General features: G+C 44.3%; 2 protein-coding genes across 4 annotated transcripts; one reads left to right on the plus strand and one right to left on the minus strand.

The window, feature by feature from the left end:
* Positions 1–5,341: 5,341 nt before the first annotated feature.
* On the plus strand, positions 5,342–12,731 carry sqlea (squalene epoxidase a). The gene is made up of 11 exons (XM_079165153.1): positions 5,342–5,749; positions 6,126–6,384; positions 7,614–7,791; positions 8,259–8,355; positions 8,493–8,606; positions 9,071–9,242; positions 9,726–9,821; positions 11,165–11,307; positions 11,554–11,650; positions 11,797–11,884; positions 12,513–12,731. The coding sequence occupies exons 1-11, from the start codon at positions 5,471–5,473 to the stop codon at positions 12,703–12,705; spliced, it is 1,716 nt and encodes a 571-aa protein (XP_079021279.1). The 5' UTR covers positions 5,342–5,470; the 3' UTR covers positions 12,706–12,731.
* A 2,748-nt stretch (positions 12,732–15,479) lies between these two features.
* oxr1a (oxidation resistance 1a) lies at positions 15,480–97,963 on the minus strand. 3 transcript variants are annotated; one of them, XM_079164852.1, is made up of 15 exons: positions 97,771–97,963; positions 60,712–60,794; positions 48,271–48,378; positions 46,223–46,336; positions 35,302–35,454; positions 33,775–33,959; positions 30,842–31,524; positions 28,291–28,456; positions 25,969–26,134; positions 22,881–22,961; positions 21,627–21,752; positions 18,751–18,903; positions 18,535–18,630; positions 17,137–17,210; positions 15,480–16,977 (listed from the first exon to the last, which is right to left on the minus strand). In XM_079164852.1, the coding sequence occupies exons 2-15, from the start codon at positions 60,748–60,750 to the stop codon at positions 16,842–16,844; spliced, it is 2,280 nt and encodes a 759-aa protein (XP_079020978.1). In that variant the 5' UTR covers positions 60,751–60,794; positions 97,771–97,963; the 3' UTR covers positions 15,480–16,841. The 3 variants fall into 3 exon arrangements, 2 of the variants coding, with proteins under 2 accessions (XP_079020978.1, XP_079020977.1); XM_079164851.1 differs by lacking the exon at positions 97,771–97,963 and adding an exon at positions 78,631–78,940; XR_013767186.1 differs by lacking the exons at positions 15,480–16,977; positions 17,137–17,210; positions 18,535–18,630; positions 97,771–97,963 and adding an exon at positions 78,631–78,940 and having other exon boundaries at positions 18,881–18,903; positions 21,627–22,961.
* Positions 97,964–144,179: the final 46,216 nt, after the last annotated feature.

Genomic DNA, 144,179 nt, shown 5'->3' on the forward strand with positions numbered 1-144,179 from the left:
AAAGGTGGTGAGCTCGTTATCACTCTTCCCAGCATGCTTTGCAGTTGAGGTAAAATCTTTGTCCACTGATCCAGATGTGGATGTGACTGTTAGCAGTACAGGAGAAGTCCAGTCTAGTGACTGTGTAGTGTGAAGTAATCCAACATTCAACCCTGAACATGCTTCACTAATGAAAACTGAACACAAGAGGAAAACGTGTCTCACATTTCTTGACACTAAAGCTGAACTTAACAGTTGGAGGTTTAACTTCATTTCACAAGTTTTTCTACATTAAACTTTCAATTCACTGTTGATATAAAGCTTTCGGAAATGAAGGAACACAAAGGACTATTTAGAAAAGGTTCAACTTTGTTTTATGTTAACAGAAAAATTGTTAGAATCTCATTTTGTAAAATAATGATAAAAAAAGGTTTGAATAGTTTTTAAATATCGTGTAAATATCAAATAATCTTTTATTTCAAGACAAAATTAAATATTACTAATTTGAACTGATCATTTGCCTGTTTGTGAGTGTTAATAAACAGTGTCGGGCATTTTGACACATAACATAACGGGTGTAATTCTTTCCACAATAATGAGTTAATAAATCATGAAGATGTGAATCTTTGAACCAGGAAAGGTGTCGGCATCCCAAGCAGAGAAGCATCTTGTGGCATTCAAGAAGGTTAGTATTTTTTTCTAATTTATGATAAGAGTTTTTAATTATAATCAGTGGTGCTTAAAATGTGAATATTTTCGGGTTTCTTTACTTCTCTCTGACAGTAAACTGAATATCTTTGGCTTGTGAGTAAAACTAAATATATGAGGACGTCATCACTGACACTGACATTTTGAAACAAACAACTATTATTGATTAATTGAAAAAATAATCGACTATGAAAATAATCATTAGTTGCAGCCCTTGTGGTAACTAGACATGTAAATAATGACTTAATCAAATTAACACAGAAATTTAAATGGGCCGATGTCACCCGACAATAGGATAGTGTAATATAAACTGTTAATCATATGATTATTAACTACTGTAGAAACGCTTGGTTAATGTAAATCCAACAACTTCTATCAAAATCCTACTGGGTAAACCACAGGCAATAAAAGTTTCTTCTTCTCCTTAGTAACTAATTACTTTTACATGCAGTGATTGGTAAAGTAATTTAATGACTTTTGAGATAAGTAACTAATTACTAAATTACAATAACTTGCCCAATATTGATAATATTACAACTATGTAATTCTAATGTCTCTCCATGTGTTTGTCTTCTCAGACTGGAACAAACATCCAAGAGCACCTTGATGCCATCACTACCAGCACTCAACCCTCCCTCTTGGCTGCTGGAGCTGGAGGAATGTGATCCACCAGTTCTTCATGTGATCCACCAGTTCTTCATGTGATCCACCAGTTCTTCATCATCCACCAGTTCTTCATGTGATCCACCAGTTCTTCATCATCCACCAGTTCTTCATGTGATCCACCAGTTCTTCATCATCCACCAGTTCTTCATGTGATCCACCAGTTCTTCATCATCCACCAGTTCTTCATGTGATCCACCAGTTCTTCATGTGATCCACCAGTTCTTCATCATCCACCAGTTCTTCATGTGATCCACCAGTTCTTCATCATCCACCAGTTCTTCATGTGATCCACCAGTTCTTCATCATCCACCAGTTCTTCATGTGATCCACCAGTTCTTCATCATGCCCGTTTGGCACATCATACAGCACCATGCTCCATAACATGTACACGTTCATCCAAACCACTGTGTACAACATTGATGTTGGCAAAGTCAAAGAGAGTCCTCGTGTTGCTGAAGTCAGGGCAAGGTTGTTTCATTAGTGCTTGAAGTTACTCCAACATCATGAAGTGTTTTGTCTGTCAGGCCGAGTTATCTAGTTCAAATACGCTTGTTAGACATTTACGATTGGTTCGTGGTTACTTGCCTGGAAAAAATCGTTGATGCTTTTTGGCTAATGTCAGTGTAATGTTTTTAAAGATTTTCAACTGATTCTTAAAGAATTTATGTTTGGCTTCATAACGCATGCACGTTACATTTTAAGTTGAGCTTTGTAGAAGCCTGCTAGATAAACGTCACAAGTTTGATTCAGTTAACTTTTGTACTACTTTTGTACATATCCAGCAGCTGTAGTGGGTTCTGTCTGTCATTACAGTAACACAGTGTTCATGTGTCCCTTGCATTTCTATAGGTGGGTTCAAATGGTTATTCAGAGGATAAAGTACATGTTTCTGTAGGTTTGTTTTAGTTATTGGCAGCTGCATACTGGACTGCACTGGTCGAAGCACATAGTGAATGACAGTGATTGTCAGTTTTACCTTAGTGGTGGATGATGGGAACCAGTGGCTGAGAGGTTAGAGAGGACAGGACATGGATGTGTATCAGATCAAGCTCCTCAAAGCCTTCATGATATCAGTTTTAATACGATGAACATCTCATTTATGACCATTGTTGACATCAGTTCCCAGAATACCACAGGGGAGTATGAGACAGCAGCTCCTCCTGTAGTTTTGGAGATAGAAAGAGGAGGTTACAAAAACCACACATTTCAGTTATATCTTTCCATTGAAAATGACGCACACATGTACCTGAATGACCACTCTGAGTACGTTCTACGTTCAAACAGTAGGAAAAGACGAGGATGAAGTTAGTGAAGAAACTCGCTCATCTTCAGTTTTGGTCCGGAAAACTCATCTAATATTATCTGAGGAGAAAAGAAGAGAAGGACGATATATTAATTGACTACAATCTCTACAAAAATAAATGTTCTACATACTTTATTATGACTTTTTAAAAACACCTTTTTGAGATAATGTACAATGAGTTTTGAGGCATACTATACTATAGCTTAGTTGTTGTTTTTTAATACATCTTTTTTTATCAAAAAGCAGATCAACATGTATTTGTATAGCACATTTTAACACACAACAAAGGTTGCCCAAAGTGCTTTATAACTTCTTTCAACATATGAAGACTTTTTTAAGACTTTGTTGAACATACTTTACTAGGACTTTTTTGGTACATTTTATGTCATATAATACAAGGACTTTTTGACATACTATGACTTTTTAAAGATTTCTTTTAACACTATACTATAAATTTCAACATACCCTACTATGACTTTTCTGAGACATTTAATGTCGCACTATAATAAGAATTTTTTCAACATACCATACTATGACTTTTTTGATATACTATTATGACTTTTTAGGACATATACTATGGCTTTTCTATGACTTAATGGCATATTATACTATTGCTTTTTTTATGCCCTTTTTATGACTTTATATGACAGACTAAGGGTTTTTCTCATTTTTTAGTATATTATATAATGGCTTTTCCATGACTTTATGGCACTCTTATATAAATAACAAAAAGGACTAGAAAGAACATTCCCACTCAAATGAAGTAAAGCTATCCTTTTCTACACGAAGGTATTTTATTCTCTGTAGAAGTTATTATAGGCTAAACTCTAACGACACTAAGGCTAATCTACCTTTAGTGTCGTTATTCCAGATGTGCCGCCAAGATGTCATTTTTCTGTGCTGTATCAGTGCTTTTGCTCCTGATCTCCCCCAAAAATCCTGAAATATCATCATTTTTGTTTAATAGACTTTTTGCTAGTTTATCCTCATTTCCTAATTTCGCTTTTATTACATTTTTTACAATGAGCCGGTATATCCAACAGACATGAGCATCTATAGTTGCTGTAAATTCAATGAGGGCAGTTTCTAGTCTACAGCTGTTTTCATCTGGATCAAACAGTCATGATGTGCAAATACACATAATACAATCTTTACTGGATGAAGATATGTCTTTGTGAAACTTTACTATTTCTTATAACCAAATAATCACAACAGTGGCCAAATAAGAGTCTGCACTTTAGTATCCGGGCAGGACATTTACATGATTGTTTCCAGTAACATGAGTTGGGTATGTCTTATATCTTTGGTTATATTTGGAAACTAGACTGTAATTATAATGATTTATGGATGTTAGAGAAATTATCTCATTTACATTATGACAATGCAATATTATACCTGCTATGTGCCCGATCAACTGTGTGTGTTTGTTTCTTATTTGATTAAAACTATATCTGCCCAATGCACCCCTCTATATATGAAGTCATTTTGAGCATCATAATCTATCATTCGATGGCCTTTTTATTGAGTATTTGAATACATGATTTCTAATTCTGTAAATGATTCTGTTTACTGTTAACTTATTATTGTTTTAAGGAGTTTATACCATAATTATATGTTTCATCGCTGCATTTCTGAGGATCCTGTATGTGTAATGGTCCCTTTTGATAGTTAGTTCAGGTGTTGTCATGCCAAAATAATGGATTTTGGTATAACTTCTTATTTAATTTGATTTATTTATTTTTAATTAGGTTAAACTGACTTCAACTAGGGTTTTAATTCTGGGCAGAAAAAGACTATTGCTGCATTGCTTTCACCACAGCTCCAACAGTTTATTGATATGCTACATCCAGTTGGTATTTATGGTATGGTAAATCATTTTGTGTGTACTTTCCACAACAACACGCTGCAGTATTTTGAGTGGTTAATATCCTTATAGGCTACATTTAGTCACAGCCTTTCCAAATAAAAGCTTTATTTACCAATAAGCAGATAAAAGAGCTCTCACTCTGCACCTTTTTCTAGATATCATTGACATCTCCAGGGACAGATGTACCAGCCAGAATTTACCCATGGACAGATGTGACAGATGTTACAAACACTGGATGTTTTGTACACTGCACACATGTAAGGATCCTAAAATGTAGATTTTTGTGAGATATCTATATATCTTGCGCCTTTTTGTCCCTCGCTACTCACAACTTTGGTTGCCACGGTGACTTCTTGCTATCTGTAGCTGAGCCCTGAAGCAGCTATTTAACAGACACACTCAACATGGCCCAGGTTTACAGCACAGAGTGGGTTCTCTTGTCAAACACAGACGATCTTTGCAGCAGGACCCCTCTCATTCAGTCTCTAGGTCTGTGAGATGAATGCAACGCGCACCTTTCCACTGACATCACATCATACTACCGTCCTGCCAGCAGACTGTCCAATCAGCGGCCGAGGGGCGGCCCGGGTCCGGCGCGGCTGTCCAATGGGCGGATAGCGTGAGCTCTGCTCACCGGCACGTCGCTTCTGATTGGAGGTTTGAGCTGTGAAGGAGGCGGGACGTCAACCCACCGAATCCGAAGTAGTGCGCGTTTCTCATTATCATAAAATATTCAGCAGCATCCCTCCGACCGTCTGGGAGCAACTTATCATGAGTTACAAGGGTAACCTTTTGTTTTGGGTAGGCTGACTCGTTTTTTTGGAGCACCAGAGAAACAATATGAGGAGTAATTATTAATTGCGTGGTAATTTTCTGTCAGCATAAAAAGAAAACCGGTTTCTCAGTACTTTCACCATCTAATTATTATTTTTTTTAAATCCAGAAAGATGTGGACCTTCCTGGGAATAGCCAGCTTCACATACCTTTACAAAAAATCCAACACAGTACTGAGTTACGCTCACAAAGAGCTTCTAATGGCCGCAGCCTTATTTCTGACAGTCGGCCTGCTGCTGTCGTATGTCAGGTACTTTCACATGCAGAAGCTCAGAGTCTCTCAGGTGTTACATTTGCCTCTGAGCCTCTTGTCCTTTTTACCTGTTATCAACAATTTAATCCCCCAAACTTCAACACAGAGGAGCGAGAAGGCGGAGAACAGCTGCACACAGGTAAGAAAACTCGTTCGGCTACATGTCATGTATGTATACTGTGAACAAAGGGAGACAAAGACTATACAAAAGCCTAAGGACTAAGGATCGGGTTTTTCTTCATTTAACTGAAGTCATTTATGTTAAATTTGTGATCTTAATCCCTGGAAAAAACACTCATGACTTCATTTTCTCAAATTGTATTCTAGCATTTCTGAAGTAAAGTGCTTTAATGTATTTATATTTGTATATATAAAGACCACAACTGAAATGAGAGAGACGTAGCAGGTTATTGGATGAAGTATAACAAATTTAAATTTTCCAATGTTTGCCTCTCAGTAGTTCAGTTTGGACTTTACCCTGGGTGTAACGAGACTCTCCACTCGGTTGTTTCCAGAGCCGGAGAACAAGGAAAAGAGTAGATGCAGATTCCTCCGCCTCACCGAGTGCCTCAGCCAGGGGCCCCTCAGTGGCTCCGGAGCCAGACGTGGTGATAGTTGGGGCAGGGGTCCTGGGCTCTGCCCTGGCGGCCGTCCTAGCCAAGGACGGGAGGAGGGTGACGGTGGTGGAGAGGGACCTGAAGGAGCCTGACAGGATAGTGGGGGAGCTGCTGCAGCCTGGAGGATTCAGGGCACTAAAAGAGCTGGGACTGGAAGGTCAGTCAGTGATGGGGGCTGCTTCATGTGTGTGTGTGTATATATATATTATATTACATGTATATATATATATATATGTATATGTGTATATATATTATATATATGGATATATATATAATATATGGATATATACTGTATATACATCAGGGAGTTCTGCCTCATAGTCAGCTCTTTTTTGCATAATAATGAAATTCTAGGTTAAAGAAAAAACATATTTTCCCAACCAGCTTCTTACTATGAGCGATGAACACACACACACTACATGAACACACTACCTTGAGTTTATTTTTGGTTTCTGTATTTTGGGCAGGGCTCAGTTTGAAAAGTTGATGTCACATATTTCCGTGCACCAATCACAGTTATTAATATTTGAATCTTGTTGTTTGGCTGCTTGCTTATGTTGGCAGCGCTCTCAATCAAACCTGACCTGCACAGATTTGATTGATGAAGCAGATCAGATTAGTGTTACACTCTAAAATGAAATAATGCCGAAAGAAGTTTATTTAATACTAAATAGGAAATATAGGATGAAATATGGTTTGAAGTTTTCAGTGGCTCTCTGGTTCAGTGGTTTCTATCCTAACTCTGCTTATATGAATCGTCCAGATAACAAATGAACCCATTTGGACTAAGTCACTGTAAATTGTATACATCTAAGTGGGGAGATGACGTGTGCCTACAACTATTTCTTCAGCATATTGATTTTGCCAATGAACGGCAGAATCTCAATGCAATTATGCTTCATGAGGAATTCCTTAGATTTGACCTAAATGCTCATAGGGACTACATCCTACATTATAATGACTTCCTTTAATACAACATTAATATTCCTGTTATAAAGTAAGTTATGTTCTGTAATATTTATGCAGTATCCCCGTTTCAAAATGTTCCATCTTGCAGGTAAAATGTTGAAAACAATATCAAATTATTCGAAGTCACGGTTTTCAATAAAGGTACCAAATATGTTGTGATGAATTTGTGAAAATGTGTATCAAATGACGTAAAATACATCTAGATTAATAGCGTTTGATGGAATGGTACAGCCCTGAACACTCTGGAGACACAGGTTTAAATCACTCAGTCAAGATATCAGATCCGGGTTCCATTTCATCTGCATGCGCTGATTCACACATGCCGAGTGTAAACAGTAGCAGAGTGAGTGAACAATGACTGCGCGTTGTGAAACTAACCTGTTGCTTGTGTGTGTGTGTGTGTGTGTTTGCCTTCAGGTTCAGTGGAGGGTCTGGATGCCCATCTGGTGAGCGGCTATGTGATCCACGACATGGAGAGCAGCACAGAGGTGGAGATCCCCTACCCGGAGGGGGAGGACAGAACCAAGTGTGGACGCGCTTTCCATCACGGTCGATTCATCATGGGCCTGAGGAGAACCGCCCTGGCCCAGCCAAAGTGAGTAGAGTCACCCCCACACACCCAAACAGAGTCCATATGCCGACTGACAGTTGGCTAATTGGATGGCATTGTTTTTGACAGCACTGAGGGTTGAAGGGAACAAGAGTATAATTAAAAATCTGTTGTTCACATGTTGCTCATTTATTCTGCCCTGTAAAGCCAAACTGCATCACTAGTTTGTTCAAAAAGAGCTCTCATGTTCTACATGACTAGTGAAATTACAAAGTTATAGGATGTATTTCAGAGGACTTTACACAAATATCAGTACTTGGTTAAATGTAATACTATGTTTTAAGAGAATGATGGTTTACTAAAACAGCCTGGACAGCTCTTGTTTGTCAATCAAAATCCTGCATCCTGACCATATTTGGAATAGGCATTAATCTTGCTCCAGTAGCTTTCTCCTGTCACGCTGCTCTGACATGTGGAGGCGATGTCTCTAACTACCTAATTGCGCCCCCCAGTGTCAGAATCGTAGAAGGCATCGTGACCAGTTTGCAGGAAGAGGACGGCTGTGTAACCGGAGTGCAGTACAAGGATAAAGAAACTGGAGACATCAAGGTGAGACGAGGAGGCTCTGCTGCACATGTAGAACCTTGTGTTCAACTTCCCCCCCCCCCCACCCCTCACCTAATGGAAAGAAACAGTCCGTTTAATGCAAAATGGTGTAGATGACTGTGTGAATCTGTGTCCTGTAGGAAATCCATGCTGCGCTGACTGTCGTGGCTGACGGCTGTTTCTCTAAATTCAGAAAGAGTCTGGTCTCTGGGAAAGCTCACACCTCCTCTCACTTTGTTGGATGCCTCATGAAGGTAAATAGCACACGGAGCCGATGCTATCGTCCCACTGCACTGTATGAATTGGAAAGCCTTTACATTGTTAAATACTGCCTGGTCCCAGCTTCTCAAATGTGAATAGTTCAATAGTTCCTTTATAATGAACATTTTCACCACATTTGATATTTGATATTCAAAATTAATTATCAATTCATTTAGAGAATAAAGAGCAGATAAATCAATAATGAAAATAATCATGAGTTGCAACCCTTACATGTTCAAATCTTTGATACTTTTGACAATAAATACTTACTACATGCCATTTAAAATGTAATATGTGATTGATTTGGGAAATCACTACTGTGTGTAAACCCAACAAATGAACCTTCAGTCATTTGAAACGCTGCCTCGAGAGAAATAAAAAGTCTCCCAAGTATTGATTGAAACAAGAGGTTTTTAAATCCAGTCGATCACAGCGGCTCACTGCACTTCTCCCGCAGGACTGTCCCCAGTTTAAAGCCAACCATGCTGAGCTGGTGCTGGCCAACCCGAGCCCGGTGCTCATCTACCAGATCTCCTCCTCAGACACCAGAGTGCTTGTGGACATCAGAGGGGAGATGCCTCGCAACCTCTCAGAGTACATGGCCGAGAAGATATACCCTCAGCTGCCAGGTAAAAGACACATGAGATACATTTTGAAAATGTCCCTGAGGTTTTATTCTTATGTTATTATTTCGAAGGAAAAATGACCTTTGGCCTGTGCGTGATGAATGATAAAAGCTTGCAATAATGGCAGTGATGCCAGACGTCCTGGTAGGTAGGAACATATCCAGACTGCTGCCTGGGCTGGTGTGTGTGTGTGCGCATGTGTGGCCAGGAGAGCTACTGCTGAAGGATTTGACATTCACGCTGTGCTCTGCTATTCAGCTGAAATATCAAAGCCTCTATATCAAAGCATCAGCTCTGGTAACCTTGACAGAGGTCCAGCGGAAATGGCAGAGTCAGACACACTGATGCATTAATAAACGTACATTCAGACACCAAAAGAAAAGGCTTTTTCTTGTGCATGTGCCCAGCGTGCACCTTTGGGTTTTCATCCGCAGAGCCTTCTGAGTGATCGGCAGCATGCACTCTCTCTTCCTCTCTCTCCCTCAGAGCATTTAAAGGAGCCTTTCATGGGGGCACTACAGAACGATCGACTCAGGTCCATGCCTGCCAGCTTCCTCCCTCCCTCCCCTGTCAACAAGCCAGGTACTGAAGTGTTGTTCGAGATGGCCGGGGGGGGATCGATTGAACTGATTTCAGCTTGTGAACAGTACGATGCATGTCTTGGAAAGTAGTGCACCACTTTGGTCATTACTGTATGATGAAACTAATTAAAGTGCGATTTTGTAATTAGTCTGCGTTTTGAAAAATGCTGTAAATGCATGCTTTCCTTTTTATTGTAGTACTATGTTATATGGATACATTTAAAAATACATGTTTGTTTTTGTACCTGATAAAGCAATAGTTACATTTAACAGAATAGTCCTTACTAAATACGCTTATTAGCTTTCTTGCTGAGTCAGATGGGAAGATCAATACAATTGATGTGCTGTAAATATGAAGATATGGCTAGCAGCCGTTTAGCTTAGCTTAGCATAAAAAATGGAAACAGCTAACTTGGATCCGTCCAATGGTATTTTATTTGTTTAAACCCACAGTGTAAAAACAAGTTGTAGTTTTTATACTTTTTTCGTAGGATTAAACAGATTAAAAACCCTTGGACAGATACAGTTTAGCTGTTTCCATTTTTTATGCTAAGCTAATCTAAACGGCTGTTGGCTATAATTAAAGTAACTAACTAAAGTAGGCTACAATGTGTTAATTAGTGAGCTTTAGATGTACGAGTAGAGACAGGCTAGCTGTTTCCCCCTTGTTTCCAGTCTTTGTGCTATGCTAAGCTAAGCCATGCTATGAAGCAGCCAGTTAGCTTAGCATAGCACAAGGACTGGAAACAAGGGAGAAACAGCTAGCCTGTCTCTGTCCAAAGGCAACAAATGCAGCCTACCTGCACTTCTGAAGCTTGTCATCACTGGGAGGTTACCAGACAACCAGTGGCCAACCTAGAAATAGCCCAGCACACAACCCTCTGTTATACCGCCATAGAAGGTATAATGTGGTAATTATTATTTTGTTCCCCTCGACAGAGCCAGGCTAGCTGGTTCTCCTTGATTCTAATCCTCCTGCTAAGCTTACTAGCCGTTGACAGTAGCTTCACATGTATGAGAGTGGTATTGATCTCCTGATTTAACTCTCGACAAGAAAGTGAACTGCTCCTTTAAATTACACTGATTGTATGTGTGAATGGGGGTGTTGGATTGAAGTAGTAACACAAGTGAGCTCTGTGGGTGTAATGAGCAACGGCACTCTTAAACACACACAAATAAAAGCACAGAGAAACACTAGAAGTCATCCTCCAGACGCCATCTTGCTCACTGAGTTTGGCACTAATTGGAGGATTTTATTACTACAAGAGCTCCGGGGGGGGAAAAAGCTGACAACAACTGGTATACATTTTGTATGAGAGACAAACAGCAGTGTGTCGGTTGCAGGCGTGCTTCTCCTGGGTGATGCTTACAACATGAGGCACCCTCTGACGGGAGGAGGGATGAGTGTTGCTCTCAATGACGTGCGCATCTGGAGAAGTCTGCTCGAAAACATCCCGGATCTCTACGACGACGGGGCTATGCTGCAGGTGAACACAGTGACTAGACATCCTTTATGCTGACAACCCAATAACCGTAAAAGCATTCACATTAAAACTGTTATTAAAAACACTCTACTGTATGAAAACAATAAGGCCTGTGTAAGTGCATGACAGCAAGTAGAAGCTATATTTGGAGCCTCTTCTACATCCCATTTGCCTTGTCCTGTTATTCCCCCTGCTATGGGTGAGCGACTGCAATATTACACAGATTTGTTTTCTCCTTCTTCTCAATAGGCAAAGAAAAAATTCCACTGGGAACGCAAGTCATCACATTCTTTCGTGGTGAATGTGTTGGCCCAAGCCCTGTATGAGCTGTTTGCAGCCACAGACAGTGAGTCTCTGTGTCATTAAAAACAATGACAGTAGACTAGAAATGATTATTATTTTGCCATTACAAAAGTAAAGATCTACAATTATTTTAAACAGCACTTAATGTTAATTTTGATTCTCATCATGTGCCTGTTTTGTGTTAACCAGAATCTCTTCAAGAGCTGAGAAAAGCCTGCTTCCAGTACTTCAAGCTTGGTGGAGAGTGCATTGCTGGGCCTATTGGACTCCTCTCAGTGTAAGCAATACATAATGTCCTCCACAGTAAAAGGATAGACAGAATCTTTCAAACATGGCATCATGGAATGCAGTCTTGGGTTAAGGGAATAGTTTTCGATTTTGGGAAATAAGCTTTTTGCTTTGCTTACTTGCTGAGAGTTAGATGAGAAGATTGATACCACACTCGTATGTCTGCGTCCTTAATGTAAAACTAGAGACGGCTATCTTAGCCTAGCATTAATGTAAATGTGACTAGCTTGGCTATTTCCAAAATCCACCTACCAGCACCCCAGAAGCTCACACGTTATTTCTCTTCCATTTGCAACCTCCCATTGATGTCAAGACTCCAAGCATGCTATGCTAAAGCTAGCATGAAGATAAAGCTCCCTAATTGTGCTGTATCTCGTTTGTTAACTGTGTAAAAATGACACGTGTACTTTTACGGGGGAATATGTGCTGAACAATTTCTTAGCTAGGACCAGTGAGCTCGTATTGGTGCTAAGCTAAGCTAGTCGGTCGCTGGCTGGCTACATATTCATCATGCAGACATGAGTGGTGTCGATCTTGTATTTCCCAAAATGTCAAAACTATTCCTTTAAATACAAGATTAAATACAAAAGACCTAATGACATTGTGATCTTCACCAGGTTGACCCCCAAACCCATGACCCTTATTGGACACTTCTTTGCCGTGGCAATGTACGCGATCTACGTCAACTTCAAGTCAGAGTCTTGGTGCACCAAACCTCGAGCTTTATTCAAGAGTGGAGCCATCCTGTACCGAGCCTGCACGGTCATGTTTCCACTCATCTACTCTGAGCTCAAGTACCTGGTGTACTGAAGAGCTCTACACCTGGACACCTGTATTTTTCATGTTCCCTTCCTGCTGAAGAAAGCACCGTTGCCGTACTAAACCATTTGACTGTTTTCCACAGTGTGCCCTTGCCTTACTGAAGGTGGCATCGTCTTAATGTCCTACTTCAATTTGGACATATTATTGAACAATGCCTTGGTGTAGCCCCTTTGTTCCTGAACATTTAATACTGTGGAATTGCTCCTGCCCAACAGAACTGCTATGTGGAACATGGCACCTGATTTTTATAATAATGATTTAGCAATAGAGCCATTTTTCTGCTGAATATTGTCCTGATGAGCTAATTTTGGCTGTATTTAATACGGGAATCCGCATGTAATGATATATTGTATTACAAGAATGCATCATTTTTTAATTTAATGCACTGATGATGGGATGGTATAAAACAGAAAGCCATCTGAATTATTCTCTTATGTTATATTTCATACAGAAATTCAGTATATTTTCAGCCTGGTTTTGTTGAGGAAAATATCTGCTTCACTTTATCTGTTCAAACCACACACATTCTTACAGTAATGATCACTTCCTGCCTTCCCGATACCGTTGCTCCTTTCATGTATCATAAGGGACATGTCTTGGTTTCCATACTCAGTCTAAAACATGCTGACAGTGCAGCTGACAAAAAAAAGAAATCATCCCAGAACTCAGGAATGATCCCTGCACTATTGTAGTCCTGCTGGGTGTCATTAAAGGCCTGACGCAGCATGCCTGGGGGAAGTTTGGGTTTGACGGGGACCTGAGGCAGAAGGAGCTCACATCAGGACCAAGTCAGCGGATGAAGCTCAGGCGGCGTTTGTCCTGAGCTGACACAGATGAGGAAGTCCTCACATGTAATTCACCACTGTTGCGTTTACCTGCGTCTGCATTTGGCTTGATGGGTCATTAAATAAATCCTACATGACAGACAAGAATTATCTGTTTTTATTACAGCAGCTGTTATTGATAAAATATCTGACAATAGGCTATTATATACCAGTCATTAGTAACGTGAACTAAGTGTAACCCTGCAGGACAAACACTAACAAAAGCGACCGTTAGATGGCGCTCACTCACAGATGGAGGATGTGTGTTTGAATGGAGGCTCTGCTTTGGATTACGTTGCTCTGCTGTGCTTTAGCATTGAAATTCAGGAGAAACATACTGGAACATGAGGAACTGTTGAAATTGCAAGTTTTCAGAATTAGTTTGGTATTAGGCTTTTGCTGCAGCTTTTAATATCTGAATTGGTTTCAATTAAAGCACAGTTTTCACACATTTTCTACGCTGTAGCTTTACCAACATGTTGATCAACGAGTTCTCCATGAAGTGTGTATTCAAGCAAAGACCCACGTTGAGTGGCACCGTGTACTTTCATATGGAAAAAAGAAAATCAGGCTTCTTTCAAGGTCACTGAAGTAACATGTGATCTTCCTCAGATACAAACCTACAAGGACTTTCAATATATATCCTGGTTTTGACAGTTGGCATAAAGAGATTCAGAGGTTTCTCCGACTCTTGCGTCTAAACATCAAACAAAGCTCAGTTATAAAGTAGCTGAGCTTCATTCTAACACCCGAGACAAACCCCGTCCTAAACCCACCGTACTGCAGGACGTGCAGCATGAGTGGAACCTGCAGTTTGCCACTGGAATAAATAAAAAACGCTTCGGTGAGTGATTACAATCAATAAATAAACGGATCAATTTCAAAATGCTATTAAAAAATTAATGAAGTAAATTAGCTTTTAAATTGTGCAGTATAAAAGCTAAAAAAAAAAACAGCTGTAAAAGTGTGTGTGTGATGGAGCAAAGGTCCCTCGGCCAGACGTTGACGTGTTTTTATGGCATGTGCTGCAACCGCTCGGCTACATTTTAAAACGTGCTTTTTGCTTGAGCATTATCACATCAGTTTACAGTCGTGTGTGTCACATTGCTGCTTTAATTTGAAGAGAGCCGCCCAGTTAAATAATTCAAACATGTGTAAGCAGTGGATCACTTAAGAATGAAACTAAATCCAACCTACAGAGCAGCTAACAGCTTAATGACTCATTGGAAAATAAATGTATTGATCTTTTGCATTTGTATTACCGTTGACTTTTATTTTCATTTGGTTCAATTTAGCACTGCTAAATAGGTCAAAAATAAAAACTAAAACATCCCAGGTTACAACAATTAATTCAGCTTTATTGTTATTTATACATCACTGATACATTGTATTCTGGTGAAATAATTGGAAGAATTATCCATATTATTCTTTGTGACTCTCCACAAGGACACAAATACTGGTGTGGAAGACCAGAAAGGGGGGAGAAAGCTCCTTGTGGGGGTGGGGGGGGGGGAGTGAAGTACTGTACACGCGTCCCTTCAGCCATCGCCTGCCTGTCAGAGGTGGAATACCTACCTGTACCGGTGGAGGCTCACCTGACAGCCGCACGAGGAGACAAACGTGCCCCGCTGCCATGTTTCACCACCTTCAACCCCCCTTTATAGACACAGAGCGTTAGGGCTCACCCTTATTGATATTGGTAGCAGCAAGCTTTCTACTAACAGTTAACATCTTTAGGATCTAAACAAAAAAGTACTGTACAGCTACTGCTAAGAGAATATAATAACCTGGCCTTGACGCTTTCACACCAGATTAAAGTGCTAGAAGCAACCCACCAATCCACACTTTATTATATATATATATATATATATATATATATATATATATATATATATATATATATATATATATATATATATATATATATTTATATAGCATTGTGTATTTATATATATATATATATTGGAACAAATCTACTATTTGAACATTAATTTACAGGGTAATATACATTATATTGTAACAGCTGAAATATCAGCACAAATAGATCACTGTCACACTTAACAGCAAAATATATATGATTATATATATCCATAATATAATCATATATATCAATATATAATTGTCATATATGCATGTAAAACAGTTAACCACGTCTCGGGCTTTTCGACTGACACCCCAGAAAAGCGATCGTGTATCAAGACGTAAAAGCTTTACAAGTTTCTCTCTTGAAAGAGCGACAGGTGGCGGCAAAAGTGCCGCGGCCCGCGGGTAGTTGAGGTCACAGGACAGTTATTTGCATATTCCACAAATCTATTGCAACACGTTACTGTCTACAAACAGTACAGCCAGCGTCCTGCGAGAGGAGCCGGTGTTAGCTGGACTCACATGTACACCCACTGAACAGAACGTTACGACGATGGGTGATCTGATTATAGCTATGTGCTTTCAGATGGTGTGCTATGACGGTGAACGACAGGATGGACTACAATACACAATACTCTATAGTTGAGCCTCAGAAGACAACCCCCCCCCACTCTAAAAAGACTGACGTCCCCCCCCCCCCCTACCTGGCAAATCTCCTCTCTGAGTCTAGTGTCATCGTATCCTGCTGCTGATGGGATTCGTATATCGCTGTTTTACCTCAAATCACAACGTAAATGTGACACTTAGCCATCACCGTCAAGAGTAATGGAATGTGTTCAGCTTTTGTCTCGCTTCTTTCCCTCTAACTGGGTCTCTCCCCGCCGAGGCCGACGGCACCGTGAGTAACAACCTACTGAATGAACAAAGTTCTAGGGGGTCTGAGAGGGTGCTGGGGACTCCTTGAGGTTCTGTGAAGTTCAGATGCACTCTCCGGGCCAGTGGGGCGGTTTCTCCTTTCCTCGCAGCAGTCCCAAACTTCAGCCGCCATCATCTTCACCACCTCTCAGGTGAGAGGAATCCCTTCCTCGTCAAGGCCCGATGGCCCATTTTCATACCGATACAACCTCATCCCACAATCCCGCCACCATCCTCTCCACTGCTTCACACACACACACACTCCGCCTACTCTGCAAAGACGCTGCACAAGGCTGTAACAAGATACACACAAAGGTAATTTTTCACAAAGAAAAAAAGCTCCGTAATAACTGCAGTAGTAACGCACAACAAGCATCTGATAGCTGGCTTCCGGCCCGGGGCGCCCTGGTGATGTGCAGTTAGGTTTGGGGCGTTGCCATTGTTCTAAAGGAGGAGGACCCCTCGGTTTGCCCTTTGCAGGACTTGTTTTTTTTTTTTTTTTCCCTGTGGTGCACTGTCCTGTTATTCAAAAGCCCAGATCTCTATGTCCTGAACATAGAAATCCTCCTTTTTTGAGAGCATGGGGTTCCCAAATGTTTTACAGGAGTGACTCCTGCCGTGGTAGAGGTCTCCGTCCAGCCACAGGCCGAACTCACCGCTAGAGGAGAAGAGAACAAACTCAGCAAACGGCGGCTACGTTCTCTGATGCAGTTAACACAACTTATAGAAATATTTCATTTAGCTGCCCTAATTAACGATACTGTATCATTAGATTCAACTAAAACAAATGCTGCTAGAACTGGTTTCTTGGGCTCACCTTCCTCCACCAAACGCTAAGGAGTCCATGTCTCCCTTCATGAAGAACATGTTGTCCCCTGTCCATTTGTACACCTGTGGCAGACACAATAGAGCACAAGTTAGAAGATATTGGGTGACATGTTAAACGCTGACATTAAGTTTTCACTCCTGCACACCTACTGTGTGACTTTGGTGTTTTACAGGGTTAGTTCAGATTCATCAAAGTCACACAAAGAAACCGAGCGATTGACCAGGAACTCCAGTGAAAGTGTTGTTTTTATCAATGGAGTGTGGTGGCTTTGAAGACGGCAGAGAGGGCTTCAATGGCCCTTCAATGAAGACGTTCAAGCCATTATGTGTAGAATTGCTATGGGAGGGAGTTCATCATCTTTTCTAATTATTCTTGTGGAACAAGTTCTTGTTTGTAGAAAGAAAATGAGACAACCCTGGTGAAAAGTGGTGCAGTTCATGTGTTGCTTTCAGCCAATTCATCTCAGTAACCCCGGCTTGAATCCGTTACGTGTAAATGTGATTAACAAGAGAACATAATCAAGAATGCAAGTCACAGAACACTAAATGCCACCGAGTAGTGAGGCTTTAGAGCACTGCATCATGTACAAAGATGTGTCAACAGATATTAATCACAGCCGTTATGAGGACCAGAGCGAGTCTGTGTCACAGGCATCGACAACAGCATGTGACCGACGAGCACGTTCACAGAAAGCATGTTGTGTGATGCTTTGCACTGGACTTCAAGTGGCTATATAGACTGTATAGGTTACTGCATCACCGAGGTCAACTGTCTGTCACACATGATGAACGCATTTACACGCTTACACACACACACACACACACACACTCGGAGAGAGAGCATTAGTCGCCTCTCGACCGTCACTCCTCGGTCAGACAAATAGCTGCTAGAAGGTTCCTTCTCTGGTGGCAGGTTGTGTTGGAGTAGACGCCCGCTCAGCATGTGCATTAAAATGCACAAGCTGCTGAACTTTCCTCAAATCTGCCGTTATTATCTACTTACACTGTACTTTACTTTGCCATCTTTGTAGAATGAGAGATGACGAAAAAAATAAAAAATAAAAATCGGACTTTCCTTTTTATTGAAACTAAATTGGCAAAAGACAAAATGTGAAATATTCACATCAAATGATAAGTCTATAAACAAATGCATAAATAAATATACTGTAGCCTTTGCCAATATGAGAGGCCTAGCTTTGTTGACTGTCCATCAATCACCCGGTGCGTTTCAGCACCCGGGACAGCTCCACAATGACAGACACACACACACACACACACACACGACGCATTCCAATACTGATTCGGACGTCGATTACCATGTCAACGGTCAAAGCTTCGAAGCCATTTGGGTTCAAATAAAATACTTTTTGGAAAGTCAGTCGTGTACCTGGAACTCTGGATTGAAGGAGAAGAGGAAGGTCTCTCCTGTGCCATAGAAGCCGTCGCTGACTTTAAAGGGCTCAGACGCCAACGCACCAAACACCTGGAGAACGAAAAACAACTCCGACATCAATAGCAGAACTATTAGAAAGTGATGAACGCTTTACATCGCTTCCAATATACTACGGTGCACTACTTACATTCTGCTGAATTGGCAGCTTACCTGGCCGTCGCTGTCCTTAATAACCATGAGCACTGGGGTGTCCTGGCCCTGCATGGCTCTGTACAGACTCTTAATGCTCATGCCATGCTTTGATGTGCCAAAAGCCAGGGTCCATGGGTACCCAATGGTCCGAGGTGGGAGGTTCCTGGCAAGCTGTGGGGGGGGGGGGGGAGGAAGGATGAAAGACGCAGAGAAAGGAAATGAAACACATAAAGGCCACAGCCACCAAAACGCTCAATTACATCCGCGGTGAACTTTTAACACGGTCTGGTGTTTAAAGAAGAGTAACAGGGCTCCAAACACACAGCGCGGTCTCAGGAGGAAGAGAGGTCCGGCACTCCCTGAGAGGCTGCCCTGCTGACAGCCTGAAGGATTAACAGTGGCGGTGGTGCATGGGGAGATAAAGCCGACAAAAGGCGCCGGAGGAGCAGTGCAGTTTATGCTTCATGTTAACAGGCAGATAAAACAGACACGGACTAAAACATGGAATTAAAAGTGACAACTGTTTTTACAGTATGCTGCACCATTTCCTCTGTATGGAACAAGGGCCTTTAAACGTTCTGCTCACTCTCCAATAATTCACGGGTCCCTCTGCTCTTTTTTCTTTCTTTTTCTTGTTGGTTCAGCAGAAGCAGGCGCGTGATCAGCAGTTGGAAATGAAGCCACGAGGAGATGAGCCCCGACTCGGCTCACCTCTGCGAGCCGCCTTGAGCTCTGAGCTCCGCCCTCGGGGTGATTAGAGGAAGCTGCACATTGGCAACTTATCTGCCAACTGGGACTCATTTGGAGCTGTGTGGGCGCGTCTGAGCGTGTACTCACCCGCGATGCCTGCAGAGCGCACACCACACCTCAAACAACATAAGCGGTTTGTGACTCTCACAGGTGTGTCATCTTTACATAAGCCACTCAATATCCATTTTACATAATTCAATATAGAATCAAATCAAAGGTTCCTTCACATGTTCTCTGCTGTAATCCTAAATCACACAGAGCAAGTTGTCACCTGTAACTCCACAGAGCTTACGGTAGCCGGCCTATGCCGGCTCTTTGCCCTGATGTGAAGCGGTTCGGCAGATGGAAATCTCAACGGCTGAAAAAACCTGAAGGAATTATGTCTAATAAATAAATAGAAGTATTAATAACAAATCAAACAGCCTAATTGAATGCTCAGCGAGATGCAGTGCCGACAGCACGGTGTGGATACGGCAGGTCGGAATTCGACGCGGCCTCTGAAAAGGTATCGGGGCATTCAGGGGAAGTCTATCCCGACTGGGCAGAGCTGGGGAGGTCCACACATTTCCTGTGTCTGGTACTTGTGAGCGGAGAGCAGAGCATCGCTCCGCATTCACCCGTCTCCGCATTAATCACTCACTGCTCGCTCCACAACATAGACAAGCTGCATTGCATTTGAAGTAGGGCCGTATCGAATGTCATCTTATTTTACATTTGAAGCTTCTATTGAGGTTTTCCAATGAAGACATGTCTGTCGTGAACTCATCACCCAAAAAACAGAAAATCCTCAAACTAGATTCTTAGTTTGAATAAAGCGATTCATCGGATTAAATGAATTTGTCTTTTTTTTATATTTAATCAACTTCCTTTAATTAATGAATGTAAGTGTGCAGCATGTGGGACAGCAAATATCAACAAATATCAGATTGAAGCACAATATTTGGTTAAATAAAAACACGTTGAACGTGTGAATTGTGGAACTGATTAGATCTACCTTTTTTCATAAATGTAAGCTCAACAACGCTCTGGAGCTATTGGAAAGGTTCGGATCACACGAGTCAAACAGTGCTACGCAGCCACCACTGGAATCTAATTATACTAACATTATAGTTGTAATTATATTGGTGTAGCCTAATCTTTATCTGCAACTGTGCAGAAGGTTTAAACCGAAAGAGTTGACGTGCAAAACACTAAATCAACTTTTGCTTTTGCACGTCTGGTGAAGAGTTCAACCTGTTGGCTCTTAATAAGATACATTGGTTGGAACTTGAATCATAGCATTTGTGCTTTATTGCTGTTTAAATGTAGGCTATCATATGGCTTATAAAACTTATGTCCATAGTAGTTCTATGTGGCAGGAATTCAGGAATATTAACGGCCACATTAACAGAACAACCCACTGACCACAGCTGATGTAAGGAGTACACCTACAGTACCTGCTGATGCTTCTGTCTATACATATTATTATTCCTGCTTAATGTATTCCTCCTCCCACCTAACAACTGTAGGGCTGACAGTGTATAATGCTTATTACAGCAGTGAACACATGTATTCCCTCAGAACACGGTAGACAAATAATCCTGACAGGGAGCTCCAGGAATGGAGGACGTGGTTACGTTTTTACAAATTTGAAAGTGAAATGACCAACAAGTCTGCATTCAAGCCAACCCCATGACCCACAGACCATGTTATATACAGTTTATCCATTTCAAGGACAAGTAGAATACACTTATTAAATAAAAAATATTTTTCTTATTACAAATCTAATGGAGAGAACAAAAATAAAAGCATTAGCCGCTCTCAATATCTTCTAACTCTCTATGTTATAAGTGGCCAGAGCTCCAGGCCCATTGGTTCGTACTGAAAGTGTAAATCTTTAAAAACAGACAACGGGCCATTTATTTAGGACGGCAGCAGATAAACACACATTTGTTGAACCACAGAGTATTTACGTACACTGACAGTGGATGCACACACTTGTTAGCAGGATCGATTCATTGCTAAATGTTGTCTTTCGGGTGATTTGTTGGCCATAAGAAAAGTTAAAAAGATTGCCTGCCTTCTCCTTCACATTGTCATCAGCATTCAGATGCACATGGTGACATACATGTCACATTAGAGCAGGCCTGTGCAGCGGTCTGTACCTTCTCTATCTGGTCGGCCTCCAGGAGATCACTGGATTCTCTGAGGTTGGGCTTGAACGTTTCTGGCTCCAGCTCCGTCTTGATGGATGTGCCCTGCTTGGAGTTCACCTCTTCCTTGGTGGTGATCTACAGGCACAAACACATGTCAGACGTGCACACACAGACACACTCACAGGGAGAGGTCTAACATTCAGCTTCCATAAGGCACCGACACTGGATGGGTTCAGTTATAGCTATCTGTCATAAAGCTACAATTACTACTCCTACATAGTGAGACCATCTAAAGCAGGAGCCATTTTACTAGACAGCTCTAAGATAAAGGCTGAGACGACATGAACAAACTCGCCTTTAGCCAAAGCCTAACCCGAGCAACAACATTTTAAATTAAAAATGTTCCTGCCAGAATTATAAACGCAGTGTTTGCTGGCGACACGCTGATAAACCAACAGTTCGATGACGACAGCTGAACATCTTGCTGCTGCTCTCCGGTGCCAGGCGACTAGGATTGGTTTGGCAGCACTAGGGGAGCGGGCAGAGACACTGTCTGGGAGAGGAGAATGCAAAGTGAATGGGAAATCAACCCAATGAATAATTTGCACTCCACTGTTCGACATTTTCTCTGACCAACAGACTGTTTGGGTTATTTATCTTTCTCAATAACAGAGGCTGACTGTGGAGCGCTTCCCCCACTGGTGGCTGGGATGCTCTCATGTTTCAGTCCTCATTCAAGTCGGGCCTACCCGCATTGTCCTCAGGAAACATCACTCAGCCCGTCAAGGGAGTCTTACTTCCACCCCCACCCCACACCATCGCTTTGTCCTTAACTATTCTAGACAGTCTGGTCATTTGTGTATAAAAGACAATGCTAAATTCAGTGGAGCTAATATAAAATCGACATATTGATCATATCTGATCTAGTGGGCTGACGCACTAAAAAAGCCTGACACATTGAGATGAGGCTGATGTCACATGAAAACCTCACACAGTGTTCTGGAATGAATTGCTCAAAAATATTTTACGTCAAATGCTTGAGAAGTCATTCCCAAATTGATCTTGTATTGCAAGTTTTGAACAGGTTTCATATGCCCAAACGCTCATGAAACCTACTCAACAGATCACTGTCATGTAAAGCATGTGTTTCTGAGGTTCCTATGCAACATCAGCAGCAGCTAAAGCCTGCAGGAGCCGATGGGAGACCGTCCTGGTGCAGGCAGAGCAGAGAGACAGGGGGGCAGACAGGGCTGGTCAGGGCACCTGGAGTCGTTTGCAGAGCGAGCGCAGATCTTCACTGTTTAGTGCATCAATCCGACGGTGGTACTCCGTCAGAGACACTACCTGGTAGTATAAAGACAGGAACAGGTGGAACATAAAACTCTGGCAGATCCATCGCTGGCCAGGGAAAGGAAAGGGTGAGTTTTTGGAAGGTATTATGTGCACTAGGTAGTGCGATTCAGTGAACTTAACACTGCTCTTTGAATAAAGGTAGATGTATACAAATGTGAAGACACACATTCTAACAAAGGCTTACGGCCACTGTTAACAAGAAGAGAAGGAGCACATAAAAGCACTCCATCGTTTTGCATGTTTGTGTAATATGTTTAACAACGCCACCATTGGTTGCTGAACCCACAGAACTAAGTGAACTCACAATAGTTGAGGAACGACTGATGCAACACTAGATGCCAAGTCCATGGACATTAACCCACTCTCTTTGTTAGGAACAGTAATCCACCACTACAACTGCAGCCCAGACAGACCAACAGATGACCTGTGAGCATGGCTACATTCCAACAAAGTTACACCCCACGCTACCAACTCCACTGAGAGCGGCTGCCTCTGTTCTGCCACTGAGTAAACGTTGGCGTTTAATAGTCCACAGCGTCTCTCCTACAGGAGAGATATTTAAAGCCTCGTGTGCGAGACAAACAAACAAAGCCACAGATACCACACACTCAGATTCAACTGGTCTAGGTCTGTACTCCAATGGATATTAAACTGTCTGGGAACAGATGTCATAAGCTGCCTTTGATTCTTTAACTGTTTTTATTATTATTTCTTAAAATGTATATTTTTTTTTACAACAGAGACTTTTGCACTCACCTTGTTGCCTCTGGTGTAAATAAGTTTAAGGGTAACAAGCTGCCTCTTTACAGCTCTCAATGCAGCACAGCAGGTGAACTACAGCCCTGATGAAAAAGTACATCTGTGCCTCACTTCACTTCCAGCTCAATGCACTTTAGTGCGTGTGTCCCCTGACGAAGAGTCACGTTGAGCTAGCAGCATGCTAACCTGCTACAGACTTTTCAATGTGTATCAAATGCCTTTTATTTTGAAGGGATCAATGTCATGAAAAAGGTCAGCATCTGGAAGTGACCGGTGAATTAAATACGGTGTCATACGGCACACGGGTGACTGTTTAACGGTCACTTTACGAGCTCTAAACTTGAAACACACAGTTAAACATTGAACAGTTTGGTAATGTGAGGTTAAGGAAACTGATGAATGAAAACAGGGACTGCCTCTCTTAACCGGCACCGAGCAACTGGAAACTTTCACACATCGTGTTACACGGTGCCAAGAGCACAGACAACCGAGGAGGGCACTTCCCTGACTGCTAAAGAGTGGTCAGATAGTGGCCACTTTGTTCAACACCAGTCACTGCCCTAGACCACATCGGCTAATGGGCTAGCGGGCTAGTTAGCTTCGCTAGCGAGCTAGCACGGCTAGCTAACAACAACAGCAAGAGAACACACGAGAATACCGTTCACACATCGCTGGAGACTGAAAACATGAACAAAGCTCAAGGAACATACACAGGTGTACTTGGGGGTCAGCCGTGTCTCTTGGTCTTTCACCCTCCTAGAAAACATGTCTTGCTTTCTGGGCGAGGTTGAAGTCGTAAAGTCACATTACAGATCCTTTAAGTTCCCCCGTGTAGCCCCGAGACAAGAAGACGGAGTTGGAATGAAGCCTGGCAGCCTGATCGACTAAAATAGAAACATTTCTTTCCATTAGGGTTTCTACGCCGTATGATTTGTGTGACATCGCTAAAGTCCAATAACAATACGGGACAGGAGACAACCCGGCTCCCCATTGGTTAAAAAGAAGTATGAGCGGTCCCATAACAGACAGGATTTAAAGAGACAGTAACACCACGAGCCCATGAGGTAGAGATTTTGATAGATGAGATCCGTGGTTACAAAAAAATCAAATCAATAAAAATAGAATACATTAATACAACTAAATTTAGTCTGTCTTTTTCATTAAAAAAAATATTAGTTTACCAAAACTATTTTTTTCCTTCTTAAAGCAAAAACGGTGTTGTTTAAAATTCATGGATTGTCAAACAGGACAAACAAAAGCAGCAAGATCCTGTTTACTTATTCAAATGTAATGGATCGTGTAGGGACAAACAAAATCAGTCCACTTTGTTTCCTACATCATTCATTTACATTAAAATTTAAATCCTGGCCACTGCTTCCATCGTATCTATTTCTTCATACAACGAATGCATCCCTTTCATTATCCACAGGCTCAAAACAATCTCATTTTACCAAAACCATCCAACATGTGCCATTACAGTACTGGAAATCTAGATTGACATCCCTTGACTATGCTACCTAGACTTACTGCCACATTCTGTTAATGTGCAATGAAGACACATTGAGAACAGCTTGAACCCACATCAGTGCCACATGAGTTTGGGAGGACTTCAGAGCCAAAAAAACTCCCCAAACTGTTAAAGTGCTCAATGATTACATTCCCTGCAGCAACTCATAATTGTGTTAGCCTTTTGCCATTCAGCAAAACAAGTTGCCAAATGCTGACCAACGCTAGTGACAGTCGCACAACATGTGATGAAACTAGATTACACTAACTGAGAAGAGTAAACAATTACACAAACATGCAAAACACTTTGGTTGGAAGTTCAGTGGAGCGCATTTCCAAGCAAAGTAAGTGTTCACACAACTTACACAACTTACATGTGGTAGAAAGTTCACACAAAAAAAGTTACCATCAAATCAAGAAATATGCAGTGGTACATAGAAGTGCAATATACAGAAGCAGAATACGAAAGTAAGGTTTTGACAACTGCACAATTCTGATGGATTCAAAACCATGATCAGCACAATACGTTTGGACTATGCATTACATAATGAAAGCAAATCAACACATTTATATAGAACATGTAAATTAACACACAACAATAAACTGGTTTCACAGGTTATGGATTAAACCATAGCGGAGAACTATACTTAATCCATGTGTGTGAAGCTTGAGACAACACAACAGGTGTGCTTTAAGCAAAGTGAGGGAGCGGTGTTCGCCGTGTGGACCTTACCTCCCACTCCTTGACATTGAGGTCAGTGATGGGCTCGTCCTCAGCTGTTTCTGACACATCATTCTTCTTGACAACCATAAACCCAGGCTCTTGTCCCATCCCCCTGACCCCCTCACCGTACATGTCCGGGCTCCACTGCATGAAGAACACGTACAGGTGGTCTGACCTGGGGGGAAGAAACACAACTCCCATCAGGGCATCAACTCCCGATAGTCCTGAGAATGACTGAGTATTTTGTATGTTAAAGCATTCTCAAACAGCCCTAATGGCTGTGAAGCAAGCATTTCAACATCAACAGTCACTGAACAAAACATTTTACTGGTCTCCTCATTTCTGCCTGCCTGTGTGACACGGTGTGTTCTTATCGAGTATTTTGCGACAAGAGCTGTCACTTTGTGCTGAAGTGTGGGAACACTTTGGGGACAAATGGTCCTATAATAACAAATAGTTGAACCTGCGAACATTGATTTTGTTGTTCCCTTGTGGGCAGCCCAACAAGCTGCAAATACAACATTCATATATATAATAAAAGTCCCATAGTCTCTCTCCTTTTAGCTCCGTTTTGGTCTCCACCAACTCCTGGGGAAAACATCCGTCTCTTTAGCTGCTTAATGCTCCTCAAACATTGCAACAATCATTTTGCCCCTCTCTGCTCTCCCCTCGTGTCTGCCGTTACATGAGAACCATGTGAACAGTTTAGGATATGATAAGAGATAGTGCGGCATAACTCACGAAGAGTTAAAAACAAATACAGTTTGTGTCACATACTGCTTTGGACATGACAGAGCTGTGCAGACTCGGTGCGGTAGGCTGAGCTTTATTCAGTGTTGTTGGTTGTGTACCTCCCTTCAATGGCCTCCCTTTCTTCCCACACCATTGTCAGGACACTTAAAGACACATCATGCGGGTCGGCTCCCATCTAGGTCAAGCTACAGAGAGTCTAGCGGCGTCTGAAGGAAAGGACTATGAGCCGCTGTGTTGTCAGTCCCAACAGCTTATGATCACTCCTCCCACACACCTCAGCCCAACTTGCTGTGCCAAGAAAGACAAGTTAAAAATAATGAGTAGTCCCATGTACCATCTCTAAATACTAGCTTTGAATCTGAAATGCCCCCGGGGCTGTCGTCCCCAGGTGCAGCGTGCATCGCAGCAAACTTGTTTTCCAGGTGGGAAATGCTGCAGCTAAGCAACCGGCGGACGACAACAACGACGCTGTAACAAACAAGACTCCTGAAGTTCATAATTAATAACGAAGGGGGGGTTGTTCTGTGTCATTACTGCACTCTCAACACATCACATAACCAAGACGCATTCATGGTACCGTGACTAACTAAAGAAGACATGCCCGTTTGTTTGATTCAAATGTGATTAACAGCCTGAGAGAACACCATGCGTGTTGCTGCTGTAAAAGTACAGACCCATGCACTGAAAACAGTGACGGATCAGATCCACCTCATGTTTGTTATCACCATTTTTGTTCCTTTGCATCCTTCTCTCTGAAAAGATAATTTAACTACCACTTGCACTAGAGCCAGATTTGGCTGTAATAAATGGCCTCTGATTTATTAAATTAAGCTTTTGGGATTAACTCTCCATATAAACACATTACGCAACTTTTTCATGAAATGCGTCTCCTTCCAGCACGAAGAGCTGTAATGTAATTATGACTGCTGCTTGCTTGGCAACTGTACATCCAGACGGAGCGCTCCAACTTGGAAAAACACATAAACACGCCGTATCTATTTTCAGATGATAGAAAACATTACAGCTTAGGTCAGAACAAGTTCAGGAGCATTTTTGTGGGCGGAACTCTTTCCGAGGATACAAAACTAGGAAAAACAGGAGCTTTATTGTTGGATGGGTTGTGTGCGTGTCCCAGCGCAGGAATAAAGTGCATGTCTGTTTCCCTGCAGAGTGAATGAATAATACATTGTTTTGCTGTCTGGCAGAAGCAGCACAGGGAGATGGGCAGGAGCCGCAGAGGGAGTCAGACCTGACAAAGAGTGCATATTTGATTGGTTTCAAATATTAAAAGGACTGGAGGTGAGGCGCCTCGGTAACTCAGCTGAATATTGTGGTGTGTTAGGAGTATGTTAGGGTTAGGCTAGGTCAAATCCATGCAGCTCTCTGCATTAACAACAAAGTCTGCTGCACTCTAAGTGGACCTATCGGAGGCTACTATATCATGTATTGTACTCTGTAGTCTTTCCATTTTAAAGATTGTTCCACATCATCAGATACAGCAGCGGTTTCACTAATGTTATTTAGGAGACCACAAAAAGGGATTTGCTTGTATTCAAAAGGTGTGGCAGAGACACTGACCTCTCCTGCGGCACAGCAAACCAGTACTCGTGTTTCTTGCCCTGCTGGGCATACTGCTGCATGGAGGCGCTGGCGTTAGAAATAAACGTCTTCTTCATGGGTTTCCCCACCCGCAGACACAGGAACTTGTGAGCGGGGTGCTTCCGCCTCTCCGCAGACCCTGTACCTGGAAGAGGAAATCATCACATGGTCACTAAAGCATAACAATGTGTTATCTTTTGGGGAACATGCCTATTCGCTTTCTTGCTGGGAGTTAGATGAGAAGATCAACATTACTCTCATAACTGTATGCTAAATATGAAGCTACAGCCAGTTAGCTTAGCCTAGCATACACACTGGAAACTGCTAGCCCAACATAGGATTTTACAGTTCTGTTGTCTGTATAGATCAAACTAATGAGATATAACAAGTTCATTAGAGAGCTTTACAGGTGTTGCTAGGCAGACGTTGCAAGTTTTGGACAGAGCCAGGTTAGCTGTCTTTATGCTAAGCTAATTAACCCTTTGGCAGCTTTATATTTACCGTACAGACACAAGAGTGGTATCAATCTGAACTCTTGCAGGAAAGCAAAGCAGCATATTTCCCAGAGTTTAAAATTTCTGCCATCTAAAAACAAAACACATCTGGTTGATTAACTGCGTGTTCTCCGGGTTATTCTTGCTTTATGCATGTGACCTAGTTTTCTATCCTCTATTTACTGGCTACTTCAACTGGCATTCGTCATTTTGTGGCAGAAACGCAGCAGATGACAGAAACAAATGGAGAAGCAGACTATAATTGATAGTGGCACGGAGTCTTCCGCCCGTGGTACATTATCAATGGCCTATTATAAGGTCGCAGCCCCAGGGAGCTGAATGACATCACTGCACCAGTGACATTACACTGCCACATATTGTCAGCTCCTGGTTGGGCAGCTCAACATAACTAGCAATAACGACAGACAAAATAATCCGCTTAGACAACACGCTCAGTGGGACAAATTCACTTTTCAGAATGCATTAATTCTGTATTAATGCAGCCTGTTTTTGAGGTTGCTTGTGTGGGCTGTGCTAATGTGCACAGAATAATGGGCAGCCCTGCTGAGATCCCCGTGCTTTGGCAGCCCGGCTCCTCTGCGTGATAATAATTGCCGGGGAGAAAATGGCAAATCTCTCTCTCCAACTGTCTTGGTCTGTTTCTTCTTGGGGAGGGACATCTTTTCTTTTGGAATCACAACTACGTGTCGAGAGTGGACAGTGGGTTGTATGCACACAAGTGAGTGTGACATACTGAGGCCACTGTCGGATAACAAGACCCACACTGTGCCACCCAGGCTTTAATTAAAAAGGATGCTGCCATGGTTTTGTATATGTTAGCCAATTAACTGCTAACTGCATAGGATTTGCCAGACATTTTCTCAAGCACATCTTGTCTATTTCTTTGTTAGTAACTACCGAACTTCCAGGCAGTCACTGCTTTTCTAGTTTAATTCCATCATCTTGCTGGCGAGATTCTGCTACCTTTATGTTATTGCTGGTGGTGATATAGTTGAGAGAAAAGGCTGTTATAAAACTACTTGCTGGTGCGTTCAAGGATAATCTGAAATTGCCATTTGTCGAAGTTTTCAGGAAACCTGAAAGACGATGTGTTGATGTGAAATTGTCTATTGTTTTTGAGAATTAAACTATTTGTTAAGAAAGACAGCCTGCATAGTGAAGAAAAAAGAAGAAACGGCTTGTGGCATTTCTTCTCTTTCTTCTTCTATTTGGTGTCCAACTTATTTGAAATATTGCACATAAATATATTACATTTATAAGACTAAAGAAGTCCACATGTTTTAACTCAAGTTTTTCTTTTGGTTTCGTATATGTGTTACTGTTAGGTGGTTTGTTATATCATCCAGCGTGGAGTAGACCACCAATAAGTAACTACCCATAGTTGGCAGGTTAAAACATAAAGCCACTGATCCTTTAATCTTAAACATGGCAATGAGAACAAAATACGTTTATTCCAGGCTTTGGGGAAGGTAGTATTCGTCTAAATCCACATGAAAGCAACCCAGAGAAGGATGTCACGTGTAAATAACACCTCTCTGAATGCTGTCTCAGAAGGTGTTTTGATGTTGGGTTTCATCGCCACCGTGTTTCGCCTTTGGGCATTACTTGTGTTTGTGGCGTTGTGGTGTTTGATAGGCTTTAGCTTATCGCCCAGAGGAGAGGCCCAGACCACCAGAGCCCGAGATCAAAGAGCTGCATAAAGCCCCATAAAGCCCGGCTAGCTCCGCCGAGCTGATAACAACAGAGGCTGCCATTTTCCTTCGTCTTTATATTCCAATTACTACGAAGGCAGAGTGGAAACAGCAAGGTTATCGGGAACCAACATGAGAGACGTGATTCTGAAGCAGCCCGAGAGGAGAGGAACTCGCTTTGATAGTCTTCAGAAGTATATGGATGTAGAGGTTGCAGCTAAAAGACAACATGAAGCCAGATTCATCACCTGAAATGTCCTCTGCCTGTTTTTCACGAGCTTCGAGTTACACGTTTTCCAACTGTTACTATGTAAATGTGTTTACCCTCTGCAGAGTTCTGCGTGCCGTCCTTTGGCGTCTGCTCTACATCCTCCTTTTCCTCCTTGCCCTGTTGCATAGTGTCCGTTTTGGAGACGTCTGTCCCCTCGTTGGCTTCCCCCTGTGGACTGGCTGAGACAGAGGTGGTGTCTGCGGCACCAGGGGTGGCTGAGCTTTGGGACCCCGGGCGAGAGGTGCTGCTGCTGCTGCTGCTGCTGGGGCCCTGGGCCTGGCTAGTGCTGCTGGTGGTGGTGGTGGTGGGTGTGCTTGGTGGCTTCTCTACACTGTGCTGCTTGGATCCCATGCGGGATTGGCTATCGCTCTCTGTGGCAGTGTCTGGTGGATTGTCCTCTGCTTTTGCCGCGGCGCTCTCCTCCGGCTGACTGGCACCGAGGCCGAGGGCACCGCCTGGGGCCCGGGACGCGGCACCGCTGGCCTCCACCTGGGTGACGGTTTGCACAGACTCCGTGGAAGCGCCCGACGACTTGTCCAGGCGGAGGTCCTCGTTAGACGCTTGCTCCTCCTCACGGATGGGGGACAGCTCCGTCTCGGTGAAGACGTCTTCGGAGAAGGAGCCCTCAGTGCTGCGCGGGGCCGCGCTGCCGCTGTCGTTGGGCCCCGGCTCCCTAAGGCGCTGCTCTGGCTCCTTCTGGGAGGGATGTCTCTCGGTGGGAAGAGGCTCCAGGTCACTGGAAACAAAGAGAAGCAATAAGACATGTGCAACTCTATCACGAGTAGAGGAATATTTGGACATTTCCCTACATGCTCTACATGTATAGGGATCAGTTCAGCTGTTATGGTTAGTATTAGTCAGCCTGTAAAACCAATAATACGATGCCCTCTGTGGCTCTGAAGGGGCCGTCTAATATATGAGAAAACTTGAGACATAAACAGAATAGTCTGTGTTACAAACTGGGGCCATGGAGCTGGAAAGACGTGGGTGTTCATCAGGCATGGACGCTCTAATGAGAGACAGTATTGAGCTCCACCTCAGTCAGGGGCATATGCTCTTTGGCCCTTTAACCAATCATCAGCCACATTTATGATCAATAACCAATCATTAAAAAGGGTCAATGCATAATGCATGCATTTCCATGGTGAGAGTTTATTTTAACAATCGACCCGCTACTTCCTCTCCCATTCTGTTGTTTAACAAACGCTCAAACTAAATTTAAAAGATCAAACATGATAACTATGCAAGTCTTACAGATTTTTTAGGATACATATAGATATATTTATTAGATGAGACTACTACACATGAGGGCATTTTCAAACACATGAACTAATCTATGTACCCACAGAAAGGGCTGCAGAGAGAGATGCCCTGATCTTCTTAAAACATTACCATGTTTCGGTTTATTTATTCACACGAGCATATTGAGTGGTTTGGGTCATACATGCAGTCTGTTCACCGTGAACACTTTCTTTTCAAAGTTTGGCAAATCACTGTTGCATGACAGGAACGGAAACGAAAAAGAAAGCAGGAACCAGTGGAGTGCTTAGAGGAACTCTTATCAAGGTAAACACCGTTTGCCCCGTCGTTCATGTTGTCATTCAGCGAGAGATCAGGCTCCAAAAGCATGGAAGAACTGATTATGCAGAAATACGGTTCCACCAAATTTGTGCATATTTAGATAACAGTATGTTTTTTATTTCATCTAATTTTGTTAAGAGTGATAAATAAAGCTGTATAACTGTTCAAAAGGACCAAATCTGTGTTTCACGCAAATAACAACATTCTATTACTTGAAAACCTTTAATGAGGTCGCAAGAAGAAACACTTGTTTTTAACCAGCACACAGAATCACAAGTGCACAAGTGTTATCACGAGCAACAAGTGAAGAGCACTTGTTGCTCGTGATAACTTGTTGCTCTACTGTGAGTTTGGACAGAGATGTAGAGACAGAGACGTAGAGAGAGAGAGAGAGAGAGAGACATAGAGAGAGAGACAGAGACAGAGACATAGAGAGAGAGACAGAGATGTAGAGAGAGAGAGAGACAGAGAGAGAGAGAGACAGAGAGAGAGAGAGAGACAGAGACATAGAGAGAGAAAGACATATAGAGAGAGAGAGAGACATAGAGAGAGAGAGAGACAGAGACATAGAGAGAGAAAGACATAGAGAGAGAGAGAGAGAGACATAGAGAGAGAGAGAGACAGAGACGTAGAGAGAGACAGAGACGTAGAGAGAGAGAGACATAGATAGAGAGAGACAGAGACGTAGAGAGAGAGAGACATAGAGAGAGAGAGAGAGAGAGAGAGAAACAGAGAGAGAGAGAGAGAGAGACAGAGCTGGGCCTGGCACACAAACCGATCATTTGCGAGCACAAGAACTGCTCCACGGGCAACACTCGACTGCTTAAACACAAAAACCGCTCAGACCCACAAAAACTGACTCCACAGGGTTCCTAATATTAGATCACATTTGCCCTTACATCAATCGGTCTTCAACAGCAACAACACTAAAACTATTTAAATGAAGCAACAACTCGTGGGAGGAAACACGAGTGGATCCTCTGAAGTGGCTGCTTCCTAGTGCATGAAGAGGTGAGCAATCCGTACGTAGGAGGGGTGAAGGCATACTTCATTATTAACCCTGGTGTAATTGCCGTCTCCTTTTTATTTTGGTATGTGTAGGGGGGAGGGGGGATTAAACTGCAAACTTGAAATTGGTTGCTGATGCAATCTGACCGCGGGTGCAGCAGAGAATGACATTGATTATAGCGAGGTTTCTGGGAAAGGTGAGAGTGGGAGAAAGGCATTTGGAATTAAACTGTGGGGAAAGATAGAAAGTGTAACTATAAGAGCGTACGTAGGAGTAAATTAGAATCACAAGTCAGGGTTTATATACTTGAAATAACTACATGTGTTAGTCTTCATAGAGGTCTTTACCGTACACGCTCAACAACAACAACAGCGAATGTCAACGTTTCTTTCTTACTCGGGCACAGCCTCTCTGATCTTGGGGTCGGTGATCTCCTTGCAGATGGCAGCAGACTGCACCTCCTCCAGGGGACACATGATGCCGTACTCCTCGCACCCATGGGCCTGAACCAGTGGGTCCATCCGGTGGGGGTCAAACATGATGTTGTTGGGTGTCACCAGCAACACCCCGCTCACCGCACCCTGAATCGACACGGGAGAAGAGAGGGACGGGCGAGGGAGGAATTAGAACCCCATCAAAACTTTAAACACATAAAAGGAAGAGCGTAGCATGTTAGTCGACCGCCAAAAGATAATCAAAAGCACCTCTGTCACATAAAGAACTGGAAGCCGAATCAATTTGAGACCGCAAATGTCCTAAATCAAGTAGAAGTTATTGACTGCCGGCACCGTGACCACTTCAGTGCTTTCATTTGGTACCTGGGAGTGAATCAGCTGTGGTTCAATACCATGGATCTGTGTGTGTGTGTGTGTGTGTGTCTATGAGCAGGACAGCTGCCTGGACAGAGTAGTGTGTTGACACACACACACAATATGTTTTCTTTGTTCTTCTTTTGTATTATCCAAGCAAACTGCAAATTCTCTTGTTAGAACCAAGGTCAAACAGTCAGATCTCGGTCAAAAAAACTAAAACAAGGTACTGAACCGAGGTGAAGAGGATCTGAACACAACTGTACCCAAGACCTTTTAAGATCCTGAATTTAGATAACTCACTTTACAGCACGTCAAGGGGCTGCAGAACAACATTACTTCTAATCAGCAGAATTAAACTACGGTCGGCAGGAGAGACGCTCCTCTTCATGTGCTGGTCTGCAGGGTTATTCAGATCCACCCACACATGTGCCCACATGGTTACTGTGCTCTCATTTTGTCCTCGTTCCAGGGTTTCTTAAATCAATTCGACAACAACAAACAAAAAAATGCGGCGAGCTGGAGTGCCTCCGTTTATTAAGATCTCAGTTGTGAAAGATGGCGGTGCGTTTCAGTGGAATGACTTTCCCTCTAACTGCCTTGTTTACGTCTGCCTCGGTTGGCGATTTCATGTTTTGCTGAGAATACCATCGGAGGGCACCGAATTAGCAACTGAAACAGCAAAAGACGATCATGTTCTTCAAAAGTGAAAGTGGTCGTCACGGACGGCATCAGCTATTAAAGTGAAGCGCTCTGTATTTTTGCTGATTTGTTCTTGTGTTATTGTGGAAGGGTGTAAACTACCGAATCTCAGAAGAAGAACTTGATCTTTGATCGTATCGATGGTTTACAACGCTGAACAAACAACCAGGAAATAGAAAAACAGCTTTAATGTGGACTTCCATTTGAAGTGCGTTACTTTTCTCTTCATATCTACAGCCAAGGCTTTTGAAATAAGGAGTGTGTTGAGAACTTGCAGCTGGTGGCTGTATGTTTTTCTGTTTTTCTTTTTTTGCCGACGTCATTTTATCTTCAGACCACAGCAGTTCGCAGCAAACTGTCGGTCACATAACCAGGAGGGTACAGACAGAGTGCCTTCTATGACGCGTCTTACCATGCCACCAGTGATGTACTTGCAGTTGATCTTGAGGAACTTCTCCGTGAGGGCCTCTTCCTCCTCGGAGGTGGATGACACCACTCTGGACTGGCGCAGGGCAGAGAACACCGGGGGGTGAACGCCTTCCGGTCTGGGGGGGCCATCAGAGTCCTTGAGATAGGATGGGAGGGGTTGTGGACACCATTTGTTAGTTAGTACGTACTCTTATAATACCGATCATCTGTTCTTGTGCTGGAATAGTTTGTCCTTCGTCAGCAGAAACAGAAAAGGGAGCATTTTAAAGTCGGGAGTTAATGGAGACGTCTGCTCATTTCCAGGTTCATGCTTGTATTTCTATTAGAACATGTTTACATGCTTTAACGTTCAAAAAAACTTTAAAACTTGAATATACCTGTATTCACCTTCTGTCAAAATGCTTTTTTTTTTGCGCATGTCAGCGTAAATGGGTTGCTAGGCAACAGCTTGGGTCCATGTTTTCTTCCTGTCAGCAGATGTCACTCACACAGACTGCAACCGGAAATAAGCTGAGACACATTTCGTAGGTTTACGTTTAAACCATAAATTGTATAGTTTAGAAATCCTGACGGCTCACTTAAAGGGACAGTTTCTGAATACGGGCTGTGTCTATTTCTACATGAACTGAGCGTTTCAATACTTTAACGGTATTATTATAGCACATAGACGTCATTTTATAATAAAAAAAAAAGGCGAAAAACAGCTCTCTAAACAGCATCCAACTAAATGATGAGATGATAAGCACTGTCGAACAAGCACAGTTTGGTTCACTTGGTAATACATGGTGTAACTAATTTCCGTCTCATTTCATCAAACTAATGTGTTTGAGTCTCTAAATGTATTATCTAAATATAAACAGATATTTCCTGCACAATGGAAAACAATCAGGTTAGAAGAAAGCCAATGACGAGCCGAGTGAATGTGCCTCCTGTGTGCCTGAGCCTCACACGAGCAATTAGGTGAAAAATATTCATATGAGACCGAAGATCTAATTATTGTGCTTCCGGCACTACCTAGTTAGTGTTATTTAGACTCAAGGGCGGGTTTGGAAACTGATGAACGAGAGGCCAGACTGGGGAGCACGTTTATAAATGTATTAAAAAATGTGTTAAGAGCCCTGATTCTCTGTATTAACACACGGTTCATCGTTAATAGTTTATTTATTCAGTTAATTTAACAAATGCCAGACAGCGTTCAACAGGAAGGTTTTCATTTTTCACATTGTCTGGCCAGGCAAGTGGCCTGATTGGTGCTGTGAGTGTGCAACTCTCAAGAGATGGGAAGGGAGCGGGATGGCTCCCTCCTCATCTCCAGAAAAAAACCCCAATGTGTTTAATTATTTTTTACCACTTGCCTGATTAGGCTTGCGAGTTGCCATCTTGGCTATCCTTATGGTCTAGATATGGTCAGATTAGGAGACAATGGGCCCCTGCACACAGACGTGCTAGTGGTAGTGCTTTGTGGGTCGGTTGCTTTTTCCTCTCTTTGTGGTCATTGTGGTTGTTTGATGGAGTAAGAAGAACAACAGGTCCAGGGGCCCTGGGTGAGCACAGGGTGGGTCTGTTCAGTACTCCATCCATGATACCAACAAGCCAACATACCCATCACCTTCTGACTCTGCCAGGGGCAATAACAGTCTATAAGTGTGTATTGGTGTATCCTTCATGTACATGGACACATCAAAATTACAATAAGCCTTTAGTAATAATACCTTTATATGCCTACAGTACATATACATGCATACTATATTATTTAGTGGTTATATTGAGCATGGAGTGCTGCAAAATACAGTATGTGGTGTCTTTAATAAAGGTCAAGAATGATAACCAGCAGAACTACCAAACTATTGTATTAATGTTAATGCTACTTATAATTAAAGTAAGAATCATCTACAGATGTGAGAATGATGAAATATAATACTATTTTCCTTTAGAATAACTGTTGTTTGTCCGTATTCTGCCAGATGCTCCATAGCCAAGAGGCAACGTAAGTGATGTCTCAACCATGTTGTTGTATTATATGTTGACACACACACTACGAAGCAATTTTGTTACTGCTTCTTCGGCTACGCCACGGTTACTCCGCAAGCTGCCACAGATGGTGCGTCTGCTGGGCTGGAAACACGAGGTGTGGTGGGGTTGGTGTCTCCACCAGTGGCCTGTTGCCATGCGATGTCTGAGCCACGGGGGAGAGACCGACTCAAGTCCGTCTGAATAACCATCCAAGGGGGACAACCGTCCGACTGGGAGACGTTTTGCAGGACGGGAGCTGACTGAACAACGCCGGACAGTCTGTGACACCGAATGACTGCCGGAGGAGTCAGAACGGATGGAGAGATGAGAAGAAGTGAGGGAGAGGAGAAATGGGGACGAGGAAGACAAAAACAGGGAAGCAACTGCAGCAGAAGGGACAAAAAAAGAAAGAAAAAGAAAGCAGCGCAAAGCTGCTGTGGAGAAATCAAAATGTAAAGAAAAAGACAGGGAGATAGAGAGAGCTGAAGGCAATGAAAGAGAGTGATTAGAGTGAGGACAAAGAACAAAAGGGAAAAAGAGGACAGAGATGAGTGTGTGGGAGTCATCAACGAGGGGGATTTCAACGAGGAGGGGAGGGCCGTCGAAAGCCGACGGAGGAGTGCGGTGAAGAGCTTAGAGAAGACAGCCCGAGCCCATAACAACTGTCTGCTGTCCTCCTGACACCCACCCCCACACCTCCCCCTCTCCGTCTTCTAGCGCAGTCGACAAACAGCCGGCAGCTACTGACCCACACCGACACAAGCAGCCCAGACACCGGGCCGATCTGCTGCAGCCAAAAACAAGCCTCTCTGGTCAAGGAGAGGAGAAAGGGACCTAAAAAAAATGTCCTCAAAACAAAAAAGAGCAGGATCCCTGATCTCTGAGAGCATCTAGTGTTGATGAATTTCAGATCTGAGAGCCAGCTGTCGGAGACGAGGACCGCTCGTCCTCCACTTAAACTGAGAACACCTCACCTACACAACTGCACTTAAATCGCTCCACTTCCCTGTGACTCACTTCCCCAATGACTCATTCAAGCTGGCCTTCCTGCTCCGATGTTAAATATGAAAAGAGGAGCAGCTTTTTCCGCCTTAAAAAAAAAAAAAAAGAAGCTTTCGAGAACACAGCTGGGAACAGAAGCGCACACACACACACGCGTTGACCATGTGTGCCGCGCACACCTGCAGTTGAAATGAGCAGCAACGGGTGTCCAAACATGTCCTCCCTCGTAGAATTGCATAACAAACACCGTCTCCCATTCCCTCTTATTAAATATGGCACATGTGAGAAATGGGTGTTATGTGTCGGTGACTAAATAACACACATCACATGCTGCACACAGTCCACATAAAGGAGGAGTGTGAAGAAGCACTCGCTGTCCACCAGCTGAGAGCCGCTGCTCACAAGGTGATTAGATAAGGATTTCTTTTGGCATAGTGCTAACGTTGCATTTGTACATTATGTTGCTGAGTGGGATGATTACTGTCTGAAATAAGAGGGAAATACATTGAAAAGAGTGAGATCAAGTTGGGCTGTTGTATTGGCTGCCATGATGATGGCATATTGTCAAAACAATGACAATCTGTCCTGTTATTCATCTTTCAATATGCAATTGTAGTTGTAAAAAACAACAACAACAAAACAAAAACCTTGGCTCAGTGACTCAGCACTTTAATTTCACCAGGTCATAGTTTATGCACGGGAGCCGAGGGAGACGGCGTGACGATCATCACTGTATCAACTCCGTCACTTCCACGCTTGATATTCTGAGCGAGAACCTGTCATGTCATGCTACATCAGCGAATCCGCTGATCCAAAGCTCCAATCATATCTCTCACTGATCAAGCTGCCAACTCGTCTCCCCTGTGGTGCCCCCGCCCGCCACCACCTGTGCTGCTTACTCCTTCCTGCTGCACGCTGCCATTGGCTGCTTTCTCTCCCCCACCTCCAGCCCCGGCCGTCGTCACTGTGCGCACGTTAGCATGCTGACATTAGCATTTAGCTCAAAGCAATGCTGCGCCTCAGAGCTGTAGACTGGTAAAAAAAAGAAAGAAAAATGAACAGTGCAGGGTTTCTATACTGACATGATGCTTTGAAAATCCTGCACACTGTATCTCCAAACACACAGGAACACTGGCGGAAAGTGTTTCTACATTTTCTTTTTGAATTACAATAATTCTTTCCAAAACTTCAAAGAGTGAGCACTGAGTTCTGTGTGAATGGGACCGTCTGACTCTATTTGGTACAGTGATACACATACAGCTTACAGACCAATAGTGTTTTTGAAGTTGTGGAAGGTGCAGCATCACCCTGCCACAGCCACCTCGCGTATTCCAAGCCATCATTGCTTTTCCGGGCCGCTGCTTTCATTGCATCCTCTAATATATGACCTGTGTTTGTCCGACGCCGGCCTCTGCCGGCATCCAGTATTTTCTCAGCTGGCGCTGGAGTGTGGTTCTGAGAGGGAAGATCCTAAACCGGCCCGTCTCTTTATTACGCCCTATATTAACCTTCAACTTTGAACAGAATTTTGTATTGAAACTGCTAAACCGTAGACGGTAAGGTAAGGTTAGGAGAGGTAAGGTAAGAGTCAGCAGAAGTAGTGAAGAAGAAGAGTGAAGAGCTTACACAACCTCACTAAAAAAAAAATCCCCAAATGAAGACTAACAGACTTCATTTGACCCCGTTTGAGGTGAGCCACATCTCGTCAATGTCCTGAAGTAACCAGATTCCAGTCCGTCTTGGAAACAGGATTTGTCAGTGTGTGCGTGTGACATCAAAGGGAGAGAAAGAGCATAGTGCAGCATAGTAGACTGGCTGCAGCACTGAAATCCAAAGATGAAAGAGCTGCCGGCCTCAGACTGTGAGTAACCGCTGTGTGGGGGGGCTGTGAAGATGAGGAAGGTAGGCATTGAAATGGATGTACAGGAAGTGAGTGGCCGAGGTGAGAAAAAGGAGAGGCATCACAGTTATCTACTCTACAGGGAGCTGTGTGTGTGTGTGTGTGTGTGTGTGTTGGGGGGGTCTGAGACCGACGCTGGGGACAGGAGATGGGTGTAGCAGTGTTTGATGACAGCTGTGGTGGGGCTACAGAAATCAATATCCTTTTAGTTTCCAAACAATATTTCTCTCAGTTAAAAGAATCTAGAGAGAGACTGTGGCTCCTGTAAACCATAGCTTCCCTCCTACTGTGGTGATGAAAGACGAAATGAGAGGCAATAAATCAATAAGAGACATTCTGCAGTTGTCCATATAGATTAAAAAGACACCATTCACTAACAAGATGTCTTTTAAACGGCACATTGGCTGCTTTTTGCTCGATGTAATGACAAAGATTCCGGAGGGGAAGTCTGCAGGTGCCACCCGGCTTTGACCTTGTCAGTGACACATGGTGCAATCAAAAATCAATCCATAGCTCCACCGTGTGGGCACGGCCGTGTTCTGCAAGAGGGAGCACACAATGGTCGGGATTCATCAAATGTCAGCAACCAGAAGCCCTCAAGCACGGTCTGTACTGCTTTCACAAGTTAACCACAAGATTCTCACTAAAGCATAGCAGGTGCTGGACATTAAGAGATGAAACCCGCTCACTAGAGCGAAAGCATCACTAACGTAGCCATGTGGCGCCAGATATATATATATATATATAAAAAATCTAAACTGGTTCTACTTCCTCCATTACTAATTTTAGGTCACACCCCAGTGGAAGGACGGAAGGAAGGACGGAGGGAGGCATATGAGTCGCCAAAAGAGGAAGAGACAGGGAAGGTCACAGTAGTAGCTCGACCACGGCGGTGAGTAAGCATAAGCATGAGTGTGTGTGTGTGTGTGTGTGTGTGTGTGTGTGTGTGTGTGTGTGTGTGTGTGTGTCAGTATGAGCACAAGGAAGGTCTGGGTAGGACAAAGTGGACCCGCCTGCCCACACAGATGACCAGAGAGCAAGTACGCCATCGAGCTGGTGGCTGCCAAATAATCCGACGACAGCAAGACCGCCAGCCGGACAGTCAGCCAGCTCCCCATGCATGCGCACGCACGCACGCACACAGTCATCCAGACGGCCAGCCAACGATCCATGCCTGCAAGATGTGTTACTTTTTGCTGCCAATACCGGCGGGCCAGCAGGCAGAGCGAGAGCACGAAGACACTTCAGAGCCGCCTTATCTGGCCTTTAGCTCTCTCACAGAAACAACAGGGCTGCACGGCCTAAAAACCTTTACCTTGCTAACTGAAGCATGGCCAGCCGTGTGTAGCAAGTGCATCAAAGCATATGATGCACTTGTATTATTTTGACACCTCTTGTCAAATAGCCCCTCGACGACGGGTGTTCATCCGGGAGGAGACTTATCTGTTCAATATCTTCACTCGTTTTCAGCCACTACAGGAAAAATATAACTCAATGAAAACTCAGCCTTTTCAGTTATCTTCCAGTAAAACGGTAACATTTTGTCAATTCAGAACCTGACATATTAGATGTTCGTTTGAAGTCAATGTTTGACACCAACAACTCCTCCATGGGTTTATTGAAGGCAAGCATGTGAAAGAGAGCAGTGTGTGAAACGCCTGTGAAATTCTCCATAGATGCTCGGCAGTGCTTAGTCCAGCGTAATGTGTTTAACTGTTCCGACATTAAAACTCAGCATCTTCTCTGAGGTGTCTGCACAGCGTGATGGATGGAATTCTGCTGGACGCCCTTTAAAAGCTAGACGATGTAACTTTTGAAGGAAAAACAAAACAACAAACTTCCTTTTAATAAACCAAAGAAACGCACTCTTACTCAATTCAAAGCACTCGGGGGTTTTTGCTGCCTCCATCATACTTGGTCTGGTATGACCAGGAGCATATATGGTGGCTAGTGTTAGCTAATGCTAGCAAACTTAAGCTAGATATTGTTGTGTAACTGACATATTCGAGTCAGTTCCCTGACTTTATGGCCCCTCTACTCGTGTGCGACGTCCATGCCAGTCTCAACGATAACTTTGTTTAATTTGTGTACTTTTCTTTTGAAAAAGTTCTTCTCTTCATCATGTTCACTATGTGTTTTTTGAGGGTTCTTCATGTTCTGCGTTTTTGTGTACCGACTTTATTTTACAAAAAAACTTGCGTGAGAGAGAGCGCTAGCAGGGCTTCGATAAAGAAATGACAAACACGTATGATTTCAGTTTGGATTTCAATGAATGGCCACACAAATTACTCTGCAGTGACAAAACATCTTTTTTACAGCTCGGATAATTTAACAATCTATTTGAACATCTAATGGGACTTTGAAACATCTGGTGCTACATCTGACTCTCTTTATATCCAAAAGTTAAAAAGAGAAGCGTCTGAAAGTAGTTCCTCTCTTCAGAGCACCCGTCTTCATCAGGGCTACACCAGCTATTTGCTGCTTGCGTTGCTATTACTACCCACCTCCCAGAAGCATTTATTTAGATAATACCCTCATTGAGACGAGCACCGAAATTGGCTTGTAATTAAAAGATGCCGGGGATTCTGGAGAGAAACAAAATAAAAGAAGCCGAGTGAGTTATTAAGGTTCTTTCCTGTGGCTTAAAAATCAAACGGCACCTGGATGCTGATTGCATCCATAATACTACCACACACACACACACACACACACACACACACACACACACACACACACACACACACACACACACACACACACACACACACACACACACACACACACACACACACACACACACACACACACACACACACAAGAAGAGAAAGAGATAGGAGTGTGCAGGCAGGCGCACAAAAACACGCAGAGATGACGGATACACACGCTTTCACACACACACAAAACGCCTCCACAAACACATACGGAGTTGGCACATCGGGTGAGGTAATGTTCCCTCCCTTCTGCCTTCCAAGCACACTTCCTCTGCCTGGAATAATTGCTGCCTGGCTGCTCGTCTGGGAAAGCGAGCTGCTCCGTTCATTAGTTGCTCTAAATATCAGACACGGCATCACTTTTAAAGGCTTAATTTCACCGCAGTCACGGCCCCTTCTCTCTGATCCTCACCCGTCGAGAGCCGCGGAGTGTGCTCGCCATTCTCGCAGGCATGACCCAAATAGATAAGCAGTAAATGTACGGGGGCCCTTTCTTTTGGCAACCGGGAGGAGGGGGGGGGGGTATTAATGGATGGAGACGACAGCGAACGAAAGGGCGCATGCTTTGCCGTGGGAGGGTGTCTGAACCCGAGCGGAGCGACAGTGACGGCGGCGGAAAGGGAGCGGTATCCATTTTCTCACAAAAGCGGCAAAACAAGACGTCCGTTTCCATGGAGACCAGCAAACAGTCTTATTTCTTCAGGGACCACTGGGCTTCCTGCGGTGCTCAGTGATTGGCTCATTCTGATGCTGCAGACACAGCAGCCGAGGGAGGTGGCTCGCACTGCTGGTCTCAAGAGCTGTGAGGGCAGGAGGAGTTCAGCTGACCGGACCTGAAGTCACTGCGGTCACAGACGACGAGCCTCCGACCTGCAGCCGGTTTCTGTTTCTTATGTGACACTATAGTGAAGCTGAGAGGGACAAGTCGGAAACGTGTGATGTGAAGCATTTCTACATCTATATTCGGCCATAAATCAGAGCAGGAATAAACCTTTTGAATTAAATGGATATTGCAGAGATTCTTTACCCCGACTTATCAACATACTATGTTTGCATGGACCAAAACACACAGAAGATGGGATCACTTGATGTGTTCAGAAGTACATCTGGCTGCACGGTTAGATGCCACCTTTTTCCATCATCATGTAAAGAAACTACAATAAGGATAAAAAAAAAAAAAAAAAATTGCTGTCAGCAGCTTGGATAGTAATTCGGAGCCACGCACTAGCAGTGCCCGTTCTTCTAACAGCCCGGGTCACACGTGCACTTTGTTCTGTAAATGCTCCAGCAGTTTTACATGTCGGCTCCATGGCTGAAAAGGACCGCGTCCACAAGCAGTTGTTTGTCCACAGACGGTTGCTCTGGGAATCTGTTTCTGCCTCCAAAGGTCAATGTCAACATGAAGCCGATAGCACACAAGCTCATGATCTTTTTGGACATATAAATATATATATATATATATATATATATATATATATATATATATATATATCTCTATATCTGCATGTTTTGTGTTGCCTCCTTAAGATAGCAATTTAATAAATGTCTTATTTAAGAATGCAAGTATATGAAATTAGTAAAATAAACAACTTGACCCAAATTCAGGAGGTAGAAATGAAATGAGGATATTTGTAAAATGTGTTTTTGTGAGAGAATGTATCTGTCGACTAGTGTCATAAATGCCTAAATACATTTACTCATTGTTACATTACAATAACATAGTAAGAATAAGTCACTTTTACATGGATACTAAAGCATATGCTATGTCAAAGCAGCTTTGTACTAAGTTGAAGATAAGTTTGAACAGTACCGCTCCCTCTTTAAGTTATCTAGGAGGTCTGTTAGACAGTCATCTTAGTGGGGAGGGTTTGGCATTGAAGATGGACACCAGTGTCAGAAATCCATCTGATACAGTCTAAAAAGCTGGATCGGGTATCAGCGTGTACACAAATATATGCACCGATCCAATATCATATCATTTATCAGCTAATTTACGCTACACAGGAACAACAACAACACATCACTCGCTACCCGATCCGTTCATCCTGCATGATCTTTCCCCTGATATCGCTACATTGTGAACAAATCTGTGTTGATATCGGCAGGAGAGCTAGTCAACGTTAGCGGTTAGCAGCCGGTGGGCAGAACAGCCCTAAGGAGCTAAATAACAGTATTATTAATGACCACATCTTTTTTTTTTTAAAAGAACAAATTGTGGCTGATGGAAAACTTGTGTTTTATATTCTACTAGGGGTGATTTCATTGATTGGGATATTTATTGTGTTGGATTGTTGGTAGTTTGACGTCACCTGGACTCCTGCATCCTCGCTGCCTTCGTATCAAGGAACACAACAGAAATAAATCATGGACTTTATTGTGTCATTGACACTTTTGCAGTTGTGCACAATGGTTAGAGCACAATGGTTAGAGCATAAAGGCTCTCTGGGTTAATGCAGAAGAAGAAATCATTCCATTGTCTCACAAGAGGTGCCTCCACCACACAGTGAAGAAAAGACAGACAGTCCTAATTGCAAAGCAAAACATTGTGTCCTTGACTTTGACTGTTTGTGAAAGATACGCATCACTTCCTGTCCTGTCCTGTCCTTGGAAAATACAAGGCAGGTTTTATTGTCTGACCCGTCCTTGGAAATGATTGGCACCTCTCTGCCCTTGAACAGCACGACACATTGTCTTGTATATTCACCTTCAGGCTGACAATGAACGGAGCTTTAAAATGCGACAGCAGTGGTTGAAGGATAAGTCAGTGTATGGTGGTGACAGACGGGCACAGACTGTATTCCTGGTAATTTGATTGTGTCTGTGTGTGTGTGTGTGTGTGTGTGCGCGCAAGTACTGAAGGGTCTGAGTATTTTCGTTAAAAATTAAGACACAGGCTGAAATGATCACCTGCTTCAATCACAATGAACTCCCTGAGATCGTAACATTTAAATGCATTTGTTATATACAGTCTTAGGCACTGTACTGTTAGCAGATTTCCTCTGTCAACTATCTCTGACAAAATTAAAGAAAACAATGGCCAAACATTTAAAATGTTCATAGTTTTCCCTCCGTTTCTGTTAGCTGGATGATAAACTTGCGTTACATTAGCTTAATAATGACTGTAGCAGGAGTTAGAATTAAAGTTTTAGATCAAAATGTTACATCTACCAGTTATCTTGGTAAATATGTCATACAGTTCTTGATTCTACCCATAAATAGCATGACAGTAGTTATGTTAACATCCTTTTTGTGTGAGATTGGAGGTGTGGTCAACATACCGTCACCTTCTCTAAATCAGCTTCTGAGGAGGTGGGAGACAGGGGGCTGATGGGACTGAGGGAGGGGGAGCTTCCGACACTGGAGACGTAGTCGGGATCAGGAACGTACAGAACCTGCAAACACAATCCATTTCTGTATTTACACAGGCACTGCCTTTGTGCAAACACGCATTGCAACCACCACACACACACACACACACACACACACAGAGATAAAGAGAATGTCTCGCTCACACACATGCATACACAAAACACACCAACCACAAAGCAAGACAAATAACATGAATGAATAGCTTCATGCTACTGACTGGGATGAACAGAGAAAGGGAAAGTGGTTATGACAGCAAGTCGATGTGTCAGAAATGTCAGTGATGGGAACCGAGGGTTTTCATGTAGTTAGAACACAAACCATGTTTAAATTTGATTTATTTCTATATAGGACAGCAACAACAAATTATGTTCATTATTAATATGTGGATTATTTTCTCCATCAATTTATGAATCATTTGGTCCAGAAAACGTAAAACAAAAGTAAATTGTTTCAGCTCAATCTCTATATTGATGGAATGTGTGGATCTGTGTTTCGCAATAAAAGCAAACCAACATATGTCTATTGCTATTTACAGCGATGGGGAGCTATATCTGTTGCATTATGTAGTGACACACAAGACTAAAGGCAAGCTGTTTAAGAAATAGTTTGACCTTTTAGGAAATATACTTATTTGCTCTCTGACTAAGAGTTAGATAAGAAAATCAACACAAGTCTCATAGCTAATCGTTTAGCTAGCTAATGAAACATGTTAGCATGTCACAGGATTATTTTAGCAGTATATGTCGACCAGGAGTGCACCTGACAACTAAAGTAATGAAGAACAATGATTAAGAAGATAGCTAGTTAGCGAGCTAATGTTAGCTATGCATCAGCAAGATACTGTAGTTAGCTATGGCACTTGCAAACACAATAATGCATAGCTTTCTGATATATCCACATTCCACTACAACAGAAGTTGCATACTGTCAAAATGCTCTGGCTTAACATACAGAAATATAGTTAGCCTAAAGCTGACTTTAGGACAAAATGCTTTCTGATGCCTCACTTTTGTCTTCTTCAAGGTTCAGTTTTTCAGTTCGTCACTTAGTTATGGGTTCTTATCCCACCACATAGCAGCTGTGTACACACTTTTCTGTTTGCTAGCAGAAGAAAGTGAAAAAGATGCATCTTCAAACAAGACAAAGTCACCAAAGAGCCATGAAGTATTTTTCCCTCTGGTGTGGGCGGGACTTCTTTGCCCTCTGTATCTATACGTTGTGGTCGACAGAACCATGCTAGTTGTTTCCAGTCGTCGTGCTAATTCATGCTAACCATAGCTTCATATTCAGAGTAACGGCATAAGAGTGGTATTGATCTTCTGATATAACTCTAAGCAAGAGAAGAGTATTTCCCAAAATATTGAAATGATCACTTAAGAGAGGGATTTAATTTGACCCCAAGAAATACAGAGTCAAAATATAATTTTGTCACTTTCCCTCAACAAATCTTGAATTTGACTTTGTTGCTGAAGCAATAAAATATCTAGGATGAGAAGCCTGGGAGGCTGGCAGTGTGTTTCGCGGTTTAAAGATGGGATGTTTTGCGTCATGTTGTCGGAACTAAAAAAATCTTTGGGACAATTCAAGCACCACATATATTATTGTATCTTTTTAGAAACAAAATTGGTCCTTTGCAACGGATTGCATCCTAATGGGACAAATTACACTGTAATTAGCAGGCAATTAAGTGATGCAGATAGTAGGGATCTGAAAAGTGAGTCAGCAAGTTCCTCAGAGAGTTGAAGGATAAACACATAAAGCATGTGATGTTCCCAAAATAAATTCTACATCCAATTTCTCCACCTGGATTCCCAAGTGCACAGTAGAAAATGTCTGGTGATGGTGAGATCAGGACAAGTGACCGGAGCGTTAGAAGGAGTGCATGTGAGGTTGCTGGAGGACAGTGATGAAGTGATGCAGCTGAATATTTTAGTGAAGGCGTGCACGGCGGTTCACACCTGGCCAGGCACCACTGCTCTGGAGAACAGCTTGTTCAGCTGAACCAGTTCGTTGGGTGTGGTATCAAACTTGAGCGCAATGTTGTTCAACGTGTCCCGCGATTCCACCTGGATCACAAAACAAAAGAAAGGACACAACAATCACACTCCTGAGTCTGTCCAGGGCATTCTCATGACGCTGTAGAGGGGAGAAGACTTGGAAGACGTGACACAGATAATGAGAGAGAGACAGAGAGAGAAATACTGAAAAAAAACAAAGCTGTGCAATTATTACTTAAATGTTTGATTTTTGCATGTTAGATTTGGGGATGTTATACAAATCGAAGCTGTCAGCTGTTGACCAGGAATAGATTCCCACGGGAGGCAAGGATGCTGGCAGAAATATGAACCGACATGAATGTCAGCAGCAGTTTCGTGTTATCTTGTGAACCACTCAAGTAGCTACAGAAACCTTTTTTCCCCCAATTTAAAATAAGTTAGACTCTTATGTGCATAGGGTCCACGGCAAACTATGAATTGATCGTTTTCATTATTGATTAATCCTTCAGTCTATGCACCATGTTGCACAAAAAGCCCTTTGACCGTTCACTAAACCCCTCCCCTGAATGGGGATTGGTCAACCATAGCTCAGCAACTGTAACTAGGCACAGCCGGTCTGTCAAAAAACGATGTTCTTTATATATATATATAAAACCTTGTTCATGACTAGTACATCCGCTGTGGTATAGCGTTTCGTCTTGTAATGTTAACACTGAAATATACTGTTTGAAAAGACAAAGTAAAAGCCCTGCGACTAACTAGCTCTACACTTAATTCAATTTGATAAACAGATCCTGAACCATATCGAGTGTGCAAAGAAGCAGAAGAAGAGGCAGCGCTTCACCTTAGGTTTAAGGTATCACACTGGCTCAGCTGCTGCTCCCTGCTGTTTTTAAACACACAGGTGCGTTGGCTTATCTCCGCCACTTAAAATCCATACAACGGAGACGTGCTCCACGTGTCTGAAGCAGTTAAGCATCCCAACATGCCCCGGTGGGAGTTTCTACCTTCCAAATAAGGATGACAACCATGTCAGAAAGTGCCTGCGCGTGTGAGAATCATGGTACAAGTGGAAAAAAAAAAGTGAGCTCAGGGGAGAGGACCAGACAGACCCTGAGCCGTGTATAATTAGGACAGGATAATGGCACTGTATGCTTTAGTGCAACAGTCATGGGAATGCCTCTGTGGTTCTCAGCATGTGGATGTGTGCAGCTTTCCTTGAGAGTGTGTGTGTGTGTGTGTCTGTGTGTGTGTGTGTGTGTGTGTGTGTGCGTGTGTGTGCGTGTGTGCAAACAGCCACACAAAAACAACATGGAATGACAGCATCTCCAAATTGTTCACATGACAGATTGTTTCCAGGAGGATATTCTGGCAACAGACAAGCAGACAGACAGACAGAGACAGGTAGTAGACTAAGGGGAAATAAGACAGACGAGCTGGAACATTAGTAACACAGAATCATTGTGTGTGTGTGTGTGTGGTAGTCACACATGACCTGATCACGGTCGTGTCGTCGCATGACAACAGCGAGGAAAGAAGCAGAAAATGCAGAAACTCAGAAGCCGCCTGCAGCCGGTGAATGTTTTCACTGTAACTAACTCGGTAAAACTCAGAAACAGACACACGAAGTGTGCATGGACTAATATTTGGTTTGAAACAGAGCTCTAAGGAATTCATTTTTCAAATATTTGAAAAATAAAAAAAGTGAGCTTGAGTTAGCGAGAACAATAGAGGCTGTATGGCATCGTTCCCAGGAATCTGTGGCTTCAAGAGGAGCAAATCAAGCTGAAATATTCAAAGTGTGTTATTGAGCCTGTTCACTTGAGCATCTTCTGATGATGGGATAGAGCAGGGCTTTAGGAGAGAGGGGCCAAGGCCGGGGACTGGGTTGTGGTGGAATGAAGCCAGGCCAGGACCTGGCTTCATTTCTATTAAATAAATCTGCCATTCCTACACAACTCAGATTTTACATTGGCATAGAAATCTGTGTTTGAATTTGAATTAAATATGTTGCGTTTTTCCTCTCAGTCGTAGGGGAAACACTGCTGATCAAGTATGACAAGGTGGTGCATTTCCTGCAAGAAGCAGGAACAACAATTTGTTTAGGGCAAGTACAAATTGCCTTTGGGCAAGTACATTTCTGACCTGCTTGCCACACTGGAAAAGTAATAATGGTGAACCCCGCATTCAAAAAACCCTTGGCCGTGTATTGTATTTGACAACAATTCACAAACAGTAGAATGTTTGTCCATGCCTCCGATACTAAATATTTAGGTGTCATTTCAAATGATCACGGTTATTTCAGTTGGTTAAAAAACCCTGTAATGAATGGATTCAGGCAAACACCCATCCATCATGAGGCTGAGGCTGAAGCGAGTCCACTACAGGCAGCCAGGGGAATAACAACAACAACAACAACATTGACACAACGTCTCAGAGAAAACCCTCTTTGTGATACCGACCACAGTCATGTGATAGAAAGCTGGCTAATGAAGGCTGAAATCCAGCAGAAACGGCCACTAACAGACTAATCACCATGAAAGCACAGTGACAGCAACACTGCCGTGTCACTTGTGTTTGGTTCGAGGGCAGAGCTCAACGTTTGAAGCTGAAAGGTCTTGTGATGTTGAGGAATTAAACTAAGTGGGTGAAGGAGCATCTTGGAGGGCCAACGTAAAAGCGCTTTGGGTTTTGAAACTGAAAACTGCAAAGTTGAACCCAGAAATCTCAGCAGCAGACAAAATAATTGTGGAGTGAATTGGTTTTGATCAACAGTCCTGATGTCATGGGACTCGACTATGAGACTGAACTAGCTCGGGGGGGAAGACAGCGGGCCGAGGGTGTACCAAGTGTGAAACTGAGGCCCAGGTTGCGGGCTACACTGGGTTTGGATGCACACTAATCAGATGTGAGGTCAGTCACGCTGCTGGGATACAGTCTCCATGACTCAGCAGTGTGAGTATTTGTTTTTGTGTGGACAACAATGAACAAGGCAGGGCAGGGATGCATTGGGCAGTATGGACTGGGTGGGCAGGCTGTGCAGCGCTGACTGAGTTACGAGATCACTGGCAGTCGTTACACATTGAGCAGATCTACACCATAGATGAAGAGGATGATGAAGATGATGGTATGGGTGGAGGTTGACTATTCGCGCCCGGTAACTGGTTGTAGAAAGGGCGGGGCAATAAACCCATAAGATAATTCATCTTGTTTGAATGCAATGAGGAAATCATATATAAAGATATCGTGATACACAATTGCGTCATCTAAATTGATAATAAGCACGCACTAACTCAACTTTCTCAGAAAATCTGAATTGATGAGATAAATCAAACTATTGTCATAATGCCGTCACACATTGGGGGCGTTTCTTAGTCACAGGTCATATTTTTCCAAATTCTTGTTTTTGGTTGATATTTTCTGAGCTTTGAACGAATGAAGGCATCAAACAACCAAGTTGTGTGGAACGGACAGTGTGCAAAACGTACACTAGAGTGCACAACAACACAGAGGCGCCGGAGTCCGAACCAAGACGGCAAACTTTATTGCTCCTTTCAACCTCGACAAAAGACCAGACTCCTTCTGTTCTTACATTTCAAAATAAAAGCCCAAGATAAATACAATGGGTAACAGTTTACCAGAGGGAACTCAAATTCACTCAGAGCATTTTGCTAAAAAGAAACTTGTTAAGTAGCTTACGGTGGCTTAGGCTTTACAAGAGTTTACCTCAGACAGACTCTGCTCTGGGTTAATAGGATCCCGCTAGTTGGTCCTCTGCCTGCGCCAATCTATTCAAACCTTCTGTTGAGAAAGTGTTGCAACTTTCACAAAGTGTTGATGAATAGTTTTGAATTTTAGCAGGCGAGTATTTTCGTGTTGTTTATTCGTCAAGTCCCTTGTGTGTAAAGGCCTTTATTCCGATAAATCTGTAACTGTGTGTGTACATGTTAAAATAGTCAGTGTAAAGCTGGAAATAATTAAAAAGAAATTCTCTGTAATTTAACTGTTGTATTCATTTTGTACTAAAGATCTTAATTAAATGAGAAAATGCTCACTCATTTTCATTTTTCAAGCATGTATTTCACACAGGAGTATTTCATAAAGTCTATTTATAGAATTACCAGAAAACATGTTATATTGTATATTGTGAGTATATGAACTATATGGTTGGAGGAGACTTTATTCCATGTCGCCCAGCCTTCGTTGCAGCTGGATTCAAATGAAGCGAGGACCTTCCTTTACCCCTCAAACACCGTCACTGACTACGTCGATTAAAAACTAAATAACTTATTTTTCTATCAGTGTGACAAGTGAAGAATGACATACTGATTCACACACAGACCGCCTGTTAGTCCCGATGTCTATTTGTGCCCTGTTCACAGACGGATCTCCTTGAAGGGTCAAAAGTGGAGATACACAATAACAGCAGTTTGTTGAGATGATTAAATTGTCCGGCTAGATTAAATGTTAATTTGATCAGTTTCTAGGAACAAATCAAATTAGAAAGGCGTCCTTCATATTTCAAAATGGTATTTGATACCTCTATATCTTCACTGCTTGTTCATCAGGCCAGATTTAATTCAATAATTCCATCAAAGATGAGATCGAGTTAAACGGAGGTTGCACAGCAACCGAGGCCCTGAAGACTTGGACAAAGCTTTAGAAATGAACGGGATTTGTGTTACAGACCATTCTGGGAAATAGAAAGGAAGACGTCTAAGATGTAGTACACAAAGCTGCCACATTACAGTCATTTTGGAAATTTGAATACCATTCGGATGCATCTGCTGTTGTTTTTGATCAGATTGAGAAGAAGCCAAACCCAGCCAACCGAACTGGGTTCATCCTCTGCTGCTGAGGGCATGATGTTGAGGATTTAACTGGTGATCAACCTGGATACTGTTGGTATCAAGCATACCAAAGGTTTCTCTATGTTGCATGTAAATAACCCAAGAGTCCAAACCGAAATACTAGCTTGCATGTCGACACACAAAGACCAACTCGGTGCAAGATTTTAGCACCACCAGTCATCGTGTTGAAATACTCTCGCACAGAAACTGCTTCGCTTTATGTCTTTGAGATTAAGCTATGCAGCTAACACTTAGAAGAAAAACTGTGTTCATCAAAATGATGTTAGGTTATTCCATAAACACATTCAAACTATCCCTAATGAATCTAAGGTGATAATGGAATAATGGTATTGGAAGTTAACTCTGGGCCTATTTAATAGGCTAAATGATTATGTTGTGATGGGATTTATTCGTATAAATTTAAAATAATAGTAGTGGAATAGTATTGATAAAACTGCCTTTCACCATAGCGTCTGAAACAAATCCCCCAATAGAGACGTAAGTGGGATGTGGTGACAGGTGCGTGTCCCATGTCAAGCGTCTCCTCATAACTGCGTCGTTAACAGCTGCTCCTTCATAACCTGTCATCTCATCCGCGATGGGAGACGTACTGTTTCGCTCAGACAACAGCGGCACGTCGGCTTGATGAATATCCCGTCCTCCAAGTCACAGGGTTCACCTCCAGAGAGGCTCCACAATGACACGTGGGTTCACAACACAGCCTTAAAGAACACAATAATAGCTTCACAGTACAGCAGTAAAAACTATTACTGTCGTGTGCCATAAAATTAGCAGTCCCATCCCAAAGGTATTTACAATCTGCTGCTCAGCATTTATATGATGTCCTTGGTACAGGGCTGGCATTTTATGATTGGAAAGTGTATTCAAATCGACGTCTTGTTTTAAGGGGCAGAAGGAGTTTTTTTTGTTTGTTATGTTAGGAACATAAGGAGTTAATCATCAGCAGAGCTCCTACAGTGTCAGAGCCTTTCATGCAGGCGGCTTCAGCACAGGGCATCGATTCTCCCTTGGTGCTATTTGCTACCGTCTCATCCATGAACTATTTATTTTTAGCTTTATGGCTCCGCTGTTGCTCAGTACAAAGCCGACCCTATAGGACACTCAGGTCTGCAGGACATTCACAGCTGCTAAAACACCCTTTGTTACTCGGGTTTTCTTCAGCATTCTGCGATACGAGGACACCTATGTGGCCGTTATTGACGAAAGCGCTGCTTTCTGCTCTCAAACTAGATATCTTAAAGCCTGTAGCCTGGACCAATGACTGCTGCTGGCTGTCCTATCAAATAGCTGCTCTGGTAGCTCTCGTATCAGCCAATCAATGTGGGTCAAATATCTGCTGTTGAAGTAAACATTGGCAGAGCCAGGCGGTGGGCTGATCTTGGCACTAAATGTGGCGTTCATTAATAATGGTATGATTCAAGTTTGCCCTTTAAGCTTAATTAATCACTTAATCTACATATGAAATCATTGTTAGCAACACGAGTGTCTTCGTGCGTCACAGGACCACTGAAATGAGCCATGTGACTCCACCGAAAACCAAGAAGAGACGCAGCCGTCGATCCCACCGTAAGGGGAGCTATGTCCAACTCAATTAAGCAGCAGAGGACAGGGGACATGTAGATGTGACCCGCTGTTATTGACACGAGAACGAGAGGGAGGGGGAAAGAGACTAATCACAATCAGGATCATAGCCACTAATGACAGGTGCACCCTATCGTCTTATCCTCCAGATCAATAATAGCCATTATTCATCTCGATCTGGGGATGAATAATTAAGCTTCTTCCTGTTCGGGGGCGACGTCTGTCCTTCTTAGCAGAAGGGTAGCGGAAGACTCACCGTCACAGCCATCTCGAGAGTGACTGACGTGTAGCTAATGGTCACCTTGTTGAACAGGAGAGGACGCACGGATTCTACAAGGGCAGCCGGCTGGACGGCCAAAGACTAATAGCTCCATTAAAGAGCCTCGCTGGCATCTCGGTGGGAACGTTAAGTGTGGAACGTGAGAGCAAATCCACCAGCGCTACTGCGAGAGGCCAACCACGCAAATAAGATGCACTCTCATGTCTTTTCTTGGTGGGAAGAAATGTGTTTTAAAAAAAGGTAACCATTCACAGGTGTGGGACATTCTCACTGAAAATAAAAGAAACTGGAGAATAGTAAAAAAGAGACGCCACAATGATTTAAACTGGAAATAAAACTCAAACCGAGCACCGTTTCATCACCCCTTAATGCCATATCAAAGCAGCCATCGCTCCTCATCTTATAATGAAGGATGAAGCCCAGCTATGGCATGACAGTTGCCATGGCGACTTTGTCGTTACTACGCTAATGGCATGTGCATTGTGTGCAAACACACCCTTTCTGATGGTTTGCAGACCTACATTTAGACCCTGTCTGAGTGACCGGGGGGGAACAAGTCTGCTGTCTCACCCTCAAGCTCTGATGGATCTCTGTGTGCCCGGCACGGATCCGCTGCTTCAGGCTTTCATGGCCTTTCCACTGATTTACCAACACAAAAGTGAGAGTCACTTTGACTCACTTTGTTTTTTCAACGCAACTTTTGTTATCGGACGCGCCACATCGGAACTCCGCTGTGTCCGCACACTGTGACTGATCAGATATTTGTCGTGGACCAAACACTGGTTGTATAACATTTTCCATTAAATTCATCACAATAAAAGCTCTAGTTATTTTTTTCTGCTTACTCGTCCTCCCTGCTTTATTGGTAGACTTGTTTTACTGAAGATAACACACTAAATCTCACTGATTCGGTGCTTTAACACATTTTCCTATAAATTATTCACAATAAAAATTCCTCGTTATTTTATACTCGAGACAAAATATCAGGAAATGTTGGGTTTTCCTCATCAGTAACTTAACGGGACTCAGACAGCGGGTCCAGCTGTGCCCCAGCTGTGCCCCAGCTCCGGCTTGCCTCTTCACAGCCAGGCCACCTCCACATGTTGTCCGGCTGATCGAACCCCAATGTGAGCATGAGCCAATCAGGGAGCTTACATCACTCTAATCAATACGTTCAAAAGTGGAATTAACAGCCAAGTCATTTTGTAGCTTGGCTAACTAACAAAATAAATCTTTATGTAGCTTATAAAATAAAAAAAATGGGAAGCCTGCTAACAGCGCCGATCCTGCCCTTGGTTTTTATGGGGACAACTGGTCGTAGCGATGGGACAGTTCGTGTCTTAAACGATTGTCCCACGGGTGCACGTAGAAATAACACAAGACGTTTATCGCCTATGGCCAGTAATGCATTCTCAAAAATGACAAGACGACTGAAACAATGTTCCATCTCTACAGCTTCTCCCAGAAATCACAAGCTCCAACATGAAGGTGGAGTGTGAGCGATTGTTCAAACATGGTTCAAATCAGAGTGAGATGCTGACATCTGGGTCTCTCTCTTCTACCCATCCAGCTGTCTCCATCTTCTCCACATGCATTCCCCTCCATCCCCTCCTCCGTCCCTTTTAGCGGCACCGTCCACGCACCCCTCCGATCACATCATTCCTCCATCATCCTTTGACTCCTCCTGCTCTCAGACAGCGAGCTGTGAAGGAGCTCAAACAGTGGGATCTCCTCTCCCACCCAGCAGTGAATAATGCAATCAGAGCGACTGATTGTCGGGAGGGTTCGAAGTTAAGAACGCCGGCGATGTGTGTGTGTGTGTGTGTGTGTGTGTGTGTCTTTCTGTGCACGCACCCACGCACACACACGCACGCACACACACACGGCAACCGCTGCTTGACTCATCTAATGTTCGCAAGTCCTCTCATGCCCACAGCTCTTCCTCTGAGCCCAGCTGAAATCCATTCCACCTGCAGACTGGTGACACTGAGAGACCCTCTTCACATCTGGTGAAACTGTGACACATCTGGATCACACTGTAGACCATAAAGAGTAGTTTCTTTTAGCAGCATACTGATGCTGAGAGCCCAGATGCTAATTTGAAGCATGCTAACATGCTGTTCACCAACATTTGATAATTATCCATTGGACAACATAAAGCTGAGGCTGATGGGAATTGTATTTTTGGCCAGACGGCAAAGTATTGGACAAATTAGAGATTTTGACCTGATGATGGCGTTAGAGGAAGTTATTACAATTCATCCTCACGAATGCGGAGGGATCACCGGAGTCTTCAGGATTCATCCTCTGGGAACCATGAATGGCTGCTGAGATATTTCACAGGATAAGTGTCAACTTTGACCTGCTGGTGGCGCTACAGGAAAAGTAAGAGGATCATGAGGGTTCATCCTCTGGGCACCATGAATGTCCGTGTACAAATTGCAAATGTCCCCCATCCGATAGTGAATACGCATTTCGGGGCAAATGACCGAGAGCCATGACAACTGTTTAACTCCAACCCACGAGGGCACACACAGCTGATGAGGCTGTCTGACCGATCGTGTTGCTGGCCAGAATGACAACACGGTGAACGCTGACAACCTCCTTCTCTCCACTGCAGCCTACAATCTGGAATCCAGACAGCCGCTCCCCCTAAAAACTGCTCTCTCGTGTCATTATACAAAATGTAATGAGAGCCCCGCTGTGCCAGTTCTGCTGAGAGCACCGCTGTAGACTGAAACAGCGTGTGGGCAGGGAGGGTCAGGCCAAAAGATAAACATGACTCAACAATAAACAAGAGTTGATCACAACATAGAGGTTGTCTTTGTAGTTCTGGGCCATGGTTGCTGCTGGTTAGAAGAAGGACCAGACTGCATCATTTGGGGGCACGTGTGCCTGTATTTGAGGTAAGTATAGAGGCAGCAGGAGAACAACTGGGCATGTTGTCTTTACATGGTCATCGTCTCAGAATCCCTGGGCCGACAGGTCTTAAACAAACCCCTCGGGTTATCAACCTTGCCAATTTCTTTTAAAATCGCTACAAATTTGTATTAACTTGCTTTTTTTAGTAACTTGCGAACAGCATTACTCTCTGCTGTAAACATCTATTACAGTTAAGAGACTGAATTCCTGGTTCAACCAGAATTATGTGCACACCCTCCCCCGTGGGACTTGTGACTCGTGATAATCATTTGGGTGTGATTTTGGTTTCGCCGCAAAATAATGCGCCTGAACTGTTTACAGCCCGTCTGATCATTTGACTGCTCTCGTTTCTTACTTTCCTTTTAGCGATTCCACCGTGTCCAAAGATCAATGACACTTACCTTGGAGAGTGCAATGTTTTCATAACCGATAGAAATGATGGCCAAGGCTAGCAAACTGAAATTAGGAGGGTGAGGCTCTCCCATTCTCGTTTTTCAGGTCCGCCTGCGAGCCAGCACCTCAATAGAATAGGTGAGCATCAGTTTCTAAAGCTAGAAAACTAACACTAATAAACCAGAATCTGTCCTTTAAACCTACCGAGCTATTTGCAAGTCAGGACACCCTGTGGAGCCCCGCAGTTCAGGCAAAATCCAAAATAGCCTCCCAACTAGAGCATCTACGTCCATGGTGTGATAAAGCTGGTGTGTCTGGAGATAAATACGTGCGGCCCCGCACTCTCTCCGTTCTTCATTTTGTTTGACTTTCACCGGCTGAGAGGACGGCTCACCTCTGTGCTTTCTCTCTGTTCCGCGTCTTCCTGTCTTCCTCATCCATCGCTGTTGTTCCCACGGACTTCAAACACTTTTTTTAATTGGACGCAGGTCAGCCAATGGCTGGACTTGGCTGAATGGACCGGCGTTATCAGTGTCTAGGCAGATGGGTTGCAGCTGCTCAGGTTATTTCTCAATACGAAAAAAAAAAAAAGAAAGGGACATTGAAAGAAGCCTGTGTGTGAGGTAGAGGGGTGAGGAGGAGGGAGATTGTATTGATAAGGCGGCGTAAAAAAGGAAACCCTCCTTTTTCCGGTGAGAGCCGGGCAATAGATTAAAAACGTATCTGCTGGCGAGCGAAATAAGGAAACGTCGCCGGCCACGTCGGAGATGAGTTTAAGATAAAGCCACTTCTCAATCACTGGGACTGTGGCCCCCATGTGTCTCTCTGTAGCTTGGTCCTATCGTCTTAAAAACGCTCTCGGGGGCCCCGAGCCTCCTCGCTACGTGCCGCTGCAAGCGTGTCAGGCTACAGGACACAATCATTGGCAGTGCTCGATCCATCCATCACACCAGCAGCAAACCAGTGTATGTGACATGAACACGGTTGGCATGCCGTGTGATTGAGATATGAATCTTTTCCCCCTGCAAAGTACATTTCTCCCCGTTTTCCTAACACACCAGCATTTCTGTCCGTCTCGCTGACTTGTTGTTGCACTTATCAGGTCATATGAGGGCCATGACACAGTGCTTTGGCTCTGACAAATATCCTGTTGTAGCGCTTTAGGTTGTTCAAGCCCCAGCGAGATAAACAAGGGCCTTGTCAGTCAGCGAGTCTTGGATGACTGACATGTCGGGGAGGGGCGGTGGATGCGGAGGTGGTCTCTCTGTTATTGAGGTGTTGGAGACGGGGAAATTGCCGCAAAACACTACAGAGGACACTGGAGCCAGAGTTTTGGGGAGAAGAGAGTCCCTCCCTTCCTTTCCGCTTTCTCCTTGCTCCCTTCCTCTCTTTTCCTCCTCAGCAGACGGGCAGACAGCGGGAGCTGAGCCACGGCGATCACACTCCTCACTGTTGCCACGGAGAGAGAGGCGAGGAAAAGCAGTCAGACTGCAGCTGGATTTGAGGGTCATTTCAAGAACACAACCAGGCAAAGCAGAGACGGGCTCCATTTTCAGCTCACTCCAGGGAACCAGAGCTCTCGCTCTCTCTCTCTCGCTACACCCCCCCCCCCCCATCCTCCCCTTTTCCTACACAACAGCTAAATCAATAGAAATGACAACGCAGTTGGAAGGTCATTCGCACAGCGAACTCTGTGGTGGAATGCTCGCCGATACGTGGCACGGAGAACGGGCTGGAAAAACAAATACACATCCTGCCAGCACTCCCACCTGTCTGTCCTGGTCTGATCCAGCTGGAGGAAAAACGCACGGAGCTGCTAGAATTCCTCTCTCCTTTCTATACATCAACATGCAAAATGGAGCTGAGCGTTGTGCTGCTGCACAAGGACTCTAACAGAGGATACATTGTTTCCATAAGCCTGCCACCAGCTACCCTGCACGTCTGTGCACACACACACACACACACACACACACACACCGCCTTTATGTAAACACTGTGAGAATGAGGTACACGTGTTACTGGCAAAATCCACAAAATGCGTCTCCCCCTCGCTAATGAGCTACCAAGCATGGTCGGACACGGTGTCTTCATAACACACAAGCACAACAGCTACAGACAGAATATTACTGGATCAACAGAAACCAGCAGCAGCAGCAGCAGACACACACACACACACACACACACACACACACACACACACACACACACACACACACACACACACACACACACACACACACACACACACACAGAAGAAGCAGAAGCAGCAGCAGCAGCACAGGAGCAGGAAAGCGTCAAAAACACATAACGACATAAACACAGAGAGAGAGCAGAGTTTGCTCACACGCTACTCACAGAATATTGAATGGTCCCTTTGGGTCGCTGGAACGACATGCGCCTCCCATCCTTCTTCTCCGGAGTCTTCTTCTGGCCGGTATCTGAAAGCAAGCGAGGCAAGGTACGCATTACATTCATGTTCCCCTCTCCCCAGCTTGTCACAAGCTGCCGTTTCCCAGCCCCGTGGGTAGACAGCTCATTCGTCAACAGTGAGCGAGCCAGCCAGCCAGCCAGCGATGTGAGCTGTGAGCGCCGGACCACTTTCTCTCTCTCTCTCTCTCTCTCTCCCCCTCTCTCTCTCTCTCTCTCTCTCCCTCTCTCGCGCTCGCTCTGCTTCTACCCTCCTGCCCTCACTCTCCCTCTATCCCACTGTCTTCCTCTCTCCCTCTCCCTTCTTCTTCATCCTCACCCACCGCACGGCGCAGTGACGGCCGTCGAGAGCGGTTCACCTCGCCTTCCTCCCCCTGTTGTCTCTCACGGCAGAGGGAGACCGGGCTGACCTCCATCGGGGCACCGCCGCTCAGGATGCCAGCCCGAGAGGAGAAGAGGAGGATGGATTCGGTCGGGAGGCGGGGGGTGCTAAAGCTGAAATTGGGGGCTGAACCAGAGGGGGAATTGGAGGAAGAAGGGAGGGTTCAGTGCTGCGTGTTAGTTGGGTAATGCGGGGGATGTAGCATGGGGAAGTGGCTGCTGAGGTAGAGGGTGGAGGGTTAGAGTTTTAGTTGTAGCTCCAGCTGTTAAGGCATTAAGAACATTAGGAATAATCATGGTTTCCATCGGAAGGACCTGGAAGGGTTAGAAGGTACTAGAAGGTACAGGAAGGGGCAGAGGGCAGAAGTAAAAGTCCTGGGTGGAGAATCGAGGCAGAAGATAGAAAACAAGAGGTTTTAGTCAGAGAGTCAAATAAATCAAATGGTAGAGATGGCTTTGGGGGGGGGGGGGATGAATTGAAAAGGGTGACAGAAGACGATTGAAGAATGCACATGAAGTTTCAGGGGCTGGGCAAGTTGGGAGAAACCATGGAGATGAAGGCGAGAGGGTGGATGGAACACTGAAGCAAGCAGATGAAAGACGGAAGCAAAAGATTGGAGGGGAGATGAAAGAAACTGGAAGGGGACTCTTGGGAATGGAGAAGATCTTGAAAGGGGGCAGACTTTGGTCTCTAGGGCTGAGAACGAGGAGCATGAGCAAATGGGCTCGAGGAAAAATGTACGAGGCCTTGTGGATTAGAGGTGTAGGGTGTGAGGGGCCAAGAAAGGAGCTGATCGGAGGGGGTCACCGAGCTTTGGTGAAGGGATTCCTGTTGGACATGCGTTGACCCGGTAACCCTCAAATGCCTCCCGTGAACGTCTTTTTTTTTGGTGGGCGTGGCGCATGACTAATGAGTCCCTTTTTTTAGTGGCGTTCTCGTCGGGCATCTCCGATAGCTGAAAAGATGAGTCATACACCAGCGCTGCTATTTCTGGGGCTCGGGCCTGCCTGGCAGAGAGCGAGAGGGGAGGGGACATCAGAGCTGCCTCAGGTGTAAATATCAGCCGAGTGAAGACGATGCGGTCGGTGCCGTTCATGAAATGTATGCTTAGCAAATATATGGATTTACTGTTGATGTTGTCAAACGAGAGTACAATGATTTGGATTGTATCGTTATTAAGGATTAGTTTTAACACAATTTGTTCTTTGGTTTTTAAGGGGCCGTTCACATAAAAAGGTGTAGAAAACAGCAGTCGTGCCGCTTACGTCCATTTATCCAAAGGTGCTACCGCTGTGCGCTGCGATGACGCTGGTGGTGAAGTTGCGGTAGCTTAGTCGTTAGCCTCACTGGCTAAACTAAACACTGTCAATCTGCGTTAGTTTGGCTGACCTTTCAACCGGACGTTGTTGGATGTAAAGAAGCAGGTAAAATAGTCCGTGAGCAGATCGTATAAAGCTCCGAGTAGCCCTGCATTAAAACGATTAACTTCTCCTCCATGTGTTCACGGTACACAAATATTCACGGAAGAAAGAAGAAATATCTGCCAGCTGTGATTGGTTGTTTCTCCAATCATTAGTCACATGAAGCATTCCAGAAGGTGAAGTATTTTTTTATCTCGGGGCGCAGCAGTCGTACAACACCATGTAGCTATGATCATGTAGTATATCATAATCATAATAACATCATTGAAATCCAATTTAGAGATATCATTTTGGTTAGAAAGTATCTTCTGTCTAAATATCTGGCAGTTAACTGCAGAATGTTTGATTTTTAGTGCAGGAGGTGAAAATGTCTCAATTATTTCTAGGAATTAGTTTTTTGAAGCATAAAAAACAATCATCTTTGGAATTAGTTTCTATGACTTCACATTTGTTCTGACACTATGATTATATTGCTACTTAATAGCAATTATTGAACTGTAACAAAAACTATATAAAATGAATTAATAGCTAATTATGCTGCTGTCCGCTTAGTGTTCTTTTAGTTCAGGACGACTGCAGTATGGAGTCACTGTGCTCGGGCTCCTTTCTCAACAATTTTTAGTCATTTCCGGATTATTTGCCCTTCATTCAATATTGAGGCACTCTCTTGGAATTGCTATGATATTTGATTGTGTCAACACTTCCCAGCTGGGTTAGTTAGTTAGTTAATAACCTGTAGGACTATGAAAACCTCGGGGAAGGATATTTGTGACGAGAGAGAAAACACAACGGCTGCACAAACTGTGGGCGTGTGCCAAATCAATTATTCAGTATCCAAATGAAAACCTTGGCAGGATGATTACTTTCAGCGGGACAACAGAAACTGGAGCTGTGGATTGTGTGGATGATTGCGTTTTAGTTGCTATTTAGAGGCGGGCGCGTCACAACTGTGATTCCATACTTCCCTGTTATGAAATATAATCTGCTGCGTGCCCGTTTGATTGCGGGTCGCTGCAGTGTGTCGGGCCGTGCAGTAACCCGACTCGGTTTGTAAACAGCGGAGGCGTTGATCCACTTTGTGGAAGAAATTGCAAAGACGACAAAGACTTGTGCAGTGTTTTTGCAGGCTGAGCACAGTCGGGGTTAACAGAAGATCAGGCTAGAGAGACTCCCAAATAATACAGACCGAGAGGAGAAGGGCGGAGTGACGAGACGGACAGAGAGAGAAAGAAGGACTATCGGATATGCATTAGCAGCTGTTTGCACATGGCGAGTGATTGGTCTAAAATTAAACCTCCGGCATGGACGGTGGCGCAAGAAATGGGCATTTTATTTACTCTCCGGACACACGGAGGAGCCCAGCACCGGGGCATCTTCAGTAACAGAGGCTCTGGTTTCATCCCGCTCTGCAGGAAACCAGGAGCATCTGTTGTCTCTGAGTAAGCCTCTGCCTCGATAGAAGGAAGCTACCTCTTAAGTCCACAAATCACAGCCTGTTTGTTCCAGGCGAATCCGTCCGCATCCAGTGATGCATTGGAATTTCGAATCTTGCCAATATACAAACAGATAGTATTTCATCTTTGATTTATTTTTTTCTTCCTGTCCTGCTACTCGGCCTTTGCTTTTGTACCATAACGGTAACACGTTGCACGTCATGCATTGAGACAGCATGATGTAACATGCTCAGTATGGCCGAATGGAGATGCGGAGGCTGCACAGGAAAGGCGTGAAGAAATGGGCCCGTGGCCAATGCCAATCTAGATAAAGTAAAGGCAGTTATCTGTGCCGAGCAGCATGGTGGAAAAAAACAAAAACAGGGGAGCCGAGGTCGCCGGTTATCTAATTTGTTGCTCAACAGAGTAAAACAACAGTTGCCACGGTGTGCGCCGCTGTACTGTTGTTGTTTCCCCATTAAGGACATTCTACTTGGCTCGTTAATGGGCTGAATTACAACTGCACCGGGTCAGCTGGGAGAAGAAGCTGTGTGACTCGCTCGGATGCTGAAAGGAGCGGCTGTGCGTCAGGAAAAAAACAAAGGCTGCCTCTCACCGATCTGGAATGCAAACAGTCACGAGAAGTAATGCCCGTCTGAGTAACTTAAGTAGAAAAAGGCTGCGTTCAGATCAAGGCCCGCCACAACACAACACAAAGGAGCGTAGCAGGTATCGGTGTGGGGGAGTTTGTCCTGCTGTAGGGTTGACTTGCACCTCTCTGCGGCTCCGTGGTTTAATACGTCCACGCGGGGGTCTGCGACATGAAAACTGTGATAAACCTCCCGCTGAGTGACATAAAGCTTCTTGAGGATGAAGATATTGAATTGGGTTATTAAAAAGCCCTTCAAAAAGGCATACATCTGTTCTATTAACATGCGGCCCTCTTCCTAAGATTCCTCCCTCTGTCCTTAAATTCACATTCAACAAAACACCAATGAAAAAACGCCTTAATCAACAAGTATAATAAGGCACTTGTACACTTAGGATTCCTTGAAAGGACATCGCTATGAATAGCTTGGGGAAGAACAAAACTACTCTTTCATAGCCACCATTAATGGATGTCCTCAGTGATTGAATATTGAAGACACAGTGAAACATGTCTCCATTGAAAAGACACACAAGCTGTGTAAACCTCTGGGAGTTTGTACACTCAATAAATCCAACGGCTGCCAAGGAACGCACTGAATCTCAATGATTTTTCGACTAGCACTAAATGCAAATGCTGCTGTATTTGACTCTGCAGCCGTGCTGTGTTCTGTAGCCGCGCAATCTGTTGGGTATGAATCACGGCTGCCAAATATATATAGTTCCCCTCGCTCTGTACACAGCCATGACAAAGTGAGGCGGGCGGGGAATAGGAGAGTCAACAACTAACGGTCCCTCAAGCAGCCAATTTCCCTGCCTACTGGCTACACACAGCCCTCCCCAGATGTTATTTTTTACGAGAGAAAAAAGCCCCTAAACGCGCCACAGCCGCGCTGAACAGGTGCCGAGCAGGACTAGCGAAGAGAGCTGGAGACTTTCCTCAAAAGTTTGGGAGGGAGTGAGGACAGTCAGTGGCATGGCACTTTGTGTTTTATGAAGCTTAGAGTAGTTAGTGTTTGCTCAGACTTTATCAGAGAGCTGTTGGTTCAACAGGCGTTTGCGTCACATTGTTGATATCAGTGCTACAAGATTACTTTGGTACCGATTAGTCATTGGACAGAAAATTACAAACGAACGCAACTGCTAAATGGCAACTTTTTGGATTTGGATATTTGCGTTAATATAATAGAAGTGAAGTGTCTTGATTCGTCAGGTATTTCATTTTTCTGAAATTGGAGACCTATCTGGTTATTTCATCCATTTCTCAATGAATCATCCATAAAATGATGTATCTCAGGAGAGATAGCAGGATGGCAAATTACGCATTTATATATATATATATATATATATATATATATATATATATATATATATATATATATATAAATATATATATAGTGATAGAGAATATGAGTCTACAGTCACGCTAGCAGCTCTATGAGGCTGTACTTGGGCACGACAGAGCTTTGAGCTAAATGCTAATATCAGCGTGCTAACATGCTCAATAACATGCAAGTGTTCACCATCTTAGCATATTTTAGCATACTAACACACTAGACTGACTGCAAGGGCTCTCGTAGAGTGCAGACCTCCGCCAAGGCCGTGCCCCATCTCGCAATGTTAACGACAGCGAAAAACAATCTGTGTGTCCGCCCCCGTGATCCCCTCCAAAATATAATGAGTTCTTCCTCGGCCCATGCTAAACCTTTTCACCAAGTTTCAAGATAATCTTTGTTTTTTTTTAAGGAATCAAACCAAATCTGAAAACTTCACCCCCTTGGCGTGTGTAATTAGCACCGAACACAAAGAACAGCTGAGGCTGATGGGAATGCCATCGTTTTGCAGGTATCTGGTCATAAACCCAGTATCAGACTACTGAAACATGTTGAACTGATGATGGTGCCAAATAAAGAGTTAAGGGATCTTCTGAGGACCATAAATGTTTGTACCAAATTTCGTGACACTCCAGAGTGGTGGTGTCCAGCTCCCTGAACGTAAAACTACACACGTCTATCAGGTACTTTTACAATTCCTCCAACAATATGAGGAAGCACAATCGTAGGGATTCAGGAAATTAAAGCACTTAAGTTTAGACTTTAACATCTATTGGCATAAAACAAATTGAACCGTAAAAGCCTTCTGGCACAGTTTATGGACAACATAAAGTCACTTTTTCAAAACAGAGCTGGCTTGCTAGTTGTATCTGATATCCAATATGAACGTCAGGTAAAGAGATAACGAGGCTGTTTCGCAACACAAACCAACATTGCTTTGCGATTTGCTTTTCTGGCTTGAGACACAGACACCTGTGGCGATAGACCTCAACGCTGAGTGTATGAAAGTTTAGCATGAAGAGGTGGGGAGGAGGACAAGGGTCAGAATTCAAAGTCAGATCTCTGCACCTGATTGGCTGAACGGTTACAAACTAGAGTTACAGCCTCACGGTTGTATGCCTCCCTCAACCAGTTTACCTCCATGTCCGTCCAAAATGTCATCGCGTCATTTGTGTAAAGTGGTGAAGTCACAGTGACCTTTGACCACCAGATTCTAAATCAGTTCAAGAGAACGGACCGGACGGGCGGAAAACCCAAAACACAATCAAAATACTGTGAACGCTCTTCTCCCGACATGTAGGACGCAGAGGTGGGCTGAGAGGGGACGCATGGAGAGTCGCTACTTCTGACTGGAAGTCAAGAGTCTGTGAAGAGAGACTGTGATCAGTCAGTATATGCAGAGGAATGCTTACTCAAATAAAAACAGGAGTGAAAAGTGCTGACGGTCGCACAGTGACAAAGTTAAAGCTAAGCTGGCGGTGCGGTTATCTCAACACCAAGTCGTTAGGTGGACATGACAACTTTATTACAGCGAGGGGGAGAGCTGCGAGTTCCACGGGCCTCTCTCTCATGCGCAAAAAAAAGGAAGTCATGTATTATGCATCGCGAGCTAACAGTACCTTATCATATATACCATAATAAGCAAATGATTCAGAGAGCCGAGAGGCCAAGTTCACGGACGGTGTGTGTGTGTGAAAATAGAGTCTTGCTGGTGTGCGGGTGCTACAGAGTGTGCGCCGTTTGTTTGGCTGCAGACACACACGGTCTTCATTTAACGACATGTGTAACATGCATTTAGATTATCTTATTTATACCGTCAATAACAGACAAATAAATAAAGATTTACTGCTAAAGGATTGGGGCTCACCTGGAGAAGAAATACACAAGGTGTACTGGTCTTACGAAACTGCGGGAAAGTAATTACACTCGTGGATCCTCTAATTACTTCCCTTATTGTAAGTTGCAGGAGGATAAAGGCAATGCATCATACCAACAACCGCAAATGTCAGCTTTCTTAATAAACAGCCCCCAGTGTCTCGGAAGACTTATGAATGTCACCGAATACAGAGGAGACGCGCCGACGCCACTGTATCAAGAAACGGTCCATTATTGTAACTCCGCTATAGTTCTAGCATAAGCTGTGGTCTCTGCATTGTGATGAATATACAGTGTTACAACTTAAACACAGAGAACACAGTGTGACGGGCAACATCCTGGTGCCAACACGCGCCGTACCACTCAGCTCTATATCACACCGCCAGCCTCCACGGGCCAGCCTATACACCACTCAGCTTTTATGGGAAACTTTGCTGAACTGCACTTTTCTGTGTGTGCGCGTGCATGCGTGCGTGCGTGCGTGTGTGTGTGTGTCCATGCTAGAACAGGAGGCACTGGATGTGCCCGGTCCTCTCATTAACACTCTCCCCGTGTCAGCTAGTCACACTCCCGTTGTGTCGCTGGTAATGTGGCTTAAATTCCTTACACTGCGGGTCGATTCTCTTTCCTCACTCTTCGACTGTAAAAGCCAGACGCTGGTCCGCACAGAAGGCGCGTCGACGCTAACACGCGCTCATTTCAATTAATATTCTGACGGCGCGTGTAAGTGATTGTTTCCATAGTGACGAACCTGGTGCAGACTTAAAGGGAAAAGGGGGGCGGGGGGGGGGGGGGGGGTGTGTTTAAAAAAATAAAGAGTGGTAAACCTGTCTGCAGGATACACCAGCAGCTACAGCTTGTGGGGACATTGATCCAAATCGGATTGTTCTGAAAGAAAAAGGAGAAGCACTTGGGCTGTGATCAGACAACGTGAGGCGCATCGCAGAACCGCCTTATCGTCTGCTGAACAGATCGATCTTTTTTTGATTTATTGATGCTGGGCAACCAAGGAAGTGCTAATGTTAGCTGAACACAAACCATGAACTGTACGCTACCTAATAGTTAACAGAAGGCTACAGGTCCAATGAATGAAAACAAGCAAAACGTATCGCACTCATTTGCCAATCATGGTAACCACAATTAGACAAGCTGGGCGCTTATCTGCTCGGAGTTCATTTGTTTTAACTTACAACGCCAGGTGTTCAGCAATGCAAATGCAGCGCAAAACATTTAGAAAGAGCCGCCCCAGGCTGCTAAAACGTGCTCCGTCTGATCAGGACCTTAGGCTACCTCACTGTAATAATACAGATATGTTAACCATAACCAGGCTGAAGTATTAATTAACTAGAAGGGCACCCTGTGGGAGCAGACCCCCGCCAAGGCCATGCCCTATCTCGCAATGTTAACGAAAGTGGAAAATAATTTGTGTATCTGCCCTGGGATGGGATCCGCTCCATAAAACATGAATTGTTAAGTCATTTATTAAGCAACAGCATCAAACGGTTCCATTTCCAGCTTCACAAATGTGAAGATTTGCTGTTTTTCCATGTTTAATATCGCAGTAAAATAATATCTTTCTGGACAAAACACATGAAATGAAGAGGCAACCTTTGGGCGAGGGCCGGGTATCGAACCTCGATACTTTTTTTGGTACTGGCTGAAATGTGTCGATCACAACAAATAAAGAGTTCCCAGTTCTCCGACATTGAATGTCTGCTCAGATTCTTAGACTTTTGTAAAATGTGAATTCTTAAAAACTTTGCATGAAATATAGTACGTATGCTTTGATCCGACAGTCCCCATCTTTAACTAAACACTTTGTTTCAGATTAGTGCTCGCTTGCGCTATAAACTTCTTTTATAAAATGAAACGAGAGTCTGCAGCCATGCTAGCAGATCTGTGGGGCTGTACCTAGTGATGCTTGGTGCTAAATGCTAATGCGAGCATGCTAGCACGCTCATTATATCTCAGTGATAGTTAGCAGGAGCAATGTTTACCGTGATCACCATCTTAGTTTAGTGTGCTAGTGGGCTGGCGGTGGCACTGGAGGGAGACGTGAATGTCTGCACCACATTTCATGGCAATCCATCCAACAATACACAAAAATCAACCTCATGGTGGCGCTGGAGGAAAATTCAGAGGATCACCTAAATCAGATTAGTCCACCATGGGAACATGAGTGATGGCAACCCATGCAACACTTGTTGGGACATTTCAGTCTGGACCAACTGGCCTTGCCGTGCCAAGAGCCATTAGCGTTGTTAAAAAAAGATGTTGGAGAAAATAAATTGCAAAATAAGGTTATTTTGAAAAAGCATTATTTTGCCAGCGGTGCTGAAACTCCAGCAACATGTTGCCAATTTCACAATTTTCATACATTTTTCTAACATCTCACAGACTGAACTATTAATATTGGAATAGAATAAATAGGTCAGATTAAGGGACTATGGCAACAGTTGTCAGTTGCTGCCTTAAGCAGTGTATATTCACATCGATGAAACAACATCCTTCACACCATTATGCACAGTTAGTTTCTCACCAACGCACAGTGAAAGCACTTTGATCTGCGGTTCATGCAGCTGAAAACAGGAGGTCTTGCTTAAGCTCCAGATCTCCCATCATCCTCCTCTCTGCTGTCACATGCATTCAGACTCCCGGGCCCACTAATCACACTGGGATCCCTCCAACCTTTGGCGTTAAGGTTATTGCACTTTGAGCAATATTTCTTTGCTAGTCAAACTTGCGGTGGGAGGGTGTGTGTGTGTTGGGGGTGATGAATGGTATTGCTGAAGTCTAGATCTGCATTGACTGGATCGATGGCGATGATACACACACACACACATAATGTACACTTTCTGTAGCTTCCGCAACAAACACACTGCGATCCATCTTCACCGTGACAGCAGAGACTCAGCTGATCATGTTGATAAATATCTTGGGATTGCCTCAAGAGGGATCTCACGGTAGAAAACGGAGCACGGTGTGAGCCCACATGTGTCGTCCAACCTTTGTGATGCAAAGGCGCATCTTTAAATCGGCCCGCGTCGCCCTTTCGGAGCCCTGGCTCTTTGCATCGCGGGCAGCAACACTAACCTTTCAGGTTACAGCTCTAATCAATAGCGGGAGAAGTGATGAGCTCAGCTTTGAGAAACACAAACTCTGCATTATCTCTTTTTATTGAGCCAAAAGCAAAAGGGTCCTGTTCAGGAGTAAACATTTGAATCCAGTAGAGGCCAAATGCAGGTACAGGGACTATACAAGGGGACACCGGGTGAATAGACATAAGAATATAGACTTTGTAAATAATAAGAGTTACATTAATATCAGTGACTAACACTAGGTGCATTCACTTTTTCTGAACAGCGGCTAATGGGGCCACATTCTGGGATGATTCCTATTTGTCTGAATTGTCTCCTTGCTTCCTTCAATTGTGTCCTCTTCTAGTGTCTTCGTCCCCTTCACTTACGACGCAGCAGTGAGATCAGAGCGGATCAAGTTACAGTTACTTGATTCAGCATTGTGTTTCTTCCTCTCTATAGGAATATATGTGACGTACTGTACAAAGCAGTTGATGTTACAACATTAAACAAAAAAAAAAAAGCTGAAGAGAGCCCCGCCCCCGATGTAGATATGAACTCATTCTAAGCTAATGAAAAAACAACAATCCTGAGTTTCAGGTGATTGTAATGAAACATAATTATGAATATTATATTCCATTTCTGCTAATAGATCCCCGAAATGCGACACACTGGCCCTTTAATGCTGACATGGAGTATAACAGGAGCACAGAAACACATAAAGCTAAGTCAAACTATTCCTTTAAGGCGTCGCTAATAATAAACAAATATAATTGTACAACAGAAATGAGTCACTCGCATGAGAACATATCCTTTTCATACGCAAGTGCACGTTACCGATAATACTTCATTTATACCTAATACAGTAACATTGTGAATGCAGGACTTTTAATGTAAATGAATACTTTTATATTACAGTATTGCTGCTTGCACTGAAGAACATGTCCCACGACTGTATCACTTAAAAGGCAATAAGCAGGGCGAGTTAGATAATGCTCCTCAAAGTGCTGCTCTCGTCTAACCTCAGTGTGTGATGGCCAACCAGAAACAGAGGCTGTACCACCGACAACGATCTTTCCATCTACCCAGACAGGAAAAAAAAAAAAAAGAGAAGAGAAGACAGCGTCTCCTTAAATCCATCCGCATGACTAACTGTCACACACACGGTGAGACTTGACAACATGATGAACCGTCTCTCTCCTTAGCAATAAAACGTCTTACAAACTGCTTTAGTGGAAAATCTTCATCCATAACAATACAGCACGCTTAGGAGGAGAGGAGGCAAAGAAATAATACAAGTATCATAAACTCCGTCGTCTCCTTTCCCTGAGACCACGGGTGGTGGTGAGTTGAACCACACCTTTAATAAACCACGAGGTGAGAACAAACCAGCTGGAGGAGTGCCTCTATAAACATCCACAGATAAGGACGGCCGCTCACCTCTCTGAAGGCCAGTGAGCCGGCTGTCGTTTTAGCAATAATTCTGCAGACACTGGCCAAGTGTCTTGACGCAGAAGGTTCATGTGTGGTTAAAGTTGTGACACGGGCACGGTCAACATTTGAACGCGTGGTTAACACGGCTCGGTGCTTAACACGGCTCGGTGCTTAACTTAAGCTACGGACGCAACGACGTCACTTCTTAGTACTACCTCCACGGCTCTGAGCGTCTAGTTATGAAGCGGGTGGATTTACAGTGCAGGTAGTTGAAGTGGGAGTGAGACCAGGCTGCTTTAAAAGTCGTTGTACTTGGAACTAATTATTTGCAAAATGCCTCAACATGAACCCATATTTAAAATCCACATACTAGAGATTACTTAAAGCAAACTGGTATTTATTTCTTTGTGACAATGTTATTTCACCTCCAGCTTCACCGTTTCTAGTATAGCAGTCTAGTTTAAAGTATAATGAGTTGCCAACGTTGCGATTACATTTTGAACCTCAAACAGTCACAAGCAATAAAAACATTAACCCGGCTCCCAATATAAAATAACCAAAACTGACCAGATCTAAACGCACTACAAGAATAGCATTACTAAACAAATGACCGACAGACGTCATTTAGCCTAATGTTTGACCTAAGCAGCTTAACCTCAGTGGCCTTCTACTCTACAGAACACTCAGCTGACGGGGACAATGGAGAACGGCACTAGTTGTCCTCACAACAATCATCTCGTCTGGCCTCCGTTCTGCCTTGCTGACACTCTTATCGGATGATGACAGCATTGTCACAGCTTGAAGGCATAACTTGCACTGTGCTGTGATGTTGTTCCCCTTCTTGCTTGTATGTTGTTGTTCTTCCTTGTCAAACAGACCTGAATATGTCTTTTTATATTTTATTAACTCACTTTCTAGTTTTCCCCCACAGCAGATGCATCGTCCTGTCCTCATTTTGGTGACAAACTCCTTGGAGAAAGGCACAGTGTCGGTACGGTCGTTAGTACCGTCGGCTCTTGAAACACAGAGCAGTTTGTGTGGACAAAGCGTCCCTTGAGAAGTCAGCGGGCCGTCAAACTACAGCACAGTCCTCTAAGAGGTGTACAGCGCTGCGGTCCGACGGGCGACTTAAGTCCCCTTGACGGAGCCGTAACAGATCCCGGGACTGTCTCATTACGGAATGCAGAACGAGCGACACGCTGGTGCCAGCGGCTCAAGGACTTTTTGGAAATGAAGGTGATTAAAATCACCTATTACAGCGCCGGGAGCGTCAGCAGATTGCACTTCCTGAATCATCCCGGTAATTGCAGCCGGAGTTGGTGTCAGCCTCGGGGGTGAACGTGAACAGTGAGGAATAAGGGACCACCCCGGGGGGGGGTTCAATGTCGGGAGGACAAGCGTGGCACCGGTGAATCACCTGCCGTTAATACATGGGCTCGGGTTCTGTTGATGTGATTTTATGGCCACTTCCCTGTAGCAGTGTGTTAAAAAGTTAAAAGGATCATTTGGATTTTTCTGAAGGGGGGGTTATATGAGATACTCATTCATCGTCCGTATATTGCCTCCAAACAGGTGGCGAGCCGACCGCCGTCTCCTGTAGGTAGTAATACACTGAGCATGGATAAGTACCTCGTACAAACTCACTTCAAATAATCCAGACTATCACAAGTGCTTTTAAACATGATGAAATGTATTCCGGTGCCGAACAAAATCAATCCACAAAAACTGTGAGCTGTATAATGAAGGGCACACGTTCAGGCAACGTTTCTTCTAGTCTAGTTTAATAGCAACCATTGCTCCAGGTCTTCTCCAGCGGGGCCTCCTAGAGGGCCACGTGGTTCCAAAGATGGGGGGCCGCGACACAAGTATTTCAGAAGCTTCTCTAAATCTTGTTTCTTCTCGTTAATTCTTCTTCTGTAGGTCTCTAAAAAAAGGACCCAAATCATTTTTGGGGGTGATTTGGTCTTGACTCACATCAACATGTAACCACTGATGCGATGCTTTGTCGCAAGTCACACAGGTTTGGTATCACCGTCCTTAAGGCCGCCGAGACATCTGCTCTGTCATACATTGCTCAATGATTAGACGCCGCACAAAGCTGTGACTTTGCACATTTTAGTTCAATATGGATGAAGTGGGAAGATTGTTTTTCTTCCATTTAAAAAAGGAGAAATTGATATTAAAGTGAAAAGTCTTCTGTCTCCATTTTGCCGTTTTATTTTTCAATCAAATGTCATATTCGTCCATCCCCACCTTCTCAGAATATCCTGTCTTTGTATTTTCTCCAGAGACGTCTGTAATCAAATCAGACTGGAAGCATTCCACACTATTGTATCTATTGCTCCACCAGAGGAAGAGTCCTAAGATGCTGACTACTGCCGAGTCCCGATGCTCTGCAGCAGCATGCTGTGCTGCATCATGCGTCTCGATGCCTGCAGGGCTGCCAGTTCTGTGTCTACAGCAGATACCTTAAATCTCTCAGCGGTACGTTTTAATCTCTCCATGATGTCTACACTTTCGTCCTCCTCGCAGGTAAGCCTGCAGGAGTCTTTGCAAGGCTATCCCATCTCAGTCGCTACTGATTCTGCCAGCTAAACACGGAACAACCTTCACGACACTATTCTGCATGAAAACACTCAGGTTGCATGTGTGACTTGTCCAAACAGCTGAAACGGTCATCTCTACGTCTGTCTCTTTACTACCCGTCCGTCCAGAAAGAGCAACAACCTCCCATTCCCACCGGCCACCCTTGTGAACTCTTGGCTTTGACACGCATTCCCGTTAAACCTGCAAAACCCTCGGGACTGTTCCACTGTGAAATCAGAATGGGCCTGAAGGCTCCCTTCACACACTTTTTGAGCCGTTTATGCAAACTTTAAAAAGCAGCTTGCTTTAAGTAATTACCCCAAAGCTTCCGATATTCTGATGCCACACCTGAAGATGACCGATATTAAATAGTCTTACACAGCGGCCGGCGACCCGGGAGTTCACAAGCAGATACTTCTTTCTATGAGGGCAGGATCCTGCTTGAGTTCTCCATCTCTTTTAATCAAACAACATCACTGAAACAGTAATCTAAGCTCAAAAAGGTCCAGTTGCTAGCTTTTGGATCCGTCAAACACACAGGGCTCGATTCAGCGGACGAATGCGGTCATGTGATAGCAAGTGGTCGGGTGTGGGGTGTGTGTGTGTGTGTGTGTGTGTGTGGGGGGGGGGGGGGGGGGGGGGGGGGATCACAAGCCACAAGAAGACACCACGGGCCGTATTCACAACAGTTCTGAGAAGACTCTCAGAAAAAAACCTTGCTTAGGGAGGATTTAGGAAACTTTTTAGAGCAACTCTGAGAAAGGAAGGGACCGAGACTTGCACTCTTAGCGATAGTAGGCAAGGACTGGACAGTGAAATCAATCATAGAATGTTGTTTCTATTCAGAGATGGTGTAATTATGAATACTAATTCATGTAATGAACATCTCTATTGAATAAGTTGTAAAAGTCCTCCTCCTCCTCACTCCTCACGCCGTTTGAACTTAGGAGCTCTCTTAAGGGCCGAGATGCTTTGTGAATCACTTTCATCTTTATCAGGATCCGTTCTCAACTGTGAGGGGAAACTTCTTACAAATCGTCATAATTCCAAGAATTTCGTCACCAGCAGCAACTCTTTGTACGAGGAGGCTTTATGAATACGGCCCCAGGTGTGAAGGGTCTCTTTGACTTTCTCTTCTTTCTTTCACTTCCGCTACCTGACTCCACGACTAGCTGGTCTCATTCTGTCCCCCCCCATGAGCAGGGCGGTACCCTGCAGACACAAGCCGCCCCCTCGGTCCACAGAGAGAGAGAGGCATGGGGCGCGGGGGGCTGCTGCTAATGAACCCGACTGCCATCCGTGGCGTTTCAAGAGCAGCATAGCATGCACCTGATTAATCTGTGTCCTAATTAGATCCATCAATTAACCTGCCCGCCATTGAGCTCCGGAGGCCGATGACTCTGCGTGAGCCGCAGATCCCTGGACATTAAAACCAGAGCAGAACCTCACACGGCAACTTTCTGTGTTTTGTTTTCTCCAGAGCAAACCGATTGATGGCAACTAATTGCGCAAAGCATTCCATGTGATACTTCCACGGAGCTTGGATGCCCGTCTCTGCTTTTCCATTTCAACAGCGCTACATTCCTCAACATTTAATTCAAAGTCAGAGAAGACACCGATGGGTTTCATAATAAATGATGTGCGAGAGGCAAAGCAGAAAACATGGGGGTGGGGGGGGTGGGCCAATCTTCATTAACATGGAGATACTCCCCGATGTGAAAAGCCTTGAGGACATGCTCATTCGCTCACTGACTGGATGGTTTTCAGCACGCGCTGCCTGCTGATCTGAAATATTTGGAATGCCTCAGTTGTTACAGGCAGTGTGTCCTCGCAACAAACTGGACAAGCAACATACGGAGGACAGGAACTTAGATTATAAGAGTTCACATCAGTTCATAAACAGGAAAGCGAGCATTAGGACCCTCAGTCCTACAACACATTGTCCAGGAAGTCTTCCCTAACGCATAATGCAGGGGTGGCCAACCAGTCAGAGACCAAGAGCCACATTTTTTACTGTGTTACCGCAAAGAGCCACATCATACACATGGGCACACATGAACATCACCCTATCCCTTCCTCACACACACACATACCTTTGCTCAGCCAGATTTATTGTAAAGGTCACACACCAACATGATAATGACAGAAATTGACTCCTAAGACCACAGGCCAGTCATTTTCAACAATGAACATTGTGTGCACTGTCTCACACAGACAAACTCTCAGTTCAACCAAGTCCACAAACAAAAATATAATAATTTACAATAGTGTTTTTCTTTTACTATGCATGTTACTTAGACATGTTGCACATTGTTCCTTGAACAATCCTCTTCAAATCTGGCTTGTATTCCGTTGTTGCCACTCGAAGCAATTCTTTCACATGGGTGTCAGTCAGAACAGATCGATGCTTTGATTTCACGTGTTTCAGGGTAGAAAACACAGACTCGCAGACGTATGTTGACCCAAACATTGACAGTATCTTAAGCGCAGCCCGTTTGACATTGGGGTATTTTTTCATTGGCACACTTTTCCAGAACTCAATGGTCCCTTCCCTTAAAGCAGGTTTGAGTTGGTCCTCCTCACAAAGATCGATCATCTCCAACTCAGCCGCATCCTCATCTGTGACTAGCGGGGCTTTCAAACAGTCCATCTCGGCATTAAATGGGTCGACGAGGAACGTAATCTGTGGCCGCACATGCGTTTGACGAAAATACCGTATTTAACTCAAGCGAAGCGAACACGAACATTAACAAAACACAAATACAAACTTCGATATGAACGTAAGAGCCGCATGAAACCGGGCAAAGAGCCGCATGCGGCTCGGGAGCCGCGGGTTGGCCACCCCTGGCATAATGCATTTGTGTGCCCATGCTCAGCCTAATGCATATTCAGACACTGACACATGTGTATGAATTAAGATGTATGTGCTGTAAAAGTAAAAAAAAGGGGGGGGGGGGGGGGGGGGGGGGTGATAAACTGAGGGCTTCCACGTGATTCCCCTCAGCTTTAAGCTTTAGTTCAGCAATAAAGGGTTTTATCTAACTCTGCTGTTGTTATTTACCTCCTTTCAGTTTGGCTGTTTCAAACAATAAGCCCCGTCACAACGGGTAAACAACGTGCCAGTCCAGCTGACAACAAGGCTGCTTCCTGCTCGTGAAGGCAACATCACTGTCTGTTTGAGGGTCGCAAACGTCGTTCAGAATCGAGTGGTTTACCGTTACTGAACCCTGTGTCGTGTGCGAGTGTAATTATTCTGGTGAATGCAGTGTGATTTCGAAACATAGGCCCAGCTGTATTGCAACAAACTCATCTTCTGCATGGACGCTGGTGCGTTCAGTGTCAAAACACAGCGTGGTTGAGTGACAGGACTGCAGAAAGAACTAAAAGTTTAAAATATATTGGAATAAGCGTTATCTCGTGGACAGAACGTAGCCGAATTGAAGGATGACGTTTAATATGCATGCCTACATGCTGACATTTGTTCTACCGGGTAGGGAAAGTATCCAAGGAACGAGGACACGTTCAACTGCACGATTTGTAAAGGGGGTTTGGCGCTACGCTCCGGAGGAAAGCATGCGTTGGAGGTTCGTCTTCTCTGGAAAGTTGGCGGGGTCTCTTTAAGTCTCTTTTACAGCTAACGGGACCGACTATTCGACTAACCTGTATTGGAGTTGCGGGTGTTGCGGTCGTGCGTGGTTCCGGCATGGTGCTGGTGAGTCTCCACGGTCTCCTGTCCGGGTCCAGGCCACATTATCTGAGAGATTGCGTCCCTGACAACTCTGACAGGTCCGCTGCCCGTGATAGAAAACATGAACTCCATAATGCTAACGTTACTGGTACGGTACGAGCCGGGTTAGCTGACAACAAAGCGATTCAAAGAGTTAGAAAGCCCGCTCGTCATTGCACGAAACGCGGCGTTGTCAAAAAAGTCATCGGCTCAGAGTCGCGGCGTGAAAAGCCCACGAACACTCTGAACATTCCAAAACAGGAACTATATGAAATGCGCCAACAAGCGCAAACTTTTTTTTTTTTTGCCCCTGGTGGAGTCAAGCTGCGCAACAGCACCCAACTGCTCTATTGGCCTATAATTACAATGCTGACACATGGATGGAGCCGATATGTCAAATACAGCATTCAACCCTTAAACTAAGGGGAGAATATTTTAGTTTAGCAAAAGTCTAATTAGTGGAAATAACTCGACTGGTAATGCTGCAAAGGGTCTCAGTTTACGTGTAAGATAAACGTTTTTCAGTAAAGACCAGAAGAAGAAAAACTGGTCAGGAGTTTAATAATCCTTCTGCAGCCCAGTATTTGGAAGGCAACAATTTCACTAGGCAAATATTATATTAAAACTACTATTAATTATTATTAAAGTGAAATGCTACATTCCCGTACAGGCCCACGGCGATTTCGTTTGGCCTACATGTGACTTGGAAAGAATAATGAGTTGCAGATTTAGTGCTGATAGGAGGCAAACTTCTAAATCTTATTATAAGTCAGATCATGGGCGTGAAAAATGAACTTTACGGGGGAAAACATCTTTACAAATAAATAAATTAAGTAGTACATGCATTAAAAAAAAGCAACCCAGCTCAGCCTGCAGTCATTTCCCACACTGTTGCTAGGATATTTCATAGCCATCAAGTGTGAGGCTTCATGCCACCCAAGAGAATGACGTCCATCTGACTACCACCATAACAACATTCTAATAAATTGGGGCTTTAGCAGTCGGGGCCAAAGCACACTTCTGTGCCCCGTATGCCACTCGAGAGGGCCCCGGTGGGAGCTCAGAGACCTGTGACATGTGATGTGGCTGCTCCTCTCCTGCAGGGATGAGAGGGAGGCGGCATTTGAGGTGCGTAAACGAGTGTGGGAAAAGTGGAAACGCAAGCAGACCAGAACAGGGTGTAATCATTGGGGCAGCGGGCTCAGGCAGTGAGCTGAAAAGATGGGGATGCATTATTCATCTTGGGGCAGAGCATCATATGAGACAGGAGTCAGGAATCCTGGAATGCTTCAGATGAGCTGGTGATGAAAAATGGGGGGGGGGGGGGGGGGGGACACACACTTGTTCTCTCATTCACCATCAGAAAAGGCAAAGAGGGGAGCGTTTCTTCTCAAGTTGTAATCTGACAGGAGGAGTGCCTGTGTTCCTCCTCCTGGAATCTGTGGCAGGTGGGCTGAGGTTGAAGCAGCTGTTATGCTGGAGTACAGTGAACCAGTTTGAGACAGAGTCAGGGCTGCATTCAATACTGAATGTGCTCCATCTGCTGGTTACATCGGGTAGTGCATGCATGCTATAGTGCCCTCAATCACGGAGGAGAGTCAAAGTGTGGGTGAAGAGCTGCAGCAAAATACAGATCATGTCATAATCAAATTCTTTGCAAAAATAAATATATATATATATATATCAATTAAAATGTGTTGAATGAGCTTATTACTTTGTTTTATATAAAGTAAGGATGGCTGCTACTGTCGAGCTTGCTGTTCACAAGGACATAACTTGAATCTGCTTTGGTGTACCCTGAACACAACTTTTAGTCTTGGCAAATCAGTAGGGCAACTATTTTCATTATTGATTCATCAGTTTGTATATTTCACTAATTGATCTTGAAAAAAAGTTTCTAAATTAGTCTACAACATTTTTATAAACTGATATGAAACAAGCAAATCCTCTCATCCGAGAAGCTGGAGTCAGTGAATGTTTGGAATCTTCCTTAATCAATGACTCGAATGATTGATTATCAACGTTATTGTCCCTGAATTCTGGTTAAAAATCATTTGGCTGCTCATCATCATTTGGAAGGTTGAAGATGAGTTCTGTGATTGTAAAGCATCGACTCGAAACCTATCTGCGCATGACCTGCAGCATGTAAACAAGTCAAACTAGTCGATGTAACTAGATAATGTATGTATGTATGTAAAAGACGATCTTCAAGTTTTATTGATTTTAACTGCCATTTCGAACGTTTTTGTCAACAACTCTGATGCTGATGCATGAGACCCCTCGATCAACTTGTAAGTCGGGGATTGTATTTGGCCCTCTGCTCCTCTCTGACCTTGCCCAGGCCCCCTGCTGGTCCACTTGGCACTTGGACAGTGTATTCAGACGGGTCTCAGACTGGCCCAGCGCCACCCCACAGGGCCTTGTAGCTGCGTGATCTACTGTGTTGTTGTACAGCTGCCCAGAGCGGTCATCAAATCATCCGTAGCGTCGCTCCCCCTCCTCTCGGACCAACAGAGTAGTGCGCACCAAAAGACATGAAGCTGAATCGAGTCACGAAGGCTTTTGTTTTTCCCTCGGAGAAGTCCTCCACTCTCTAATTAAGCTTTAGTGTGACCAAAGAGGGAAAATGAAAGAATTCCCTCTGCGCTCATCCAACAACATGAGCCTCATTGCATGGAAATTATGCAACACTTTGTTCTACTTAAGGTGGCGTGCTTGATGTATTGTCTGTTTTCTGTATTTTATAGGTGATTAAAGAGACTGAAGCCAATTAGTTAACTTGCATCCATTATGGTGGTATGTTCTAATGATTTCCTTTTTGTGCAAATTACCCCGCTGGTTTGTGGCTGCTGGGTCATTATATATATATGTTTTATACAAGTTTAATTTGTGCATATGTTCACAGTGCTTGCACAATTTGTAACACCGCCTTGCTTATCATTGGTTTTCTAATATGATCAGATCAGCACTTGTGAGTGCAGTAACGCACCAGTGAGGGAACCATTCTGTTTAATGACTTTAAAGTGGCGGAGTGTGGTTATACAAGAACCCCAATAAAAACCTCCTGGTGTCAGCAGCTGCCAGCGAGAAGCCCTAAGAGGGTCTTATGTGTGAGGCTTTGTCATCGTCAGAGCAAGGGGGAGTTGGAAGGGCACCGGGGAGCGAGTTGTTCATCTCAGCGGTTCCCCTTTGAGAGCCAGGTAGGCTGCAGCCTAATCCAGAGAAAGGGCCGCTTTCATTACGGAACAACAAACACGGAGGCCGCCGGGGAGCTGCCGCTTTACCGCCGTCAACGGATGGACGGACTACACAAGCCAGGTTACATAAGCAGAGCTGCAGCACCAGCATGTGTGCACTAGAGTGGCTGCATTAGCATGTGTGCTGCGTTTATGTCACTGTGACATAAATGCAGCAGGGAGTTCACTCATGCGACACAAATGCACCTGCTGGCAAACACAAACGAGCCTTTTGTCAGTGTGCGGTAATTGGGACGGCTCGTTAAGACGCGCGAGGAAAAAGACACGTGGCTTGAGACGGTTGTTTTTCTCAGAAGTGACGCATCTCACCGCGGCATTTCTCGGAGCATCTTCCCCGAGTGGGAATACGGAAAACACACGGCACGCATTGTCCTGTGTGTGTCACGTCTGACGACAGCTGGAGGAATCCGACTGAGGCGTCCAGACAATGGCGGCAATCACAGGTGTTTAACAGCCCCTTGTTGGGAAAAAAACCTCTCTTGAGGCTTTGTGAAGCCTCTCAGAAGCTGTCGACGCTTTTCACTCCGCCAGCAGGTGCCCCAATATTCATGAGAGGGCAAGGTCAATCAAAACGTTGTGCGGCACCTGTTAAGGCCCGAGACAACGCCGAGCTGAATCATGGGATCATGTGGAGGGATAGGGCCGTTTAATAGCTCCACACCGTGGTTACGCGAGTCTGCCATACATCACTTACATGTTTGTCAGGGACGCTGTACACAGCCGAGCCTTCAACATATCCGGCAGCTCGTGTGAGCTACAATCGAAGGAGTACAATTGTGGAGTCCAGATGTCAAGATTGATATTAATGCTGCGTTCCATTCGAACTGGGAAGTTCGGAATCCGAAGATTTCACCTGCAACGCCGCCCGAAGTCGGATTTCAGACTCTTAAAGCTGGAGGAACCCCACAGACCCCGACCTCGAAATCCAAGATGGCTGCTCTGCGCATCACCAGTTAGAAAAGCAGTAGTAATAGGTTGTTTATTAACACTTTTGTCCTTCTTGTGTGTCATTATATCAGTCATTGATTACATGCTGCAACCTAACACACGGTGCTACAGGGTCATGGATATTGTGTCAAACGCTCATGACTCACGGTTGGAACCAGCCTTTAGCTCACAACAGTACTCGCACGTCTACCACATTATCGTTAGATGAGAAAAAAAACATTGGACCGAAGCAAAAAACATAATCCCATCAGAGAAACTGCCCTAATTTTAGAAGATGAGCCGCTTGTCACAGTCAATTGTGCTCTTTTATGCATCTGGAGTTTTCCCCTTATAACTAATCCAGGAAAGCCTGGTCGAGAGTTTTCCTTCACTCCGTGTCAAATTTATGACCCAATACATCATCTCAAACAGGGATCTTTTGCTGCTCCGGGAGCTTTGTGTGAAGTGGAAATGGAATAAATACCGAATGAGTTCGCTTCATGAAAAATTCTCCAAACCCAGTTAGTACATGACGGAAGTGAGCCTTCATGTCAAGGCTCCGCAAGAGACGGAAAACATGGAGGCCGAGGTGTTGTGTCGTCCGGTCCGACTCTGACCCGCCGCATCAATTCAACCCCGCTGCTGTTGCCTGGGCTTCTCTCTCAGGACACTGCTACAGGGTGGCTGTGTTGTGATGGATGACCGGTGGCGTCAGAGCGGGCCATCTTTCACTGCCCCCGCTCACGGTCATCTATCCTCCGTGGGTGTCTGCGCTGTCTGAGGCCAGACCCCCGAGAGGCTGGGTGGCCCCGACGAATGATGACCGCCGGCTTAGGAGATAGAACACATCCGTCTGCTGAGCCGAGGGCTCGCTCTCCTTCGATCCGTTCACCTTCCTCTTCCCTTTATGAGCGCATCTCATTGTTACTCACGAGCAAGTGTGCATGTTAATGTAGGGAACAAGAGGGAAACGAGGGAAGGCGAGAGGAAAAACAGGAGGTGGTGGAGGAGAAAGGAAGAGAGGGGGCGAGGGAGGAAGGGACATGCATCAGACATGCACCGGTGCTCTCTTCATACGGGACAATTTATTAAAATAATAAAGGCCGGCCTCGCGCTGAAGGTTGAGCCCACAATAAAACCTGTCAGCGATACAGAAAGAGAGGATACGAGACCGAGGCCCCGCCAGGCAAATAAACAACACAGATATGCTCCGTCGTGTCAGTGTCTCTTCAAAAAAATGGAGCTAATTGATTTCTTCTAAACTCAGACACTGTCATATATTTCCCCGTTACGCTAAAAAAGCCTCTCACGAATCGCTCGGCAACAACGGAAGCACAAAAGCGCAGAGATCGCGCTAAGCCTCCTCACCGGGCTTAGAATCAGACCGAAACAGCAATGCACTATGGGATGGGAGGACACGAGAGCCAAACGGACATCTTAAATCTGACAAAGATATGAAGAGGTTCTGCTGTAAAGCTGTCCTCTCCCTGGACACTCTTCATTTATCACCTGACACAGCCCGTTCCACAAGTACGCTGAATTGGATCATGAATCTCCCCCCCCCCCCAGGAGACGAGGTAGATTAATAATTTGTTGGTTGAATTACGAGCCGGGGACATATTGCATCACTCTAGGTGTGAGGCGTTAGCGTAGCTAAATGGGCGCAACCTTTCGGAGTCCATAGGAGCAACATGGACGAATTAGGAACCAATGAAGACGTAATTAACTGTGCAGGGAGGGACTCATTAGCAGGAGTCACACCGGCTCCGTTAATGACACAAGTCAAATAAGGTGCCCTAGTATTGACACAGAGTTTACATTGTAGCCATCTCTGTGGCTGAAAAAGTTTGCGAAAAATGTCCTATAGGACCAAAACATTGATGGATCAATTGAGTTACTGTATGCGGTGCTTAGAAAGAGCTCAATGTCTCATTTTCTTCCAGTCCTACAGAATAAGCATCATTACACTCTTTTATTACACGAGGCATGGCCGGGGTGATGCTGAGTGTGGGATTTTCTTCACTGACTTTTGACACAATTGTACCTTTTTTCATTGACATTTTGTCACGTGACGACAGACAGAGACGGGAAACGAGGAAACAAAAGAAAAACATTTGGGGGAATATGCTTCCTCTCATGTCTGTACGTTACATATGGAGCTAGAGTAGGACATTTAAACTTAATAAGGCAAAATTCTTATGCCAAGTTCCGTTTAACTTGTACAGAGAAGCAATAGAAAGCATCCTGACTGGGGAAAAAAGAAATGGCATGTGCACGGCCCAGGAAAGCCCTACAGCGGTTTGTTAAACCGCTCAGAACATCATTGGCACCAATCTACCGCGCACCAGTGATATTGGTGACAAGAGGTGCCTGCTAAGAGTCCAAAGGATGTTAAAAGACAAAACCCACCTAGCAACAGCCTGTTCACCCTGCTGCCGCCTGGAAAGAGATACGGCTGGTGTTTAAGAGCAGCTTCTTTCATCAGGCCGTGTGTAAATTCATGCGCCACCATTTTATATCATTATTTGTGGTGTGTGTGTGTGTGTGTGTGTGTGTGTGTGTGTGTGTGTGTGTGTGTGTGTGTGTGTGTGTTTTACTTAGTGTGTTGTGAAACGGAACTACAATCTGCACTTCGTCGACTACTGTAGGAGGCAGGTAGAAACAGCCTTCCTGGCTCTCTACAATGTCTAACATACAACAAACAGCCCCTCTAACTTTAACTCCCTGTGAAACCAACTACTTCTAGTCTTTTGCTAAGCTAACCGCATTACGACACGCTCCACAGTTAATGCAGAGACACGAGAATTATATCGTTCTTCTCACCTTACTCTCAGAAAGAAAGCAAATATGCAGATTTCCAAAGAATATTGAGGAGAGACAGACATTTATTTATTTAAACTAAAAGACAATTTTTTAAAATCAAAAAACAACAAAAAACACGGATTACCAAAAACACTCAGCAGCCATACAGTGTGTAGATTTACAGTACAGTACTGTAAGGCTGCCAGTGGTCCTTCCTGTTTCCATCCCAGGACTCAGTATATGAATGTGTATGTGCTTTGAAAGGCGACGTGTGTCAATCACGTCAACGTGGCAGATTACCGCCGGCAGCCTGTACTGTCTGACCAGAAGACTGATGTCATACCTGAGGCTTCACACAGGAACTGTCTGAGCACTGGGGCTGTATAGAGGGTGCCATACAGCCCCAGTATGATTAATGTCAAGTCATTCTTAATTCAATGATGTCTCGGGTCTCTATGCAGGAGAATAAAAATGACTAAGTGCTTTGAGAGTGGAAGGCATAAACAGATTCTAGATGACGAGATAGCAAAAACAGAGAAAACGCACTTATTCTAAATAACCCACTGGATTTGAACTGAACCTAATAGAATGTTCCAATGAAAAGAGACATTTCTTTTAAAAGCCTGTGTTCATGTTAAGTTTGTCCTTTAAGGCCGGCGTGTGCTCCAGCACAGCTTTAGCTCCAGTAACATGTTGTGCAGCCGGAGTGGAAAGAAATCAAATAAGGAGGCATTCAAACCCGATGTGAAGCGGTTTCTGCTACCGGGCTTCCTTGTGACAGTTTCCCAGCGCCCTGCCATCCAGAGAATGTCCAGGGCAGTGACCCGTGTGGAGAAGACCGCGTACTGCACGGGGCCGGATAAATCCTGTCCTCCAGCTATTCTTCCTCTTGGATAAACCAGCGCATAGCAAACACGGCCCCCGGAGCATGTACAATGCAAAGTCCTCCACATACTAATGAGAGCCAGCGGGGGGGGGGGGGGGGGGGAGCAAGGGAAGCAGGGGTCAAGGTGGATGTGGAGGAGTCACACTCATGGTCCTTTTTGAAGCTCAACTCCAACCATTTGGGCCCGGGTAATGTTTCGTCGTCATACCCACCAATTAGGTAAAAACTACAAGGACAAAGGACGCGACAGAATTAAACCCAAAAGCACTCAGAGGTTGCTCTTTCGTTACAGTGATTGCTCTCACAGTAATGCCATGTAGAAAATATGGAAATGAAGAAACTAGGAATAAATCACGTACTCTCTGACGACCCCTTTTTTGCTGACATATTAAATCGAGTTATCTTTGCTGAAAATCGACCCTTTAACCTCACATTTCCATGTTGCTAAAAATGTTGCATTTTGCCTTTCTTGAAAATCTTGAACAAAATGCCCGAATCTTATGTAAAAGCCTTTTTGATGAGTTGATTGTGGTCAGCGATAACAACGGTGACAAATACATTTAAATGCATTTTCACAATAAAAGCCACCGTGCGTTTCGAACAGTGGAATGCTTTTACTGTGAAGGAGCGGGGTTTGGTTTCCCGACGCCACGCTCTGATACGGTGTCCAGACAGTGAACGGATGCCGCCTCATTTTCTGTCTCATGTGTAGGAAGATGCTGCGCTATGACTCAATGTTCATTAATCGTCTTTCAATGGAACCACATTGTGATGAAATCATACATCGAGATGTCGTGATACGCAATTACGTTGTCTAAATTAATGATAACAAGCACATACCAACTCAAATTTGATTATTTTGCACTAAAGGTTGGGAATAAATGAGAAAAAAAATGAGTATATTTGTCAAATATTTAATTCACACAAGAGTTAACAAAACCATGTGGTTATTTCATATTGACCATTTATTTATTGTAGGTTTGTTTTGATAATAAACGTTGCGAATGATCCACTTCACCAATCTGTGACACTTCTGCCGAGGCCTGCTTTTCAAATCTACACCCCTGCAACCAATTAGTCTCTGCCGACACGGCGTGCTTCTGCAACATTAACAGTTATGTAAATATCCCCCATAGCTGTGTAACGGTTTATCTGCTCCTTGACTAATTTACTACTGCCTCGCTGGCATTACATAAAGCGGGTTTCTTCTGTTTTTTAGGTCAGCCCGCCTCAGCACCAACACATGTACGTTATATACAGGCAAAATAGAGCTGTTTTTGAATAATAGGAGCCCATAAATCCACACGCAAAAAGGGAAACAAATATCTACCGCTTTGAGAAGTGGCAGATTTTATTTCCCTCTGCTGAAAAATGAATCGATAGCACGGGGCCGGCGCTAGCGTTCGACAGTGGAAAACTGCTTACTCTTCATTTGAGCTATGTGTAATCAATCCCAGCCAGAGGACGGCTGGAGCCCTTTTCCAAACTAAGTGGGGAAACAGTGGGATTACTAGCTCTGTGGCATTTATAAATTGAGCCCAACGAGAAGAGGGCCACCGAGAGACTCCCGGTCAACGTAATTACACCGCCAGGCCAATAAATCCCAGCCACACATCTTTTACAGTAGCAACAATGAGCTTCTTTCCTTACATTGCCTTCTTGCACTACAGAAGAAAAAGAAAGCCAAACCCCAGTAGCCTCGGTAGCAACAAATCTCTGTGGCCTTCGCTTCTGGACAAGCTGTGAGTCAGTGTAGAGATTTAGATCTACAGCGTGTGGACTCTAACGTATGAGAGCACCTTGTGCTGTGGAGGAGAAATCTACATTTAGTACCTTTAGACGTCAAGCGCCCTTGAAGTCCATCTAATGTTTGTTTTTTCCCTCTCTCTAAAGAAACGTGACGGACGCGGGGGCAGCTTTAAAGAGCAGAATTGATTTAAAGGACCACAGTGCATGCGTCGTCTCTGGGGGACGTTTAGAAATGAAAAATGTCAGACAAACATCTAAAGGACACTCGTGGCCGAGCTAACATCGTACCGATCTTGGTGACATTGAGACGGGCCGAGGATAAGTGCTCCTCTTGTTCAGGTGTGTGCGTGTCTGGCATGCCGTGCTGTAATTTGCTGGAGGCTACCTATTGTTAATAAGCGGGAGCTGCGACTCTGAGTTACAATGTAAACCTCCATTTCTGAAAATCGGGGCCTTAGAGGATGTTCACTTTCAATCCGTCAAGACTCGGCCTTGCGGATGCAACCTGGTTAGTGTGAGATCGACGGAGCCAGAGAGCAGCCAGCGGGGGGAGAGATAGGAACGAGCCCAGCATGAATCGATCAGCACGACTCTTTCGGGATTCGTACTACGGCTAACCATCTCAGGTAAGACGAAAAAAACAACAACTTTAGAGTCATGCTGTTTTTGTTTTCATCGTCTTTTCATCTCCTATTGTGATCACAAAACAAAACAAAGTTAAAGTTCTGCACATTAATTCAGCGGAGCAGCCAGTCTGGCATCGGATAAGAACGTGCAGGGAGCTCGGAGAATAATAAGCGCAGAGTTAAAAGTCGGAAAACCTGGAATAACAGAGGTGACATTCTCCGCCTGTAACCGAGTTAGTGTCAAAGCTGCTCCATTGCTATCTGGGGATGACCAACGCATACTATTAACTGTGGAGGTTCTGGCCACAAACTGCTGACCTTTCTATTTGTATTGTGAGGGATTTAAGTTTTAGAGCATTCCTAGTGCTGGATATTATATGTTACAGTGTGTTTACTTGTAAGAGTTTAGACCAAGAAGTAATTTCATCATCAGAGGTCATGTCATACTGTAAGAGGAAGGTGTGAGGAGTGTACTGGAAGCGGGGGTTTGGTGAATCAAACAAAGGAACTGGCCCCAAGAATGTCAGGAGGTGTCTGCCAGCGGGGGTTGGAACGAAGCTGGCTGACCTAGGTGAGAAGAACAGAACAATGGGTCATCCGCCCAGGAGGGACTTATTGGAATCCGGCCAATCACTGAGCTGATCGATTGGCTGAGAAATGTGAAACATGATACTTTTGAGAGACTCAGCAGGGACAAAGGATCTTCGAACTGCAGAAGATCCTCAGACCTCCTCCGCATCATGGGACAGACACACCATTCTGTCCTGTGGTGTGGACGGGGCCTCATATTTCATGGAATATTATGTTTGTTTTACTGTCGATAGTGTAATTCAGTTTGCATTTGTTTTGGCTTCTGTTAGATATTAAATACTTTTGATTTTAACCTGAACCATTTGATTCTGGCCCTGCTTGCTGATGGAACAAAGAGAGCAAGGGGGGGGGGGCTGCTTCTTCTCCTCTGTGCTCTTCTTCTCCTCTGTTTGAGAAACTTCAGCCTCAACAGTATCTCCTTGCCTCTCCAAACATCTACACGAGCTGCACCGTGCAGCAGGCTCCAACCATGTTGCTGTTCACTCATTGGTTGCTAGGAAGAGTAAGACCTGATCTCTCAGATGTCAAAACAGCGATGGAGACACGGAGGATGGGGGGGGGACCTTGAGAAGGACAGGGAGACAATAGAGAGTGAGGAGGACAGAGGGAAAGACTGTGTGGGAGGACGTGAAAGTAAAGAGCGGGTGAGGATGTGTGGTGGGGCTAAGCTGCCTCCTGGTGCTACGTGACCAGCCTGTACCGCCAAGCAGAGGAGGCCCGGGCTTATCTCGGCGCACACAAGCAGCTCTGCTGGCAAAAAGGCAGCGCGCGTGACGAATCGCTCTCACTCTCCCCCTCTTTTACTCCGTTATTCTCTCTCTCATCCGTTCACTCCATCCCCTCCCTGCTTCTCATTCATTCACTTTGAGGGGCGCGTGTTAAGATTCAATACCGATGCACAACGCGGCTCATACTTTAAGGCGGATCTCAACATGACGATCTTTTTCCCGACGGCCTGCGGCCCACATGGTGTGTAACAACAGCATGCGAGAGAGTAAAGAGGATATTTCCATTTGTCTGGTTTAAATGAGACGCTTACGTTGGAAAGGATGAAGGCTTTGGTAAGTTTCTACCAAAACAACGAGTGCCAGACTTTTGTTTTCAGACCACATAAACCCCTTCTAAAGTTCGACAGTGAACCGCTTGAATGGTGGACAGACGCCTTCCTAAAATCAATTCTTCCAGACCACATGTCTTAAAAGAAGCGATAAATACTTTCGGTTTTAAAAATGGACATTCAAACTAATCATCCCTGACAACAGAAGTCCCCACGCTGCCACCACATCCTATTCCCGCTTCGACCAGAAAAGATGTCCTGATCGCAGATTTTATTGAACATTGTGGATAACGATGTCAGTACAACTATATTTCACACTGTGGTGGTTAACGTCAAACTGTGTAATTAATCTGCGCTTCACAACGTTCTGTTACACCGCGACTGTTGAGATATTTCAGTCTGCACCAAAGCGGTGACTGACATTGTGTGGGATGAACCTGAACCCGAGGGAGAATATTATTGATGTGGACGAGAAGTTAGTAGCTGCTGGTTATATCCTGTTGGGGGCTTATTGACCAGGTCTTTGGATCATGCTGTCAGCAAACAGAAGCTAAGGCTGCGGGGAGATGCTACTTTTAGGCATGTAAACACCTGAACAGGGGCTATTCGGGGTTCACATGCATGTAATTCCTTTAGCTTACAACTGCATCTTTCTGGCTGAGGTGAGAGTGATGGTCAGTGGAGGAGAAAACAGCAATTACTGAGTCAAGAAAAAAAGGATGCGTTGTTGTTTAGACCTGGTGCAATGCTGCTACTTGCAGACGGACATCAGCAGGTCTTTTATCATCGGTGGTCTCACCGTGTCACCGGGTTCTTTTTTTTAATCCCCTAAAAAAAAAAAATGACTTCTGCCGTGAATTTATTCATGGACCTCAGCACTCAACGTGATCACGGTCCAAGCTAAACACGAGTGGATGTTGACGTGGCGTCATGAATCTACTGCGCAAATAGTGACAGTCACACGGTCTTCCGGCCTCGACCAGACGGGGATCATCTGACATTTTAGCCCGTCAAACGAAGGGTTGAGCCAGGGAATACTGTCAAACAACTACTTTCATTCCCTTTGAAAATAGTCACAGACATGTACGTTGTTCTATTTCCATAGAGAGAAAAAAACAAAACAGAAAGGTGTGTACGGTGTGTGTGTGTGTGTGTAATTGCCACCGCTGGCTACGATCTGGATCTGTAAACACGAGAGACTTGCCACCTGAGACAATCACATCAAACACAAAAAGAGAGCTACACCGGTGTAGCGCCTGCAGCGCTGGCTCCAACTGTCAACCGCCGTGGTGATTAGCTCCTCATCACGCTAAGACTGTACAGCTGCTGCTGGAATACGCTGCTCGTCAAGGACAGGCACTCCAGCTATGGGTCCACACTCAAAACAGAAAACACAAGTGTCAGAAGCAAAGCGGCAACAGGGTGGCGACTTAACATGCAACCGGACACTTGCTACTATTTATTGAATAGCGGCTAATTTAATTCCGGCCACTGAGACATGAAGCTGCATATCAAGCAGCGAGTCAGTGATACCGCTCCCCAGCAGCCGGTTCCTCGTCTCTTCGACCCCGCAGTGAAAATCCAATGAATAACTAACAGTGGAATAGTCAGTCACATGGCGGCGGTGGCAGGGCCCGCCGCTCTTGGGGGCGTCAGGGTACGCCAACACGTGTTGTTCTGTCTTGTTTGTTAGATACGATGCTGCGTTAGCAGTCGGGCCTCTGTTGGTGGCAATGAATGCCAGCGGCTTGAATAAAAACACACAAACACACACACACACACACACACACACACACACACACACACACACACACACACACACACACACACACACACACACACACACACACACACACACACACACACACACACACACACACACACACACACGCGATTTGTTTTGATAGCAATGCTCCAACGCAACAGTCTGGTCATCTTTATGTTGTATATATATGTGTGAGTAGGTCTCAGTGAGGGGTGGGCAGCACGTGGGCGCAACCCGGACAATGTATCAGACGTAGGTCTCCATCATCTCCCCCCCACAGGGTAGTTCCTCCCCGAAGGAGAGCAAAGGGAAGAGGGGAGGAAACACTGGGGCAGCTCTTCATTTTGCTGCTTTAAAAAAGGAAAAGCTTTAAAATAGCGGGGGACCGTTATATTGCTAAGAATTTACAGGAAATGTTGTTTATCACCGAGTTAAGCGGAGCTTCCTTGGTGGCAATGTTTCAACAGAACAAGTCCACTTTATACTGCAGAGCAAGAGCAAGCAGCCAAAATAACGGAGGACTTTTATTGTGTGAAATGTGTTAGACATGAAGTGCGTTTATCCACCGTACTTACAGCCGCTCCTTTGACCACCACATGTAGCCGATCGCCATCCGATCAGGCAGGTCGCATTGGAGTGTCAACCGACCGCAAGCGCTGCATTGAAAAGACAAAGTGGAACCGCGGCTGCAAGACTGCAATCAAGGTTGGTGCCACAGTCTGTGCCAATCTGTTGGTGTTTGCCCGTCTGTCCTTGAGACAGAATACCCCTCTGCCTGTATCTCTCCCCCCCCCCCCCCCCGGGTCAGACACACCTGAAATACATCAGAGGATAACAGGGTAGAGAGTGAGAGACTAGGTGGAGAGAGGGAAAAAAAGAAGGCATGAGCAGAGGAGGCATCTGAGGACAAAATGGCAGAAAGAGCAGCAAAACAGGATTCGGGGGGGGGGGGGGGGGTTTGGAGGGATGCAAGGAGGCGAGAAGTGCAGAAGCTCTCCTTTTAGAAGCCATTATCTGCAGCGACACGCTGTGAAGTCTCTCCCTTTGCAACCACAGAAAGACCTCTGCGGGAGGGACAGCGGCACATCTCCCGCCTGCCAGTGCTTACCTAATGCTCATAAACTGTTTCCACAGTTAACCGTGCACAGGCACATGCAGAAGTACTATGCGAGCGCACACAGAGCATGAGTCCGCCTCGGAACAAAAACCAAAACAAAGACGGATGAGCCCTTGTGCAGCACGTAACCACCGAGAACATAAATGTGACGAGAGTGTTTTCAAAACGCACACTCGTCACTAATACAAATGGTCGTTGAAACAATAGTTGTAGTCTAGAATTTGTGTGTTTCCACCGTTTGCCTTAATTACAGCTTGCGCTCCGTGTGGCATCAGATGTTTTGCAGAGAGTTGAAATTATTCCAGCACTGTTTGAGAGCACCCCCCCAAGTGTTTTTGAGGTCACGTTATATTTCACAGTTATGCTTAATGAGTCCACGGCGGCGTCTCGCGTTTGGCCTTTTTATCAGCGCGGAGATCTCGCCGAGCTCCGGAGCGGAGGCTACAGTTCTGGCCTACGATGATGGAAAGGTCAGACGCGCCGGGTGAGACTTTTCGAGGCTGTCAGACGGAGACGCTGGGAGTCTGGGGGGGGGAGCCGGCTTCACACCTTCTCATGGAGCGACGCCTTTCCTCTCCTCTTGTTGCACACAAACAAGAAATGTTGACCTGCTCCGACCATCTCTCCTCCACCTTCTCTCCTCTCTTTTTTTTGCACTTCCTCCCACCTTCCGTCCTCTCCTCACCACTCCACTCATCAGGGCGCTCGCTTAGCTGCCGCTCCGCCTCATTTCGGGTTAAAGGACGCCTCAATGACGATGTGAAAATGTGACGCGCTTAACGCGAGCTCACTGTCAACGTACCGACAACTGCTTCTCCTCAGAGGGGAGTGGGTGTCGTCGGGGTGGGGGGCTCATGGGGTCGGGTTATTAAATGTGAATGTGCTTGCCTGCCTCTAATGACAGGTCCGTCTGAAGTCTGGCAGACAGCACAGCACGCTGCCTGCCACGTTATTACTATCCTATTAGAATAAATTAGCATGATCAGCTCTGCAGGAGCAGCCTGGCCCGGGTTCGACTGCGTCAAAATGCCACGGGGCACCGCTTCCTGGATCTCATCTAGATAGGAACTAGAGAGACGGGACACAGTCACTAATCAACGTCTCATTATGTGACACGGCGGTGTAAAGGACTGACAGACGCAGTGTTCCTGTAGTGGGGGCCTTGATGTGAGTGTGGTTTTATCTAGGCCAACGCTGGCCGGAGCAAATGATTAACTGCTGCGAGTCGCGCTTAAGTGGCTTGTACAATTTGTTACTTTGTAGTTAAAAGCCGTAAAAAAAGAAGAAAAAAAAAGCACAATGAGTCACAGCGGCGTTTCGTTTAATGGCTGAGTGGCTGTGACTTCCGACCCCGCGGTTGCCAACCGATCGGGTAATGGATGATAAGAGCGGGGCTGAAATATCAACAGTCACTCCACCTGTTCTGCCACGCTTTCATCCCTCAGTTCCCCGTCATCGATTATCACCCGCTGCACTGATGCGGACGACCCCGAGATCGATCCGTTCTCCCGTCGATGCCCTGCAGAGCGGAGTCGATACGTGATGACTCTGTAGAAAAGGTCGTCTGGGCGCGTCACCGGCAGGGACACACACACTAGTGGAACGACACACCTTCGCCTCGCTCCCGGTGAGGCAAGCGGTGACCTGCGTGACCCCACGCGACACGATCCTCCTGCGCACACAGACACTGCAGCAGAGGGTTTAGCTGCTGCACCGATTTACATAACTAATGTGTGCTCGAGGACACGCAGGGAACGTGTCAGATGGAAAGTAAGCTGATGGATCAGCGTAAACTCACCTGAGACGCTTGAGGTGACAACTATCCATCTTTCACTTTCTCGCTTTAGTTGGGCTGGAGTCGTGTCTTTTTTTCCCTTTATTTCAGCTCATATTGAATACAAAGTCAAACTGTATTTCTGAGTTGTTTGTGTCATCCAGAGATAAGTTCACGGTGCAAACCGGTGCATTTGCCCTTTTGATTTGGTTCATTTAGGCTGGTGTGAAAGCCCTCAACCCAACACAAAAAAGGCGGGTCCAGGGCAGGTTCCAATGGGACTTGTTCACGCTGGCGTAAAAAGCTAAATAAACTGGAATTTCTCTTTCTGACAGCATGTATGTAATTTCAGCGTGAATTTCAAAAGTTAATCTCCCATTAAATCCATTTGCAAATTGGAAACCATCAAGGATGCAATCTGTAGAGGCAATCGGTATAATTATGCAAGATCATCTGGTAACCGTGGTAACATGTACGCACTTCAACGCGTTCAGGGATTTTCCTGGGATTAATCAGAGGTAAGAGTCGCTGAAACAGAAGTGTGTTGTGTTTGTGTCCTACTCCATGTGGTTTGGCATTCCTGGTTCAAAAGTGAGTTACTAAAATTAAAACTACAGGCCGTTTCTGTCCCACGTATACCGATCCATCATTATGAACGACCTGTATAAAGTGCAGCATGATTTGATTTCCCCATGTGGGTCCATTTAGCGCCAAGGATGCAGGATGACGTCATCATCACCATCCAATGAATTGAGTTACCGACACTAGAAAGGTCTCACAATCCTGGTACGAAACCCCAGAACCGACCCTTTAAGTTAAATAACGTGGCTCTAATTACCGACCAAATGCACTGATAAAACTAGATTCAGAACCTTTTCTGAATTTGTCTTAACATCTACTGTAATCCGGGCAAACACGTACTCCACCTAATGGCACATTTTTAAGTATTAATTTAGCGTGTTGAAACAGCGTTTCTCAGAATCGTGGCAGCTATCTACGGTTACGGTGTCGTCTCCCTGATGTTAGCAGCTTTTCCGTCGCCAACTTCTCACAGAACTTCATCGGAATTCATCATCATTTTGTGCATTTTTCTTTGAGAAGCCTTTTGCCGTCTCCAGGACCACTCTCAACCTGAACTGTTAGATATATATACTGTATTGGTATCTAAATATTTAGGAAAGGTAGCTTACCAAAGTCACATTTCTGGTATCGTGACAACACTGTTTACACCTCTTGGCTAGTTTGTAGTAAGTCACTGAACATGAACATCTCAAGACGAACTGAATAAATCTAAATAGACTGATGCACCCAGATCATGTGACGTGACTTCAAACGAACATTAAAATCAGGTCAACTCGCAGCAAACGGTCGATGTTCTCTCCTCTGCCAGGTGATAAGTGCCGGACGAGGAGGCATTCAAATGTCAACACTCACTTTGGTGTCCACGGTGTTATTCATCAGCGGGGACTTTGAACAGCGTTTTTTTTTGTACCCTCTCATATTCTCTCTCATTGCTGAGCCCCCTCTTTGTTTTTACATTTGTCATCCTCCAGTTTCCATGGTACCATGTCAAATAATTAACCTTGGTAACCCAGATTTTTGTGAAAACCCAGCTTCTAGCTTCTAACACCGATTCCTCCACTTAAAAAGTCCATGAAAGGGTTTGTACTCGCAGTCTTAAAATAAGAGACTCTATTGGATGTAAACAAAGTCCTGCAGCAGCGGTGTGTGTTTGTGGTACAGTAGAGGGAAAATGAACTACATAGAGAAGTCACAGCACAGCAACAAGCGCCGAAGACGTCGCCGCAGATAAAAGAGGAATCAGTCAAAATAAAAAGGTCCTGCAGATTGCCTTTCAGTGGCGTTGGTTTTTTCCTGCACGCGTCCCCCCCCCCCCCCCCTCTCCAACCTTGACCCGAGCTCGGTAACCGAATCACACACATGAAGCGAACAGAGGCGCGTTGCATTCCTGAGTTTCGGAATTAGTTTAGCTCAAACTCATTTCATCATCTGTGAAAAGTCGGCTCCCTGAAGTGTACTTGCTCTCACGGTAGCAACCTGCCCTCCGACACAGAAACAAACCCAACAGCAGACAAGTTGCCTCCCACCGACCCAAAATAGAATTCATCGCAGGAATAAATGTCATCACAGCCAGGTAATTAGAATTTGTGGGGAGGAAATGAATTAGAAGATTAAAAGGAAAACGCTGTGGATGTGACGCGGGGAAGTTTGCTTGAGTGAGAGGTTCATGTCGACTGTTCAGAGAGTGAGAGAAAGCCTTCTATGAGAATGTAGCTAAAGGCTGACAGAGATTAAAAGGGTGCAAGTCATGTAATGTATTTTAGGCAAAATTTCTCAGCCTTTTTCATTAATAGTTAATCTAGAGTTCAGAGGAAAAGGAGCTGTAACAGAAGGTTGTTGTTTTTAATCCCTCCACCAGGTTATGTAGGAAGAAATGAAGTTTTAAAAATGATGTGGTGGAGTTCACATCATCAGCTGCCACACAAACCGATGTCACGTACCTATGGTGTAGCCTCTCTTCAGCTCGCCACACCGGGGGCTGCGGCGCTGGGAGTTGGTCGTGTTGTTTTCCTGCACGGCCAGGACGTCCGTCGTCTTGGCCCCCGCCGGCGCAGCCTTGTTGAGGGGCGAGGCCGGCACCAGAGTCGGGGAGAAACCCGCACTGGCAATATCCACCGACTGTGACTTCTTCTTCAGTCTGCGGGGGGGGGGGGGGGGGGGGGCAAGCAGAAACACATTATTGTTATGTTTTTAAGATCGCAAATCTATATCAATACGCGCTATACTTTACAGCCAGCTGTACAGAACTGTCATGACACAGTTTCAGGCTGTTTTGCTGTTTTGCCGCTGGTCGCTGGTGTCAACGTGCTGTGTCACAGAAACGTAATCGTGCGAGACAATTTTTGCAGCGGCAAGGAAGTTGGGAGGGAGAATCAATAGGCTAATCACAGCCTTGTTAAGGGTGAATTCATTAGAATGCTCAGCCTTCTCCACAGTGCAGAGGGATAAAGCAGGGGGGGGGGGGGGGGGGCACTGGAGGAGGACAGCAGGAGTCCAGAGTTAAGACCTTGCTGGAGACAAAATCTCAGTGTGCGACAAGTCCCAAAGAACAAAATGTTGGAGTGAATGTTTAGTAGTTGCGGATGATTATCTATGCCTTCAATTCATCCCATGGCTTTCCACCCGTCTCCTCACTACATCCTCAGATCCTTTACAAGTGGTCCAGAATGCTGGGGCAAGGCTTTTCACCAGATCCTCTTCAAAAGGTCTAATGTGAATCCTTGTGAACATATTTAGAGCTCTGCACGGTCCGGCACCTTTCTACATTAGTGGTCTACTGCAGCCATATGTCACTGGTTGAGATTGTGCCTCCGAAATGATGGTTCTTAAACTTTGGCACTCAATCCTTTTGAACTTAGGAGTACTCTAAGTGCACTCCTAGAAATAGATGCAGCTAAACCAGAGATAAGGTCCTTTTTTTTATTCTGTGCATTCTTCATCTTTGTCTAAACCTGCTGCCTACATTATCCAGAATGCAACTGGTTGTACTTTTGGGTGAGTTATGCTAGCAGAGGCTAATTTAGCCTCGAGCCATTCACTGTATTCACACTCTGTAATGATCTCCCTATACGGTGGTTTTTATCGACAGTGGCGGACTCCGCCACTTCCACACTAGATTTAAATTGCAGTGTTTACAAAACAGCGTTTCATATACCAATAGTTACTAGAATGCCATTCAGACAATCCTTACACACTCTCTTGTGCAGGAAGTAGACGGCTTAAAGTGTATCAAAGGTAGAGGCCGGCCGAGCGAGGTCAAATCAAATCTGCCTACGACAACTCCTGAAAGCTTATTAAAAAGATGACGACATCCTGGGTTTGGGTTTGCTCGGGTTATAAATGAGTTCACTGGGCTAATCTGACCGGGTAACACTCAGGTCAATCCACTTACATATGTTCTCATACTCGATGTATACAGACAGAATTCATAGAACACAATGACACGCACACAAAAAAGATTATACTTGGGCGTTCCTGTATAAACTTAGGGCGGAAAAAAAGGGGAAATGGCTTTGAAACACTATCTATCTGTTGTCTTAAAAAAGTCCTGAAACAGCAATATAAGATTCCCAGCCCTCCGCTCCCGCACACACACTTTCAATCATTCCAGCAAAAACTGCTGAAGCGAACAGAATCTTTCTGGCCATTTCACCCGAGTTCCCATCCCCCGATGGACCGAAGACACATGACATAGTGTCTAACTGGCTAATGAAAACGCATAATCTCCATGGAGATGCTGTCCATCACCACATGTGTGTGTGTGTGTGTGTGCACGATCGTTCGAAATCGAACCAACCCAAACGGTCCGGAGGAGGAGGCAAATGGAGTAGACTGAGCTGTGAATAAACAGGAGATGAAATTATGATCTGCTTGACAGAAGTGCTTCCCGAAGTCTATTTAGTCTAGAAGAAACACTACAAAGGGGAAAAAAGCCTTAAATACTCAGACTTCAGGATGAATAGATTATTTGCTTAAAATATTATGAATTTATTATTAAATCTTTAAATTGCAACAGTTTCTTTAAATATTATGATTTTATTCACGTATTACTTTCACGTTTTGATTATGCAGAAAGTTCTGAACTCTTGCTAAAACACATACCAGCTCATTTAAGTCCAGTTTATAAATGAATTCATGTAGCATTGACTTGAAAAGGTGCCACAAGACACAAAAGAAGAGGGAAGACGTGTGTGTTGACTGAGCAGGAATAACATGAAATTAAAAATGTGAAAGCAATACAGAGTGCCTGAGAGCCCTACTGCGTTATATTACACTAGATGTTCCTGGTGCATGAATTTAGTGTTTTCCTGTATGTAAATAAAGACATTTCCACCATGTATTGGTGCATAACAGTTCAAAAGGATGCAGGAAATGAAGTGTATGACACTCAAAACGTCCCTGGGGAAGACCCTCAGGCCCCCCACGCTTAACATGTGCAACCCCCCCCCCCCTTGTTAATAACGAAACCCAAGCCCTTGTCTCAGAGCTACAGACAGGCGGACAAAGTTAGCTGGATATGTGCGATTGTGCAAACAACTATTTTGAGGAAGCTGCTGGTTTGTTTGGATGGAAATTAACTGTGGAGGAAGAGAGAGAGAGAGCGAGAGAGCGAGAGAGCGAGAGAGCGAGAGAGCGAGAGAGAGAGAGAGAGAGAGAGAGAGAGAGAGAGAGAGAGAGAGAGAGAGAGAGAGAGAGAGTCAAACTGTGTGGAGTCTATCTCCACTCTCTTAGGAGTTGGTACTAATTACTGTCTCATCATAGAGCAGAAGCTCCTCTTCCAGCTCAGTTTCACTGAGCTACAAGACCAAAACACAGTGTGTGTGTGTGTGTGTGTGTGTGTGTGTGTGTGTGTGTGTGTGTGTGTGTGTGTGTGTGTGTGTGTGTGTGTGTCAGAGATCAAATGAGAAGGCAAGAACAGAACCAATGTGTTAAAGTCTCACAAAGAAAGATGGAAACGGGGATGCAGCACGTTTACGTTTGCAGCACTTCTTCACAGGCGGAACTTTACAGTGAACGATGCGGTTCAATGTAGAGTCAGTCAGCTGGTGGCTGAAGTCTCTGGTCTACTGGAGAGTAGACAAAGACTTCACAACATAAGCATTGATAAGAAAAGGAAAGTCCTGTTTTGTGTCTTTTGTCCTCCTCAAAGCCTCAACCCGTGTTCTCAGACGTCCGCTCCGTAGGGCTGATAACGCTGCTGGACGCAACGCTCGCTAATCGCTCCCATAACAGCTTGCCTCCTCCGCATGTCGGCACAGTAGAATTAGAAAATGCAGAATTGAGAAATGTGATTGGGGCGCTCTTTGAACATGCGGTTGCGTCTGTCCACACTACGAGGTAACCCCGGAGTTTTCACACGTACCCGGCTCCGGTAGCGTTTCTACACTCCTTCGTTTTCAGTGCTCTACAACTTACGCTTAGTGTGAACGTAGCAAAAGACATGCGTTTTCAAATGGAAACGTAGTAGTGTGGAGGAAGCCTCAAAAATGTATAATGCCAACCAGCTAAATATGAACTGCGGTGCGATTCTTCTATTAGTGCACAAAACGACAAATGAGGTTGTTGCAAGACACGATGTGGAAAAGAAGCATCACCTGCTGCTCTTGCTGCTCTTTGAACCGTAACTACTGGGTTTATACCAGGATGAACTGACTGACTTCTCAGGCCAATGCTAACAGTCACCGTGCTCACTGAGGTAAACTGGCACCGACATGTGACAAAAGGTCCCGGGCTCACCACTGTAACCTGACGTCAGCTCTAAAAACAGAGGACAGCGCTTGATTGGTTTTTTCCTCCTCACTGTCCCCAAACCTTGCTGTTGAGTTGGGTTTTTTGTCCCATGAAGCTCGTTTTATTTGTTCTTGTTGCAGCGTATGTACTGTGGGGTCAGCATTTTGTTCTGCTCACAGGCTGCGTGGTGCCAACATTTCCCACACCGCCTCAGGCTCTGCACTGTGGGAACAACGTCCCGGTCACGGGCCCTCGTGGGCCCAGCGGTAGCGTTCACACGAGAGTGTGTCAGCTGCATGGCAAGAATGTGGGAAATGCTGCACAGGATGCCATTTTCTTCCCTTGCTTTTTAAATTTGTGTCTATTTGTGACCCTGCTAAGAGCGGACTTAGGCCTTTCTGATGTACATCCCAGCGGTGAACTCAGCCTCCTCTTCTCAGGGCGGAAGGCTGCAGCGTAGTGCAGAGAGGAAGCCATTGGATTTTGGAACAGGTGTCACTTATGGAAACGGCCCTGGCAGGGGTCTGTGCTCTCCGAGTGCCCTTCTAGTTTTTAAGAAAAATCGTATGTATACTTTTATTTAGACAGACAGGACATTTATACAGAGACATATAGAACACTAGTCATAAAAGTGTAAAAGTGCCTCATTGGTATGGGTGAAAAACAACAACAACACAACACTAGGCGATGTGTAATGTATGTAGTGGATTCCCTGCATGAAGCTCAAAGTGAGAAAAGTGGGATAGAAAGCGTGGAACTAACAATCCTGGAGAACACCACGCCACAAACACACCCTACCTAACTGTGAAACCCAGGGGAAAAAAGCCCTGGTGGGACATTGCAGCAAGATTACCAGGCTCTTTTTTTATTTTTCTGGGTAAATAGGCCTCGTCCTGCGCCGTGATTGCACCAATCTCCATCTCCCCCCCCGCAAGCGTAGAGATCATGAGCACCAGAGAGGAATGAGAGGCGCACGTCAACAAAGCCACCAGCTCCGACAGATTCCTATCTGTGAGCAAACGCTCGTGCAAAGATGAATGGAGGGGGGGGGGGGACGACGACGACAATGAAGGCAAACAGACGCGGAGGCATTTTTTTGTTTTCTACCCCCCGCTGTTGTGGTTTGACCCGGGCCAGGAGGCAGTGGTGTATTTGCAGCCCTGCCAAACTGGCATCACTGAGATTATCCGACTCTGCTGGGATCCACGTGATTTGGCAAAGGATGCATAAACAACAAGGAATTTGGGGCTAAGTCAAAACACGCTTATCGCTCCCCCACTAAGAGGGATTAGACCTTGGAATAAAAACATAAATAAAAGGGAGCTGCGTCTGCGTCGCCTTCCCTTTGCTTACCCCGCAGCTACGACATAGAACTTTCCTTGTGTTTGCGTATAGCAGCAGATAGGGTGCTGTGCTATATAAAGACTATAGGGAACGGCTGGGTTGACTTCCTGCTGTGTTACAGTGCTGACAGCACGTTGACCCATTTGACCGTAACGATGCCTAAGAGTCCCCCGTTCACTGAATGCTGCTTATGTGACTTTGAAAGAAAAACATTTTCTCATTTATTGTGAAAGAAGTAGCAAAAAAAATGCCCTTCAGGTAAAAGAACATAATGAGTGACTGATTAAGAAGAAGAATCTCTTGATCAAGTTATTCGAGGCGGGCAGATGATGTTGTCCTTGTACATTGTGCGTATCCTTCCCAAACTGCAGGATTAGTCAACTGCTAGTCAATACGTATGTGATCAAATGACTCAACTGACTGTGTGTAATGTGAAAGGTGTCGCTCATAGTGACAAACCCAGACAGTTCTCTGCTGAGCTCTACAGAGCGTTTAAGCTTCTTTCAGCTCATCGTTTTGAATTTACGGACCCGCAGCATTCAGTCTCACCGCTCAACCTCATTCCTTCCTCACCAATCCTAACGGGTGTTTTTCACCCCCCTCCCCCATGTTTTCTGACTGGCTAACTGGGACAACAATTTCCAATTTTAGTCTAGTATTGAGCGAGAGCGCTGCAGATGTTAGACATGCTGCAATGTAATCATATCAGCGGCGATTGTACGTCCATTAAAAGTGCTTGTTTTTGGCTCTGATCGTTATTATAAATGTCTGACAACATTACGGAACGAGTCTCGCTGAAGGAGAAGCTCTGGAGCCTGGTGGTGTTCTGTGGACGCTGTGGCCCCATGAGGCACCACAGAGGAAGAACGCTGTGAAGAGTGGGGAACATGTTGCTGCCCCATATTAAGATTTCACAATGAGACTTCTCCCCGATTTCTTGGACGAGATGACAAACAGATCGGATCAAGCGAGAGGTAAAGAAAACTAATAAACAAAAAAGCTTTTTATAGGATCCTGTGTATGATGCTGTCAGAACCGTTTAACAACAATCTGAGGCTGTCAGTGGCAAAAGCAAAGCGCTTCTAGTGGACACAACGGTGAGCGCTCGATCTTGCAGCTCATTACGCGGATGCCTTCAACAGCGTTCTCCCTAAATAGCGGACTAATTAACAAAAAATGTGTCGCTTAGGCACAAAAGACTTCACGTTGGTTTGGAAGTGACAACGTCATCAGGAAATATGATGTTATGTTACGGCCTCTGTATACCCGTAAGGCCGGGTATGGTTCGACATTTTACAGTAAAAGTGTCCGATACGACCTCTGAGGTCCGTTACCAAGATGATATTTTATTGATAACCCTAAAGTGAGGAGGAATATAAAGGAAACGTCGAAACACAAGCAGCCATACCGTTCTCAAACTGGAGTGATTTTAAAGAACTGTAAACCGGTCAAATAACAAGCACGGAAGACAACAAATCCCTTATTACCATAAATAATATTTAAAGAAATGAAGACACTCAGCACAAGCCACCAGTCACTTTGTGTTACAGCTCTGGTTAATCAGTTGTGAATTATAAAAACTACTAACAAGGCATCTTCAACCCGGATGAGGACTCATTAGGTTTACATACAAGAACAAGAGGAGACGTCTTCCAATCCCGAGGGAGTAATCTCCAGAGCATCTGCTAATTACATCTCGTCTTCACACCATCCATCAGACTCGGGATCGAATTACTATTTGAAACGAGTCGCGGGGATTTTCAGTTCTTGCGGTCTCCAAGGCAGCCGATCATAACAAAACAATTGTGTGGACGAGCTTAAGCCTAATAAGTCTGGCGTCGAGGCCGTCAAGAGCACAGCTGGGCCCAGAGAGGAAGAGAGGGCAACAACAACCTGTGGCCATGTGTGTGTTAATGAACCCCCCCCCGCCCGCTCATCCTGAAGCCTGATGAAATACGGCCCGGACCTCTCTGCTCTCTGCTCAGCTGTCGGACACCACCGCATAATGATGCATGGAGCTGTACACCGCATTACGCTCATCCGCCCCTTGCTAAATGCCAGAGCAGCAATTCTGTGTCAAAGGGTCGCGTGGCAGTTTTGACCAATGGGGCTTTAAACTTGCCTCCGGATCCAAGCGGTGAGAGTTAGCGTCTAAATGGCCGGCCACAAAAGGACATTATTAAAAAAAGAAAAGGCGAATGAACTGAGAAGTCGTAACCTGCACTGCGTCGTTAAGTCCTGGAATCCTGAAGGGAAGGGTGGGGGGGGGGGGGGTATTTTGACGAGAAAAACAAACTAACAAGCAAACGTTTGTCATCCAGAGTAAGAATGCACCGTTTGAAAGCATCCGTCTAGTGGCAGTCCTTGAGCCGGAGTAGAACAATGCAATCAAAAATGTCCTTATGCAACACATTACAGAGCCTTCCCGCTTCCTCGCTGAGTGGGTGTCCATTTTGCATACCCCCCCCCCCCCCCCCCCCCCCCACCCCCGTTATTGTTTTCCCCCGACACTTCTCTTGTTCAGCAAATGCTTCTTTTTTTTCACAATTCTTTGACAACAGATCCCCCAGAACATTGTCTTTGACTTTCTTTTGTCTCGCTTTTTTTCTTTCCCTACCGGTGAAGGCAGACGGAGGCCAGCTCCTGCAGACTAGGTGGATAAAAAGATCAGGGGTGTGTGTGTGTGTGTGTGTGTGTGTGTGTGTGTGTGTGTGTGTGTGTGTGTGTGTCTCTGCTGTTACACTGTATTAAGGAAGTGAGATCTGTTACTGAAACAAGAGAGCTGCAGCACAGAACTAGGGAAACTCTGAGTGACCTCACAGCGTATTGTTGTGTAGCAGTGTGTGCTTCTTTTGTTTATATATGCTGCGTGGTGTCACCACCATAAACATGATTTGCCATAATGTATGAGCTATTCTTTTGCAATGAGGTGTTAAACATTCAAAAATGGAAGTGACGAGTACATTTACTAAACAATTTGGAGTTACTTATCCATCCAGTTTTAATATGCTGTATACTTCTACTCCACCACATTTCAATGAATATTGTACTTTTTACTTAACTACATTTGTTGTACAGCTATGCTACTGCTTACTTTGCTAATGTAGATAAAAACCTACAATACAATACAAAACATATAACTGGTTCTTTTTCATTATAAAATGGTTAGAAAAAAAAGCTCCACCATGACAGTAAAATGCAAGACAGCCCTCTCAAGAAAAACAACAAAATCAACCGGTTGACCAAATGAAAAACACCATCTGTTGATGTTGTGTGACGAAGCCTTCTAGCGGCCGTATGAATTATGACTGCCGACCGTCGGGAGCAGAGGAGACGTTACTGTAGGGCCACAAGATCCACGAAGAGACAAGGTGGATAGAAGGTGGGCAGGTGAACACCGTCAGATTCCTCAGCACCGTTAGCTGCTAGCCGCCGGCTCAGTCGTCCTAACTTTGAATTTAACACCTTTAAGTGAGGTTTCTGACCACCACACACACAATAACACAAGTGCAACTAAGCCTGTGCTTCAATTACAAATCTAGCCTGGATGAGGATCACACACAGCATGCACACTAAAACAACACCAGACGAAGACACCGGCGCACATAAAGCCTCACCAACCACCCAGACCTCGAGCTGTCTAATGATTTCTTCATCACTTAGCAGCATCTGCCAACAATGTCGAGCAGCTCCATTTTACAAAAAAATCAAAAAGCGGTCCATAAATCAGCGGTTTCGGCTCATGAGCGCACAGCTGGGGGGAGATGCCGCTATTCGTTTTCTAAAATGTGTCAATATCACATAGAAACAGCCCTCGGCCACGGCCTTTCACTCGACTTACAGAGGAAATTATTCTTTGCCGACACAGGGCGGAGAGGGAAAAGAGGGAAAAGAAGAAGGAAGAAAATCACTGCTTCATTAAGTGTCTGGCTCGGACTCAGGGACGGGTTTTTTCTCCCTCACTTTCTGGCTCTCTGTGTATCACTCAAAGCAGCAAACACAAACACGCACAGCGAGCAAACTCGCCGTCTTCATGCCCGTCTTGGTGACAAACACCAACAGACCGCGTCAGACTCGGCAGCTCAATCACACACAGCCTCCGGCGTTTGATTCAGTGAGTATTTGCGGGGCCTCGGGACTGTTACTGCGGTCTTCCACTGTCGTCGACCCCCCCCCCCCCCCCCCCCCCTCCTCCTCCTCCTCCTCCTCTTCTTCTTTCCTCTCCTCCTCGTTGCTAGCCTGAGTCCTGTTCTCACGCTCCCATTCGCCGAACGACTGAGGCAGACGGCGACGCGATTGGTCAGCAGAAGTAGTGGGTGCGACGTCATGCCACTGTGGCGGTGCAGAAATTAGAGATGGGTTCAGAGTGTTGGAGGTGTGTGGCGCATCAGGTTAGATCATCATCGCGGGCGTAAAAAGAGCAGGGGGAGGAGGGGGGATGGGGGGGCAGGCGAGACAGCAGAACGATGAACAGGAGAGTTTTAATTATCACAGCTATTGGCTTCCCACATTGCATTTAATTTGTCAGGGAGAATAACAAGAGATCTCTGGGCAAAAAAAGTAGTTTTCTTGAAAATGTAATAGAGTTCCCCACAACCACCAACTGTTGCAATTACTGTAAACCCAATACTGGTTGATGTATTACTGAGGAGATGACTTATTCAGTTGCAAGGAAAGGTCCTGTGCTCATGTTTAGTGTCAGATCTAATTAGCTTGAAAATGTTTGGACACCTTCTCTCTGAGAATCTCATAAAAACCACTGGGTTTATTTGACAGTTCTGTCTTTTGTTGAGTCTTCTGGTAATAATGTAATGCGATACTTGTTACAGAGAAAATACATAATAACATTATGATACCGCTATATTGGTTAGTTTAGTCTTAAAACTTAAAGATAATGATTTACAGAGGAATGACGATGGCTGCACTAAATTGAATATTCATTCATTATTTTTTCCGTTTTGGAAACTTTACTCGTTTCCTTCTCTCCCAATTAGAACTACTAAATGCTTATTGGAAGTATACCAATTGAACACTGTCTCCATATTATCTATTCTTTGTGCCAAATTGGAAAATTGTTAGGGAACTCCTGTAAAATGAAGCCTTACAGAAGAAGATTAATATCAATCTCACGTCTGTGCGTTAGGTACAAAGCTGGAGTCAGGATGAGGTAGCCTAGCGAACAGTACCATTAAGACCGCAAGCAGATGAAGCAGCGACCGTGGCTCTGTTCAAAGTGAAAGGAATTGATTGTTTTATTTAAAAAGGTGCACAATAAGAAATGTTATTAATTTATTTATTGCGTTCACACGGCTCTCCACTTGAATACGGCTGAGCCAGCGGCTCGCACAATGCTAACAACGCCAACAGTGCTGACAAAGCTAACAGTGTTTGCCTGATGGAGAACCGGAGGGTCGGACACTAGGCATAGCGACACACCCTTTCAGCAACGTTATCAGCTGTAACAGGGAGCTAGCCATGAGCTAGCCAGGCATGCTAACATGCAGTGAAAGGCAGGCCTGCCTGTGTAAACAAAACAAGAAGAGGAGGAGCCATTACTCTACTATATCTTTACATTACAAATAGATGTTTAGTGCTATATTAACACTGCATGTTGTATAGAGAACCAACAACCAATATATAAAAAGAAATGGAGAAAAAAAACCCATTTCTTTATGCTAAGCTAAGCTAAACATGCCCTAAAACGACACGATTTATATCTTTCACATTTAATTTAACTTCAACATCATTTTGGATGGAATAATTTGCTTTCTTTTTGTGGTTAATTTGCCTGCTATATTTGTTGTTGCTAATTGGTCTTTTTCGTAATTATTAGAGAAGCGTTGAGACCAGTGTGGGCAGAGAGTTCAGCGATTCATTGTGCTCTTGAGTGACGGATGCCCCATTTTGAAAAAATAATAAAAATAAAAATCAATAAAAAGTTAAAAACATTCTCTCCTTTGCGTACGTCTGAAAGACAAATAAACGCACGCTGCAGCTGATATGATCATCCCACCTGACCCAGAGCAGAGGTAGCTGTGAAGCCATGCTGGTTTGCTGAAGCACAAACCTTTGGTTGTTTGCCCGCTTTAATTAGCACAAAACCCCGCCCGCCTCATTTGCACCGCGTCCTTGAAACAGCAGAAAGCAGCCCCGCTGTCACCGTGTGGACACACTCCAGCTCTACGCATGAGGGACGCTACATGTCATCACGGGCAAAGCGGCCTTGGACTGGCGGAGCCTTTGTTTTCCTATGGAGAACACACGGCCGCCCACCATGTCTGGTGCTGGCATCATATGCTGCTCAAAGTGATCTGACCGGCCGAACTGAAGGCTCCGTTACCTGTGTCTACAGCGGGTACAGTGGAGACTTGAAAGACAGATTTGCATGTGGATGAATTCAAAAAGTCGCATGGTTGTTGACACAGAGCCAATCAGCTTAAAGGCTGGTAATATGGTGAAGATGTATATATTCTAATGTCCAAAAAAAGCCTGTGCAGCCAAAGCCTGACCTTATCTCCACCGCTGCCCACAAAAGGTCCAAAAGATGATCCTTCATCATCATAAACACAGGCTCTGTAGATCCCACATAGACCCTATGTCATATATTCTAGTGCAAGATGAAAATAAATTTAGTAAACTTGCCGCAGTCATGAGATTCATGTACTGGTTATGAGCCAGTGCTCTCACTTGCACATCTGTTCATGGCAGGATAGAAAGCAGCGACTGGCTGGAGGCACCGACATCTGTCACCGCTGGTGTCACTGGTCACACAAATCCTGTTTGTTTTACAGGGTGACACATTTTGTAATGGGTCGACTATAAATCAGGATGTGTACATTGATGGGATGAGTTTTAATGCGGTTTTACACAGAGCTGTGGCTGCCGTTACCTGGAGTGACCCGGTAGCACCTCTCCGCCCGTACCTTCCTCTCCGTCACGCTGTCTTTAATCAAACGCCCTCCCTCTGCCCCCCCCCCCCCCCCCTCGTCTTCTCATCAGTTAAACCAAGTCGGTCAACCCGATGCCCTTCTGCAGCAGGCGCCGCTTGGCTCCCTCTGCGGCTCGCTGACATTCACTGAGCACACACATTAGCTTACTCAAGTGTGATACAATTAAACTGGTAAAAAAGCTGAAACACAGGGCAAATGGGAGTCGTCTCGTTTAATAAATCTTACACGGTAATCTGCGAGAAGTCCTGTGTTCTCGCAATCAAACAGGAACCAGGCAGCGCCCTTAATCTGAGCGGAAAACTGTGATTCTTCTTTCATAGAAAAAGTGGATAAGTTAAGTTAAACATCAGTGGCTTTGTCAGCTACTTAACCTTTCAATAAGAGAGGTTGACATAAGGAGAGTCAGAGGCCTCTCAGAAGGAGGATGAGACAACCGGAGTTAGGCGGTCTGTAAAAGACAGAATAGTTCCTAAAATGGAAAGTGACAGTTGAGATGGACGCGGCAAATGAAGACAGAGCCTCCAGGACGTCTCTGGGCAGATGTCACTCACATCAAAGCGGGAGAGAAAGAAAGTACAGATATAAGCGCATGGGATGCTTTCTGGTCAAACTAAATATAGTTTGTTATCTGCGCCAGCCAGGCGAAAGCCTGTGGGGAGACAATGCGCTTGGTCGTGTGCGTGAGTCTGTCCGTGGCAAATCTTGCATAATACTGGAGCCTAATAGCCTAATCAGCCTAATATTAGTGCTCATTTGTGACTTCAATCTGTGTTCCATATGGATCCCCCTTCACCGCCCGGCACGCATGTGAACCGCAAATCAACTACACAGTTTAACCTTAAACAGATCAGTGTGAAATAAAAGTTTTACTGACTATCGTTATCCGACGATATTTAATAAAATATGCGATCAGGAAATCGGCATTAATGCTTTCTTTAGACGCAGATTCCTGATAATGTTATATTGTAAACAACCAGTCGATGTTTAAATTGACAGGACGGTGGCAGCATCGCTAACGGCTAACGAACAAAGTTCAGTTACATCGTGATGCGTTCAGGGTCAGTTCAGTGAAAATGAGTATTTGGTGAAGGTAAATTGTATCATGATGTGTTCACATGTGATCTCGTAAAATGTAGTGTTGCTGAGAAACTTGAATAAATGCAGTTGTTTGAAGGAGATGTTTTCAAAACATAAATAGATATTAGAGATGAATTACTGCTGTTTAGCGTCCTAACACATAATACATCTTTAAAACTACTAATGATAAGATTTGTTTTAATCCATAAAAATCTTTTCTTTCTTTATCATTTGAATTGTGTGTTTTGATGAAGAAAAACAAAACATAAATGACTAACAAAGTAAAAAGGATAACATTGAATAGAATAGAATTGTTGGTGGTTAACTTTACACTGAGTTCAGAGTTTAAACAGTCTTGAGCCTTGTAGAACAGCTGCTATAATCAAACAACAAAGGAATCTGTATCTGCCAATATGGATCAATGATCTGCAATTAGCATCGGTGGCAAAATGTGATCAGGGATCTCTACAAATTATACTTGCTCCCTTTTTACTTTTGTTGATCCGATCCGTGACTCTGGTCTAAGATCCGATCTGAACCGTGAGGTATAGGATTCGTTGCCCCACTATTAGTGACTGTATGCTCAAGGACCTCATGTTTGTGGCGATTCACACATTTTTGAAAAACCTATTTTAAAACCTATTTTATGCCGTCATTGACTGCTGACTCCGCCCTCCTCTTAACCGGCCGGTAGGAGCCACAACTGCTTCAGTAGCAAAATGAATTTACGGTAGTGGGCTCGGCTACAAACAAGCCACACTTTGGTCTTTGTCGTGGGCCAAAAACAGACATCCATAGAAACGTATGGTGTCATTTTGAATCGGCAAATCTGCCAATTAAATCCTTACCCGATATGTTGTGATCCACCAAAGTTAGGCACAATAAGAGATTAATAAATCCCCATTTTTGTTATTGTCGCTGCCATCTTGTTTGTGAGGGGAGCACAGAGGGATAATTGAGTGAGAATCCTCTCTTTGTTCGGGAGGGCAGAGGGAGACACACCAGGTGGAGATCTGCACTCTACCGAGTCCACTTTTCCATTTATTGATGAAAAACCTGCAGTCTTCACGTTTAAACATTTATCAAAGGACCAATACCCTTCAAGCTCTGTGGCCTTCTGAAGTTAAACTGCTGTCCTATGTGAATTACTTTTTTATATATATATTACTAAAAAGCCATGCTTCCAATGGAATTGTGTCTTGTTTTATTAAACATAAAGCTGCACTGAGCAGCTTTGTATACCTCAAGTAAAAGTGAGAGATAAATGCTCTAAAAGGACTCAAAAGACTGTATCCCTTATAATGCTGTAGTAGCAGCACTGCAACACTCACAACCTCAACTTTATTTTGATTATAGTGAGGAAGGCCTTGTTGCAGCTGCATGGCACATATTAGCCTAGACCCGTTTGAAAGAAAGCATTATATTTTGATTGACATACGGAGAGGAAAGCCTTCCACTGACCATCGGCCCCGGAGATCTGCTTTAAATGTGGGCGGGATCAATGCAACAATTAAATTGGATTTGAAATTTCTCAAAGTCACTCGATGCATCCTGAAGGTGGAGCTTGCCCTAGCTTTGATGGATGGTGCTGCTGAACGCCCTCTTGTTCTAATCTATGCGACAACAAGCCACGTCACCGCGGCGGAGTCAGTTAACGGGCTGTAACGCGGCTGAAAGGGCTGCATTAATGACTCCATTATAAACGGAAGATGTAAATGGAGAAAGGGCTGAATTTATACAGCAGCTTTATCCCAAGAGTGGTGTAAAGAGCTTCACAATGTGTCACAATCGCCCATTAACGCGTGTGTAGATGTGTGTGTGTGTGCGTACACACACATTAATGCACTAATAGCAGCAGAGCTGCCATAAAGACTACGGGCATGATAGTCCCATCGCTGCCTGCAGACTTCACTGGCTTGGACGTGAAGGTGTAAGGCCTCCAACAGCCGAATGTGGTCTCTGTTTTTTTTGTATTATGAAACATACATTTTGCATCTTTGCTAGTTACCAAGGTCAACTTTGAAGTTCTATGATAGATGTTAAATGTCTCACTTCAAATTCAAATGCTTTGAATTAAGGCTCAGGTTTCAATGAATTTGAGTTAACGTCGAACGATATCCGTTATAATGTACTGTAGCCCTTTAAAAAAAAAGAAAGAAAGGAAGATATACTATCCGTTTGAAATTCACAAAATGTTTGCTTCACTGTGTACAGTAAAAACAAAAAGGTCATGTCTTCATGGGACGGCAGTGGAAGGCGTTTGTCAAATGTCCCTATGATCTATTGCCCCGTTGCCCTCAGCAGATGATGGCATTGTTCTCTTTGCTCAAGCAAAATGAAGTATTATTTTGGAGAGAGATGGAAATACAGATCTGAGGTCCCACGTGGGAATAAGATGACGTGGGTTGTGTTGTAATCAACTTAAAAGGAACAACATGCTGGGAAACACCACTCTCGTGTCTGTGCAGCAAATATGTAGCTTGAGCCAGCAGCTGGTTAGCTTAGCATAAAGACTGGTAAGCAGTAGGGCTGCCTGCCCTCTCGTTGTCGATTAGTCAACTAATCGGTCATTTTGGTCTTACTCGACTAAGATTTCTTTAGTTGATTAGTTGTTTTTTCCTGCTGAATGACTTATTTCTAAGAAACTCATGAACTCATCTCAATACAAGATTCAAAGTGGAGCTTTTGTGGGATTCTTTGGAGGAGAAACTTTGTCAATTAAATCAACTAATTGAAGAATTTCTTTGGACGAGGACAGCCCTAGGAAAAAAGAAGGAAAAAAAAGCCTTGTTCTGTCGAACAGTTAACATCTGCCTGCCAACACGTCTAAAGAGGTTGCCGAGCAACTAGTGGAGACGCCAGAAATTCATGAAATAGTCACCCGTAAAAACCACAACATGTGGTCTTTAAACATCTAAGCAAACAGCGTCAGAGTATTCCTCTGAACATGTTCTAACTGGTGCATAGACAGTGAACCAAATGAGCCTCCAGGTCAACATGTGACTGGCAGTGTGGTGTCACGGTAGGCCGGGCGAGAGAGAGAGAGAGAGACGACTGATCCCTCCCAACGGGCAGCACTTAGTGAACAGCCTGTCTTGCTGCGACAGCAGCCAACTAGCACCACGCGGGCGAGCTACACTTGATATTCCCAGCACAACTCCGCTCAAATGGGACATCTGTTAGCTTCCTGCAGCTCGGCCTCCATAAACCAGCTCCCTCACAATGAGGCACCGCCTGGAGGACCGGCCGACGAACTGCCCAGCTGCTTCCATATCGTTTTAGCAACTGATGGAAGTCAGTTTAAGATAATATTTTTGCACACTTGCTGAGGACCAAAGGGGTTTGCAGGTGATCCGGGTTGCACAGCTGCAGCCTTTTTATGTACATTATACTTGTAAAGGAAACAGAAAGGTATGCCGGTGCAAAAGGATTAGAAGACAAACAAAGTCCTCGATCCAGCACCTATGTGGAGTGACTCTGAGTTTGAGAGTCGGCCGCACGAGGGCCCCAACAAACTGCACACGTGGTGCTTCAGGAGGCCTCGAGTAGATGCTGCCGACGGGTTTATCCAGTTCCAACACCCTCTAATCGACTCCTCCGCCTACGTGAAATCTTCAAAGTGCTCCTCCTATGTATGTCACCGCGGCGTTCTCCTTACACTGCCTGAAAAATCAGGATTGTTTTTAGAAAGCTTGGACAGCGAAAAACAACATCAAATAAGATAATTGCACAACTGGAGGTTTGTTTGATTTCTACAGATGCGTCAACTTGTGACGGACTTGTCACTCCCACCTTTGTTTGTGCAGTGAAGCCCGCCATGACTTCAGCACAGAGCATCGTATTGCAACTTGACAGCGCGTTTGTTTGGAGGGTGAAATGATGGACCTCCATTTCTCTGGCTTCAGCGGACGCCCACGTCGTTGCCACGGCAACCCAGGTTGGGCGATGTCGTGATATCTGATCACTTGCAAATAACGGCACGACCGAATCAAAATCGGGAAGCAAAGCCTTATTGACTATTCAAAAACAAAGCGGTTTCAGCGAAAGGTCGACGGAAAACATCCTTGAGCGAAGTCCCTGCTGACACGCCACATGTGTCAGTACAATGACTGCAGATATATCAGAAACAATAAAGAAATACAAAAATAGTAAAATACTTAGATCTGCTTGTGCTTCAACAGAAAGAGCAAGAACTGACCTGTAAACACATCCAACATCTATGTTTATCACAGCTCACTGACTAGCAGCACAATTCTGCTCTCCAGGTGTATTAACAAGGCCATCCATGCCGGGCTGGTTACAGAGGCTCAGCGGCTTCAGCTCCTGAGCCAACAGTAAACAATGAAACCATGCGGGTGACCCGCTGGACAGATTAGTGGTCCGATATGTGCGCTCACTTTTTTTCTTTTTTTTAACATATGTGCTACTACAACCCAACAGGAATTAGACTGTCGACGTGGCTGACAGACGGTATCCTCCTCACCAACACCCGTCCATCATCACACCAGACAGACCTGCTGTGTGTTTTTAGGTTCAGCTGCTGTAAGACACCGCGGAGGGTGGATGTGTATGCACGAGTGTGTTTGCACAGTGACAGCATGTGATCCTGCTGTGGTGCTTTGTGAGAGCCAAGTGTGGTTGTGGATCGCAGGTATAAGGGCGTTTTCCATATCGTTTGTACAGTCAGGTCTGAGCGGACTTCAAGAGTGATGTGGCCGACAGCTTCAGGACAACAAAGTATATCTGAAACACGAGCATGATCAAATATTAAAAAGCAAACTTTACACAGAAAATAACAGTAACACTTTCTATGACACCAATGTCCTTAATGCATCATAAACTTATGAGTGGGAATCTTCTTATAGCATTGTTTAACTATAGTTTTCAGCACTTATAAATATTCATAATGCTTTACAACAATAACCACAATACATTATATACCATTATTTAATGACGTATACGGTCAAGTGTCATAATACTTCATAATTGCTGGTCCCACAATTACATTTTGTACAATGTATCACAATGATGTATTATGATTCCCATTGTTGTAATATATTATAACCACTATTATAATGCATTATAATGTGATTATCAGTCACTCTACGTGCTCAGTGTTTGCTTTAAGTAATGTGAAATTGAATTCTAGAATGCGTGTGATTTTTCCCACTTTACTCAAAGCGAACGATGTGCACTTAGAGTGACTTATAGTCACATGAAAATGCATAACAACATTTATTGTGGTGCACTATGATTGTTGATCGTTGGAAAAAAAAAAGTCAGTGAGTGACTATTATAAAATGGTCATTTTAAAATGCTCCATGTGTTATGATTACTATGATGAAGCGTAATGAATATTTGTGAGTGCTTATAACTAATTATACAGTGCAATATATAACAAACGCATTTTCAGAATGTTAATAATGCATTAAAAAGACATGTAAATGTTACCAAACTAACACTACAACCTAATTGAAATCAACACCACACAGTACAGTGAAGTCATCCATGGAGGTGAATCAACTCAACTGTCAAAGCTTCTTAAAGTGGTCGCAGCTCTACGGGCGTTTCCCTTATTCCATCAACCCGCCGCAGGATTTGCATTCAGGGTTAGAATTAGAGTGAGGATTAGGGTTATTTTGGAGCAAGGGTGGAGGTTAAGCACCTAGTGATGAGAGGTTATGGTAACAGGTTCTGGATTAAGTCATCGGAGGAGGCGGGGGCTCCTTCACCGATTGCTGCTACTGATGATGGCCGCTGGTTGCAGCAGCAGTGTGTTGGTGTGGAAGGCTGCAGCCACATTACAGAATAACTTTTTCTGCCCCAATCATAAAATAACACACACACACACACACACACACAGTAAGCCTGTGGCTCGTCTTTGCTTTGTCCTTGTCGTGTTGACTCCCCCCTTCCTTACCCTCCTTCCCCCCCCTCCCTTCCTTCCTCCACACGCCACCACCGGCGAGCGAACGAGCGCCGGTCTGGCCCAGCTGGGGTTTTTTAGCGGCGGGGAGTTGAGCGCAGCTTGATGGACTGCGACTTCTCTCCACCCTCTCGCTTTCTCGCTCTCCCCCGCCATCCCTCTCTCTCTCCCCCGGAGCATCTTCTGCACCACTGCTCTGCCACCATTAATTCATCAGTGCAAATCTCCTGCAAACTTCCTAAACAAACAAGCGCGCTGACTTCTGCTCCTCATACATATACACACACGGGTCATCCAAGTATAGACCTCCTCGGAAACCACACACACACACACGCACACGCATGCGCACGCGCACGCACACGCACACGCACACGCACACGCACACACGCACGCACGGTATTGATATCTGCTCCTAGACCGAGTTGGAAACGGACAGACACACACACACACTATTTGTTTGGCCTAATAGCTGCTGACATAAATACTTGTTTTCTAATTCGCTGCCCTCCAAAAATGGAAGTGCAGATGTGAGCCTGTTTAATGAGAAGTTGCTAATGAGTTTATCCACTCTGTAATTCACATCTGTTTTGTTTACCTTGCTCCTCGCGGTGGAGCCCCTCAGGGAGCGTGCACACCAACGCTATCAGCTCCATCACAAAGAACTGGGTAAACGCATCTCGTGCTCGTGTGTGCTGTGTTAATTTACAGTAGGAGATCATAATCTGGGAGGCTCCCACTGTTAGCTTTGCACATTTTCAAAAAAAATAAAAATAAAAAAGCTTACACAAACAATATAAAATACAATACAATACTCCTGAACTTCTACAGTCTCTGAATTATCTCAAGCTTGCTTGAGTAAATCTATTTTGGTTTGGAATTAAAGTTCAACGTAAAGGCCAAATGAAATATAATTGGTAACGGCCTGATAAAAAGTTTAAAAAAATCTAATAACAGGACATCAGTCGCAAATTTCTTTTAAAACTAATTTTTGATAAGGATCCCTTACATTTGGTTAAATGTTATTTAGTTTAGACTCCTGTCAGACATTCTACAGTAGGAGAAATAAACTCGTCAGTGCTTTCTGGTTGACAATGTAATGGTGACACTGTCTAAATGACAAACAAACATATCTGTACTGCAATGGCTTGTTTCTTATCAGCCGACATATGCGGCAACATACATATCTGTGAAAAACCATTATCGGCTGACATATCGGCCTGGCCAAGTGACACCGGAGTCAAATCTAAAAAAGCAGATATCATTGTCAAAGATTTTCACATTGCCGTATATTTTTTATTTTTTATTATCACTGAAAGAAAAAAATATACAAAAAGTAATTTGGGAATTATCAGAAAGGCTTCTTACGTCTCCGAGCCACGGAGTGGGCGGTGCAGTGTCAGTGTTTGATTGACAGCCGGGCTGGCAGAATGCAGAGCAACAAGGTAAACAAACCTGCGTTGGTAAACTGTAGCTTCCAAGCTAAGGAAAGACAGCGTTCTGTCAGCAGTGATGCTGGAAAATAAAGATTAAACCATTTGAAAGTAAACCAACTAGTTTCAACTGCTTTATGAAAGTAAGAATAATGAAATGATTTGATTGGCTACATGCAAACGACCTTTGTGCTAGTGTAGACGGGGAAAAATGCATTCTTGGTGTATGCACTGACTGTAATAACACCCAAACAAAAATACAAAATAAAATACACAGCGAACATGCAACACAGGTGTGAACAAAAACACATGCAATGTAATTTTGGGTGGACTTTAAAAAGAGTTGGAAAAGCTGTCCATACAACGAGGATGTTTAACCACCACTAAATAACTTAATTTCAAAAGGTGCTGAATTCAGAGCATATATTGCCTCCACACGGCTCTCAACATGGCGACAGCGGAGCCGGCGGCTCGCAGCTAACGGTGCCAACAATGCCGACAGAGCAGGGAACAGGGTTTACCTGAGGGGGAACCAGAGGGTGGGTGCTACGCTTAAGCGTCTGTAACCGCTGTACAAGAGACAGCGGAGTGGCAGTGATGAGCTAGCCAGTGGGCGCATGCTCACGTGTACTAACGTGCACTAAAAGACATGCGTGGCTGGTCCAGCAATGTAAACAAAGCACAGTGAAGCTAAGGTTACAACACACAGAGGGAGAGCGATTTGATCCTCTGCTAAGGTGAATATTACTCTGCCGTCTCTTTACAAAGCTAATAGTTGTTTTGCTGCTCTAATAATAATAAAATTATTACTTAAACTTTATTTTTCAGCTTACATAACCTTAACAGCTGGATGTTAGAGTTTAACGTCCTTAGACAGGTCTAAAGAGCTGACCACACCCACACGCAGCGTGTCGTTGCTCTAGGGTTCAATGTTAATCACAACCGACAGGGAACAATGTAGCTGCCACATGCATGACTTTCAAGGTGTGACCCCTTTGCTTGCACACGCACACACACACACACACACACACACACACACACACACACACACACACACACACACACACACACACACACACACACACACACACACACACACACACACACACACACACACACACACACACACACACACACACACACACACACACACCTTATTAATTCATGTCTAATAATCAACATACAGGACACAGTTGGTACATAATTCAGCATTCTGAACTCCCTCTCCGTTCAATGCAAAATGCAACAAATCCAACCAACCCCTGAGCACATACAGTATATCACCTGTACACAAACCAGTGGTGGGCCGTCAGGGCCAGCAAAGGCTTCTCTGCTGGCCTAAACAGAATCACAAGGTCATAGCTATTTCATAATTTTTCATAAATACACTACATGTATTCTAATTTTTTTTCCCATTAACTTATTTTCTCATTGCAAAGCTACTGTCTTCCTCTGTTGCTCTGCTTCCAGCACAGCTTGTTTTAAGTAGAGCTTTTATCCAATCAGATTTCACCTCTGTGTCTCTAGTAAGAAGAGAGGCCCGATGTCCGCTAGGAAGCCTTTGCAGATTAAAGTATATGGGGACAATATTGTTGATTGTCATAGTCTTCAACCAATCAGATCTTTAGTTTGACATGTTGGCCGTATTCTTTGACATATCAGAGCTGTCTAGGTGGCCTACAAGTACGTCAGCATTAACGAGCAGCTCAGCATTAATGTGAGGCGTGATTGGTCAGTGGGTTAGCGTGACCGTTGTGAAGTTGAAGCTAGCTAGCAGAACTTAGTAGCAAGAGTTCAAGTTGAAAGATATGTAAGAAGTTTTGACATTGACATGACATTTTTAGCGTTTTGCTTGGTGTAGCTTTGTTTTTACCAAGCTTTGTTTTTTTAACACTCAATGTCTGAAGGAGGAGAAACGGATTTCTCGAAAGGGTCGGCCAACCCCACAGCTAGCAGCCCTGACCCAGCCAGGAAAAGGATTTGTATGAACGGTATTCCTGGCTGACAGCGTCGGAGAAGCGTTGCACATGTTATGGCTAAGAATGCGTTTCATTTGCAACTGAGCTATTGATGTTTGGAGCTGTTTGGAGCTACGCTACGCTAATCTGAGGCGACTAACCAAGGCAGCAACAAGACATTATAGCACAACAGGACACTTACAAGCTACGGTGCTTTTGAAAACCTTTGGAGAGACCCGAGTGGATCTACAACTCAACGAACACGTTTGCAGGAGGACTCTGGCTGGAACTGAACCGCACCGATGTTCTGTACAACCGCATCATTAAACTCTTTTTAACAAAGAAAGGAGGATGGACTTTGTCTTTAAGTGAACAGCAGCTTTGGTAAGTGAACTGCTTTGTTTTTACATCTGTAGTAGCATTACTACTGTGTTCTTTTGTCTATGGTGTTTTTATGATATGGTTAATATTGTTCCCTCTGAAGTGAATATTTGAATGCCTTGTGCTCTTCAGTGTGCGGTGGAATACGTGTTTTAGCAGTGGTTTGCCGATCCCTCTCACGGTCCTTGTTCATCCTGCAGTTGGAAAGCATCCAGATTTCAGATTGTTTTTCTATTTTACGCGACACAGATTTGATTTGACGTATGTACTAAATCTTCCGCTAAATCCGACACATGTGTGACCTATGGCCATACGGCTGAGGTCTAAACTGTCAGATTATGTGGTCATCAAGTTGCTTTCTGTGGGAATGTGTCGCATCTCTAATCCTATCTGACAAGGAAATATGGAGTATCGGGCAGCAGGTGCAAGGACAGCAAGAGTGCAATCGTAATTAGCATTAGCAGATCACTTACGATTTCAAGAGACACGTGGCCATACGTCCTCTCCCTCCCCAGACTATCATCAGGCACCCTATCTGGGCCACCATGTTCCTGCTTACATTGTAAGGCCCAATCCACTCTTTTCTGATCAAAGTGGATTAAAGGCAGAGTGGTGGCGATTAGAAGCATGCTCGGCCACGGTCTGTCTCAGTTCGGCTCCGTACGGCGGGCGGTGCTTGGTTTGGGCTGGACTGTTTTCAACATGGCGGCCGGGACACTAACTTTTTCATTTAAAAAAGAACAATAAAACATGTTTCTCAAAATATTTGAGGTGAGAAATAGTTATAAATCCTGATTCATATTTGATCAGCGCTGCCTAGTTTGACAGTTTGATCACGAGCAGTGATTGACAGTTAGAGACTGCTCGGCTCGGAGGTTTTTCTTTGGGTGCGGTGGAATCTTGCAAATGCCATTAGGAGCCCTAAAAGGAGGCAGAGGAACCTGATTTATTCTCAGATTATCTGTTGCATGTACCACTGTCAGGATGTAGTGACATAGTGGCAAATATGTCCCAAAAAAGAGAAAGTTCCAACGGTAGCTTTAAAGTAGTCGTGTTAAAGTGTTCAGAAGCCCGACGTCCGAGTTACACCCGTTCCAAATGGCCGCACTAGAAGGCCTGATGATAAGCCTCCGATCACAGACTCCACCTGGCTGCAATCCACTGCTGCTCTAATCTTTCCACAAGGATTTGGTGTCTTTAGAACATTCTGAACAGAATGAGCTGTAAATTACAAATGGGGACCTACTGTTCACTTGGCTGTTCAAGTAGTCGTGTGAAGAATGACACGAGACAGCTTGAGATGGAAGTTTGAACCCCATCACACATCTGCACACCTGGTCCGTGGCTGCGTAAAGTGGGTCTTTATAAAGTATACATTCAGATATTTAGGCTCCAATGCTCCGTCTCTCCCAGATTGAGGTGTTGAACTGATCAGGGAGGCTATTTTCCACAGACTGATTACTGACATAGTTACACAACGGGACGGCTAAAGATCACCTTGGAGCGATAGCTAGAACGCGGTTCTAACTGGCTCTGGAGGGGGGTTTGGATTCGGTTCTTGGGGCATTTACATTTAACCTTATTGAGATCGGCTAGCTATCAGATTCACCCAAGACGCATGATGTAACCAAGTTTGAATGGGGTCAAAGTAGTCCAATGCAAATGCAATCCATTTAGCTGTAAATGACAAAAATGAAGCCGTTCTGATCACTATTTTAATGAAACCTGGTATCCAACACAACAAGACAGCATCCAATTCACCACCGTGGAGAGACGGTGTTACATTCTTCCTCTCCGATTACTGTAAGAATCATTCGTGTGATCATACAATAGCAGAGAGATGATCTCGCAAACGGATAGTGCGTCTGTGAAAAGATGGCCGTGTAAAGTGACGCACAGCTCGCTCCACTTCTGAGGGGCCTGTCGATGCGGCCCAATGACAACATGTTACCATCTGGTGTCAAGAAATTCAGATTCAAGTGGCCCATTAAGACGCTGCGGCCGCTGTACGATCCTCAAACCTGTCTCTGACAAACCAATTGTTTCCTGCACAATCCCACTAAGCCTTTGAAATCTCTCTATTCTGCTATCCTGAGAGGAGACAGCAGTGTTTTTCTTTGTGTGCCGCCCCCCCCCAATCCTCAAACACAATCTTATTGAAACTGGTTCCTAAACCGGTATCAGAAATGGTTTGGAGCCATGTTTGAATTACTGGAAAATCAAGTATTCACAGTAATGCTTAAGGAATTTGCGATCAAACTATTCAACACTTTGAGAGAAGCACTTACCAGAAAAAGCCGTGCTATTAGTTCTGATTGACATGCTAAAAAGCCGCAATACAACGAAAAAGGCCACTTCCCTCTTAACCTTCAACAGTCATCCCCATTTGCACAGAAAAAGGTTTGACTATGCTCGTCGCCTTGTCTCATTATGCTTCCTCCTTTCAAAATAAACATCAAATCGGAAATAAAGCTACTTTTTAAAAAACATCATTGGGGAAAGAAATTGCTTTCGGTTGAAAAAAAGAAGGAGAATCCAGCAAAAAGAGTTGGTACGTACCCAGCAGGTCTCACAACAGGTTCCATCGACTCTTGTGCTGAGGAGATAATGGTATCGATCCTTCAAACTGCTTAACTTAAGCGTAGGAAGAGGCCTGTCATGTGACCGTGTCCTCATTAGGAGAGTGGGGCACTGTGCTAATTGATTTACCCAATATAAGCCAGAGAAGCAGGGATGCACAAACAGTAGGAGAGGGAGGCGTGAGCTGGCCAAGCCGATTTGAGCCTGTTAACCGATGCCTGAGCAGAGACCTGAGGGGTGGTGGGGAAAGGAAGAGGAAGTGTGTATGCGGGGCGGTACAGTAGACGGGATGGCAGGAGACTAGATTGGGATGGACAGGACGGAGAGGAAAAGGATGGGGAAGCTGTCAGTGGGACGGAGACAGGCAGGCTGGTAACGCCGAGGCAGCAAAGACGAGAAGAGGGAAAAGATCCCATGTTTGTGGGGGATGGGGTGGGGGGGGCATTTTTGCCTTTTCCTTGCCGCGCAGCCTGGGTGGCCCGGCTCCAGGGTCCGCGTTACTCTGGCCCGTTTCCAGGTGGTAAAAGCATAAGGGTGTCCTGGTGGCAGAGATGCGTCGCGCTCAGCCATCTGGTAATGAGTCACCCCGTCTCTACTGACTGGGCACGAGATCGCAGGCCATCGCTGTGAGCGCGAGCGTCCCTTTCGACGCATTAGCGACCTATTCGTCGTGACGGCCGACTCAGCGGAGACGTGATTAGTGAAAGACGAGAATGTACGGGTTTCATCTGCGATACAGTGACGGGGGGGCAACTCAGCAAGGTTGTGATGAAAAAAATAAAAGCCTAACGTATCAAACAGCAGCGGGGGCGTATTAGCAGAAGGCGCTATGATTGCAGCGTTACATATCTTATTCCAGCATTAGAAATAGGCAGAAAATATGCTAACTAAGATGCTAATTAAAAAAAGGAGAAAGGACAGAAACGTTTGCGTCACACACATAATTCCGGACAGCAACGGGGCTCTAAACGCATCTGTGTGCGGCCTACAGCGTGTGTGTGTGTGTGTGTGCGGCCTACAGTGTGTGTGTGTGTGTGTGTGTGTGTGTGTGTGTGTGTGTGTGTGTGTGTGTGTCTGTGTGTGTGTGTGTGTGTGTGTGTGTGTGTGTGTGTGTGTGTGGGGGGTCTGAAGGCCACGAACACAGTGATGTCCCCAGTATTGTTAGCGCCTGATGGCGGCATGTATCCTGCCTCTTAGATAGATGCAGCCAGCTAACAGCCCTGTTACTGCGTGACAGCTCCCCTCCTCCAGGCCAGAGCTGACCCAAATCCATGTTTCCTTTCTCCACCGCTCTACCGACAACTCCACACCAGAGACGGACGGCGGTTCCCTCCGCTGTCTGTAGTCCCAGCGCCGCCGCTCATACGGTTGTCATGCTGGGTTTAAAAGAGCCGTACTTCTACTGCCCCCTATCCTCCAACATGAAGCCCTGCTTCACTGAGCACACAATTACAGTACAAACAGCAGATGCAGGAAAGTGCAGGGGTTGTTTTTTCACTGTCGAGTTGTTTCAAATTGCAGTCCTAAAAGTATATTTTCTTACGTGTGAAACAATCAAAAAGTATTTTTAGTACTAGTAAAAGTACTATTAGTTTTTATTTTATAGAAATCAACTTGTTTCAAGTTTTTTTGGGTGGAAATAACAGAATTAAGGAAACTGAAATTCTGACAAAACTTAATAATTTAAATTTAACTTTTTTTTTTGAAGAAAATACAACTTTAAAGACTAAATTACAAACGCAGATGAATTACATTTTCACAATGTGTGTGGAATTGCAAGGAGATGCAAAACATCTGGGTAAAAATGATTTCAGCTCAACCTCTCTGCCCATCGTCATCATCTCCGCCAGGTTTAAGCCTTTTAGGATAAATCGTGTTCGGTCTTGTGTGTGTGTGTCAGTCCACGGCTTATCTCGCATACTACTAGACCCATAAGCCTAATATCTTTTGTGCACATCTGTGACTGTATGCTCAAGGACCTGTTGTGTTGTGGTGAGTCACACTCTTTGAGAAAACTAATTTATTAGACCGCCGATAGGGGCAGCAAAAGATCAACAACTGGTTCAGTAGCTAAATATATTTCGGTCAATCGGCTAGGATAAAAACATGCTTTACCTAGTCTGTAGCAGGCCACATTTTGGCCTTTTTCACGGCTCAAAAACTGACAACTAAAGAAAAGTTTGGTCTCATTTTGAACCAGAGCATCTGCAGATTAGTTCCATACCCGATATGATACGCTCAACTAAAGTTAGTGGAAGATAAATAAATCCCTGTTTTTGTCATCTTCGCCACCATCTTGACTTAAAAAAAAGCTAGGACGGACGATTGAGTGAGATTGTTTGGGAGAGGGAGACGTACTTTGTGGAGATCTGAACTCTACTGAGTGCACCTTTCTAAGTACACCAGCTTTTTCCCCATGGTGACATGTGAAAAAGGCCTCTGGCTGAAGAGCCTGTGAAGCTGGAAAAGCTGACAAACACAGACATTTGAAAAGTAAGGGGACACGCCATGCATCACTTGGAACCAAGTCACCCAACCAATTTTCTACTTTTTGATCAAGAAATGCAGCCGTAGACGACGGTATGATGAAGTACAGAACTATTTATGCGTTTTGTTTAGTCGTAATTACTGTGGAAAAAAGAAAGGGAACAAACCCAACCTCCTAGCTTTGAGTTTGAGGTTTTCCTGTAGGATCAGGAACTTATTGTTAAACGTTTGTTGAAGAATCCCAGCTCCATCTGTAGGAAAACAAATCACATCAATGTGACCTGACCAGTGATCCTAAATCAGTGCTCCTATTGTGACATTACTTATGAGCGTGGCTGGCGAGCAGAGCGTGCCGTCCTGTTACATTAAACTGTAGCGCGTCCCTGTGCGGGGATTCAAATCCCACAGCTGTTGAAACCGGGTCACCAAACGTCAAAGTGGTTCTCCGTCCTGCTGCCGAGTTACCGTTTCTGTTTGCTCCACATCCATCTCATCATCGTCATGGAAACTCAACAGCACCCCGGGCAAGGCAGAGATGGAGGAGCTGCTGTCTGAGGACTCACACAGTGAATCATAATTGGGGTGATATCTTTTCACATTTAGCAAATTAAGCATCGTGTCTCTCTCACTCTAATCTCACAGACGTGCAGCCAGTGGTTGCAAACTGTGCGAGTGCACAATGTGAGTGAAGCTGCTGAGTCTGCAGTATACGTTAGCAGAGGTTCTCAACCGTTGGTAACTTTTGGCCCACTTCTGAATGTCAAATATTTCTGGTGGACTACTTTATCAAATAAATGAGACAAAACAACATTAAACAAAAAAAAAACAAAAAAAAAACAAAAAAAAAAAAAGGAGAATTGAACTGGGTTGTAAATACGTGTTATGCCTCCGTCTGCTGTAATGAGCTAAATCATTATTCTGCTTACACTCAGCCATTTAAAAATGAAATATATTCAGGGCCATTTCCTCACCGCACGCTTTGGAGCTTTTACTGGTGCAGTGTCCTCACTTTTATTTAAAAAAACAATATATTTTGTGTCACTGCATCCGAGGAAACGTTGGCTATTCAACGGTAGAGAAACACGTTCATCTCCACCTGATGTGTGTCGAGATTGGTTTGGCGACATTCAAACGCAAGTGGTCTTTGACTCGATGTCGGTTAATTATGTAAAATCTTGAGCACATTTAGGTATAAAAGAGAAAAGGCTTCGTCGATTACCAAACATTTGTATTTTTAACTCAATCTAACCAATTGGCAGTACCTCTGTGTGGCCCACTAGATGGTGCTCTGAGGCCCACCAGTGGGCCACGATCGAGAATAGCTGTGTTAAAGGACTGGTGCCGGGAGATGGTTAGCTTAGCACTAAGCCTGGCTCTGTCCAGTGGTAAAGAAACCATCTGCCCACCAGTACCTCTAATGCTATAGTCTCGCTTTGAGGTAAAATATCATGTAAATCCTGAAGAAAAACTTCGGGTCTCAGACGTCGCTTCAATTTTGCTGCCAAACCTGGGTAAGCACAATAATGCTGAGTCACTCTTATTTGATTATCTAGAATTGAAAAGTGTTGTTATACATCATAAACACTTTTGCGACTGCACAGAGCAAACACAAAGTCATTGAAAGTCGGTTTGTACGCTGAAAGCATCCTTCCTTTCACATCTGCTGTACGTCTTCATACCTGCTGCGGGTTCTCACGGCTCAGCAGTTTTTATGGCCGACTAAACCACGAGGCTCTCCGTCACTGTAAAACACTGCCAGAGAGCTGCAGAGAGCAGAATGAAGCGGTTGAGGCAATCTCGGGTCTTCGTCTTCGTGAGAAACGCCACTCTCGCCCTGAAATATTCCGGGCGACGGAACTCTGCCCGTGTGAGCCTCGGCCTGGCCCGTCTGTATCCTTGGTCGGGGCGGAGCACGACCATGTTTTGAGCAGAGAGTGAAGATTGGCCGAGCACCGCCATGCCTTCCTGACAGACGAGCGCCGCAGAACACTGATCTGCCCGTGTCAGTGTAAATAACTGAAGTGAGTCATACAAAATAAAACAAACGTCTCGGCGAAGAAAGAACAGATACTAATTGAACAAACGCGTTGTTGAGACAAAAGAAAAAGCATTTACGTTGCCAAGTCTAAGTATGAAGACGCAGTAATTGGTCCGCGGTGGTTGACAAATACAAAAACAGCAGTACTGCACCCTGTTTTCTGTGTGGACTGAGGGATGGATACCAAAACAAAAGGCCCCCTTTGGACTGTGTAGGTATAGATTGAAAGTCCAACACTATCTGCTCTCTCTCTCTATTTTCCAAAGTCATGAAAGCAATGTTTAAGTCAAGCCTGATGTTGCCTCACACATAAAAGAATGATCCCAGTCACTTCATGGTACAGCGTATTAATCAAACACGGGTATCGGGACAGAAACATTTGGATCGGGGCATCCCTAGTTAAAGTCCCACCTTGCTGCAGTGATGTACAAGTGTACTCCTGGACACTGTGACATCACTTTTAGGGAGTGGTTACAGCGATGTCTCGTAATCCCATAGGTCCAATTGTTTGGCATGCCAGATGTAAAACTTAACCGTATTTTTCTATATATTTGACTGTGACTGCACCCCCCCCACCCCGTAAATGATATGTTTCGGAATTGGTAATACTTTGTTAAATCTCAGGTTTGTATTAATGTTGTCATGTATTTTATTTTTATCAGATAAAAAAAAACATTTGTTTACCCAAAGAGAACATCCAGTGTACACATTCAAATAAATCCTCCGTTGGCAAATAGGAATGCAGAGAGCTTTATCTTTATCTCTCTCTGTGATGGACGGAGTAAAGCCTGGGACAGGGGAGCAGGGGAGCAGTGGAGAACGGGCTTTTAATCAGAGAAGGCCGAGGCCTGTCGAGGAGGGGGGGGGCATTACATAAATAGTTTTATTCCGCATCAAAATTCATTATCAGACCAGACATTAATCATGTCAGACTTATATTTAGAAAGGGGCTTACATCATGATGGAAAACCAGGTTAATACTCTACAGCATACAAGGACAAAAACAATTGTTTATGTAAGCAGCGACGGCCAAAAAGTCAACATTTACATTTGAACAATGTTTATCCCGTTTCTCACTGGTCTCAACAGAGAGCTGCGAGAGAGGACAGGTTGTTGCAGGCCAGCGGGAGCTTTTCATTGGATTGGGGATTTTTGTGCCTCATTTATCTACTTCTTAGCAACTGCCTTTTTAAAAAGACAAGTAAAAGCTTATTTTCTGACACATTTTGTCGACCAATATGTTAAATCGCTAAAGCTTGTGTTAACCACACACCTCATTTCAGGCATCTATCAAAAAACACATTAAAGAAATCTGTTGACTTGGAGACGAGGGAACCGGGGGTTTACGGGTTTTTAGGACTAATTCCTGCAGCCGTCTATTGTTGGCTAAAGGCAGGCGTGTTCAGAGGGCGTCTTCGTTCTCCGTCATGACTCAAACGCTCGACTTTACGTCAAGTTTACGGCTGATTCAAAGACGTAGACGGCGTTTTGAGCCATTTTCAACCTAAGAAATGTCCGTATGAACAGCAGCACTGTTGTGTTCTATCACACTACAGTCATATCATTTAGCTTCGAGCTGAATAAAATTAAAAAACAGGTTAAAGTGGTGCCTTTCAACCAAGAGTCATAAAAGAGACATTTATAGCAGACAGACAAAGATCTCTGGGGGGGGAAGAATCCTCGTTTTCCTCATTTGTGGTGTGAATCCTGTTTGGGTGTGCATTCATGCTCTCTCTCTGGATTCCCCTCTCACTCAAACACACACACACCTCTGCGGGTGACTACTCACAGGTACACCAAGAGATGAATCTTCATTAGTGGCAGAAATCACTGAATAATTTATAGCTAATCAATTTGACACACACACACACACACACGCACGCACACACGCACGCACACACGCACGCACGCACGCACGCACACACGCACCCACAAAATTAGCATTTGCAGTGCTTCCTGCTGAGCCTCGATACAATTTCACCAGACAATTGACTTTAAAGACTGGATAAGGCATTAAATTCTACCACTTCTTTGAGGATTAATTCCATTTATTGAGCTCTTAGAAGTCGCTCCAGACAATTTTATAGACCGAGGATTTCTTTTTCCGACTTCCACCACGCAAGAACAGCTTCCACTATACCTAAACGTATGTTTTCCATTGGAATGAGACGTCAAACATTAGCTACAGGTATAGAGTTGAATGGTATCGGCACTGACTGACACCATGGGCTGAAAACTGAGGGCTAAAAACCCATGAATACTGAGAGTCACTTTGCCGATACGGCTCCAACTGCATCCTCCACCCATTTGATTGTGACGATCCGGACATAAAACTACAGACGTTGGCCCCGAGCACAGCAGCAGATCTCTCCGCTACCACTAAACCAGAGGCTAATTTAATTCATTTCAATAACATTCAAAAACGGGCTTGAATGAGTTGCAATACGTCCGACCGGCAACAGAGTCCACAAGAAAATATATTCCGCCCCTGAGCTCGTGCTCCTGAATTATGTACGCAACGGAGTGGATGCACCGTGTTCTGCTACACTAAATGACCTTTCGTGATAATTGTGGCCATGTGTCCTTGAGGCTTTCAGCCTTGGAGTGGTTATTATGCAACTGGGATGACTTCACTGCACTATATGTTAGTTTCAAATGTCAAACACGTCAAGGACAACAACGAGGCCGGATGAAGAGTATCCCTTTTTGCTGCATCTTTTATGGAGGCGGGCGCAGTATGCTGAGACACCTCTGGCCGGCTAAATTCATATCCAAAATGACTCAGAAGACGGCCTGGGATTCTGCTGCCTCCTGATGAAAAGATGTTGATTGCAATCACACACACAAGGCTCTGGGAGTAATCACAGTGTGCACGCATGTGTGTCTGTATTTCCTTTAATGCTTTCGGAATGTTTTTTTTCTTCCGTTTTCCCTTTTAAATCTCACGGTCACGTTCAAGAAACCCATGTGCTTCTACTGGGGATCCTTGAATAAGCAATACAAATATACCCATCTACGCTCAGTTACATTATGGTGCGTTCAGGCTCTGATCAGTGAAAATAAGTATTGGGCGAATGTAAATTATGTTGTTATCATGATGTGTTCACATGTAATCTCGTAAAATGTAGTGTTGGTGAGAAACAATAATAAATACAGTTTGAAGGAGATGTTTTCACAGCAACAAATAGATATTAGAGATGAATTATGACCCGTTTACACTATAGCTCTAATAATATATCATGAATTGTGTGTTTTTAAAAACACTAAAAGTAAAGTAAAAGGATAACATTTAGAATTGTTGATGGTTTACACACTTCAGAGTGGTCAAAATGATTTTTGGGACAGTGGCAAAATGTTTTTGTCTGGAGCCTTGTAGACCAGCTGCTATAATCAAACAACAATATGGATCATCAATGATCTCCAGCAGTATCGGCGTATTACTTTTGTGTTGATCTGAAATTTCAAAAACGGGCCATCTTGTTATTGAAGGACGACCCGCTCTATGACTAAGCTACAGTCGCCCCCCAAATCACCATCTACCCATCATAGCATCTACCCATCATAGCATCTACCCATCATAGCATCTACCCATCATAGCATCTACCCATATACCCTTCTATTTACATAGCCATCTACCGGCCACTTACCCAATATTTACAACATTTTAGTCAGCATCAACTTTTGGGGGAAGTTCTGGGAGTGAAATTCAAAAAGCAAACTCCATGCAAGTTTCTACTTGCTTCCATAACCTAAAAACACCACTTTTGAGAATTTACTCCTGTGGCATTTCAATTTCCCCATCAGCAAAAACGTCAGATGTTATCTCAATCCTTTGATAAAGACCTGATGCAAGCCTAATAGCACGGAGTACTGGCTTTGATAGCATCTCCACCCGACAGGTTGACAGGTACGGGTCACGACTGCTCGAGTCTTGCGCGTTACCGCTACCTCTGCGTGGCACTGAACTCGGGATGAACCCGAGACGGACGCACTCCCATCAGGCAGCGAGACCAGGACCTGCGGTCACAAGCCGTCCTCGAGGAAGACGTGATCTAATGGAGCTTCATAGCATTTAAAGAGCGTGTTCTACCAGCAGACACTTGCTTTCATGTCACTGTGGCGTATCACGGTTTACAGCCTGCTTTAACATAGCGTGAAACGGTTTCCAAACTGTTTGATCGCAGGAAAAATGTCAAAATGTACATTAACACATACTACTACTGTGGAAACCAAGCCCGAGCTCCTGGAGCTGTTTGACTGTAAAATCAAAGTTGATTCTCTGTATCTGAATACATTTACGTGACAGTCACAAAATGTTTGCTACAACCAAGAGCTTTGTCCCTGCCACGCACTAAAAACAAATGTGTTAGCTCTCATTAGCAAGGGAACTCCCCTCTGAGCTAACGTGAAGCAATTACACTACGTCACCTTTTTTTGAGCAGTACTCGACACCCCCCACTTCCTACATCATTTTCTAAATAGTCGACTTATGCATCATTTCAGTTTTGTCAAATCTCAGATAGCATACAAAAAGAAGAAGTTTTACCACAAACACACATCCAAACAAACTCCAGACCAGGTAAGCACTGTAGTGAGTAACGCATCAGGAGGAGGAGATGCAGAGAGGGAGTAGATTAACCTTAAAATAACAGCCGTCTTTCTCACAGACAGCAAGAAATAATTTGCTTTGGGGAACCGGTCACATCTGGCAGGGCCAGCTGTGCCTGCAGTTGTCACATGTCACCTTCCATACGACCATATGGCAACACTAGCTGACCTCTGGACGGCTGGCTGCAGCTCGCTCTCATGCTGGGAGCCACAATTCATTGTTGACGTCGCGCTTTCAGACACGAATTCTCTGATTGTAATGAATTTTGACTCTCAGACTCGTCTTAACCTTATTGTGCCAACAGCTTCTCTTTCTATCATTTGACACATGAACACTTATCCCTACAGTCATCACATAATATAGCCGCTTTACTTGAAAGTGAAATGCTCCTTTAACAGCAGCAGCCATAAAAGACTTGTTGGTTTCATTGCGCTGCCTTTAGTGTGTGCTTGCTGCTCCCCTCACAGGGGTCAGAGAACACATCATTCATCAGGCCTCGTTAGAGCCACTGTCAGCCACACGCTGGCTTGTGTGTGGGATGATTATGAGGTGGCCATGGATCTGGAATGATTGTGAAGACGACAGAGCCACTGTGAGTACAGTACAGTAGCTTTTTTTATCCCGTAATTGACACTGTTGATGTCCACACTTCACATTCACTGTATGTATCTGTAAGAGTGACAATCGTGTCCTTATATACCGTATTTGTGTACTTTTGTTCTGAGGACCTTTTTTTTTTTGTAATTCGGGTTCCAACCAGGCGACAACCACTGGGTCTGAAATGTGAAGGCAATGTGGAAGTGCCATCATGTTGCATTCTCGCTAATGGCCAGCAGGGGCCGACTCCTCTGGTTGCAAAAAGAAGTCAGATTGTATAGAAGTCTATGAGAAAATGACCACTTCTCTCTTGATTTATTACCTCAGTAAACATTGTAAACATGAGTTTATGGTCTAAATCTCTAGTTTCAAGTCTTCTTCGACACAGCATGATGTTCATTTCGTAAATTATGGTCCATTTAGAGTCAAATAAACCGTAAAGCAGAGTATGCTTTAGGACGGGCTGTCTTGTGATTGACAGGTTGTTACCAGAGCCATAGAAGGCATCTTTACGCCATCCTTCCAGTCCACACATGGTAACTTCCGCTCACCGGTTGCCAACAACTAGTGGCTGGCCGTCAGGGCCTGCAAAGCCTTCTCTGCTGGCCTAAACAGAATCACAAAGTTATAGCTATTTTATAATTTAATATATTTTCTTAAATACATTTAATTTTTTCTTATATGTATTATAATTTATAAAAATATTTTTCCCATTATCTTATTTTCTCATTGCACAGCTACTGTGCTCCTCAGTTGCTCTGCTTCCAGTGCAGCTTGTTTTAAGTAGAGCTTTTATCCAATCAGATTTCACCTCTGTGTCTCTAGTAAGAAGAGAGGCCCCAGCCTGCAGACTCACCCAGTGCTGCCATGTGCAGGTTAAGTTGAATGGGGACGATATTGTTGATTCAACCAATCAGATCTTTAGTTTGAGATTCATGGACGCACCAGAGCGGTTTGCAGGCCTAGTTACGTCAGCATTACTGCAGCTCAGAGTACAGATGCCTCTCTGCCAGCAAGGTGCAGAGTGTGCTGTGATTGGTCAGTGGGCGGGCACGTGACTATGTGCCCGCGAAACATGATTGCTAGCAGAGCTTTGTAGCAGACAGAGTTCAAGTGGAAATATTTGAAAGACATTTTACCTAGCTTTGTTTTTTTTAATATGAAATGGCGGAAGGAGGAGAAACGGATTTAGTGGCGGAGTTACTGGGAACGCTTTTCTCAAGAAGGACATTTCTGAACAAACTGGACAGTAAGAAACACCCCACAGCTAGCAGCCCTGACCAGCCAGGAAAAGGATTTGTATGCAGCGTCGAGAAGCGTTGCACATGTTATGGCTGTGAATGTGTTTCATTTTAACTGAGTGTCGGTACTTTTGGAGAGACTCGAGTGGATCTCTGGAACTCTCTGGAACTCAACGACCACGTTCGCAGGGAAACAGCTCCACAACCGCGGCCCGCCCTTCGCCGGTCCACGGCCGAAGAAGACCACGGTGGCGGAAGACAGACAACCGACCGGCGGCGGAAGACCAACGACGACGACCGGCAAAATACAACTGTGGAGGCTCGACTGGCATCGATGAATCGAGAAGGACTTCTTACTGGAACTGATGTACTGGGATTAAACTCTTTGTCAGCATAGACACCATTTGGTAAGTGAACTTCATTTGTTTACCTCTACTGTTCATTTGTCTATCGTGGCGTTTTTATGAATAATATTTGAATGGCTCGTGCTCGTGTGGTGGAATGCGTGGATCCGCTGCAGGTCTGCTGGATTGATTTGTTGCTTTGTTGTCATACGAATATATGCGACTGCTCTTGTGAGTTTGTCATTGTGTTACATTGATTTGGACTGTATTGTCCGTTAATGACGCAGCGTCCCGTCATGCTCGTATTCATGTATTTGCACTCTGCATTTCGTGTTTTGTATGCTAGGTGTTGAACTTCATGTAACATTTTATTTCATTTGTCAAATGTTGCAGTGTTATGTGAATATGCTGCTTTTACACGAAACAAATAATAACCCGTAGCTGTGACATCATAATGAGGTTATTAGAAGTGTAGAACAGCACTGAAGGCCCAGGTATAGAATCCACGGCCCGCCACTGCCAACAACAAAGATGGCGAAGACCAAATGCCAAATCCCTGCAACCTGGTCCCAAATTGTTGTAGAAAGCCTAAAACCTGAAGAACGGAGGCAATTATAGCAGCGTCTCACAAACACTTACTTTTTGTCATATAATGTCAGTCATCCCATTGTTAAGGTATCATTTCACCATCTTGTTTCTATTTTCTCATTAGTGAACAACAGGATTGTTTCCGTGAACAACAATGGGAGGGGGGGGGGGGGGGGGGGGGGATCCAAGCGAACAAGAAGCAAGCAGCACACATAATTAAAACCTTGAAGAAGCTGCTAAACACTTAGTTAACGAAAATGACGAAAGAAAGAGGAGACCGAATACTTGAAGTCATTTTCTGTTTCTCGAGACTAGCCTCTGTTTTGGGCGCCTGATTAGCGAGAGCAGCAGACAGCCTGGTCTGACCTCTCCATTTTCCAAGCATCATTAAAGTCTAGGCCAACGTTCCTCACTGGATGGATACGATCCGTTGGTGTATATCAGTTCCTCCACCAAGAAGAACAAAGCTCATTACGGCTGAGGGTCTGCGGGTATTTAAAAAGGAAGCGGTATCACGGTCCCTATAATTGAACGTTCATGCCGACACGCCGCTTAATCCCACTCGCTGTTAACCTGTCAGATGTCAACATTAGCAAGTGATGCTCCATTTATACAGACAACGACTACATGAGCCTCTGCAGGCTATCGGGCAGAATGAATTGTGGAGAGACGCCGCCACATAGACAATTTCATTCCTGACTTACTTGCTGCTAGCAAGTCGTTGCTCCGCACGGTCCGTAAATGAGATTCATGTATTTCTCGTTGCCACGTGGAGACCGTATCAGGTGACGGGTGATTTCTAATGGCAGGGCAGCAGAGACGGGTCTCAGAGAGAGGATGTTCTCAGAGAAACACAGGACGGACATCAAATATGGATGTCTCAATTTCACAAGGCAGGTAGAGTGAAAATGAAAATATACGATGCCGGCATGCTCGTGTCTGTCTGATAACCTCCGATATCAGAAAGAGCTGAAGCGTTTCTGATTTGGTTCATGTTGCTCCAGGTGAACCGTTAAGCAAAATAGAGTTTTTTTTTTCTTTTTCTGGCAAGATATTGTACGTCACAGGCTGCAACCTCTGCATCTGAAAAACTAAGCCGAAATAAAACTTTAATTTTTTTCTATTGGCCATCAGGGGGCGACTCCTCTGGTTGCAAAAAGAAGTCAGATTGTATAGAAGTCTATGAGAAAATGACTACTTCTCACTTGATTTATTACTTCAGTAAACATTGAAAACAATCTTCTTCAATACAGCATGATGTGCATTTCGTAAATGATGGTCCTATTTAGAGTTAAATAGAACATAAAGCGGAGTATGCTTTAGGGCGGGGCTACCTTGTGCTGTGTGAGCTGTCCTGTCTAGTCGTTTATCCGTGTTTACATCTTACAACTTTAACCCTTTCACAGTGCGTTTTCAGTTCAAGAATGTTAATTGTAAGCGTTTAGTAGTGTGTAGTCTAAAATTGTCTTATTCAGTGTGTGGTTGTAATTAGCTCCACCTTCTCATATCACTTGTGGTTGCAATAAGCCCAGATGGCGACGGCCAAAATGGCAAACTCGAGGCCTCAAAAAGGCAGTCAACAAACCAACGAGTGACGTCACGATGACTAGCGCCTCTTTCTTGCAACATTTCAAAAGTTCAGAGAGAGGATGACAAAAGCCGGCTTCTCATTTCCCAAGCGTCATTGTTTTGTTTGTGGCTGACTCGGACCATGTAAATAGCTCTTAAATGATGGCTCTCGTCTTTTTGACAGCCCCAACCATCAGGAAAAAAAATAAAAACGTCTCTTGTACCGCTCTTACGACAGATGGTGTGGAGATATCCAAAGCTCGACAGGTCCGTCTAGTTGCAGTTGCTCAGCTATGTTTGGGCAGACAGAGTTGTTTAGCGAACGGTCAATTGTAAACTATTCTATGTTATAAGATTACTGCTCAGATTTTCCATAACTGATGGGGAAAACCTGGCTATTTCTTCCATTTCAGCGATTTCAAAGTAGTAGTGCTAATTGACTGTAAAGGTGTGCAAGCAGCTGCTGCTGACACATATCCTCGTGTGTGTGTGTGTGTGTGTGTGTGTGTGTGTGTGTGTGGTGCTAAAGCTGGTGATGACAGGCCCTATCTCACCTCCCCATTTTAATTTAGCTGTGGCTGGTGGAGAACAACCTTCCCCACACTTAATCAGCACCGTAAGTCTGTAAACACATCACAAGCTGCAATCAGACTGCAGAGAGCTCATAGCTCACAGGTCAGGAGATTGAATTACGTTTGATTACAAATAGATTTATGAGTTAGCACTTGCCGGGATGGGGATCAGACACACACATATACATACACCTCCGTACAATACATATGACTGTAATAGCCAGATATGGATGGAGCAGCACTGTGGAGGTTAAAGGATGGTGCCATTAGAAAGACAGAATTTGTGAAACTGGAGAGAAGAGCTTTGCGCCTCATTGGAGCCGATTTATTTTATGAAGTCTTAGACGAATGCACAGGACGACAACGTGCAATTCACAAAGCACGCGTACAGCGGAGCCGGGAATGTGTTCATAACCAGTTGGTGTTTGATGGAAGTTAAGTGTTCCTCGCTCTGATACTGCTCTGACAGATATAGAGCCCGCAAATAGATTCCATTTCCCAGCAGTGCCACTCGCCGATATGATGATTCGCTTTGACAACTGGGAAATGCAGGGGCACCTCTCCTGTAACAGGATTTATTAAAACGGTATTTCACGCTAATTTACAGTGCAGTTTAGTATGCACTGTATAACATGAACATCAGTGGCACATTCGGAGGAGAAGCTAGTTCAGCATTACTGATGTTAAAAAGGAAACTAAAAATAATTTATTTTAATTAATTCCAATTAATATAAATTGGCCGAGCAATATTGCTTCATAAATAGAATTATTAAAAAAGGGTAGAAAATATATGCAAGCAGTCGTTTCTTATTTTATACTTTATATATTGTAATTATATTCTATTTAAATTTACTATTAAGAACAAGTATATCCACCATTTATTAATTACTTAGTTCTAATTCATTACCTTGACACATGGGCGGTTAACCTTTGTATTATGAACGGGAAATGATGAACCAAAATGTAATAAATATTTGACAGTTATTGTCCGACTCTGGAAGTCATCAGAATGCTCATGGCGTCCTTCAGTGCATCGGGAGAGGATAATAAACCAGCCCTGAGCTGGAGCTCTCTGTGTTTTAGCTTTGTATATTTTCTCTTCCACCCCTTACATCATCCATTCCTAAACCCCCTCCAGCACAGTGCCTCACTCTGCTGTGCAGCAGGCCCCCCTTTTGAGCATTCACACAACGTCCACAGAGCACTCAGTTATTGAACTTTGTTCTTCGCTCCAATATAGTATTTCTGTCTTTGTATGCCATGTGCGTAGCGTTCAGGGCGCTACCACATTACCTAGCGCTCTCCTTTTATGATGAGTCACAGGCCCAACCTTAGGCAACAGCACTCGGGAAAGGAGGGGGGGGGATTTGAATTCAGCAGCAGTCAGAAGGAGACGGAGGGAAAAGGGCAGTTTATTTTAAGATGCCTCTGGTCTGTATCGCTGGGTGCATTTGTCAGAAATAATTTAGAGATGCTCCAGTGGAACTTAAAAATAATGTGTATGTATGCATGTGTGTGTGAGTTTCTGGAGCAAAAATGATTTCATAACCACGCGTTTTTTCTAGAGTGCATGAATCAAACAGCAGGGGAACTAAAACCTCTGGTCTGCAGGTCTGCGATTAGCCGATTGTCCCTCTGCTGAATGTTGTGGAGGTTCACAAAATTGACCGCATCCTCATAGCTGTGTTTGCTAATACTAAAGTTTGAAGGTAGCCAGTTAGCTTAGCTTATCACAAAAACTGTAAACAAAAAAAAGGTGACCAAACCCGGCTACCTGCACTTCTAAAGCTCACTAACTAAAATGCTAGATCTTACAAAAACTATGTGGTTTCTGCCTTCAACTTACTCTCAGCAACAAAGTAAACAAGCAAATTTCCCAAATTAGAACGATTACTTAAGAAGAACCTTTGTGCGAACACATTGTAGCACGTGTTCCTATAAAGTTGTAATTTAAGTGTTTCATGGGACTCAAATCAGTATGTTTCTTAACTGTGCTTTCCTTCAACAAAAATAACCAGAATCCCTCACTGACGTTCTCTCTGTGGATAGCAGAGGCAAATTTAGCCAAACCTGAGCACATGGTCAAATCTCAATAGCCTTCCAGGCCACTCTAGTTGCACTACTTTAGTAGAGCAGTCATAATACACACGCTCACCACAAAAATGTCTTAGTGCTCTGATTCCTCCACAACTCATCCGCTGCACATCAAACTCTGCTTTTATACAGCTGTTTTGCAATCAGCTTAAGAGCCACACGTAGCCACGATGGCCATGGATTTTCGCCGCCCTGACCCAGCGTCGCTGTCCTTAGATGCCATTGTGGCTCAGCCACTTTTGAAAAAAAAAATAAAAAATACATCAGAAAAACCAACCGTACGCTTCATGTTTTAATGCTTCCTGCCAGATAAGGATGAGCTCAGAGAGCATCCATCAACGAAGCAGGAGCCGTCCGCGACAATAAATTCTAAATTCAGCCAGTGCACTTTTCCATGATCACAGAAATGTCACAGCAGTCAGCAAATTGAGTTAGATGCAATGGCAGTGGGAGATAGCCGTACAAGCGGCATATCTGACTCCTAATAGCTTGCTGTTTGTCTAAACTTGTTATTTTTTTGTCTATATACATTTCCTTTTTTCTCAATCTGTTTTAAGATATGGAATACTCTGAGCCACAAGGATAAAAGCCCAGACATGGAAAGGCTGCACAGCTACAGATGCAGACTATCTTTGAAATGGGAGTTTTGTTTTCCACAGTGAATTAGTATGCTTTAACAAACACATCCAACCACCCCGAGGTGCTCCCTCCCTCTCTGGCTACCGCTGGCCCAATCTGTTTGCATGGTGTAAAGCTGAACCCCCAGAGACAGAGAGAGGAAGAGACAACAGGAAGAGAGAGATCCTGTCGGCATTACAAATAACTGCTGTGGTCTAAGATACATAGAGATATTCAAATAAACACCGGCTTTGCTTCCAGTAGTGGAGGTCTTCCTGTGTGTGAGATGGTGCTGCTGCTGATGTTGTCGTCATCATCTCTTCTCTCCCCCCCCCCCCCCCCCCTCTGGTTGAGCAGCGTTTACCCTCTGGATGACATTGAGAAGCGCTGCCGCTGCTGGTGTTTAAATGCGAGTAATGAAATAAGGCGTTAATTTGACTCTTCTCCAGTGTTCACCCCAGGTCAGCAGTCTCCTGGGGCACTGCAAACCCTCCATCCAGCAGGAGGACCAGGAGAAAGAGAGAGGAAGCGAGAGAGGGAAGGAGATGAAGAGGTACAGCGGGAGGCCAAAGGGGAAGGTTGACCATAACATGGACATTTACCATATACCAGCAGTGGGAGTGCTACACACTTGGGGTTTATGGATTGTGGAGTTATTATATTTTTTCAAGGAAAAATACTGCAAGGACAATCAAGTCTGTTATGTGCTTTTTTATTTTACTTTAAATGTTACTGTGTGCATGTAATAAAAAATGGAATACAACAGCCCACTTGTAGCTGGATGTGGTCTGTGCCCAGAAACACTGAGGCCTTGTCTGGAGGGCTTTTGTTATGCAAATCTTTAGCCTGTAGAAGCCTGCTCCAGTTAGACTAAACATGACAAAGTCATTGCTGACCAATGCATGGGGATGTAAAACACAAGCTTCATCACAACACAAGATTATATTGATTATTTGGACAATAACGTGATATTTGCAGATATCACAAAGTACATTATTATATATTTTTGATTTGGTTCAAATCAGGGGCCTGCGATCGATATGAGACAACATCATAGGCCCATTTAACACAATCATTTACATTTGTATCAACAAAAAAACAGGATTTGTTTTTACTTTATTTTAAACAAACCTCCTGCTGCTCATTATTAAGTGCCCACTTTCTCATGTTAAAGTACTGTTTGAATGTTTAGGAAAGGGTGGACATCCTAAAGACCTATAATAAGTATCAACACCAATGTAGTTTTACACCCCTACTAATGTATAATTCCATAGTTTGGCTTGGCCATACATTTGCCATGCAACCTGCATTACATGATGTAATCCAGCTATTTTTTCTTTCACTGCATTTTACTAACTTGTCTCTCACACATGTTAGATTTACTTCCATCAATGTCCGTCCGTCCGTCTGCACCCCCCCACTCACATCGCACGGAGTAACACACCCCTGTCATTTTGTTGATGCAGCTTAGAGTGAGAAATTGGGAGTGCTTGGTTTGATGCGACGCATCTCCCAGCTACTGCGAACACAGCAGGAAGGTAACACGAAATAGATGGCACAAGATTGTGATCTTGAAACTATTAGTTGTGCGGCCCCATTAAATGCACTCGGCACATTGTGACAACCGACAGATGCAACCACTGACGTGCCTTCACATCAGCTGTGGGATATGAATGCATCCGTGCTGCAGAAACAGTGTTTATTCTGGGGATAAGCTGTCACCAGTCCAGAACCATTTTAATGGAGAGTGCTGGCAGTTCTATAACGGCCACCCCCCAGTAACTCTCTCTCTCTCTCTCATCTGGCCACAAGTGATGAAAGCACTAATCTAATCTAAATCGAGAGAGCCACACACAAACCCGCTGCATATCTCACTTCGTGGATTAACTGAGCGAAGTGGGAGAAGGATGAAAAATAAAGAGTCGGATTAGAACTGATCACTTGGGAGCCTTTTGAATGATGGAAGAAAGGGTGGAGAGAAAAAAAAAAAAAAAAAAAAAAAGCACAAAACTGTTCAGAACCTTTCTATTGAGGGGAGCGGCTCGGCTCGCTACCCCCAACTGTGGTGAGAGCTCGCCTTTGAAGTTGGAAACGGAGCCTGGAACGTAATCCTGTAAAATATAGCTCTAAATAAAGCTGCATCAAAATTTCATTAGCTGGTGCTCGTGGCCTGCGGGGCTCACTTTCACCAATTTCACCAGGTGACATTCAACCTGTGCATTGATCTGACATACATTGCACTCAAATAATTGAGGCTCCTGAGGAGACGTATAGCTGTCGATTCGTTCTGCTTCCCCAACGCACTCTCAATGGAGGCGCTTCAGTTTAACTGCCACCATAAAATAAATAAAAATGTAATCCTGCGACTTAATACTACAACATGCATCAATTCACACATTAAAACAACAAATGATTGGCATCTGTTCTATATTATAAGTCACATGTTTATCTACTTAAACCCTTCTCCGGAGGGCGTGTGGCGTCTGCTGTTGTCGTGTCGCTCTAATGCACAGAAAAGGTCACAGCAACAGCAGCAGTAAGCAGCGGGAAACACGTGAGCAGTGGACAACACTTGTTCAAAACCACATTTCTCTTGTTAAGTCTTTCTTGCAGATTTACAGCCTCCAGTTAAGAGGTGGACACCTTTAGGTTGCAGCAGATAGCTCATCAGAATGAGTGACAAGTGCGAGGGTGGGAAACAGATGGGGAAACATGCATGTTACACCCCGACCGATATGCTGTTTTTATTGTTTCCGTTACATTGATGTCGTTGTTGTTTACGAGGTGAGATGGATCCTCTGGGTGGAGCTACACCTCGTTTGATTGTGAGCACCACTCACTTTGATTGTAGTGGCAGAGAATGCTGGGTACATGCTATGAATAAATACAAATATGTGCTGCGTGTACTGGGAACAGCCCCCGATAATACAGATGCAGTAAATATCAAGTGGATTCATCCGGGTTATACACGCCCTGCATTAACAACATGCTACCCCAGTTTGTTAGGTCTTTTTTTTTTTAACTCGACAGCAAGCAACATCAACAAAAAGCTACAAAACAAGAGCAGTGACTTGTTGAATCTCAGGGGCCTTTACATGACATTTCTAGACTAGATGGAACACACATACAGGATCACAGACATGAAATACAAATGCTTAGCTGTACTAATCAATATCTTACCAACAACAGATCAAATCCCTATGCGTAATATAAAAGGCGTTACTCGTAATGTCAAACCCTCGCAGAATTACCAAACACCTCAGCTCTACCAAACAGTTTAGCATCTTTTAGCTTATCATTATGGCTGTCGGGCCCAGGAAATCTTATCATCCATTTCAGCAGTTTCTACTGGAGGAAAAAGCTCTGCTAAAAAAACACAACACATATTGGTCGGGTACACTAACAAGAAGGTCGCCAGTTCCCAACAGAGTGAAAAAGGCCAGGGTTGCTCTTTCGCAACCATTTTCATCAGAACAGAAAGAGAACCAGGGTCAACATCCCTCGCCAAAGTTACTGGAGTGCACTTGAAACCAAGGCCATGTGTTTCAGACAGCCACAACATACATCCGTTGTCATGGTAGTGGTGTTTATCCCACTGGCGATTAGCGGAGAGAAAGTAGCACACGAGGCTAGGGCTTAAATACGGCCACAAACAACCTGTAAGCTGTAGACTTCATCCATCCACAAATACAACAGACTTAACTTTGTGGACAAAACCAACCGACTGCGACGGCGTTCAGTGCAGGGGCTGTAAGGCTCGACCGGTGATCTGCATGTCAGAGCGCACAGCGGGGAGCTGGGATCTTATCTCTGGCCACTGATTATCGACCCACAAAACCAAAATCTCCTTTAAAATAGCACGCAAAATCAATAGAGTGGTTGAGTCGACTGCCCCTCGATCAATGAGAGAAGTTAGACTGAACAACGTGCAGTGAGAGCGGATAAATCAACACATTTAATGTCAACAATCAATGAAAAGATGGGATTTCGATGACATCTGACTTTTTTGAGAGCATATATAAATATAAATGCAGTGCACAAACGCCGACATTGCAAAACCTTTTCCTGCTTATTTATCCAGTCTTATTCTACTTAGGTCCATGAAAGAAACAGTGGGATTAATGCGTCCCTTGACATTTGATACCTCCCTCTTTCCAGAGTCAGCAGAAAGCCCTCTCCTCATCGCCTTCCAGAGTTTTAGCAGTCCTCCGGCTCC

This window comes from Pholis gunnellus (genome assembly GCF_910591455.1).
Source record: "Pholis gunnellus genome assembly, chromosome: 8".
Classification (NCBI taxonomy): domain Eukaryota; kingdom Metazoa; phylum Chordata; class Actinopteri; order Perciformes; family Pholidae; genus Pholis; species Pholis gunnellus.

Excerpts from the sequence above, each read along its gene's own strand:
- oxr1a (XM_079164851.1), bottom strand. The coding sequence starts at position 78,790 with ATGGAGTTCATGTTTTCTATCACGGGCAGCGGACCTGTCAGAGTTGTC. Across the intron at positions 48,379-60,711 it reads AAGGGACCATTCAATATTCT|GTGGAATCGCGGGACACGTT; the intron begins GTGAGTAGCGTG and ends TTTGTGATCCAG. Across the intron at positions 21,753-22,880 it reads CGCTCTGCAAACGACTCCAG|ATCACCACCAAGGAAGAGGT; the intron begins GTGCCCTGACCA and ends TTGTGCCTGTAG.
- sqlea (XM_079165153.1), top strand. The coding sequence starts at position 5,471 with ATGTGGACCTTCCTGGGAATAGCCAGCTTCACATACCTTTACAAAAAA. Across the intron at positions 5,750-6,125 it reads CGGAGAACAGCTGCACACAG|AGCCGGAGAACAAGGAAAAG; the intron begins GTAAGAAAACTC and ends GGTTGTTTCCAG. Across the intron at positions 11,885-12,512 it reads CCTATTGGACTCCTCTCAGT|GTTGACCCCCAAACCCATGA; the intron begins GTAAGCAATACA and ends GATCTTCACCAG.